The sequence below is a fragment of the Camellia sinensis genome, chromosome 12 (assembly GCF_055761805.1).
Source record: "Camellia sinensis isolate YWXY chromosome 12, ASM5576180v1, whole genome shotgun sequence".
Taxonomy (NCBI): Eukaryota; Viridiplantae; Streptophyta; class Magnoliopsida; order Ericales; family Theaceae; genus Camellia; species Camellia sinensis.
The window spans coordinates 90,399,694-90,543,872 of record NC_138972.1 but is presented as its reverse complement, the minus strand read 5'-3'; the positions used below and the strand labels follow the sequence as shown (position 1 = coordinate 90,543,872).

The following is a 144,179-nucleotide window of genomic DNA, read 5'->3' as shown; positions in this document are numbered from 1 at the left end:
CCCCTGAGGCAACGAAAGCAATGATAGTATGTACCAAATAATTATCTGTCCATTTGAAACTTGTAGATTAGTTAAAATTCCCAAATTATAGTGTTGACTAATTGAAATGTATATATTAAATGTTTATTGCAACCTTATAGGATGAAATGAATGAGAGGACAACTTTAAATGCAAATTTATCAAATGAGGACCCAAATGATACATTTGGACAAGGGATGGGTAAAGAAAAACATGGACAAGTTCGCATGTATGGATTAGGTGTCTCTACGTCTAATTTATGGAAAGATACATCTGGTCATGAAGCAAACCAAGACACAACAATGGATGCTATGGAAGCTGAAAATTCGGAGCTAAGGTCCAAAGTTTCCCATGTTCAGCATGCTCCGAATAACTTGACAAACACATCTAACCAGGTAATTTTTTTAATAGAATTTATAAGTTATTAATGTTTTTCTTCACACACACACACACACACACATATATATATATATATATACATACATACATATATCTATGTGTGTGTGTTTGTAAAATTAAATAGTTCAAATTTGATTAGGTCACAACAACTTTTAGTCCTCTTGACATGGTAGCTCGACATCAAGCATGGTCCTTGTCATCGATACAAGATACCTCTCTTAGTCAGGTACCTACTAAGAGCTAATCATATATATTATTTCTAGCTTTATTTTAGAATAGCATGCAAAACTTGTCTTCAAATTAACCAAGGAATGAATATTGCGGACCTAAATTCCATTATTTAAATCTAGACAAAATGTGCTACATAGTCAAAATCCTGACATGACGAAGCTTGTGTTATTTTAAAAAAATTTATTTTTATTTTTATTTGCTTGTGAAGCTTCAACAAGACATCTCTCCATCATTTATTACCGCATGTGCTCTTTTTGATTCTCTCAAACTATTGCTTGAAAGTAATTAGTTGATTATCATTTTTCACAATTACATTTGATTTACATTGTTCAGGTTAGGGGATCTTGATATTGATAATGGGCATGATTTTGATTGTTATTGATTGGTGCCTTTGGTTGTTATTGATTTTTTAAGCTATTGTTTGATATGGTCTAAAGACTTACGGTTGTTACTTTTATATAATTGGTTGTAGTGTGGTGAATCAATTAAGTGATTAAATCATTTGGCTTGCTTATCTACTAGAGAAATGCATATCACTTTCAGTTGTGATCGTCTTCACTCTGGCACTTTGTACGAGTTTATTTTTTAAATCTTATTTATTAATTTTAAATATATAATTACTTAAGTAGTTAAATCTTGATTTATAGGTGGGAGATATAGTTGTTCTAAAAAGTATCATTAGGCCAACAAAAACAATTGCAATCGGAGTACTTAAAAGCATAGACGCATCAAAAAAAGTAGAAGTGGAAGAACTAGGACTTGACTATTGGGAGGTACATGTTCAAGTGCTAGTCAAACCTAATGAGAGTTGTCAAAACAGTTGGACAGTTGGACCTGACTATTGGAGCTCATGTTGCATGGCTTGTTCCGTTTGTGGTATATTTATTTCGTAAATACTAATTTCATTAATAAATTTATATTAACTTAATATAGTTTCAATTACCTTTATATGTTTATCTTTTGGATGCAGATTTCGCAAGTTATGGATGCTAACCGAGAATATTTATACAAGTGAGGTTGAGAATTTGGGAACTGATTTTATTTTGATAATTTGTCTCTCTGGAAGATAGATATCATTATGGCTTTTCAGAACTTATGGTTGGAATAATTTTCTTTTAAATTTTTTTTGCTTTAACTTTGTTAGTGTGGTAGAATATTTTATAATTTTGGCAAGGGATTTTTATTGTAATATAAATAAATTTATATTTGAATAATAAATAATTGATTGTGGTTTGAAATCTTTTTTTTTTGTTTTTGATGTGATGATCCTATGGTGGTGATATTTGTTTATTATTATGAAAATATTACAAGATGAATGGATGTCAAATTAATATAGGATGTGACAATTAATATTCAATTGTTTATAAAATCGATTCAATTTTTATAAGCATTTACGCATGCTTAATTGTAGTTTTTAAATGTGTCAATGAAAAGAACATATAAGTGATATTTTGTAGTAGTGATAGTAGTTGTGCAAAGTGTCACTAAAATGAGTTCCAATGGCATTTATATATCCATTTAATGGCACAAATGAATTGGATTTAGTGGCATTTATGAAGTTGTTATAAATATCAATTGTGGCATAACAAGCGTCATTAAAAATTCATACCGTGGCATTTTTTAGATTGCAAGTTTTCTTTAATGGCACTTAATAGCATCACGAATAGTGTCTACAATGACATTAAAGTGTCACTGAAAGTTTTTAGCCCTGATGGTGTAATGGCATTTACAAGTGTCACTGAAGTGCCACTAACTCTTTTTTTAATGGCACTTGATAATGTCACAAATAATATCTATCATGACATCCAAATATCATTAAAAGTTTTTAGTCATGATAGTGTAGTGGCACTTGCAAATATCTACTGTGGCACTAGTATCTACTATGGCACGAGTATAAATGACACTTGTGCAAAACGTCACAAGATCAAAAAATGTCACTAGAGGAATAGTCTTGTGACACTTTCTATTGTCACTAAATTAAGAAAATGTTGTAGTGTGGTACATATCCAAAAGAGTTGAGTATTGTATAATTTCCCTTGTTTAATATTGTTCCAAGATCTTGAATAATTTTAGAAAGCACCTATTTTTCATGAAAAATAAGACATAAATAATATATATATATATATATATATTGTACAAATTAAGGTGGCATCAAATAATAAAACGAAAGGAGACCCAATAAAGCAAATACTACATAGATTTTTTTTTTCTTCTTTTAAAAAGAAAGAAAAATAAGATGAAATCATATAACAATAGTTATGAGATCAATTTATATTTTTTTTCTTAAATATTTATATGAAATCTATAAAATAAGCAAATCAAATTATCAAGATATATGTTATAATGGGCTTACAAGCCCAAACTGTACCTCCCCATTCCACCGTACTGAGAAGCTCCTTCGTTGTCACACTAATGAAGAAAAATTAGATTGCAACACTAAAAGCCTATAATTAAGTGGCTCGAAGAAATTGAGCTTTCATTGACATACTTAAACTTAACTAACCTTTAACTTGGTGGGCTGTCCCCTCATTTTGGTATATAGATACTGGCTCTTCTCCAAAACATCCAAAAATAATTGAGTCACCTATCTCAATGGGGGTGTTTTTGGGGATGCTAAAGCACACCACAGCATGAGCCTTCTTTATGTGCTCTCCTTTTATTTTTTAGGAGTTTGAACTAAAGTTGTAATGTAATTTCATCGCTTCACTTGGCACTTTTAACTATCCATGAAGTTGATAGGATAAACTTTTCAAATCTATTTATCCAGATCTAGGTGGATTATTAGTGTCGAAAGTATGAGTTTAAATTTTCGCCTATGCATAAATTTGCCACTTATAACTATGTATTTGAGTGATCATACTATGTAACATCAACTAAAAGTGACCTCTAAAATCTTAACTTGCTTAAGGTCTAATTCAAGAGATCTCCTCGTTAGGCCACTACAACATTTCCTTAGTTTAGTGACATTTGAAAGTGCCACAAAATTATTCTTCTAATGACATTTTTTGGTCTTGTGGCATTTTGAACAACTGCCACTTCTATCGGTGCCATGGTAGATACGAGTGCCACGGTAGATACTTGCAAGTGTCACTGCACCATCATGGCTGAAAACTTTCAATGACATTTTAATGTCATGGTAGATATTATTTGTGGCACTATCAAGCGCCATTAAAAAAAGAGTTAGTGACACTTGTAAGTGTCATTACACCATCAAGACTAAAACCTTTCAGTGACGCTTTAATGTCATGTTAGGCACTATTCGTGACGCTATCAAGTGCCATTCATGACGATAATTCGTTGTAGAACAATTTGATCCGCTTTTGCGGAGACTCGAACCGCCAACCTTCCACACCATAAACCTTATACACCACACTCTTCCCACTACACCTCTATACCACCACATGATTATATACGCAACATATATTATTTATATAGTACATACATCCATATTAATATAAAAGTATATGTATAAACATAATTATTTTATTGAACATAATTTATGTAAAATAAGCTATTTACTACCAAAATAAAAAAAAGACTACTTTTGGCTACTAAAAATATTTTTTAGTCACCAATTCTATACTTTTGGCTACTAAAATTTTTTTTGGCACCAAAAAGGTTTACTTTTGGCTACTAAAATTTTTTTAGTCTGTAAAACCCATATAATCAGCGACCAAACTTATTTTTAGTCGCCAATTGTAGATTTTTGGCTACTAAATTTTTTTAGTCGCCAAAAAGCTTTACTTTGGGCTACTAAAAATTTTTTAGTCACTAAAACCCATATAATTAGCGACCAAACTTAGTTTTAGTCGCCAATTGTAGACTTTTGGCTACTAAAATTGTTTAGTCACCAAAAAGCTTTACTTTTGGCAACTAATGCTGTTTTGGTCGTTGAAAGCTATACTTTCAGCGACCAAATTTTTTTTGTCAGGAAATTTAGTCGCCGAATATGCTTTTTCCTGTAGTGTATATTGAGTTTAATTCATTTTTTAAAAAATATTTGTTTATGACACTTTTCACCTAAGTGCCATAAAAAGTAATTTGCACCTACCTAGTGTCCTGACATTTTTTAAAAAATGCAATTGCAACTAAAGTTTAGTGGCATCTGTTGGTAAATGTCATGAACATAATTTTTTGTGTCATTATTTTATAAAATGTCATAAAATTGATGTGACATTTCTTTATTGAAATGCCACTAGAACCTTATATGTTTGTGGTTCTATGGCATTTTTCTAAAACATTTAATGTCAATTTTTATTTTTGTGACATTTTCTAAAAACATGCTACTAGTGTAGTGTCACTAAAGTGTAAATTTGTTGTAGTGACATTTTTGTTGTAGTGAAGTGACACTTTTTTTAATTGAAATGCCACTAGAGCCTTGTATGTTTGTGGCTCTACGACATTTTTTTAAAAAATGCCACCAAATATTTTTTTTGTGACATTTTTTAATAACATATCACTAGTATGGTGTCACTAAAATATGTTTTTGTTGTAGTGGGCATTTAAAGTGTTCAATATTTCAAGTTTTTACCTTTTTTATTTTTTATTATCAATTTTTTTTGAAACTTTGAATCAAACAAAAACATTTGTTACATATATTTGCTTCCTTTTACTTTATGGAAAGCAAACCATACTCATTGTACTTAAAAAAGCATAGTGGACTCGCTTTTTGCTGGAATGACTAGGATGCCCTAAGGCTTTTGTCGATTATTGATCTGTTACCGCATAATAACAGGCATGTACCAAAGGACATTTTTGGGATTTCGATATAATTAACAGGATTAGCTATTGGGGAGCTCTGACTAAATTCTAAACCGAGTTTGTGATATATTAGTTGATAACATTTGAACCAAGTTTACATGCTTTTGTGTCAATATTTTAGTAAAGTCTGTAATTCTTTAACTACTACCAATATTCCGTTAAAATTTGGAGATTAATAAAAATTAAGATAAAATGATGGGTTTTGGAGCAAATATATTTTGAAAGCAAGGACAAAATTTTTTAAGCAAAGGCATTGTTTTCTATTTGCATTTTTCTGTCAGAAACACATTTAAGTGGAATTCGAGAAGGAAGATGAATCATTAAATACATATAATTTTTATCTTATATATACGTTCAAATCTGAAATAATCTTAAACGTATGCATGAGATAGAAATTACATGTAAGATTATTTCACTTTCAAAATCACATTTACATTTAGATTAATTAGACATATGTAATTCCATAACAAAACTATATTTATTTTTATTGTTTTGATAATTTTTTAAAAATAATTAAGATTTGATCATGGGGCAACGAACATCCAATTAACTTAGGGTTGGTTTGGGATATTTTAAAAAAATATACTTTTTGACTTATTGGCTTATATGGGTTGAGTTTGGGTTGGGTTTGATGAGATGTGTTAGAGAGGTAATGTGATTTAAATAAGATGATGTGACTTAAATAGGATAGTGACTTTTTGACTTTTTGTATTATTTAGGCCAAGTTTGGCTAACAAAAAAAAGTGCACTTATTTCATCTTTTTATCTTTTTTGGGTCACATCAATCAACATCTTCTCTCTACTTTTTCTACACATAATACAAAAAAAGTCAAAAAGTACACTTATTTAGTCTTCCCAAACTTGGCCTTAGTAGATGCCAAACTTGGCCTTAATTTTTTTGCATGAACAATATATTTAACAAATCTTACCATATAAATAGTTTAGAAAGAAAAATAAAAAATGTGTGTAAAATATAAATAAAATGTAATTATATTTAATTTATATTTTACTTATATTTTTCCTCCTTTTTTTATATTTATTTAAATTCTTACAAACACAGATTAACTTTTATCCGAAAAAGGAAATGAGGCTGACAAGACATAGTTAACCCAACAGATGGCTTAGTGGGTAAGATATATCCAAAAAAAAGAACATTAAAAAAAAAACCCAAAAAAGAAAAATAGTAGGTAAGCCCCACTAAGGATCCTCTAGAGTGAAATTTCTCTAAAGTTTCCTAGAGTGCTACATTGTGTGGTTGAGATTTACTGACAAGTCACATCAGAAAAATTGATGTGACTTGCCAGTAAATCTCAACCACACAATGTAGTACTCTAAGAAATTTTAAGAAAAAATCACTCTAGAGGATCCTTACTCTTTGTGAACATCCCAAGGTCCCACGTTTGAGTATTGGGGCCACCCCTCAAGAACCGTCGTCCGTGACTGGTGTCGGTAGTTTGTTTGTGGTGCCCCAGGAGGCTTTTGGTCATTTATTTTTTAATTATAATAAAACTTTTAGATTTTAATTTGTGTTTTACTGTAATCTTTTTGTTATTTCATTGTTCAAAATCTGAGTTAAAGTTAAAAAGAAGGAATTAGAGTAGAATTTACACACAAAAAAATATAGGATAGAAAGTATAACTTGACTTATAATATATTTTTTTAAAATGCCCCTAAAACATGTTTATGTGTTTAAGAACTTAATTGTTACAATTGAAAAATAAAAATCAAAATAAATTTTGAATTAAAGTTTTTTTATTTTATTTTTAAGATTTTAAATTTAAATAAAATTAAAAAAATATAAGTCAAAAAACGAGGAAAAAAAAAGGGGGAATTACATCCATGGGATAGAATTTTTTTTTTTTTTTTTTTTTTACACAAACATAGAGGGGTACAACATCATACCCTTGCACCCCATCATAAAATCACTTGCACTATATATATTTTTGTAATTTTTTATTTGTCACACTGTATTGAAATTCTCTCCCCCCCCCCCCAAAAAGAAAGAAGAAAAGGTGAGAAATTGTGTTATATTACATCATATTTAACATTCACTAGGCCACCTCTGTGTGCTATATTTAATAGCGTCAATACTTTAAAAAAGGTTTTATTTATTTATTTTAGAGACTTGCTATTCTCATCCCATTTTACTTTAAGAAAAATGTTTCAAACCATTAATTCAATACTACTAATATATTATTAATGACATGGTATCATGTGGATCCCATCACTAATGTAATAATTTGGTCTTAGTTTTTTTTATTTTTTTTCTTGCACTACCAGCTCATTAGAGCTGTCATTAGTGCTACCATTTTAGAGCACTGAATCAGTATTGTATAAATACATATTTTTTTCTTTATTATACATAATTATATTAATACTCTTTCATACAAAATACACTTTCTAAAATAACCAAAATTTTAAAGGTATTAATGCAACTACGTGTAATAAAAACAAAAAAATAGTATATTTAGAACAAAATAAAGTGGGATTAGCTGCTTCTTTATTTTAATGTGCAATACTTTAAGAAAGATAAATAGGTAGACTTACACCCACAAAAAAAATAAAATAAAAATAAAAGGAAGGGAAGAAAGAAAGAAAGAAAAAGAAAGGATAAATTACAAATACACCTCCTATGCTTTACTTAAAATATAGATTGCCCTATGTGATTTGAAAAATTACAAATATCTCTTATAAGAATTTTTTATTTAATAGGATTAACTGAAAAAAATAAAGTTCCTAACTACTTTGTTATAAATAATAAAATTATCTAAATTATTAATTGAAATATATTTTGAAATCATTAAAAACTATTGATTGACTTGATAATTGATCGATAAAAAGGGTCATTTGTTATAAAATTAAAAACTTCAAGGGTATGATGTAATTTTTAGAATTATAAAAAAAAAATTGTATTTTAAACAAATTTCAAAAAATATTTATAATTTTCCAAAAAAAAAAAAATCAATGAAGGGTCAACATTTTAGATCACATGGTTCCTTTTCGGGGTTTTTTTTTTTTTGAGGGGGGGGGTTTGGGTCGAGAAGTGCAATATATCTTAATGCTTATTTCACAAGCATTCAAGTGGACAATAAGGTCTCGTTTGAGAAGTTAACTATTTTAATAGATTATTTTAATTTTTGATTATTTTAATAGACTAAAAGAAAAATATTGAAGGTCTCAAATATTTTATCAATATTTCTATTGAAAATCTCACATGAATGTGTGAATTTTAGCTCAAAAATGGGGGAGGGGGGGGGGGATTTACTAAACGAACAAGACAAAAATTCAATCACATATAACATTTTCTTTTTTTCTTTTTTTCTTTTTTTCTTGGGGTCGGACTAATAATACACTACTAAAAAAAGTACTTTTTGCGACCGCTATAAACTGTCGCAAATAATAAAAATACAGTCGCAAAAGACCTTTTGCGACTGCCCATGCGACGGCAAATGGGGGTCGCGAATGTGGGGGTGGCAAATACTTTTTGCGACCGCAAAATAGCAGTCGCAAACTATTTGCGACCACCTAACTTACTTATGGCGACTGATATTTTGCAGTCGCAAAAAAGTTTAAAAAATTCCTACAATGTATTAGCAACCATCTTGTTACCGTCGCAAAAAATTTGAAAAAAAAAAAAAAACATAAAAATGTGGCGTTAAGCAATAGCAATGGCCCAAACACAATCTATTAAGCACCAACAAGAAACATAACAATGTAACGTTCACAAACAACAATTGTCACTGTTCATGAGGAGTCTCAGGAGCCTTATTAATCCATTAAGCTTCAAATAAAACCAAATAACTAGTTTCAAACAAAGCACAAAATACTATTTGAAAAACTCCATGCCAAGTGAAGATGTTCAACTAAAGAGGCCAAGTTAAAATCCCATTCTCCCACTGCTCATTCCACTTCTCAATCTGCAATAATTAATAATAAAAAGGATTAATAGGTGAAGTTGTATTTTTTGCTTATCTATCCATGATTATACAAATTATTTTTATACATAAAACACATAAGTATACATTTGTAAAATAGTAATCAGAGTAAAGAGAGGCTGTAAACTAGCTAAAACAAAAAGTTAGGTGCCACTATATAAAAGTCAACAAAACTTAACCACAATAACACTGACATGTCATGAAGGCCAACGAAAACAGTGATTAGCTGCTACCAGCTAGGCCAACGAAATAGCCAATCTCATCTTCAAGGTGTGAAAAGTGAGTCAAGAACTTGTCATGAAGCTCAGAGCAGTCAAAATGATTTTGCTGCAAATGAGGAAGAACATCACAAATAATTTTCAAACCACTCTGCAGCAATTCCACTCCTTGGTTAATTCCATCAGGAAGTTTCCGTATTTTATAGGCTTGGTTTTCAACGTCAATCTGAGAAAATAACTGGAGGAAAAAGAAAAATGAAAAAAAAAATGTGAACATGTTTGAGCATGGGAGATAAGATGGAAAAACAGTTGTGAAACAAAATATATATGTTTGAAACAATTTAAATATTGCAGAACTGTGGTGAAAATGTTTGACTGTTGGCCTTCCGCAAAGTAACTAACATTCTTGCTGAGAGAAATCAAACTTTTCAAAGACAAGGAAAACAGGAATGCTACATACAATACCATGGATTAAATATCAACAGGTTGTAGAGGAGTTGCAACTACCTTTGCTGTGCAATTTTGTTGTTGTTCATGCTCTACGCTGCGTCACCCCATAAGTCTCACTTGCACTGGTTTGCAATTAATTTCCCTATTGATATGCAAAGAAGGATTGTCTGTTCTCACAATGAAGTTTGCTCCTTGAGAAATAGAAACATTGAAGAACTCGATCAATGAAAAAAGGATTTTATTAATTGATCACAAAATTGCTGATAATATTGCAACAAAAAAAGAAAAATGAAAAAAAAGAAGTGCTACTCCCCAAGTCTATACAAGCATAAGCTACTACCAGAAACATAAGCAAGCCCACTTTGCCATCTGCGGGTTCATATTGCTCACCATTGTCTTCTTTCAAATTAGCTTAAGAGAATATGCCAATTTCATATTACTGCCACTTCATCACTGAAATTTTTGTGATATGTATGGATATGCCGATTTGTCGATGAAAACTGCTTTTGTGCTCATATTCGACATAGCAACTTGCAGCAGAATACTTTCAGCAAAAGATCAACTCATCAACTCTGCTTGAATTCTGAGTTTCTTCGGTGAGACTTGCTTGAGCTGTTGGTTGTCGAAAAGTCTGTTGATGCTTTAAGTTGCTGCAACATCAAATTCACATTTCTAAGTCTATGGAAACCACATAACAAGTGGATATGAAAAACGGAAAAATAGAATCAAACAAAAAGGCACAAAGAAGGGGGGGGAAATAGTAAGTGAAAAATGGAATGATTAAAAACTCACTGCAAGCTTAAAGAATATCGAAACCAATGATGCTCTACCAATTAACCAGTGGCAAGAAGCATATTATGATTCTCAAGAGTTTGTTTATGTGCATTTTTTTATTATTTTTTTCCCCACTTCTGGGAAACTTAAACAAGAGCCAGACACTGGGAAATGCATCAAACTGAATACAGTTGAATGAATAAATTGTGAAATGGTTGAATATAGTTGAAATGGCATTTAAAAGAACCCCAAAGAACTTGAATATATATATAGTTAAGTAGGTTTCTTGAAAATTATACAAGTATTAAAGCAAATCTTCCAATATTTTCTGCAATACGCTTATATATCAAAAAATTGAGTGATGTGGCCATAATGGTTGATCCTCCCACACATAATTTCTCAGGTGTAGCTTTTGCACTTCAAATATAGGCAAAATGTATGACAAATCTTATTTGACTTTTCATCAATCTACTAAATTTAAATTTTTTTAAAAAAAAAACAAGGAGAGAGAGATGAAGAATCTAAAACTAGGCCCTCCATTACTCACTCTAAATATCGCAAGATCAAACAAGGAGAGAGAGATGAAAAATCTAAAACAATGCAGTTATAATTGCCTACAAAACAGAATACACGTTTGTTGCATATACCCACTCCTTTCAAAACAGAGCATCAAACATAGGAAAGAATACACGTTTTTTTTCAATAGTCCGAATAATCACTTTGGACAGAATACACGTTTTTTTTTATTTGTTTTTTATTTTTTGAAGAACACGATTGGGTCAAGAAAATGAGATGATAAAATAAGATTTTGATGTCTAGAAATGATTTTTTGCGACGGTTAAATAATCAGTCGATGAACAAGAGGCTCCTTCAAATCAAACCACAGAAGCAGACATATTTCAGCCCATTGTCTATATTACTGCTTTAAACACACACCTAAGGCTAACTTAAGATATATAATGTAAGTATCCACCTGGAAGGATCTACCAAAATGCAGCCAAAAATATTAGAAACATAATCACATTGGTATTGAGGCACCCTTGACTGGGAATGCTCCAAAAGCACCATGCATACCCTTTATGCATATGCATGTTACTTGCTTTCTAGGTAAATGATGAATCCTATCTTAGCTTGAGTGGTATCTCCTGTCACCTCCAAAGCAAGATGGACAGGGTTCAAGTTCCGATAGGACACATGTCTTACTCATTTACTAGATAAATCAATATATAATCATGCATACCCTTTATACATATCACTTTGTTCAGATCTTGCCATATCTATTTCTATCCAAAGACTCCTACTGCAATTACTTGCATATTACTGACTTTCACAATAACAATATCCTGAAAAGTAACCCATAGAATCATGACATGGAGAATATGTGAATGCTAGGATAATCAACCAATCTAAGTAACACTAGCAATCAATGCCTTGCTTGAATTCGGATGTTCCAACAAACATGCACATATTAACACAATAACATGTTCAAAGAGGTGAAAAAAAAAATTACTTCAAGTGAAATGAAAAAAAAATGCTAGAATATGTTTCTTTTTTAGAAATGAAATATGTGGAAGTGCATATTATGTGGCACCAGAAGTCCTCCACAGATCTTATAGACTATAGGAGCATACTGTAAAATATATTAAGAACAGAGCATGTTATACAAGTGAGACAGATAGATATGTAAGGAGAAAAATGTTCAAACAAGGTTGCAACAATTTTACTTGGACTAACGAACTTTGCTTGAAAAATACTGTAAAATATAGTTGAGAAAAGCGAGATATTCTTTGATGCAAGTGCTACACGCTAACCTGTTGATGAATTCGCTTCTTCAGCTGAATAATTTCTGGATTAATAGCATCATTCTCTCTGAGATATAACAAACCAAAGATAATGTGAATGCTCTCTGATATTCATTTGTTGATTCATTTCTCTCAAATTAATAGCAGATGAGGAAGGATTTATTCAAACCAAAGCTTGTTTCCAGAATAAGCCTACCTGGTGAAAAAATCAATACGAATGAATGATTCAAATTACAGTGAGTTCAGATGAAGAAGTTGAATACGAATTACAGTGAGTTCAGTGAGTTCAAGTGATCGAAGTAGAGAGATGAATAAGTTGAAATACGAATGAATGATTCGAAGAGACTCACTGAGACGAGAGAGAGGGAGAGAGAGAGATACCGTTGGAGATCTCTTCTTTAGACGACCATGGTGATCTACAGTGCGAAATCGAGAGAGGAATCTTGATCTAACAATGAACCTGGTTACTCAGACACGGTCGAGTGATTTGGGGAAAATGAGAGTCTAGGGCAGGATATAAATCAAAGATGGAGCGATTTGGGGAAAATGAGAGCCTAGGGCAAGATAGACATCAAAGATCGAGCAATTTGGAAAATATAAATTGGGCTGAGTCCCAATGGTGGGCTCGCAAGTTTTTGTTTGAAAATATAAGTCCCAATAGTTGCTTCGCCTGGTTTGCCGTTGTAAATAATATTTTTTGCGACGGTCAAATAATCAGTCGCAAAAAACAGACGCAAAAAGTTGTTTTTCTACCACCTAAAACTAAATGAGATATAATTGAATATTTAATTTCACACTATTATTATATTGACCCATTTTGCAGCAGAGTTATGTTAGAAATATCAAATAATTTAGTAAATTTTTTATATGGGTGTAAGATCCGCACATGTGAATTTGTATGGATCCTATATCTATCTGAAAGATTTGATAGAAAATTGTAGATTTGTATAGATTCTATATCTATATGAGAAATTTGATAAAAAATTTAATAGATTATTTGAATCCATAGCATTTTCCTGGTGTAGAAAAGCCCTTAAGACATGGAATTAAAAAGACTCTTTTGCACTAGTATATTTTGTAGCCTACTCTTTTGCACTAGTATATTTTGTAGCCTTACATTATTGACAATTGTTTCACCTCTTTTTCGTGATAACTACTAACCACTATTTTGAAATTTTTGTTAGAAACCGTCCTTCCACAAAAGAAAAAAAATTTTAAATAGGAAAATACTCTTCATTCATAAATTTTATATTATATAATAAAAAAAATATTATACATAAATAAATTTCTTACCACTACACCCAACGGTATGGGCTATATATGTAATTGTTAATGTAGACCTCAGTAATTTTGTACTTATTGGTAAAAAGTCCATTTGTGTATAACATTACTCTCTAGAATGCTTAATCAGAACAATGCAGTAGTAAATTTTTTGAAATAATATGCCTATCTTGATGGATTTTGTGGTTTAAAATAAAACGACTCAAGTTTGTCACATATTTTTGTATAATTTTTTTAATATATTATTACTTTTAAAAATATTATAAAAATGACTAGATCACCAATTTTCTTTACTTCTTTCATTTTATCATTATTATTATTATTTTAAATGACTTGGTCACCAATATAGAAGCCACTACCAGTGAAGTTTCATCTTAGCAATGCAAAGAAAGGGTCAAGGTGAGGGTTCGCTTATTTATTAAGTACTATTTTTGTGTTGTTTGAGTTCTTTTTACAGGTTATGACACCAAGTCAGAGACCTTAGAATGGAGAACTTATTTGGTGTCAATTGTAGCATTGTTATGTGGTTTTATAATTGTGATTGATATAATATAGATCACTTTTTATTAATGTTAAGGAAGATAACAGGAAAAATGACAAATGGTAATTGACGTGTGATATGATTACATATTATCTACTGAGAATATAAATAATAAAATTACTATTCTCTTTAAATAATAAAATTACTATTCTCTCTCTCTCTCTCAAGCTCTTCCTTCCCGTCTCTCCCGATTTGGTTATTGAGATCTATTGCTTATTTGTGTTGTGTGTGTGTGTGTATAAATGTTTGGTTTCTTCATTTTTTTTGCCCCACTATGTCACTGTTTAGCTTACCTGAAATCGTAGTTACATTTTTTCTAACTATCTGATATGTAAAGTTTTTATTTACTCAAACTCCTTATTTATCACCTCTACGTGCTTAGCATTTTTTTTTTCTATGAAGACACTATTGATTGGAAATCTAACAGTATAGATATTCAGTATTACAATATTATTCTTAACAAGGAGATTTTGATATTGAAGTGATTGGGCTTTTAAAAACATTTTCCAGGAAGAAGTTGATAATATTTCCTCAGAAGTTATTTCCAGGCCTTGCTGAATTGCTCTCTTTGTTGAGCCGTCTCCCTTTGCGTGAGTATCTAATTCTACTTTTGGATTAGTTTATATAAGAATCTTTGTGTATGTATTGTTTTGTTAATCCAAAGTTGAATCTATGGTGTGGATTAGATTTGGAATAAAGCTGTAAAGTTTGTAACATTAATTTTGTGCAAAAATCTTGGTGGGTTCTATAGATTATGATTGCTTAAATTGGATTTGTTTCTTATAATGAAAGTCTGGCAATGTGCTCTAGCATGGGGTTTAGTTATAATTTGTTTGTTTCTCCAATTACATTGGTAGTTTAAGGTCATTTAACAGTAAATTGTAGTCATGTACGTAACTTGGTCAGCTTTCTAACTTAGCTGTTGTTTGATGTGTGGAGTTCTAACATCAACTATAACTCTGATAGGTCTTTTGTAGCCTGACTTGGTTTCATGAACCTCTCTTCTGCTTTCTGTTGAATTTGCAGTTACGTGTCCGGGTATAAAAATCGGTTCTAGAATTATATTAGATATCTACGGGAAATGGGAGATGAGGTAAATTCCAGAGGTTCTGATATTGAAATTTTGTTTCAGGAGTTTTGATATTGAAATTCTGATATTGAAATTTTGTTCCAGAGGTTTTGAAGCTTGGGAACTCCACTCGGATTAATGAGCAGTGCTTGGAGCTTTAAAAGAATATCAAAGATGATGTTTCCAAAATGAAGGTAGGTATGATGGTGGCTGCTTTCCTAAACCTTGTGTTCATCTTGTGAAGCATGTTTTCGGGCTAATTTGGCCTGCATTTGCTTTCCCTTCATCGTTAATACCTTAATGATTTCATAGTTTTGGCAATGCAAAATATTGTGTTAACTTGATAGACAATATCACTCCAAAATCATAATTAAAAGTACAATGATTTCAGAGGTTGCAACAATTAGAACAAGAGATCAATCCTGTTGCTTGCTTGTTAACTTTCACATAATTTATCAATTTGGTTAATACTACTAACCTCTGACTCAGATATATTTTTCATATTGGTTGCTAAATGCTAAGCAATTCCTCTATCTCTTTGGTGATTTTTTTATTCTGTTCATTCATAATAGATGATCTAGTTGATAGCATATTGTGATTCTCTTTGGTATCTGAATGGACCAATAGAGATAGTAATAATAGTAGTGTTGTAATGTTTTCATTCATATTAAGAAATTCTCCTTTTAGGTTAAATGTAATAAACTTTCAAACCGAATTGGTAGGATAGAGTTGAATGATGAAAGATCAATTTTGTCTGTTGAATTTCTATAAGAATTCAGATATTAAGAACAACCATTTGCTTACATTCAAGTCTCCATCTCTGTTGAACCAGAAATGTGTTTTATAGAGTAGCCATTGAAGGCCTTTCAATGCATTTTTGTTGCTTTCCAGTTCAGTACTATTATTTAATATCAACCAAGTGAGCAATTACATCTATGGAGAAGCTGAGGCATTGACTAATGATATTGAAGAAGAGAGTTAGATTTTTGGGGAGGTCTTGAGAATCAAAAAGATTATTGATAATTGTCAAGATGAGGTTTATCTTCATAACTTCTACTAAATCTCTCTCTTTTATGTGAATTTAATTTTCATTTCTGTATTTTGTTGCTTTTGATTTTTTTTTTTTTTTTTGTAAGAACTTTGACTGATAAATGGAAGATTAAGCAGAAATTAAGTAGAAATTCCCTGTTATATTCTGATCCCAGAGTGTGCAACTCATCAATGAACAGAATAATGACCCCTTTGCTTTGCTTAACTTCAACAGCCAGTAAAATGCTGAATACTACTTTCTGAATGAAACTCAAAGCCAGTAATTGAAAGCTGTACATAACAGTGTCATCCAGTCGTCATTGTTTTATATATCATAGTCCACATTTATTATTTCAGAATATTATCAAATGTACATAAATGTAATGATGCACTTTCTAACAATAATGCTTGGCATTCCCTCTCTCTCATGAGAACATTACTGAGGAGGGTACAACTTCCTAAGAGTTTTTGCACATACATGAATGTTTGGCAAAAACTATCTTTACCGGTGGGATTGAATGTATCTAAGTGATATCGTTACATGATAGAACCCACCTGCCTGCATTTGTTACCTACCTGATGCATTGTATAAGTTTCAGCATTAAGTTCCCTCATTTGTGCCGGACATTTCTTAATATTCTTCCTTTTCAAATCAAGTGTAACAGGTCATCAGAGAAGAGAGTGAGTGCAGTTGCCATAAGCAATGATGGTCTATTTGTTTGTTTTGTTGACAAATTTGGAGTTGTTTGGTTTGTGGATTTGGATGGATTTCATGAAAATCAAGCTTTAGCCGGTAACAAGGCAGCGCCAATTCTTGCTCACTACTGTAGCATCATTGCTAGCCTGGTATGTCATTTGTTATCTTTGATATCTTTTCTCTTTGTCCTTGCTCTATTGTATTTATGGCCTTTTGTGATAACCTCTAGTATAACAACTCATCTTTTCCCATGTCAGTTATAATGCTAAAACCATATCATAGTTATAATGCTTAAAAAACAAAACTTTTTGTTTTTTTGATTGGCAAAAACAAAACTTAATTAGTTTCTCATTATACGTGCAAGACTTGGTTATGTAGATTTGTCCTCAAGAGTTGTGGATTAGATGTTTCAGTTTATTGTCCTAGACTTTTCTGCTAAGTTTTATTTTTTATTTTTTATTTTTGGTGAATCATTGGTTATTCCCTCCATTTTCCCATGAATAATAGGAATAAATTGGACATAAAAGATTTTATCATTATCTTTTTTCTACAATTTTTCCTGCCAATGTTTTTGAGGTTTATATATATATATATATATATATGTATTCTATCTCTACTCCTATACACATTGTTAAATTCTTATGAGTTATTACATAAAAGTCTTTGAAATTAGGGCTACATTTGTGTGGATGCATGAATGACCTTTACTTGTAAGCTGGGCTTTTTCTAAACAATTTTATGTTCTTGTAGGAATTCTCGCCGGATGGGCGATTCATTATTAGTGCTGACCCGGATTTTAAAATTCATGTAATTGATGATTCTTACCCATTGAAACAAATAAATTATTAAATATTAAATTCTATTTCAATTTGTTTTCAACAATATTATTTTGTGACAGGTTACCCTGTTTCCAAAGAAGCCTTTAGATGGGGCTCATGAGACACAGAGCTTTTGCCTTGGTCATTCTGAGTGAGTGAGTGAGCCCAACTATTTTTTAGGATGGCTGCAGTGTTCCAATCAATATGACATTTAAACCCCAAACCACCTCCCCTTTTAGGAGCAAAAATATGCTGTGAACTAATCTTAGCATGGCCTTTTAGCTCCGAGCCAGTCCATAATTGGCTCTACTACAAAGACAATTCAACAAGGTTAAACTATTGATTAAAAAGAACTAGCTCAATTATCCTAGTTTAATTCCTATCTTAGCAGAAGCTACTTATAAGTTTAAATTTATATTCTGTACAGAAATGCTTGTTGCAAATACCTAATCAGTTTTCTTTCTTCTATTATTAGTTTAGTTGCAAAAATGACTTCGATCTCGTGTTGCTTATTTTTATTTTTTTTCTTTTGCTTTTGCTTTTGTAGATGGAATTGTTTTGAAATGTGTTGTAAAGGTTGGAAATGGTAGAAAAATTCTGGGTAAAACCAGAATTTTTTCTCAAGTTTGGTCTATTTTTTAGGTGGGCCCCGAATGTCGATTTACTCGGGTCAAAGTGGTAACGCGTTCTATGCCGCGTTGTGATTCACGTGGTATATTTGGTTGCTCAAAACCATTACCGAGTGAATGGGAAATTGAAGCCAAAGTGTGCTCCATGGAAATGGAGTTTTGGTGAAAATTCCTTAAGGTTGTAAATTGGCTTGTCCCACATTGATTTGGTGGGAAGTTTTGAAAGGGTTTATAAGGCTTGGGTTAGATACTTGGGGTGTGCCCCAAGGGGTACCCAAGTGTTTTAGAGGGAGAGGTTATGGACAAAATGAGCTAGACCCATTGGACCCAAAAATCACCACACACGCGCGCAAGCTAGCCTAGGCTTGGGCTCGGGTGCGTGGTGTGTGGTTGGGTTGGGCTTGTTCAGCCCAATACTAATCTTTTTGGGCCAAAAACATTTGAATTTAATTTTATTTTGGTAAAATAAAATTCAGAATTCAAATTAAACTGATTTGGATTTTCTGTACATCCAAACAGAGCCATTCCCGTTTTCAAACAGAAATAAACTAGTTTGGAATTAGTGCACACCCAAACAGGGCCCTTCCCGTTTTTTGCCATCTGTTTGAATTATTAACAGATTCAAATCTGTTTGAATTCAAAACCAACAAGTTTCATACCTGTTCAATTTAAAACCAAGAGCCACCTTTACATCTATAAATAGGATCACCCTCGTTTGATGTTTAAAATTCAGAAATCTCGTATTTCACCTCTGCTAATTATATTCTTCATCTTGCTGCATTTTATTTCTGAAAGAAAGAGTGTAAACACTTAGTGTATTCGTAAGGCAAACAATTTGTAGTGCTGCTATTGTTTGTGGTAAGATCATTTCATCCTGGGAGATAGACGTCCAAATTCTGAAAGCACCGTGGAGAGGACGAATCTGTCTTAAGGATACAGTGTCAAACACTGGACTTGATCAGAAAATAATTCGAACAAATTAAATCAAGTAAGTTATTTAATTTATTTTCAGTGTTGTTTTTATTTATTAAAATCATATTTAAATTTTGTTTTTGTAACAAAATAAAATCTGTTATTTATTTGTTTATTTTTATTTCGAGTTTGATTTTTGTAATCAAACAAATTCTCTCATTTTCTTTATTTCTTTATATTCTTGTTGTTGTTTTGTACACAACAGAATTTAATCTTTTTAAATACAATGAAGATTGTCCGACAATCTTAAGACAGATTCCTTTTTTGGTATCTTCATTGTATTTAATTTTCTGTGTTTCAAAGTAATATTCTGGTTGAAAAAACAAATAGTGATTTATGCTATTTGACAGATAGTAGTAATATACTGTCTCTTTTCTTTGACAACTAGTAGTACGATACTGGTGTCATTAACAATTCAAAATATTATTTGGTATTACAGAAAATTATTGTGATATTTTATTTTTCTAGTTTTAGTAACAAAGAAAATAAAATTATTTTGTTGTTATAATTTATTTTCTGGTTTTAGTAACTAGAAAATTAATTTGTGTTTTAATTTTTTCTGATTTTTGTAATCAGAGATTATGGCTACTACAACTGAAACTGCATCTGGCAGTGGTACTCCTATTGTTACACCTACATCGGTCCCTATCCAGAACCATGTTCATGTACCAATCAATCATGGAGAAAAACCGGAAAAATTTAATGGTACCGAGTTTAAGAGATGGCAGCAGAAGATGCTATTCTATCTTACAACTCTTAATTTGGCCCGGTTTCTCCATGAAGAGGCTCCAGCACTTAAAGAGGGTGAAAGTGATCGGCAAGTTGTTGCCGCTGTAGATGCTTAGAAACATTCAGATTTCCTGTGCAGAAACTACATCCTAAATGGCCTTGACAATATGCTGTATAATGTATACAGTCCTCTGAAAACAGCAAAAGAATTGTGGGATTCTTTGGAGAAGAAATACAAGACAGAAGATGCCGGCACGAAGAAATTTGTCGTCGGTAAATTTCTGGATTTTGTTATGGTTGACTCCCAAACGGTAATATCTCAAGTTCAAAGTTTTCAAATAATTCAGAAGGTATGTCTCTTAGCGAGTCATTCCAAGTCGCTGCTTTAGTGGAAAAGTTACCACCGGCTTGGAAAGATTTCAAAAATTATTTAAAACATAAACGCAAAGAGATGACTATGGATGAATTGATTGTAAGATTAGGAATTGAGGAAGATAACCGAAAGGCTGAAAAGAGGAATGGGAAAAATCCCATTGAGTCCAAGGCTAATGTGGTTGAACAAGTTCATAAACCACATAACAAAAAGAGAAAGTTTACTGGAGATGGTCCTAAACAAGGCGATAGTAGCAAGAAGTTCAAAGGAAAATGCTATAACTGTGGCAAAACTGGACATCGAGCTTCTAACTGCCGCCGCCTTAAGAAGGATCATGGAAGTACAAGTAAGAAGACCATCAAACAGGCCAATGTAACAGAATTGGATTACATCTCTGACGGAGTGAATGACATCAACCTTTCTGCTGTGGTGTCTAAGGCTAACTTGGTTGGAAATCCCAAAGAGTGGTGGGTTGACACTGGAGCAACTCGTCACATATGTGTGGACAAGAAGATGTTCACTACCTACAATGAGGCTGCAAATGGTGAACAACTTTTCAAGGGAAATTCTTCTACTTCTACTGTGGCTGGACAAGGGGAAGTGATCTTGAAGATGACATCAGGGAAAGAACTGACCCTCAACAACGTACTGCATGTACCTGACATCCGAAAGAATTTGGTTTCTGGGTCTTTGTTAAGTAAAAATGGTTTTAGGCTTGTATTTGAGTCTGATAAATTTGTATTAACAAAGAATGGTATGTATGTTGGTAAGGGATACATGAGTGATGGTCTCTTTAAGTTGAATATAATGACAGTTGTACCGAAAGTTGCTATGAATAAGAATAACACATCTTTTGTTTATATTCTTGAGTCAAATTTATGGCATGGTAGATTAGGACATGTGAATTTTGATGCTTTGCGCAGATTAATTGGTTTAGATTATATACCAAAGTTTGAAATTAATTCTAATCATAAATGTGAAATTTGTGTAGAAGCGAAACTAACTAAGGCTCCATTTAAATCGGTTGAAAGGAAAACCGAACCTCTAGAATTAATTCATACTGATATATGTGATCTAAAATTTATTCAAACTAGAGGAGGCAAAAAGTATTTCATAACTTTTATCGATGATTGCACAAGATATTGTTATGTTTATTTACTTAGAAGTAAAGATGAAGCCTTAGAAATGTTTAAACTCTACAAAACAGAAGTTGAAAATCAACTTGGTAAAACCATTAAAATGGTTAGAAGTGATAGGGGTGGTGAATATGATGCACCATTAAATGAATTTTGTGCATAACATGGCATTGTTCACCAAACTACAGCCCCTTATTCTCCACAGCAAAATGGAATTGCTGAAAGGAAGAATAGAACCCTCAAAGAAATAATGAATGCCATGTTACTAAGTTCAGGTTTACCACAGAACTTGTGGGGGGAAGCAATATTGTCTGCTAATTATGTTCTTAATAGAATACCCCACAAGAAAACCAACAGCACTCCTTATGAATTGTGGAAAGGTCGACCGCCTTCCTACAAATATTTAAAAGTGTGGGGGTGTTTGGCAAAAGTTGAAGTTCCTGTTCCTAAAAAGACTAAGATTGGACCAAAAACAGTAGACTGTGTGTTTATTGGTTATGCTCAGAATAGTAGTGCATATCGGTTTCTGACTTATAAATCAGAAATACCTGATATAAATGTGAACACTATTATAGAGTCAAGGAATGCTGTGTTTTTTGAACATGTCTTTCCTTATAAGAAAGGACAGGAATTAAATTCACAGAAAAGAACTTATGATTGTATACAAAGTCAAGAGACTAATGACAATCAAACACAAGAGACTAGTAATAGTCTCGACCAACAAGATTTAACTAATGATGAACCAAGACGAAGTAAGAGAGCTAAAACATCAAAATCCTTTGGTCCAGATTTTCTGACATACTTGTTAGAAAATGAACCTCAAAGCTTTAAGGCAGCAATGACAGGTCCTGAAGCACCTTTGTGGAAAGAGGCTGTTAATAATGAAATTGAATCCATTATGCAAAATCATACTTGGGAATTGGTGGATCTTCCACCAGGTTCTAAACCTCTTGGATATAAATGGATATTCAAGAGAAAAATAAAAGCAGATAGTTCAATTGACAAGTATAAAGCAAGACTTGTAGTTAAAGGTTACAGACAAAAGGAAGGTCTGGATTATTTTGACACATATTCCCTTGTGACAAGAATAACATCCATTCGCATGCTTATTGCTATAGCAGCATTGTTAATTTAGAAATACATCAAATGGATGTTAAGACAGCTTTCTTAAACGGTGATCTAAATGAAGAGATCTATATGGAACAACCCGAAGGGTTTGTAGTATCAGGGCAAGAAAAGAAAGTTTGTCGACTTGTAAAATCCCTTTATGGATTAAAACAAGCACCTAAGCAATGGCATGAAAAATTTAATCATGCAATGCTTACTAATGGGTTTAAGATAAACGAATGTGACAAATGTGTCTATGTTAAAAACATTGACCAAGGATATGTCATAGTTTCTCTTTATGTGGATGACATGCTTATCATTGGAAGCAGTCAAAATATGATCAAATCAACTAAGCAGATGCTTAACAAAAGATTTGATATGAAAGATATGGGGGTCGCAGATGTTATATTAGGAATGAAAATTACTAAAACATCTGACGGATATGCATTATCTCAATCTCATTATATTGAGAAAATTCTTGATAAATTTATTAAGGATGATTTGAATTTAGCTAGAACACCTGTAGACATCAGTCTTTATTTATCGAAAAATAAAGATGATGCAGTGTCTCAGTTAAAATACTCCCAAATCATTGGAAGCCTAATGTACCTAATGAATTGTACTCGTCCTGATATAGCTTATGCTATCAGTAAATTAAGTAGGTACACTAGTAACCCTGGAGAAGACCATTGGAAAGCGATCATTCGAGTTCTTAGATATCTAAGATTTACTCGTGATCATGGTCTGAACTTTACTCGATATCCAGCAGTACTCGAAGGTTATTGTGATGCCAATTGGATATCGGATACTAAAGATTCAAAATCCACTAGTGGATATGTCTTTACTTTAGGAGGCGCTGCTGTTTCTTGGAAGTCCACGAAACAAACTTGCATCACACGATCCACAATGGAATCCGAGTTCATTGCTTTAGACAAAGCAGGTGAAGAAGCAGAATGGCTTCGTCACTTCTTAGAAGACATTCCAATGTGGCCAAAACCTGTGCCAGCTATTTGCATTCATTGTGATAGTCAATCTGCAATAGGCAGGGCACAAAATCACATGTATAACGGTAAGTCACGACATATTCGTCGTCGACATAATACCGTAAGGCAATTGTTGTCAAACGGAATAATCTCAATAGATTATATAAAATCTAAAGAGAATATTGCGGATCCGTTAACAAAAGGTTTGACAAAAGAGCTAGTGTATAGTTCATCGAAGGGGATGGGATTAAAGCCTATTACATAAGAGTCGTCATAATGGTAACCCTACTTATATGACTGGAGATCCCAAGAACTAAGTTCAAAGGGACAACTAAGTTATGTATGGCTCGCCAGAAATCACCAAGGGATTAAAATTCCTACTCATTCCTATGGTGAGAGTGATATCTGCAACATATGTTGTATGCAGGGGTATAAGGATAAGCTTTGCTTTTAATGATTACTTATATCTTGATTAAGGCATAAAATCAAGATGAGTATAAGGAGATACTCACAATAAGAATCACCTATATGAGTGTTGAATTGGGGCCGGTTCTATGAGAATGAAGAGGCTAAATTATCTAGAAACACCTATGAGAACCAGGCGCGTTCAAGGCCAAAATGAACACAACAGTGAGAACCACGATGTGTTAGAAGATATTTTGTGTGAAATCTATTGTCTTAGCTTACACAAATGGCTGAACAATTCAAGGCATCGCGTCCATTGGTTAGCTAGTAAGTCCGATAGGTTATCACTAGGGAAGGTTCAAGGCCGAAAACTATCTATCCTGATGCAAGATATTTTCGACTTATACTCTTTCGTAAAAGTCTGCATATTGTTGCATTTCCGTTGTCATCAAATTCCATTCATGTGGGGGATTGTTGGAAATGGTAGAAAAATTCTGGGTAAAACCAGAATTTTTTCTCAAGTATGGTCTATTTTTTAGGTGGGCCCCGAGTGTCGATTTACTTGGGTCAAAGTGGTAACGCGTTCTATGCCGCGTTGTGATTCACGTGGTATATTTGATTGCTCAAAACCATTATCGAGTGAATGGGAAATTGAAGCCAAAGTGTGCTCCATGGAAATGGAGTTTTGGTGGAAATTCCTTAAGGTTGTAAATTGGCTTGTCCCACATTGATTTGGTGGAAAGTTTTGAAAGGGTTTATAAGGCTTGTGTTAGATACTTGGGGTGTGCCCCAAGGGGTACCCAAGTGTTTTAGAGGGAGAGGTTATGGACAAAATGGGCTAGACCCATTGGACCCAAAAATCACCACACACGCGCGCGCGCGCCGCCGCTGCCGTCCGGTCGGCCGGGCTGGGCTGGGCCTGGGCTTGGGCGCGGGTGCGTGGTGTGTGGTTGGGTTGGGCTTGTTCGGCCCAATACTAATCTTTTTGGGCCAAAAACATTTGAATTTAATTTTATTTTTGGTAAAATAAAATCCAGAATTCAAATTAAACTGATTTGGATTTTCTGTACATCCAAACAGAGCCCTTCCCGTTTTCAAACAGAAATAAACTAGTTTGGAATTAGGGCACACCCAAACAGGGCCCTTCCCGTTTTTTGCCATCTGTTTGAATTATTATTAGATTCAAATCTGCTTGAATTCAAAACCAACAGGTTTCATACCTGTTCAATTTAGAACCAAGAGCCACCTTTACATCTATAAATAGGATCACCCTCATTTGATGTTTAAAATTCAGAAATCTCGTATTTCACCTCTGCTAATTATATTCTTCATCTTGCTGCATTTTATTTCCTAAAGAAAGAGTGTAAACACTTAGTGTGTTCGTAAGGCAAACAATTTGTAGTGCTGCTATTGTTTGTGGTAAGATCATTTCATCCTGGGAGATAGACGTCCAAATTCTAAAAGCACCGTGGAGAGGACGAATCTGTCTTAAGGACACAGTGTCAAACACTGGACTTGATCAGAAAATAATTTGAACAAATTAAATCAAGTAAGTTATTTAATTTATTTTCAGTGTTGTTTTTATTTATTAAAATCAGATTTAAATTTTGTTTTTGTAACAAAATAAAATCTGTTATTTATTTATTTATTTTTATTTCGAGTTTGATTTTTGTAATCAAACAAATTCTCTCCTTTTTTTTATTTCTTTATATTCTTGTTGTTGTTTTGTACACAACAAAATTTAATTTTTTTAAATACAGTGAAGATTGTCCGACAAAGGTGAATATTGGCAAAGACTAGACTCAATTATTCAATTGATTGTAAAGCATTGCCAGCTTGTTCCTGCTTAATTTTAACACCCCAGGGTATGATTTGCACATTTTGAGGTTGTAGATGTGCAGATATCATGAGCTTTCTTGTGACTTCATCTTCATAAATATAACTATGTATTCTATTTTTTATTTTATTTTTTATAAATTTTGTTGTCTTTATGGGCATGTAGGGTTACTTTAGTTGCAATTTATTAGTAACTCTATTTTTTGATGATAAGAATGACAGACCAATATGAAGAAACATACAACTGATGGAAGAGACTAAACAAAGATAAGAAAACCATGTTACTTTCTACCGAATGAAGAAACAAAACTCTAGCAACTCTGTTCTAGAAACAAAACAAAGCTACTACTGATGAATTAAAATCAGAAGGACTACTACCATTTCTCTACTCTTGCTGCGTTTGGTATGTGACTTGAAGCTTACTACTATTGTTTTGTAGGTCCTAGCTCAAGTCAAGCCACACAAAAGCAGACAAGGGGTCCCACATGAGGATCAGTGGCGGGCTTTGGTCTACTATTGGGGCACTCAAAGTGCATCAATACAATTTTATTTATGTGAAAAAATGTTTATATATGATAATTTTTTATAACATCTTAAATAAATTTCATATTTGACAGAAATCAAGCAAGAAGAATAGAAAAATCCAGAAGAAGAAGGCATTACATCATAGAACAGGCCGAAAGCCTTTCTCAGTAGTTCGACTGGAGGTATAATTATTCTCTCAAAGTTTGCTGAATTCTATTTTGTCCTCCTCCAATATTCTAATAGTTGAAGACAAATTATGAACACAATTTAGAGTTCACTGTGCCAAGGCAAGTCATTCAATATATATATATATATATATTATATTTGATAATTTGCCAAATGAATTTCTTGTTCCCTGCACAACTACATTTTGATCTACTTCATTGGTTTAATACTTGTAATTCTTTAGATGACTCCATGAATCATGTATGGTATAGCCTAGGATTTGCAGACCCCTCATGGATGATAATAGAGTTTGCAGAACAGTCAATTGTTAAACTAAAAAAACATGCTTTATGTTTTTGGTGTGTGATTCAATGATACCTTTGGGTTAAAAATTAAAAGAGAAGAGAGATATGGCAGCAGATGAAGGAGTTTCGGGGGGGGGGGGGGGGGGGCGGGGAAGAGAACACTGGAACAGGTCATTGATTTCTTTTGGGGAATTGCTTATCAGTGGCAACAAGAATTTTATGTCGGGAGAAAATGGTAGGGCTGAGTTGGCATTATAGTAGTTTATAAGAATACCAAATTACAAGCCGCCATCCTTTTTGGTTCAAGACTCTATATTTGTCTACGTTGCATTTTCACGTGATTGATGGATTGACAGATCATGAAATAGAGAGGAAAATAGTAAATGGGTTACCTTGATTCTCTTGAAATGATTGCTTCTGGCTTTTTGTTCATTAAATGTTACACGTAAGGTTGCCAACTCCTGTTTGACAAATACACACATAATAATTGAAAAATTAGGATTAATTTCCAATAAAACAAATATAGATTTGAGTTCAATTAGATGCTTTGGTTACTTACCTTGTTCAAATTTATCCTTTGCATGTGTGCATATGTAATAACAAAGTCCTGTATCTAATCCCTCTCTCCAAACCAAAGAAGATTAAATTGAGAAGTCAAAATCCTCTAGCATAATTTTTTTGTAGAGTAATTTTTTTTATGCTTGAGATTCAACTATAAGCTTGCTAATAAAAGGGAATGGGATGGGCCCTTTACGTAGAGATATGTGGATAAGTTCAAGCCCAGCATAAGGACATTAGGCCCAATCTACTTAGGCCCAGCCTTTAGACCCACCAATAAAACAGAAGAAGAAAAAAAAATAAAGTTTAAAAGGCAAGAAGAAAATGGTAATAGAGTTTTTTAATGTTGGGAGTGTGCTACAATGCTAGGGCTGAGAGTAGAAAACGACATTGTTTAAACAATGTCGTTGTTGAGTGTAGGGGCAAATGGTTCATTCAACATCAGAAACCTATGAATTGATAGTAAATTTCCTACTCTCCACTCTGGCCACAATTGTCAATCTTTTTCCATTTATCTGTAACATAAAATTGTTGTTGTCACTGGGAAGTAATTCCCCTCACATAACTTTTCTGAATAGAGATAGGGATAGAGGATCCCAGCCCGTCAGACTTTAAGTCTTGGTGCACGACAAGTTTGGATCCTCTACTGCTTTATCCTGTGGTGCATCCTGTTGTTGTATCAAAAAAAATAGCGTTTTGACCATATATATATATATATATATATTAATTTGGAGTAATACAAAAATTGATTAAATAGTTTAATTTGTTAAGATCTAACATACAATTGACATTTAATGCCAACAATATATGTATAAGATATACCAAAATTAAATATCATTATATTAAATAACTTACAAATCATAATTTAATTTTAAAATCATGTTAAGCATAAAACTAAAAAATGAAAAAGAAATCTAGTAAAAAGAATTTTATCTCCGTAGTAGAAGAAAATATTGTTTCAACTGAGTTACTACACGACTTGGGTATATACACGCCAAAAATTAAAAAGAAAAAATTTGAGTATATTTTGTGTACCCGGTATGTATGCAGAAAGACCATACGCCGGTAAGTACCTGGTATGTCGAAGTACCTATATTTCATAGTCTCAAGATAATTCTAAATGAGAATTTTTATATTTTTTATTATTTTTTTGCAAAGTATGTATTATTTATTTAAAATTTAATTTTTTTATTATTGAGATAAAAAAATTATTTATATATTATTTTTTTATATTTGAGGGGCTAATTGATTTTTAAGATATAATTTGGAGGGTAAAACAAAGTTCGAAATGAAATTTTGTGCCGCGTGAGTAAGTTCCTTTTGATTGTAGACGAAATGTGACGGCAGAGGTCAAATTGATCAAAATTTTAAAAGTTTGAGAGATAAATTGATATTATACTAAGTCTGAGAGCCAAATTAAAAAATGCATGAAAATTTGGAGTACAAAACAATAATTTCTCTATGAATTTTGAGAATTTCTTAGGCAAAGGTACAATTGCTCCATCAGCTACACACCTAGAGAAGCAAACAAATGTGCAGCTGTACTTGGCAAATTTAGGAGTTAACTACCAAGACAATTTGGTTGTTCTTGATGACTCACCAAGTGCCATTGTAAGTCTGCTGATAGCAGACGAATCCGGATCCTCGGTGCCCCTTTCCTGCGGCACACCCCTGTAGCCCTCCAAAACGACGTCGTTTTGGAGGGGTTTTTTTTTTTTTTTTTTTTTTTTTTTTTTCTTCTTCTTCTTCTTCTTTGATTCGATAATAGAGGGGAGGGGAGGGGAAGAAGAGAGAGAGGAAGGGAGAAGAAGAGGGGAGAAGAAGAAGGGTGGCGGGAGGGGAGCCGCCGAAGCCGTCGCAGAAGAGGGAGAGGACGGACGGGAGGGGAGCCGCAGAGGCCGTTGCAGAAGAGGGAGAGGACAAGTTCTCCTCCACTCTGGCCGGATCTGGAGCCGCCATGGCTGCTCGGGGCTGCTCCTTCGACCTCACCACCGCTATGGCTGCTCGAGGCTGCCCTCTTCCTTCTTCTTCCCTCTTCTTTTCCGTTCTTCTCCCTTCCTTTCTCTGCCATGGCTGCTCGGGGCTGCCCTCTTCCTTCTCCTTCCCTCCCTCTTCCTTCTTCTTCCCTCTTCTTCTCCCTTCCTCTCTCTCTTCTTCCCCTCCCCTCCCCTCCCCTCTGTTATCGAATCAAAGAAGAAGAAGAAAAGAAAAAAGAAAGAAAAAAAAGAAAAAAAACCCCTCCAAAACGACGTCGTTTTGGAGGGCTACAGGGGTGTGCCGCAGGAAAGGGGCACCGAGGATCCGTATTCGATAGCAAACATGGTGGGTGCATCTTATGAATCAATATATATATATATATATGAATTTGTTGGAAATGGTAGAAAAATTCTGGGTAAAACCAGAATTTTTTCTCAAGTTTGGTCTATTTTTAGGTGGGCCCCGAGTGTCGATTTACTCGGGTCAAAGTGGTAACGCGTTCTATGCCGCGTTGTGATTCACGTGGTATATTTGGTTGCTCAAAACCATTACCGAGTGAATGGGAAATTGAAGCCAAAGTGTGCTCCATGGAAATGGAATTTTGATGGAAATTCCTTAAGGTTGTAAATTGGCTTGTCCCACATTGATTTGGTGGGTAGTTTTGAAAGGGTTTATAAGGCTTAGGGTGAGATACTTGGGGTGTGCCCCAAGGGGTACCCAAGTGTTTTAGAGGGAGAGGTTATAGACAAAATGGGCTAGACCCATTGGACCCAAAAATCACCACACGCGCGCGCGCGCAGCCGTCTGGTCGGGCGGGCTGGGCTGGGCTTGGGCGCGGGTGCGTGGTGTGTGGTTGGGCTTCTAATCTTTTTGGACCAAAAACATTTGAATTTAATTTTATTTTTATTAAAATAAAATTCAGAATTCAAATTAAACTGGTTTGGATTTTTTGTTCATCCAAACAGGGCCCTTCCCGTTTTCAAACAGAATTAAACCGGTTTGGATTTATTGCTCATCCAAACAGAGCCCTTCCCGTTTTTATCTGTTTGAATAATTAACCCAACAGATTCAAATCTGTTTAAATTTGAAACTAACAGTTTTCATACCTGTTCAATTCAAAACCAAGAGCCACCTTTACATCTATAAATAGACTAGCCTCCCATTTGGATTTCATTCCAATTTTCGTACTCCATCTTCTGCAAATTATATTCTTCATCTTGCTGCATTTTATTTCCTAAAGAAAGAGTGTAAACACTTAGTGTGTTCGTAAGGCAAACAATTTGTAGTGCTGCTATTGTTTGTGGTAAGATCATTTCATCCTGGGAGATAGACGTCCAAATTCTGAAAGCACCGTGGAGAGGACGAATCTGTCTGAAGGACACAGTGTTAAACACTGGACTTGATCAGAAAAGTTATTCAAATAAATTAACCAAGTAAGTTGTTTAATTTTATTCTATTTTTATTTGTTTATTTAATTAGATTTTAATTTTGTTTTTGTAACAAAATAAAATCTGTGATTTTATTTATTTATTTTTTATTTCGAGTTTGATTTTTGTAATCAAACAAATTCTTTCTTTTTCCCTATTTCTTTTATTCTTGTTGTTGTTTTGTACACAACAGAATTTAATCTTTTTAAATACAGTGAAGATTGTCCGACAATCTTAAGACAGATTCCTTTTTGGGTATCTTCATTGTATTTAATTTTCTGTGTTTTCAAATTAATATTCTGGTTGGAAAAATAAATAGTGATTTATGCTATTTGACAGATAGTAGTAATATACTGTCTCTTTTCTTTGACAACAACTAGTAGTACGATACTGGTGTCATTAACAATTCAAAATATTATTTGGTATTACAGAAAATTCTTGTGATATTTTATTTTTCTAGTTTTAGTAACAAGGAAAATAAAATTATTTTGTTGTTATAATTTATTTTCTGGTTTTAGTAACTAGAAAATTAATTTGTGTTTTAATTTTTTTTTATTTTTGTAATCAGAGATTATGGCTACTACAACTGAAACTGCATCTGGCAGTGGTACTCCTATTGTTACACCTACATCGGTCCCTATCCAGAACCATATTCATGTACCAATCAATCATGGAGAAAAACCGGAAAAATTTAACGGTACCGAGTTTAAGAGATGGCAGCAGAAGATGCTGTTCTATCTTACAACTCTTAATTTGGCCCGGTTTCTCCATGAAGAGGCTCCAGCACTTAAAGAGGGTGAAAGTGATCGGCAAGTTGTTGCCGCTGTAGATGCTTGGAAACATTCAGATTTCCTGTGCAGAAACTACATCCTAAATGGCCTTGACAATATGCTGTATAATGTATACAGTCCTCTGAAAACAGCAAAATAATTGTGGAATTCTTTGGAGAAGAAATACAAGACAGAAGATGCCGGCACGAAGAAATTTTTCGTCGGTAAATTTTTGGACTTTGTTATGATAGACTCCCAAACGGTAATATCTCAAGTTCAAAGTTTTCAAATAACTTTGCATGATATTCATTCAGAAGGTATGTCTCTTAGCGAGTCATTCCAAGTCGCTGCTTTAGTGGAAAAGTTACCACCGGCTTGGAAAGATTTCAAAAATTATTTAAAACATAAACGCAAAGAGATGACTATGGATAAATTGATTGTAAGATTAAGAATTGAGGAAGATAACCGAAAGGCTGAAAAGAGGAATGGAAAAAATCCCATTGAGTCCAAGGCTAATGTGGTTGAACAAGTTCATAAACCACATAACAAAAAGAGGAAGTTTACTGGAGATGGTCCTAAACAAGGCGATAGTAGCAAGAAGTTCAAAGGAAAATGCTATAACTGTGGCAAAACTAGACATCGAGCTTCTGACTGCCGCCGCCCTAAGAAGGATCGTGGAAGTACAAGTAAGAAGACCACCAATCAGGCCAATGTAACAGAATTGGATTACATCTCTGACGGAGTGAATGACATCAACCTCTATGCTGTGGTGTCTGAGGCTAACTTGGTTGGAAATCCCAAAGAGTGGTGGGTTGACACTGGAGCAACTCGTCACATATGTGCGGACAAGAAGATTTCACTACCTACAATGAGGTTGCAAATGGTGAACAACTTTTCATGGGAAATTCTTCTACTTCTACTGTGGCTGGACAAGGGAAAGTGATCTTGAAGATGACATCAGGGAAAGAACTGACCCTCAACAACGTACTGCATGTACCTGACATCCGGAAGAATTTAGTTTCTGGGTCTTTGTTAAGTAAAAATGGTTTTAGGCTTGTATTTGAGTCTGATAAATTTGTATTAAGAAAGAGTGGTATGTATGTTGGTAAGGGATACATGAGTGATGGTCTCTTTAAGTTGAATGTAATGACTGTTGTACCGAAAGTTGCTATGAATAAGAATAACACATCTTTTGTTTATATTCTTGAGTCAAATTTATGGCATGGTAGATTAGGACATGTGAATTTTGATGCTTTGCGTAGATTAATTGGTTTAGATCATTTACCAAAGTTTGAAATTAATCCTAATCATAAATGTGAAATTTCTGTAGAAGCGAAACTAACTAAGGCTCCATTTAAATCGGTTGAAAGAAAAACCGAACCTCTAGAATTAATTCATACTGATGTATGTGATTTAAAATTTATTCCAACTAGAGGAGGCAAAAAGTATTTCATAACATTTATCGATGATTGCACAAGATATTGTTATGTTTATTTACTTAGAAGTAAAGATGAAGCCTTAGAAATGTTTAAACTCTACAAAACAAAAGTTGAAAATCAACTTGGTAAAACCATTAAAATGGTTAGAAGTGATAGGGGTGGTGAATATGATGCACCATTAAATGAATTTTGTGCACAACATGGCATTATTCACCAAACTACAGCCCCTTATTCTCCACAACAAAATGGAATTGCTGAATGGAAGAATAGAACCCTAAAAGAAATGATGAATGCCATGTTACTAAGTTCATGCTTACCACAGAACTTGTGGGGGGAAGCAATATTGTCTGCTAATTATGTTCTTAATAGAATACCCCAAAAGAAAACCAAAAGCATTCCTTATGAATTGTGGAAAGGTCGACCACCTTCTTACAAATACTTAAAAGTGTGGGGGTGTTTGGCAAAAGTTGAAGTACCTGTTCCTAAAAAGACTAAGATTGGACCAAAAACAGTAGATTGTGTGTTTATTGGTTATGCTCAGAATAGTAGTGCATATCAGTTTCTGACTTATAAATCAGAAATACCTGATATAAATGTGAACACTATTATAGAGTCAAGGAATGCTGTGTTTTTTGAACATGTCTTTCCTTATAAGAAAGGACAGGAATTAAGTTCACAGAAAAGAACTTATGATTGCACACAAAGTCAAGTGACTAATGACAATCAAGCAAAAGAGACTAGTAAGAGTCTCGACCAACAGGATTTAACTAATGATGAACCTAGACGAAGTAAGAGAGCAAGAACATCAAAATCCTTTAGTCCAGATTTTCTGACATACTTGTTAGAAAATGAACCTTAAAGCTTTAAGGCAGCAATGACAGGTCCTGAAGCACCTTTGTGGAAAGAGGCTGTTAATAATGAAATTGAATCCATTATGCAAAATCATACTTGGGAATTGGTGGATCTTCCACCAGGTACTAAACCTCTTGGATATAAATGGATATTCAAGAGAAAAATGAAAGCAGATGGTTCAATTGACAAGTGTAAAGCAAGACTTGTTGTTAAAGGTTACAGACAAAAGAAAGGTCTGGATTATTTTGACACATATTCTCTTGTGACAAGAATAACATCCATTCGCATACTTATTGCTATAGCAGCGTTGTTCAATTTAGAAATACATAAAATGGATGTTAAGATAGCTTTCTTAAACGGTGATCTAAATGAAGAGATCTATATGGAACAACCCGAAGGGTTTGTAGTATCAGGGCAAGAAAAGAAAGTTTGTCGACTTGTAAAATCCCTTTATGGATTAAAACAAGCACCTAAGCAATGGCATGAAAAATTTGATCATGCAATGCTTACTAATGGGTTTGAGATAAACGAATATAACAAATGCGTCTATGTTAAAAACACTGACCAAGGATATGTCATAGTTTGTCTTTATGTGGATGACATGCTTATCATTGAAAGCAGTCAAAACATGATCAAATCAACTAAGCAGATGCTTAACAAAAGATTTGATATGAAAGATATGGGGGTCGCAGATGTTATATTAGGAATGAAAATTACTAAAACATCTGACGGATATGCATTATCTCAATCTCATTATATTGAGAAAATTCTTGATAAATTTATCAAGGATGATTTGAATTTAGCTAGAACACCTGTAGACATCAGTCTTTATTTATCGAAAAATAAAGATGATGCAGTGTCTCAGTTAAAATACTCCCAAATCATTGGAAGCCTAATGTACCTAATGAATTGTACTCGTCCTGATATAGCTTATGCTATCAGTAAATTGAGTAGGTACACTAGTAACCCTGGAGAAGACCATTGGAAAGCGATCATTCGAGTTCCTAGATATCTAAGATTTACTCGTGATCATGGTTTGAACTTTACTCGATATCCAGCAGTACTCGAAGGTTATTGTGATGCCAATTGGATATCGGATACTAAAGATTCAAAATCCACTAGTGGATATGTCTTTACTCTAGGAGGCGCTGCTGTTTCTTGGAAGTCCACGAAACAAACTTGCATCGCACGATCCACAATGGAATCCGAGTTCATTGCTTTAGACAAAGCAGGTGAAGAAGCAGAATGGCTTCGTCACTTCTTAGAAGACATTCCAATGTGGCCAAAACCTGTGCCAGCTATTTGCATTCATTGTGATAGTCAATCTGCAATAGGCAGGGCACAGAATCACATGTATAACGGTAAGTCACGACATATTCGTCGTCGACATAATACCGTAAGGCAATTGTTGTCAAACGGAATAATCTCAATAGATTATATAAAATCTAAAGAGAATATTGCGGATCCGTTAACAAAAGGTTTGACAAAAGAGCTAGTGTATAGTTCATCGAAGGGGATGGGATTAAAGCCTATTACATAAGAGTCGTCATAATGGTAACCCTACTTATATGACTGGAGATCCCAAGAACTAAGTTCAAAGGGACAACTAAGTTATGTATGGCTCACCAGAAATCACCAAGGGATTAAAAATTCCCTACCCATTCCTATGGTGAGAGTGATATCTGCAACATATGTTGTATGCAGGGGTATAAGGATAAGCTTTGCTTTTAATGATTACTTATATCTTGGTTAAGGCATAAAATCAAGATGAGTATAAGGAGATACTCACAATAAGAATCACCTATATGAGTGTTAAACTGGGGCCGGTTCTATGAGAATGAAGAGGCTAAATTCTCTAGAAACACTTATGAAAACCAGGCGCGTTCAAGGCCAAAATGCACACAACAGTGAGAACCACGATGTGTTAGAAGATATTTTGTGTGAAATCTATTATCTTGGCTTACACAAACGGCTAAACAATTCAAGGCATCGCGCCCATTGGTTAGCCAGTAAGTCCGATAGGTTATCACTAGGGAAGGTTCAAGGCCGAAAACTACCTATCCTGATGCAAGATATTTTCGACTTATACTCTTTCGTTAAGACTGCATATTGTTGCATTTCCGTTGTCATCAAATTCCATTCATGTGGGGGATTGTTGGAAATGGTAGAAAAATTTTGGGTAAAACCAGAATTTTTTCTCAAGTTTGGTCTATTTTTAGGTGGGCCCCGAGCGTCGATTTACTCGGGTCAAAGTGGTAACGCGTTCTATGCCGCGTTGTGATTCACGTGGTATATTTGGTTGCTCAAAACCATTACCGAGTGAATGAGAAATTGAAGCCAAAGTGCGTTCCATGGAAATGGAGTTTTGGTGGAAATTCCTTAAGGTTGTAAATTGGCTTGTCCCACATTGATTTGGTGGGAAGTTTTGAAAGGGTTTATAAGGCTTAGGGTGAGATACTTGGGGTGTGCCCCAAGGGGTACCCAAGTGTTTTAGAGGGAGAGGTTATGGACAAAATGGGCTAGACCTATTGGACTCAAAAATCACCACACGCGCGCGCGCGCGCAGCCGTCCGGTCGGGCGGGCTGGGCTGGGCTTGGGCGCGGATGCGTGGTGTGTGGTTGGGCTTCTAATCTTTTTGGGCCAAAAACATTTGAATTTAATTTTATTTTTATTAAAATAAAATTCAGAATTCAAATTAAACTTGTTTGGATTTTTTGTTCATCCAAACAGGGCCCTTCCCGTTTTCAAACAGAATTAAACTGGTTTGGATTTATTGCTCATCCAAACTGAGCCCTTCCCGTTTTTATCTGTTTGAATAATTAACCCAACAGATTCAAATCTATTTAAATTTGAAACTAACAGGTTTCATACCTGTTCAATTCAAAACCAAGAGCCACCTTTACATCTATAAATAGACTAGCCTCCCATTTGGATTTCATTCCAATTTTCGTACTCCATCTTCTGCAAATTATATTCTTCATCTTGCTGCATTTTATTTCCTAAAGAAAGAGTGTAAACACTTAGGTCAAGTTTGGGAAGACTAAATAAGTGCACTTTTTGTCTTTTTAGACTAAAAAGTTGAGGTTGAAAATATGAATGTTTGGGTTAACTTTTTGACTTTTTATGGAAAAATGTGTAATAAAAAATTGTAAAAATTGATTTGTAAGAGAAAATTAGAATTGGGAGTTGTGCAGCCGTAATTGTTGACTTTTGGTGAATAGTGATAACTTTTTAACTTTTTGAGTAACTTTTTGACTTTTTGGCTTTTTGGGGTGTTCCCAAACTTGGCCTTAGTGTGTTCGTAAGGCAAACAATTTGTAGTGCTGCTATTGTTTGTGGTAAGATCATTTCATCCTGGGAGATAGACGTCCAAATTCTGAAAGCACCGTGGAGAGGACGAATCTGTCTTAAGGACACAGTGTTAAACACTGGACTTGATCAGAAAAGTTATTCAAATAAATTAACCAAGTAAGTTGTTTAATTTTATTCTGTTTTTATTTGTTTATTTAATCAGATTTTAATTTTGTTTTTGTAACAAAATAAAATCTGTGGTTTTATTTATTTATTTTTTATTTCGAGTTTGATTTTTGTAATCAAACAAATTCTTTCTTTTCCCTATTTCTTTTATTCTTGTTATTGTTTTGTACACAACAGAATTTAATCTTTTTAAATACAGTGAAGATTGTCCAACAGAATTTTGAGAAAAACATATGAGTGAAATTTTCAGAATATATTTATTAAGTGTATATGTATTACCAAGCGTGAGTTGGTACATTTTGTGATAATTACTAATAACACATTTAACGAATTATATTTTTTTCTTAAATTAGAATTTTCTTTTAATAAAAAAAATTACTTTATGATTCTTTTATTTATTTATTTTTTTGATAGCCAAGTCCTGAGTTGTTGGTATGGATACTGATTTTTGATAGTCAACTTTCTCCCTCACCATTTGATGATGGAATGGAACTTCTCTATTACAAATATGAAATGAAGAGGATCACAATCCTCTCCAAAGAGCAAGTTTGAAGTAATTAAAGCGGACAAACATTAAATATTTTAAGAACTCATTATATATTTTATTTCATTGAAAATTTAGAAAATTAAGATAATAATAATTTTTTTTTTTTTTTTTTGTGAGATTTTCTTAGTCAACCTTACTTGGGTGATTCAACAAAAAAAAACCTTAGGTGATGAACAACAGAAAGGCTATAGTCCTAGAAAAATAAAATAAAAAAGTCTTGGCCACTTTTAATAATGATAATGATTTATATACGTTTAAACAAGTTGTCATAGTCTCATAGCATATGAATAAGTCTTGGCCACTTTTGAATAATTTTCTAATTATTATTTTTGGGTTTGTAGACCCACTGGACAGAGTGGCCTAATAATCTTGAGCCACATTTGGCTACTTGTTGAACAATTTGTGTTGAATTTTCAAACTGTCTTTTATTTTTTCTAAAGAAACTAAAAATTAGTTTCATAAAATAAAAAAATAAAAAAATAAACATTATTTTCATATGATTCTTGAGACGAAAATAATTTTTGAAATTTAAAAATTTTTCTTGATATTTATTTTTTTGTCAAATATAATTTTACCCAAATTTAAAAATATTATTTGACGTTTATTTTTTTAATATATAATTTTAAAGATTATTTACTGTATTTCCCTTTCTACCTTTAAATTATCAATTGAGTTTACTAAATTCCTAAAATATATAAATTAAAATCTATTTAGTTCTTAAAGTATTTAATTCCAAACCCATTTAATCCTTGATAGAATTACAAAAATAAAAAATAAGCTCATAAATATTATAAAGGGGAAAGCACCATTAAATTCCTAATTTGAGAATGTTAACCCATTTAGTCCCGACGTTTTTTTTGTTGGACTAATAGGTCCTATTTTATGTGTAAAGACATTAGTACCCATTTTTTTATGCGTCTGGGTCAGTAATTGAGGGGGTAATTTTGGATTGGTATTTATGTGTAATTTACAGAATTGCCCAAAAAGCTTACTATAGACATTTTTTAGATTTTCCTCCTTTTCCAAACATCATCCGATGTTTTTGATGTTTGTGGATGTTTCAAGCATCAGATTCATTTTAAAAAAAATTACCATCATCAAAACATCATCAAAAATCAGCAACATCGCAAACATCGTGAACATCATCGTGAACAATAGCAACATCAGAACATCAAAACATCATCAACAAAAAATTATCATCATCAAAAATTACCATCATCAAAACATCAGAACATCAAAACATCATCATCAAAAAATTACCATCATCAAAACATCATAAAAAATCGGCAACATCGCAAAACTTCGTGAACATCGCAAACATCATCGTGAACATTAGCGTGAACAACAGCAACATCAGAACATCATCAAAACAGTTTGATGTTTAGGGCCTAATCGTATAACACAGTGATGTTCTTCAGACTCCCATTTTTCAGATCGCATCTCCACTATCAACAAAACCCCACTTTGATCATCTTCTCTGTCATTGATCGATTTCTCTGTTTCTTTCAATCTTTCAATCATGGAGATTTATCATAGATAAAGAAAAAAAATTATATATATACATATACATATACATTTACATAGAGAGAGAACTTAGAAAAGAGGGATTTCGATCTCAAAAAGAGGCCAAGGCATCGTCGCGATCGAAGGGACACAAAGAGAAATCTTCATAAGGTTTGATCGTATTGGATCTGAAGACTCAATCGAGACGGCGGTTCTGGAAGTCGATTGTTATCGTGCATTGTCGGGTTCGGATATCGGACAGTTCGTCCCTTCTGTCGCGGCGGTGGTTCGGAGCACACATCTGGACGCTGATGGACTACATTAGAACACCCACAGTTTCCTTTTTTTTTGTTTGTTCTCTTTCTATGATACGATTGGAACACCCACAAACAAAGGGGAAAGCACCCACAAACATCAAAAACATCCAAAACATCGGATGATCAAATATGACATTTTTTTTGTTTTTGTTTTTGATCACTTTGGAGAAGTTATTGATGCTTTCGCGTTAAGAGAGAGAGAGAGAGACGACTTTTTTGATGTTTAGTGGTTTGGATTGTTACTTGTACAAGAGAAGATGATCTGATGATGTTCCCAATATTGATGATGTGTGATGATGTAATTGATGTTTGATGATGATGATGATGATGATGTTGTTGCAAAATAAAATCAATATGGGTAAAAATGTAAACTCTGTATTCAATATATCAAAAACACATGTCACACTAAAAATAAAAAGGACTAAATGATTTAAGAAAAAACACTCAGGACTAATTAGGGTAACATTTATCAAAATGGGATTTATGAGTAATTTTTCCTATTATTAAATTAATAAAAAGTCTTACATAGGTAAGACTTTATTTCATTAAAAAAACTAAATTTATATTATGTTTTTAAAAAAGAGTTTTATTTCACAGTGTGTTTAAATTAGTATCAGAGCTTAGTTTTTCTAATTTTTCCAATAAAATTATATGAGTATTAGATATACTGAAAGTAGAATCTAATAATTTAAATAATACTATTTCACTACAAATAATAATCACTACAAAAAAAATCAAGATTTAGTAGCGGCCAAAATTGTTGCTAAAAGCAGGAAAAAGCGTCGCTAAAAACTAGAATACCTTTACCCGTGGTTGCAATAATGACAGCCAAACCGCCGCAATAGCCCGTCGGCATATCCTTATAGTGATGTTTTCTGCAAACGCCGGTATAGCTATTTTTATTGCGATGGTCGATGTACTGACAATTATAAATGTCGCTATATCTTGAATTTACCAATTACTTGCTAACTTTATAACGATGGTTCGACTGCCGCTATATCCTTCACTTTTGCGACATTTTGTGAATCGCTGCTATATTTTGACTCTATTCCATAAGTTTTACAGTGTCGCTATAGCCATAGAATTCGTTTTAAATTTTATTTACAGCAACGGTTATTAACCGCGGTTGTAGGCTATTTTTTTTTTTTTTTTTTTAGAGGGGGTTTTTTTGGAGGGGGGGTGAATCAGTCATAAATAAAATGACAAAAAACTACAAGATACAAGGGGTATACCCTAGGAGCTAACCAACTATACAAAGACACATAAACCAAAACACAAAAAAAGACAATCTAAACAGCGAAAACCATCATGTTCACACACCACATAAGCAAAGAGCAAATGAGAGCAAGAACAAGGCAAACAAGACAAAAAAAACCTAAGAGCAACATAACCTGGTTACACTAAAAAGATCCAAACAACAAAAGGAACTAGAAACAAAACCCAAAAGCCATATTATAGAGACAATTTGATTAAAAAATGATCAAAACAGACACCATAACCCCTAAGACAACAAACAACAGCAAACTGTGGGCAAACTGTTGACAGTAAACACCAGCCATAGCACCACACACCAGCCATAGCACCACGCACTAGCAGCAATGACACCAGGCATCAAAGTAAACAACAGCAACCAATGAAAAAGCCAACAACCTGCTCACATTATATATCTATAACAACACTATTTTATTCTAATGGCTCAATACTCAATAATTGTAAAAGGTAAAAGAGTCTGCATTTTCATAATCCCAAAATATCCAAAACAACTTAATTAAAACGTTCATTACATAAGCCTGTAATACAAAAAAGATCCAATGTTTGTAGGAAACTAATAGCCCACACCATAATCCAAAAGATAAACTTGTCACATAACAATAGTACTTAAAAGTATTACTCATAACGCCATTTTATAAAGACCTCCATGAAAAATGTTCAAATCGAGAAATGACGCCCATTGTTTGATACTTTCAAATTGTCTTATTTCCTGCAATAAAAATAATTGAATAAGCACAAGTATCATTTTCAATTTTAAAATCTATAAAGAAAATTTAGACTACAAATAATTCTCGACAAGTCTTATTTATTTATTTTTTTTGGTAAGTATGTGGTTTACATATCAAAAAATAAAGATTACAGTGAAATTGAAGATCATATTTGCAAGAATAGGAGGATAAACAAGATCTAGACATAAAATTCCCCACAACAATATTTTTTTTGACATCCATTCATTTTAATCTCATTTTCCCCTAACCTTACCCAAAAAGGATTTTTTTTAAAAATTCTTTCAATTTAGTTTCTTTTTCTATCTTTTCTCTCTACAAATTCAAGATTCAAAAATTTATAAACTGCACAATTTTTATTTTGTCAAACACATTATGAAATCTTCGATGCCAAATCACTTGTACAATGCCACATGATCCCTAGTCACAAGCCTTCAAGATTCATATTGTGTTTTCATTTCAATAGTTTGTATAGTCATAAAGCAACTGATCATAATAATATTTTTCAACCCTTTGATTTTTCTCATAAGTAACAAAAGGTGTTAACTAGTCTTTTTTTCTTTTCAGGTGCAAGAGAAGGTGAGCTTGAGATGACCCAACAAAGTCCAAAGGGCAAAAACACTGATGACTGGGAAAACAAAAGTGGGATAGGAAGAAATATTTTACATGCTCTCTCTCTCTCTCTCTCTCTCTCTCTCTCTATGTGGTGTATGTCCCATAAGCATAAAATCAAGTACTTATTATTTTCTGAGACTATAATCCAAGTCATTGATATCCCATCCCTACAACAATGAATCCCTTAATTTGGCTAAATTGTAAGCAAAAAAGAAAGTATATAATATTACCTTGTACCAAATCAAGGGTTGGTTCTTGGGTAAAGTGGGTTTTGACACCCAAACTGAAGAACCTCCACCTGAGAGGCCTAATTCTTCACCTTTCAGCCCAGTCTGCACCAAAAGAGACAAAATAAGAGTGAAAAGCTGAATGTTACTGCATTTAATTCTTCGATCAAATCAACCTCGTAGCATTACAAAGCCGAAAATATGTCGGATCATATACTCTAATCAATTAGAAATAACAAAAATTTGTTGCATTAAAAATGACATTTCAATTTGCCAGTTCAATTTCCAGTTTCTATTGGATTACTATTTAGGAATTGAATATAGGAGGATATTGTGAAAATCAAAACAAACTTACCTGATATGTCCATTGCTGTGAGGATAAATCAATGGTAGATCCATTATTTAGACCTTTCAGTTTCACCGGACCAGTTACCCCAGCACCCCATTTGTCAAAGAATGCTCCATAGTTCTGGACAATGTTAATAGGGTTCTGTTAGATAAAAATTACTTTCCAGTAATATTTAGACTGTCTAAACTAATCCTCCTCATGGAAGCACCATTGAAGAATATAATCTAGATTCTAGATAACAATCTCATTTTTGATGAATGCTAACATAAATCTAAATCAGGAAGGTCAAACCTGAAGTCCAACTGTCAAACTCAAGAGATCGATTCTATTCTTTCCAGGGACGAGTGTGATGGGAACCTCAATGGCAACCTTAGCATTGCCTCTGTTGCCTTCGTCACTCCCTACAATGAACCATTGGACTTTTTAGGCATTATAGACAAATTGATTTGGCAGCCTTGCAAAATTTATATCTTGGTGAATATGGTTTATCTAATAAGCATCCCAAATGGTTTAAAGGACATTTTTAATGAAGCAAAGGAGAACCCATAATATGTGAGTGTGCGTTTTTGTGCAAATTATGCAAAAGATTAAGTTTATGCCCAATTTACCCCTCACAGACCCCCCATCAAATGGGGACTAAACTGAGTGTAGTTTTTTAAAAAAATAAAACAATGTCTGGACACCTTATGATATACTCAAAAGAGATAAATCTCCATTACAATTATGCCGTATACTGATGAATCAAAATAAGATGCCAATTTATCCGTATCTCTTGCAGGGTAATCAAATAAGTCTATGCCTCCACAATAATTGACGGGGTATAAGTCAGTAGAAGACACAAAGAAGAAACATCAAATATAACCTCCAAAAGAGATAAAAACAGAAAAGAAACAATTGTCTTAAAAAAAAAAACACCATCCAAAAAACTTATGTCATTGCAACATCTTTTAGTTCCCATTACCTGCAAGTTTCCCGTTAATAAAAGCATAAATGACATGGCCAAGTGATTCCACATGAAGAACTGTTTGGGACCCACCTTGACTGTTAGTGCTGCAAAAGTGTCCAGGAATTGTTATTATGATATCAAACATATCAAAGCCATTGGATTCAGATCACAAATTTTTAAAACAAAAGGTTTTTAATACCTTAGTGAATACCTAAGATAGTCACTCTTGTAGGCTGCAGTATTTATTTGCTCTGTTAACCCAAGTTGCATAAATGTATTGTTACTTGAGATACCAACTGGTTTATTAAACCAACTCCAGTCTGACAGGAATGCTTCAGAAGCACCAACATTATCATTCAATGATTGACGCGTGAATTGTGGAATTGTAGCCACAGAATTAATTTGTCACATAAAAATAACAAATTAGCCTATCTTGTTATTGGAATAAAGAGAAATTCATATTTTACAGCCCCATATTTATTAAAAGGGAAATTTGGTTGTTAATTTTTTTTTTAAATAAAGAGAACATAAGTTAGCTGTTATGGTATGAAATGGAGTTCCATGAAGATACTGCATCATCTGATTGTGACCAAATTTCTAACTCTTTATACAAATGTAATAAATATAGATAAAAAAGCAAACCTTTATCACACACTGTTTTACTTGAGCTAATATTAAAAAATAAAAGAAAATGAAACCCTTCTTCAAAAACATGCTGATGTAATTTAAAACCAACAAGTATATTAAAAGGAAAAGCTTGTAGCTAACAAAGTTCTTGTGTAGTAGCACGGTAAAATGTAAGACATAATTTGAGCAAATGAGGCAAACCTTTGCAGTATTAAGCACTACATTTTTGCAGTCGGGTAAGATGCTCACAGACCATGCTGGTAAATTATATGAATTGCCATTGAAATTCACAATTGCATCAGATTGGGAATCCACATTGGCAAGAAAAGCAGTACATAAACTTGACCCAGTTTTATATACACCTACCTGAAATAGGGAACATCCCTTTTTAAGAACAACAAATTCTATTCATAAAGTATACAGCATGAATCATAAAACAAAATTTTGTTGACCAACATCATTTCTTTTTCCTTAATATAGGCAATGATTTTTGAATCCTGCCAGTCACTCGCTTCATGGAAGCTCTGGAGTTATCACTGGGCCCAAGACAATTTCAAACCATCTACCATGATATACATAAGCATTTTTTTTTTGAGGGGGTTTGATTGAGCAAATAAAATTTTGTTTCACTATAGAAACATTAGATTGCTAAAGAACCACAATCAATCATAGAGGAGAAAGCTCCCTGAGAACCGGTTAAGGATTAGAGAATTATAGGTATACCTCCAAATTTGGACCAAGGGAAGTAATTGTTGGACCAGTGCCAACCAAGGTTCTGAAAAGCGGTTGCGGTCACCGTAACAGTGGTGGTGGCGCGGTTGCGGTTGCGGGGTGTAAAGGTCGTAGCGTAACGGTTGCGATAACCGGAACCATGAATTTTTTTATTTTTCGCGCAATTTGAAAAAAAACTTACCGATACTCACATTTTTTTTCATGATCATATTTATTGGGTTTTAAAATAAATATTGATCAATTTTTATAAATTTTTGAGTTTGATCCAATATATTTCATATTTTTAAATCACTATAAACTGAGTTTTTTACATTTTATTTTAATAATTAATGACTTTATATTATACAAAAAATCAATCACTAACTATTATATACAAGATAAACAATGACAAAAGTAAGAGAATAAATAAAAGTCTAAATATATATATATATATTAATCAAGTCAAATAGATAATGACCACACTTATTATTATTATTATTATTATTATTATTATTATTATTATTATTAAACAATATATAGATAAACACACACAAACAAAATGGTTGAGTGATAGCAACTGAATAGAATAGTATAGGTCTTACAGCTTTAACAAATCAATAACATGTTTTTCATCTTCCCTCTTCTCTCTCTCTATCTCTTGTTCCTCTATCTTCCCTCTTCATCTTCCCTCTTCTCTCTCTATCTCTCTTCCCCCATTTTCAACTTTTTTTTTTGTGTGTGTTTTTTTAAAGAAGCAATTCGAAACCGTTACATAATGGTGCGTAACAGGCCGTTACGACCGTTACAGCACCGTTACGACCGCTATAATAGCCGCTATGGCCGATACACCTGTGAATCTCAATCACATTGCAAAAACGGCTGTAACGGGTGGCGGTAACTATCACAACCGTTACGTAACGACGTTACATAACGGTTGCGGCCGCTTTTTAAAACCTTGGTGCCAACCATTGTTGGTTCACAAAGTTTTATGGCTTTATGCACATCTTTTAGATGGCCCCACTTAGGTTGTCTAAGAAGTCCTGCAACATTGGGGAAAATTTTTAAAAGCCTTTTATAGATAGAAGACAAACTTCAACTATTAAAAAAAATAAAAGAAGAAAAGCCGCAATTATGGGTTGATATATGTATCTTTCAGATTATAAAATAACAACATTCTATCAACATCTAACACTTCTAGATTGCAGCATTTCATAAACTGAAGTATTAGTTTGGTTGCTTATGGGATGCAAATCATTTATTATTGATAGAGGGAGAAAATCATACCATACTTATCAATTGGAGCATCATAATCATAACTTGTAGCAATGAAAGGTCCGCCAGTGGTCCGGCCAAAATTAGTCCCACCATGGTATTGGTAAAGCAATCAAAACATATTTAAAATATAAGCTTGCATTCTGATTAATTTAAACCAGATTCAAAGTAGACTGTGAATCATAAGTATCAGGCAATTGTCATAAAAACTTGTAACAAGTATAATAGCTTTCAAGAAAATAGAATTACCATATAATAATTTTGGAAGGTTCCCCCTCGCTGGAAGAATTGTGCTACATCAAAAGCAATGTCTTCCACAGGTCTGTATGGCACAGCACTGCCAAACGAAAGAAACCTAACATTCCAGATAGCCGTAATGGTTAAAAACACAGAAGCATTAAAAGAAAAGAAAGCTGGATGTTGATAAGATCAACTTCTGATCCAAATAACCAACATGCTGTGAGAGGCTAAGATGCCAGACATCTTACCATCCAGTCCAATTCTCAGTCCACATTTTTGGTTTAGTAGCAGAATTGGGAGTGAATTGGTCACAATAAAATCCATTGCAAGTGTTGATCTGTATGTAGTCAAAAGAACATGTGAGCTGGTAAAAACATGTAGTCATATTTCAAAAGCATTAAAGATCAAGTTCTGTAGAAGTTAGGTGTTGATGTTAACAAGCCACACAAATATATTGGAATGAAACTCACAATAGAGATTGGCAACTGTTCCATAAAATAGTAGACTCATGTGTGCACTAGTATTTGATAACTGGGTTCAACAATGGGTAGGAGATGGAACGTTATAATTTGTTGAATTTCAATTTGGGAGGTCTGCTTGTTTTTTTCTATGTTCAGCTGTATCAATTGAACCTTCACATCTATAATGACCAATTTCATACTTTCAAATTTGCTTCATAGTTGATATTGAACAGGAAATTGGTAAGAATGGCCATGAATTGTTTATATTGAAGCCATAAATGTCTATTTTGATGCAACTTTACTAAAGTAAATCAAACTTCTATGATTGAAGAAATGAAAGGAAAGAGTAGTAAGTTCACTAATTTTGTTGTTTCATGTATCCCTTATAAAGATAGGTCCTTATTGTCTTTGGATTATTGTAGTAAAAGAGTTCGGGTATACATAAATGTATAGGTTTCAATAACACACTAGAAGCATTAAAATGAGTTGGTACATGTCCCTGAAATATTATTTTTAAAGCTACAAATTCTTATTTGGAATAATTCATAGTCAACTATGTTGGTAACTCGATCACATTTTTCTGGTAAGTGGGATATCAAAAGTACCTGAGGCATGATATAGCTGATTGACATCATGTAATTGACATACTTGATGTGGATAAAAAAAGTTAACAGGCAATGCTTTTCATGTAATATTTCTGTCACGACCCAAACCCGCCCCTATGGGTTTAGCACCGTAACCGGCCAGTAATCCGAGATTACCAAAGGCCTGCTTAACAGTAATACAGTAATACAGAGTACAGGGGCTGGCGGAAGCCAATACAGTAATTAAACAATGTCCAATGAGCTGTGACAGTCTGTATGCAAAAAGACTTTTCATTCAAATATATATAGTCGAACAGAACAGAATGCACATATATACACTCATTCAGTTCAGGGACCTAATCCCTATCAAACAGTACAGTACAGTAAACAGTCTATACAGTTATGCAAAACAGATACAGTGACAGACGGGGAAATTAAAAACACCCTTAAGTCGTTTTTTGACAGCTCGGAACCTCGCATTGAGGCACATAGGTTGGCTCGACAAAACTGGAGTTTACCCTGACGCTCCTAGCTGCGGTCTGGTGCCTGGACACCTACATATATATATATAAGCAGTGAGTTAAAACCTAGTGAATAACACAATGCGTAAAGGGGTTAAGAATGAATGTCCTTACAGTAATGAAAACAGTTCATTAAATCAGTATTTCAGTCGTTCAGTCAGTGCAGTCATATGTGGTACATCCATTAGCATAACAGTACAGTAAACAGTAGGTCTTAAAAGACCGAGCAGTAAATGATGGCCATCAATCAGTAACAGTAGTGGTTCCAACAAGGGAACCGACAGAGATCTCTGTAACAGTAACAGTAAACAGTAGTTGCTAAGGATGCCACAATACAGTTCAGAATATAGGACATACATTCATTCAATTAACAGTAACAGTTCAGAAAGCAGTACAGTTCAATTGTTCAGAAGATAATCATTTTGAACATATCTTTACACAGTTGTTACTCACAGAGTTCTGGGCTACAGTAAAGCTAGAGCGCATCCCCAGTCGCCAACCCTACACAGTTACAGATTGAACACACACTAAGCTACACAGTTTGGAAAATAATAACTTAATCCCTAACTTGCCTCGGTGTGTTCTACATCTATGTCCTCACTAAGATGCCTTAAACTAGGCCTAAGAATGCCTAGGATGAGATGAGGATGCAAAGATACACTTTAAAAGCATTTTCAGACTTTTCAGAAAACAGGGGTCACGCTCGAGCGTAGGTTACTCCGCTCAAGTGAACATGCAGACAAAGGTTTCCGCTCGAGCGTAGACTTACCCGCTCGAGCGTTCTGCAAAACAGTCAAAAGTGCTGGATAGGCAAAAATCACGCTCGATTGGGCGCTCGACACCCGCTCGAGCATCAGATACAACGTCCCGCTCGAGCGTCAATTATTCCGCTCGAGCGGACTTCAAAACAAAACAAGAATACTGGGAGCACGATTTCCACGCTCGAGCACCAGTCACCCCGCTCGAGCGCGAGTCCAAATTCTGAAAATTCCAGATTTGAACCTCAAGCTCAAAACCAAGTTTTAAACCATAAATTTCGATCCTCTTGGGCCAATGTTCCAGAAAACACATCAAAACTCATACTTTAACATGATTCAAAGCTCAATTTGTAAAATCAAAGCCCAAGGGTGTTTCAAATAAATCCAATTCAAACCAATTTCCATAAATATGAAGAACATGCAAACATGCATGAATTTAAATCATTTCAAAGCTTCAATTTGATGCTCTAAGGAGCCAATTGTTCCAAAAACAAGATGAAAACATGGACTTAACATAACCATGAGCATGCATAAGACAATTCTCCATGGAATCAACTCAAGTTCAACAATTCAAACACGCATGCATGGAATGAGCTCTTAATTCAACAACTTGAGCTAGTTCTAGGCTTGGGTCACTAAGAACACAAGAACCATGGATGAACATTCACAAACACAACAATAAAAGGTTGAATTTCCTTACCTAAGTCTTCAATTAGAGCTATGGAGGCTCAATGTTGCAAGAACTCCTTAATCTTCCTAATTTCCAAGCAATTCTCTCAAGAACAAATCAATTCTCTCCCTCTCACTCTCTTGGTCGGTTGAGACAAGGAAAGGCTGATGGAAATGTTGATTCAATGTGTATACAAGTCTCAAAATGTGTAAGGTAGTGGCCATTAAGTGTGGCAAAATGGTAAATAAGTGTAACAATGCAATTTATCAATATTTAATCTAATTTAATCATACCAAATCGATTTTCAGATAAAGATGCTATAAATTCACATAAATCACGATGATCATAAAACACTAATCGGTTTCCGATTCGGCCGCCGATAAGGCCTTCAATTCGCAATTTAACCATAAAAACACGAACAGATAATCAAATAACCAAACAGATAGAATTATAATTAAATAGGTATACTCAGTCAATTCAGTTTCAATTTCAGTCAGTCAGTTCAGTAGTTTATTCAGTTCACTTATCATTCATAATCAGTTTCAGTTTAACGGTAATCAGTGGTTATTCGGTAAACAGTGACGAGGGTTGTTACAATTTCATATACAAATGAGATTTTGAATATTTGGGATAATAAAATGGAACACTACAAAATAAAGCAAGTACTTTGGGGCTAAGAAAAACATAGCTGTATGTATATATATGTGTGAAAGGGGCAATATATATGATTAAAATATTTATCTAGTAATATCAACTATATTGGGTAATGATGTCTATTAATGAGCATGAGACTAGGAAATACAACTGTGCAAAATAAGAAGTGGCTTTTTGATGAAGTGTCATGGGTGAACTCAGTCCCACTTAATTGGAATAAAACATAGCCCTAATAGGATGGACTAGTTGATCAGTTTCAATATTACCTTTCCATATACTTGGGATGAGGAATGAATAAGGACTTATGAATTGTCTCTATCATGATTTTCTGAGCATCTTTATTACTATGATTATTATGATCATTATAATGATTGTTGTTGTTAAGATCATGTTCAAACCAATAAACAAAAATGTAGGCATTATTACTCCATTGTGGCATTTTATCAAACACCTAGCATACATAATGAATCCTCAAGCATGAGATTTTATTATGTACCATCAACAACAATCCATTCACTTTACTAATTATATTGGTTAAAATATGAATATCATATGAGAGGGTAATTTATGTGGAAATTGGGCCGAGCTAGGTGATGGGCCGTTCTATGGGCTACAGTGAGAAGGACTGAGTAAAAGGGCCTGATAGTTAGCCCGGTCCCAGAGAACCTTGCAGTTAGCTCGGTCACCACGGTCGGCACAGTGGTAGTTAGCTCGGTCAAACCATCTCGAGCTGAGGTATTGTTGGCTTCTGCTTAGGACCTTGCTGTTAGATAGCTTGGTCCAAGCTCATTGTGGATAGCACGGTTTCAGACAACCCAGTTGGAATATGTCAACTGAGGTACACGCGCAGTGAAAGGAAGAACCGAGCTAGTTGGAGCTCGGTCTAGTCTACGGCTTTAGCGTGGCCATGTTATCTGGGTCGTATTGACATCCAACCATGGTAAAACCATCTCACTTGGTTTAAGCAGTGAGGGAGGTGTTGAAAGATAAGCATTATCTTTCAGGAATGTGATTCCTAGGAGGACTCTACATGGAGGAGTAAGAGTCCTACTACGATTGTGCCACACGGAACCTATAAAAGCTTATAACATCACCTATGGAGAGGTAACGCAACTTTGATTCCCGAATATACAGAGTTTTTGTCTATTTGTCTATTTTTGCTAACTTAGGCATCAGAGAGGTATTCGGCACACACCCGCCGACTAGCTCACATTTGTGTTTTCAGGGAGTAAAGCGACGACGTACGAAGGAACGCAGACTTGATCAACAGGATTATACGAGAAAGAACATTTCTTGCTCGTACAATTGGCGCCGTCTGTGGGAATATCAGACAAAGAACAAAACCTCTTGATCAAGTTTCCCTCGCTAGTTGAATGGCGCACAACGAAGATTTGCCGCAATCCGCCATCGACGGACAAACCCCAGAGGGGGGTGGGAGGCGCGAAGGTTTGCCCTCTATCCCTCCCATGGTGGACTTAGAGCCCCAGCGACAGAATCCCCGGAGGGATGCAAGGGGGAGGCGGAATAATAGCCCCCGTCGCTCTCGCTCACAAAGTCCTAAAAGGTAAAGGTGAAGAATCGACCCTCAAGCTCTGGAGGATCGCGTAAAAGAGCAAGATGAACTAATAAGGAAGATGGCGGCGGACATGGAGGCCCTGAAGCGCCAGATCAAGGAAAAATGGGTGGCGACAGGAGAGGGGCACAAAGGCAACACGTCCCCTCGCCACTCGGAGGATCGTGGTAGGCAAACCACACCGTCTCAAGCAGAGAGTAAAAGCCTCAGGACAGGCGACACTCAATCAAGGTCTTCTAGGACTCATTACTCCAGGTCTGAGAGAATGAGAACATTGAGGTCTTACACTGAGAGAAGCACCTATCGGCCCTCACGCACCCACCAGACTGTGTCCAGGCAAACGAAGTTGCCTAGATCATCCGACCTACGGATGATGCTTGAAGAAAAGGCACGATGGAAAGAGGATACCAGGGCACGCGACCGGTGCAAAGTCTCAGCCCTTCAGCGGTTGGCCCCTCGGACGCATGGAAACGTCGAGGTAGGAATGCCAATAGCGTGCCCTGCTTACGAACCAACAGACAAAGCCTTAGCAAGACTGCAGACCTCGCCGTTTATTCCGGCAATCGAGAACGCACCCCTACCTTCCGGCTTCCTTCAGCCCAAATTTACCACGTATGAGGGGAAGACAGACCCCTACTCGCACTTAAGCCACTTTCGCCAGGTCATGACAGTATACTGGCGAAACGAGGCTTTAATGTGCATCCTATTCCCATCAAGCCTTGGCGACCTAGGTTTAACCTAGTTTGAAAGGCTACCAGAAGGCAGCATAGTCTCCTGGGCACAATTGGCAGAGGCGTTTGTGACAAGGTTCAGAACGAACACCAAGACCTCGGTGGAGATCGATCAGCTACTATCCATTGACATGGGCGACAAGGAAACATTGAGATCCTACAACAATCGCTACTGGGAGACATTCAACCAGATAGGGGACTGCCCCACCAATCTCGCCATCGCACAATACAAAAGAGGACTTCCAGTCAGAAACAGATTGAAGGATTCGATTACTATGACTCCACCCCTCACGATGGAAGCCTTGATGGAGAGTGTGCACCAACATATTTGGGTAGAGGAGGATGGCGCCCGTGCTAAGGCAAAATGGTGCAACGGCAACACCAGATAAGAAGACTACGACAAAAGTCAACACGGTAGAACGTCCAAGCAAGAATGGACGAGGCAGGTGAGACAACGAAGAGGACTGAGATAAAAGATGGTTGAGAGTCCGCACTGCCATTACCACAGTATTCAAGAAACCAATCTACCGAATTCTCAGTGAGATACGTGATAAACCTTTCGTCAGATGGGCAGCTAAGCTGGGAGAAGCACAAAAGGACTACGACGAAAGATCCAGGTGCACCTTCCATAAGGAAAAGGGGCACCGCACTGAAAATTGCACGCCATTAAGGCAACACTTGGAGGAGTTAGTGGCAGCTGGACATCTGGACAAGTACATAGAATGAGGGACACAGCCAGCCCCCCAGAACCACGACCACCCAAACGGTATGCCGATCGACGCACCACCTCAAGAAGTGATTAACGTAATACATGGGGTATTCGAACCTGAGCGGGTATGTGAGCTCAGGGGTACGATCAAGAAGGCTGAGCACTTAAGGGAGGTATTAAGTGCGCAACCTACCATCAAAAGGGAGAAAACAGAGGCCACGAACGTCATATCCTTCTCAGATAAAGACTTGGCAAGGATATATTGCCCTCACAATGACGCACTGGTCGTTACACTCCGCGTCATAGATTACGACATCAAACGGATTTTGATCGACCAAGGAAGCTCGTGCGTAATAATGTATTACGAAACCTTCAAACAACTGAAACTAAAGGACAAAGACTTGGCACCTGCCGTATCTCCCCTGATCGGGTTCAACTCAATGCCAGAGTGGCCAGTCGGCAAGATAATCCTCCCAGTCAGAACAGAAAGCATGACTAAACAAGTGGAATTCTGGGTATTGAAAGTGCCCTCCACTTACAACATAATCTTGGGAAGGACATGGCTGCATGCCATGAGAACAGTAGTATCAACCTACTATCAAGTAATGCGATTCCCCAATGAAGTCGGGGTAATTGAAGAGGTCTATGGAGACTAAATTATGTCTAAGCAATGCTTCGTCACAGTAAATGGCAGCCGAGCTGCCAAGGGGTTTGTTCAGATGGTGGAAGAACCCGAGAGTAATGAATTGTTTGCGGATGTTGGCAAAGCCGCTGAACAGAAGGCAGTGGAAGACTTGGTATAGGTAAGAATAGATGAAAAGAACCCGGATAAGTTCTTTTTGCTTGGCTCATCTATGTCTAGCACTGAGTGAATAGAGGTCATGAAATTCTTGACCTCTAACATCGAAGTGTTTGCTTAGACACCGTATGACATGCCTGGCATTGACCAGCTTCATCTGTCACCAATTGAATGTCCACCCAACTGCCAGACCAATTATACAGCGCACTCGCAGATTGGCACTCCACCATGCCGAGATAGTGGCGGAAGAAGTAGAAAACCTGCTAGAAGTAGGAGCTATCAGAGAGGTGCACTACCTTAGATGGATCTCCAATACAGTAGTGGTACCTAAGAAGAATGAAAAATGGCGTGTCTGTGTGGACTACAAAACGGTCAACAAGGCATGCCCAAAAGACAGCTTTCCTCTTCCACGGATAGACCAACTGGTAGATCTGACGGCAGGATACAACCGTCTTAGCTTTCTTAATGCGTACAGAGGGTACCATCAGATCGCCATGTATGAGCCAGACCAGGAGGTTACATCTTTTACGACGCCAAGAGGACTATATTGTTACAAGGTCATGCCTTTTGGCCTTAAGAATGCAAGGGCAACATTCCAACGGACGGTCACCAAGATGTTCGAACCATTGTTAGGTAGAACAATGGAAGCGCACATCGACGACATGGTGGTCAAGAGCAAGGATAAGAATGACCATCTCAGGGAGCTAGGTGAGATGTTTCAGATCCTGAAGAAGCACAAGCTACGCCTAAATACATCTAAGTGTGCGTTCGGCATAGGATCTGGCAAGTTCCTAGGCTTCCTGGTGACCAACCGAGGTATAGAGGCAGACCCTTCTCAGATCAAAGCAATTCAGGAACTAGAGAGACCCAACTCTGTGAAAGAAGTACAGCATCTCACCGGCATGGCAGCCGCGCTAAATCGGTTCATAAGTCGGTCGTCAGACAGATGTCGACCATTTTTTCAAGCATTAAAGGCCAGGTTTGAGTGGGATGAAGAATGTGACCACGCCCTTAAAATTTTAAAAGAATACATGTCTTCTCCACCACTGCTAGTGACCCCAATACCTGGAGAAGAGCTATTTTTGTACCTGGCAGTTTCGTAGCACGTAATCAGCACAGTGTTGGTTCAAGCGGAAGGAATCCAACATCTGCCCATCTTTTATGTCAGCAAGACATTGCTGGGCGCGGAAACCAGGTACCTACCGTTGGAAAAATTGGCCTTAGTCTTGATGATGGCATCAAGGAAATTGTTGCATTACTTCCACGCCTACACAATAATCGTCCTCATAGCTTTTCCATTAAAAGCTTTGTTTGAGAGGGCGAACTTTTCTGGACGAGTCTTAAAGTGGGCAGTCGAGTTGGGATAGTTCGACATCAAGTTCCAACCCAGAACCGCGATAAAAGCCCAAGCCTTGGCAGACTTTGTCGCAGAATTCACCCCAAGAAGTCATCATATCTGCCCAGTTGACCTGACTGATACAACCGAACTAGGGTTGGAAATTGACACCGGAATAGCGCAACCCCTGGTGCAGGATACCCAGTCAGACCTTAAGGCAGACCAGAGTAAAGTAAGGGAAGAAGAAGCAAACCATGTTACACCAAGCCAAGACTCACCAACAAATAAAGACTTGGTACAATCAGATAGCGAGGGGCAAACAGCAAGCATGGACCTTGAAGAAAACACCAGCAACACTCTTGATCCCAATGCATCATCTGATCTCTCCACTTGCTGGAAACTGTTCGTTGGAGAAATGTGGAAGCTCTTCGTGGATGGAGCATCCAACAGGCACGGTGCAGGACTAGGCATAGTCCTCATCTCACCGGATGGCCTAGTGGTGGAGCAAACAGTCAACCTTGGCTTTCCAGCATCAAACAACGAAGCGGAATATGAAGTGCTTCTGGCAGGCTTAAAATCAGCATCTTACATGAAGACCACCGAGCTAATGGTTTACAGTGACTCACAGCTGGTGGTAAACCAAATTTCAAGTGACTATGAGGCAAAGGATGATAGGATGGCTAAGTACCAAGAGTTAGTCAGAAAAGAGATCAAGAAATTTGAAGTAGTGCGGATAGAGCAGATCGGCAGGGAAGAAAACAGTAGAGCGGACGAACTAGCAGGCTTTACTTCAATGGCAGATACCTCCATCCCTCATCCATTGTTGATTGACTACCTACCAAGATCAAGCATTGAAGAACCCGAAGTAGAAGAGGTATGTTGTGCTGAACTAGGCCCTTCGTGGATGGATCCCATCATACTGTTCCTAAAAAACAGTGTCTTACCGGAAGAAAAGAAAGAGGCCAACAAAATAAGAGCAAAGTCACAGCGCTTTTGGCTCTCCCCATCAATGGCATTGTACAAGAAATCCTTCATAGGACCTTACCTAAAGTGTGTCCACCCCAGCAAAGTAGAAGCATTCTTGTTCAAAATTCACGAAGGCGTATGCGGAAGCCACCAAGGGGGGGATCATTGGCTTAAATAGCAATTTCGCAGGGATATTGGTGGCCTTACATGTAAGCAGATTCGGAGAAGTATGTCAAGAAGTGCGAGAAATGTCAGAAGTTCACACACCAAACACATCAACCAACCAGAGAGCTTCTACCTTTGACTAGTCCATGGCCCTTCGCAATGTGGGGCTTGGACATCGTAGGGCCACTTCCGACAGCACCCGGTAACAGGAAGTTCTCCCTTGCAGCAACAGACTACTTCACAAAGTGGATGGAAGAAGAAGCACTAGCATCAATAAAGGAGAAAGATGTGAAGAAATTCGTCAGGAAAAATATCATCACTCGGTTCGGCATACCCAAGGCGTTGATATCAGACAACGACACCTAGTTCGACAGCAAAATTTTTAGAGGCTTTTGTGAGGAGTACAAGATAGAATTCTACAACTCTACACCAGCATACCCCCAAGCAAATGGCCAGGCAGAAGCTTCAAACAAAGTTGTCTTGAATGGATTGAAGAAAAGGTTAGAGAAAGCAAAAGGAAAGTGGGCTGAGGAGCTTCCTCATGTTTTATGGGCTTACCGTACCACACCTCGACGATCAACGGGAGAAACACCATTCTCCTTAGCCTACGGCATGGAAGCAGTAATCCCACTGGAAATTGGCCTCCCCACCATCAAAAGCGAAAATTTTGACCCAGACTTAAATGGAGAAGCCATAGCATTGGAGCTCGATCTTGTAGAAGAAAGAAGAGAAAAAGCACTAGTTCACATCACCGCATACCAACAGAAGTTATCCAGGAAATACAACAAGACCGTACATCCAAGGCAATTCAAGATCGGAGATTGGGTACTACACAAAGTAATGGGAAACACCCTGGTACCCGGAGATGGTAAGTTAGGGCCCAATTGGAAAGGACCTTACAAAGTGGTTGGATTAGCTGGTAAAGGGACATACCACTTAGAAGACGAGGACAGCAAAGCCATTCCCAAGCCATGGAACACTGCCAATCTCAAACTATTTTATTTTTAGCTTTTCTTTCAAGTATTTGTAATTTTTTCTTTCTCAATAAAATAAGTAGTTTCTTTTCAGTATAGTTATTTCCTTCTGTAAAAGATTGTTTTAGTGAGTTAGGAGCACTATAAGCATAGTTGGCCGGAATAACCAACTTTGCACTCTCTTCAGCTAAGATTAGGATTAGTACTGAAGAAGTTGGCTGGAATAACCAACGCCCCTCCTAAGCTTAGGATAAGGATCCAGGCTGCAGGACGTTTGGTCGGAATAACCAAACATTTTACTCTAGGTTGGCAGGAATAACCAACTTAGAGGTTGGCTGGAAAAACCAACACCCCTCCTAAGCCCAAGATAAGGATCCAGACTGCACGACGTTTGGTCAGAATAACCAAACATTTTACTCTAGGTTGGCAGGAATAACCAACTTAAAGGTTCGCTGGAAAAACCAACACCCCTCTAAAGCCCAGGATAAGGATCCAGGCTGCAGGACGTTTGATCAGAATAACCAAACACTTTACTCTAGGTTGGCAAGAAAAACCAACTTAGAAGTTGGCTAGAAAAACCAACACCCCTCCTAAGCCCAGGATAAAGATGCAGGTTATAAGACGTTTGGTCGGAATAACCAAGCACTTTACTCTAGGTTGGCAGGAAAACCCAACTTAGAGGTTGGCTGGAAAAACCAACACTTAGTACTCTTCAGCCGAAGTAAAGATCAAGGCTGAAGAGTGGTTGGCTAGAAAAACTAACACTTATTATTCTTCAACCGAGATAAGGATTTAGGCTGAAGAGTGGTTGGCTGGAAAAACCAACATTTATTGTTCTTCAGCCAAGATAAGAATCTAGGCTGAAGAAGTTGGCTGGAAAAACCAACACTTAGTACTCTTCAGCCGAAGTAAGGATCTAGGCTAAAGAGTGGTTGGCTGGAAAAACCAACACTTATTGTTCTTTAGCGGAGATAAGGATCAAGGCTAAAGAGGTTGGCAGGTATGGCCAGTTAGATTGTAAAGTTATAACCAGGATAGGGTATCTCGGCCCGAGAATATTATACTTCATTCAGATTACAGTTAGAAAGTTACATGCATGGCAGTTAACCGAAATAACAGTTGGAACAAAAGAGATTTCATTGATCATACAAAGTCAAAGTACAAAATGAGGGGACTTCGGCCCGGTTACAGTCTCTCTTTCCAAAAGGCAAAAAAAAAGAAAAATACATAGTCAAGCAAACAGGTCATCTAAGTCAGTATCTAAAATCACCCAGTCTTCGCCTAGAGATAGCTCAGTTGTGGCAACCACACTCTGGTTAAGCTCGGTTGGAAGCATAGCATCGGACACAGCTGGCAAAGATGGGATGGAGACCTCTGGAGTTAGGGAGGTAGACTGGTGACCGGATTGAGTGTTGTCTTCTGGAGCTTCATCTTCATCCTCCTCCTCTAGAAATTGTTGCTGAATGGTAACAGCATACTCCGGCAACGAGCTCGATATGAAATATAGAGGAGGATTGAAGACCTCAGTCTTAGGCCCATGATCGAGCTGCGCCACAGCCCCCTCCACCCGAATTTAAAGAACAGGTCCTTCGCAGCTTCACACTGCTTAATGCACAGGTCTTCACCTTCTTTGAAACTGCGGTTCTCCGTATCCTCCAGCTTTTTCTCGAGCTTTGTTATTTCAGCATTCTTTTTTCCTTTCAAGCTTGGCCAGCTCGCGCAGATATTTATCTTTTATCACGGCCGTAGCTTTTTGCTTGTTTGCTTCAGTCGAGCTGACAAGACCGGTCAGACGACCATTCTCGGTTTGTAGCTTGGCTATCTGCTTCCTGGCCTGTTCTAGCTCGGCGGTTTTTTCGGTTACCTCTGCCATTGCCTGCCTTGTTGTTTTACGAAGTTCCAATACACGCTTGTGAGCGATGTGGTTCTTCTGCATTGCCTGTAAAAAAATGGAAAGAGACTTGTAGTAAAACCGAGCAGAAAGTTGTGCATATTAGAAAGACAAACAAAGGAGGTTACTTACCAGCACCATTGACTTTGTGGCCGAGCGAATGGCCTTCAGCTCGGTGAGATGGTTGTGGTGCTCCATGTCGGCTGGAAGGCAAACACTCTTGGCCAGATTGAATGCCATTAGGTGGTGTTTTTCAGTGACCACTGAATCAGTATCCCGTATAGCACGGTTCTGAAAAGTGATCTTTGGAACCCACTTGGAAGAGCTAGCTCGGTCAGAGTACTCCGGTTGTGGGCTCGGTGGAGGGCTTGGCGGAAGGATGGTGTAGGCACCCCATTTTTGACCGACCTTAAGACTCAGACGTCACCGATTGAGCACTTAGTGATGTTGCATATCGTGCTCGTTCAGAAGTTTCAGAGTCTCGGCTGTGAGCCTTGCCTCCGGACTTCCGGACTCTTTCATGCTTTGCCTCGGTTTGCGAACCAGGCTCTGTTTTCTCTGTTTTCTCTTCCTAAAGGGAGGGAGAGGTCTCGTAGATCATCTCTCAGTGGCCGTAGGCTACGTTTCGTGGTCGTAGGCCATTTTGTCCGTTTGGAGTCCGGTTTTCGATTTTTCGGAGCCGTTGGCCGTGTGCCTCGGTTCAGGACCGCTTAACCACCTCCGTTTGCCCCGATTTTTGGCATACATCTTGTTTGCTCCCTTTTGAGGGACATTGTGGTTCGCGAGACCAACTTCGTGGTCGAACACCACTTCCGGTGCCTAACAGTCAGTTTTCGGGGCCCCGGGTTGCGCGTTTCGGGCCCCGAACCTCCATTTTGCATCGGTTTGAGCTCATTTTTGGCAGGGACCTCTGTTTCATTATTGGAAAGGTCGTAGAAGGGTGGGAGGCCAGTAATTGTTCTGACAACCAGTTTTATTCCTCCATCGCCCGTTTTCCTCACTTGAAAGCCAAAGTTGACCACCTTAAGGCCACTTTTTCTTGCCCCAAACCACATATTTGTGTTCTACACACCTGGGAGGCCACCAATATCACATGGCCGGCCAGTAATTCTTTCTGACCCTTTTGAACCCCTCCTAAAAGTGGCCTTTTCTCTCTCCTGGTTCACTTTCTCCAGTTTTTGACTACATGGTTGTGTTGTGCACACATGGGAGGCCCTCTTTCTGGGGTGGCCGGCCACTAATCATGATTGACCCTTTTGACCTTTGGCCGGCCGGCCATGGGGAGAGCCGGCTGGCCACCTGCAACCTCAATAACCAGCCGGCCATGATCCTCTCTCCAGGCACATTACAAATATACATTCTGTTTCCCCCCAGATTTTGTATCCAGGGGGCTACATTTTTGGGGGGAAACTTGAATTCTTTCCCCCCCATTTTTCCCCCCTTTTCTCCCCCTCTTTTGCCTATATAACAACAGCTCCAACTCTATTTTGAGGGTTACAAAAAATTGTCCTTAGCCTCCTATATTGTATCTCCCTCTCATTCTCTTCCAAACACCAAAACCTCTCCAAACCCTACACCATTTACCCTACACCCCTTAGCACAAGGCCTCCATCATCCATTCTAGAAGCTTCAAGGCCATTTCCAGAGGTCAAAGAATCCCAAACTCAAGCCAAGAGGCTGTCAAAGATTGGTCTTCAAGGGTGAGTCCCTATTCTCCCTCTTTTGTGCTATACTTTACTCAATATATTAGCCATACTTGCTTCCATTTTTGGGCTCTGGCCCTAACTGAAAATAGAATTTTTTTGAGCTCTTTTTCATGTTTTTTTAAGGGCCTCTCATTGTTTGAAGCTTCCTTTTTGCACTTGCTTCTTTACCTCTCTTGTATGTCTATTTCTTGTGTAGTATTTTTGGCCTACATTTAAACTGTTTTGAGCTCTGTAATAAACTGTAAAGTGGCCTATTTTGAGCCCTTCTTCAACATTGTTGAAGGGCTCATCACTGTTTAAGGCTTCCATTTTCCACTTGCCTTTATATCCCTCTTTTGGCCTAATTTTTGCATGATTTGTTAACCCTTTGTGCTTATATTTTTGGACTCTGGTCTGAACTTTAAATTGCCTTATTTTGACCCCCTATTCATTTTTGATCAAGGGTCTTTTGCTGCTTGAGGTTCCCTTCTTGCTCTTTGTGTTTAAACCTCTTTTTAGGCCTTATTTTGCATAGTATTTTAGGCTTGCATGTGCACTGTTTTGGGTTTGATTATAAACTGTAAAATGCCATGTTTTGGGTCCCTCTTCAACATTGTTGAAGGACCCTCTCTTGTTTGAGGCCATAAACCATGACTTGCTTCTTTATCTCACATTTAGGGCCATTTTTGCATATTGGTTTAGCCCTATTTTTGTTCACCTTTTGGCCTTGATTAGAACTGTAAATATGCTTTTTTTGGGACTTCCTTGAATCTGTATTCACACTTCATATTCAAATAGTGCATTTTTTATATAGCTATAGGCCATTGCGTGTGCCTAGTTTTGCATTTCGGGTCTCATTTCATGCATCGGGTGCCATATTGCCATGTTTTGGGGCTGTTTTGCATCTTGTTTTGCTACTGAAATTTGCATGCTAGTATTCCATATTCCATGCCTTGCCATGTCTTGTTAGAGTGGCATTTGGTGCCCTAGGGTCGGTCCTCGGTTTACGTGCATGTGTGCACGCATCTCGAGTGTCTCATTTTCATCTAATGACCTCTTATGTGAGTGTGGCTGAGGTCCACTCATGTTAGTGTAAGCCTGTAGACACCCCATTTTTGACCGTCCTCAAGACTTGGACGTCACTGTTTGAACACCCGGTGATCATCCATGTTTGTGTTCGTTTGGAGTTCCCGGAGGTCTCGGCTACGCGCCTTGCCTCAGGATCTCCGAACTCGACTGTTTAGTGTCTGGTTCTGCACCAAACACTTGTGTTTGCCTTGGAGGGGCAGGAAATGCCTTGTGAGGTATCCCCACACATCACCGGCCATGGCCAGAGGCCACCGGCTGGTGTTTTGTTGCCATCGGCAATGTATATTGCCGGTCGGCATTCTTTGTTACCGGTCGGCAGTCAATTTTGTCAAAATGGCATTTTTGAGCAGCCGACTACTGTTCATCTGCTTTTGCAGATATTTTAATACAGCTGTATGGCCTTCTTGTTAGCTTACCTTGTAAGCTTTACAAGATTGGCTCCTCTATAAGAGGAGCCCTCCCCTCTTGGCTTTAGGGTTAGACATTTTAGAGAGAAAGACATTATTAGAAGCTCTGGTTCTAGGGTTAGAACTTATACATATTCTATCTCTATATCTCTCCCTCCCTTGAGTGTTCTTGGTGTATTTGTTCATAGTATTGCACACAAACACCCACCATTACACCTTCCCTTGACTATTGAGGTTCTAAGGGATTCTTTTCAGAGTTTTGGAGCTGGTTTGGAGCTTAAGGAGCTGCTGGAGCTTCATTTGTGAAAGAGGTCTTCAAGGGTAACAATCTTGCCCTTTTATTCCCCATTTTTGCATACTATTTTTTCCTATTTTAGAATTATTTTTTATCTTAGTGTATAATATAAAAAAGTTCTTTTTTTGGGCCCTCTAAATAGTTTGTTTAGAGTGTTTTGTGGTTTGGAGGTGTTTGACCCCTCTTAGGCCTTGAGAGGCCCCATTTTGTGCCATTTTGAGTGAGCTCCGGGACTTTGGTGTTTGGACCTTCTCACCACTGAAATCTTAAGGGATTCCAGTGGTAAGGATGGTGCCATGAAGTCCCAAGAAGGAGAGGGTCCCCCCCTCTCCTTGTTGTCCTTGAAAAGGACCATTTTTGGCTAAGCTTCATGTTGACCATGCCTTAGCTGATTTTCATGCTTATTATGTCATAATATGCCTCTTTTTTTAGTTGGTTTTGGTACACCATGCTTGCTTAGCATACATGCCTTGTAATGCCATGATTTGCCTCAACTTGTGCCTAGCATTTAGACTACCATGCTCATGTGTTTTGGCCTAGCTTTGTGAAGCTTTTATGCTTGTTTTAGTATGCTAAGGGACTATTTTTGGTCATTTGAGTCATCCATGCTTTGCTTTGTATAGCTACCATGCAAACTCTCTTGTATGCCTTAAGCTTTGGCCTTTCTAGCATGCCATCCTTGCTTTGTCTCAGTGGTTTGGAACCACTTGACATGTTATTTCAGACCTCATGATGTGCCTATGTGCTTGCATTTGATCCCCCTTCAATGTGTTTAAAGGTTGTTGCCTTTTGCCCCTTGTTTAGGCCTTGGAGTATGCTTGCATTTTTAGACCACTTAGATGCCATCTAAGTACATCCCTGACTTTGTTTAGGTCTACATTAAACCTATTTTAAGTCCCTTTGGCCTTGCGAGGCTTGGTTGGCTTAGCCATGGTTTAAGTCCCCTTTGACTTGCTTTAAATGCTTGGACCATTTGCATGCTAATGTTTGTCTTGTTTAAGTTGGTTTGGCACCTCTTATAGCATGATTTTCAAGGCTTATAATGCATGCCGTATGTCCATGATTATTCCCTTTTAAGTGTGCTTAAAAGTTGTACTTTGATGCTTAAGCGTTAGGCTTAACATGTGCATGTGTGTATGTGTGTTTGGTCCCATTTTCTTAAGCTTTTGGCCACTGTTTTGGACCTAACTTAGAGCTGTCCAATTAGTGTAAGTCCATCCCTTGCATGCCATTCAAGTGTTGTTACATCATCCCATGTTTGCATGCTTTGGTTGCACATGTTACATGCTTGAAATCACTTGCATTCGCCTTGCATTCCATTGGTCGAGTTGCTAGTATGTTGCGTGATTGGATTACATCTTGCATGCTCTAGTGGTTTGCATAATTGTGGCATGCTTGTTTGCTTTGTTGCTTAGTTTGTGTATCTAATGTGCATTGCATGTTTGTATGCTCTCTTTTATGCCATGTTGCATATTAGCTAACATGCTTAGGTCGCATCGCATTGAACATGCATGCCCTGCCTCTTGAAGTCAAGTGATAGAGGTTGGGCCTTTATGTGCTTATTTGGTTTGTATTTCATTTGACATGAAAACGCACAACTTGGTCTCCTGGGCCATCACGCATTGAAATACGCGATTGATGGTCCGGGAACCAAGGACCATGTCCCTTTGAGTCATACACATGATAAGGGATAGGATTGGTGCATACATTGCTTGAATTGCATTGCCATGCTATGCCTTGCCCTCTGCTGCTGTCAATTGCAGGTTCTGCAGACATTCTTTGCCGACCGGCAGTGTTCAGTGCTGACCGGCAATTCATTGGTGGCCGATAGCTTCACCAACAGCCGATGATCACATACTACTGTCGGTGGCCATTCTACTCAGCCGGTGGTGTCTCCCAATGTCCAGGGAAGCAATTTTGAGACTTTGGCAGTCTTCAGAGAAGCAAAGCAGGAAAAACAGAGGCAGATTGCGCATGGCAGTGAATTCCCGAGCAAGACCGAGCATGCATTGCATTAAGCTTTCTTCCCGAGGCGGTTTACTGTTTTTCCTAGCTTAGTTAGTTTGTTAACTAATTAGGTAATTTGTAATAATTAATTAGCTAGGATAGTTAATTCATTATTCGAATTGTATTATTCTTTTGGTCCCTCCGAGCGAGGGCGAATCTGTAATAAGTGTGGATGAGTGTGTGCATGCCTTCCAACCCCCACTTCTTTTTCCCTTTTACTTACCTGCTTTGATGGTTAGTAATAGGTCATGTTTAAATTAGCATACCTTACGCTATGCATGCGTGCATCCATACATTTGTCTCGCATGCACCAGGCTCGGTACATCATGCTAACTGCATTTGTACTTCAATTCCAAATTGAATACGTGCATCAATTGATCGCATTTCACATGCTATGTTTAGGTTAGCCGAGCCTACCCTAATTGCATTCTGTATGTGTTGCATTAGTCAATTTGACATGAACTAGGACCATGCATGTTGGCTAACTAGTTTATTGTTTTGGCTCGGAGTACTCGGTAAGCATTTATGCTTTAGCATATCGCATGCGTGTGAATGCTATCATGACAGCATGCATACCATGTGGCTAGATGCTTATGTGATAAACTGTTTGGATGCCTGTGGGTGAAGGTTGGATTTTCTGAGTTGGAAAAACTCGTTGAAATCCGTATTTTAGCCTACTTGCGAGTAGCAAATTCCAAAGTGTTTTTCAAGACAAACGGATATGCAATGCTTATTTCCAAATTAGGCAATCTAGTCTATACTTGTGTGCTGTGCGCATAACATAGTAATTCTAGGCTAATAAATGGAATAAGAACACATAACGTTTTTAAAAACGGATATCATGGTTAGTAGAGGCCGATCTTCGGATCGGGCGAGAGAGGGTGCTCATAGCTGACCTTCCCCGATCGTACCCAAGTTCCCGAGCCGAGGCAACTTTGGTGATGACGGACACGTGGCCTTTGGCACCGAGTCAGGGTTTCCTAAATTTTCCAAAACAAAATATTTAGGTGGCGACTCTATGTCTGGCAAAGCAGTCCATGTTTGGCACTTCTTTTCAAAAATCTGTTTCTCAAAACGATTTGCCGGATTTGGACTCTTTGGTTCAGATTAAGAACTGTGACACAAATCGAGTCCGAACTATAGCGAGGGCCCCCACGCGGGCGCATCCACAAAGCCCATTTATGCATTGTGTATGCCATTTTATTTCATAGCATTGCGTATGCTAGGTTGTATGTTAGCGCATTGTGTATGCCATGTTACCTCGTGCATCGTGTATGCCATTTCATAGCATTGTGTATGTTAGGTTGTATCTTAGTTGCATTTCATGCATATCATGCTTATTGCATTGTGCTTGGGATAGGAATTAGCCCAGGCACGGGAAACGAGGTACGTTTCGTACTCCAAGTGACGGAACGTGTCTCAATTCCCAGTCGCCGACACTTCGGATTATCCATGATGGAGTCTAGGTTTTGTTTTGTTTTCATGTGCATTTATTCTATATTGAGTTGTACAATTCGATTCCTCGGCCATCATGCATCGAGATGCGTGATTGGTGGCACGAGGATCGAGGTATGCATACATTTGTGAAAATACATTGCCATGCCCCTTTTCCTGCTCTCTGTTGCAGCAAATCAAGAATCAGCAGTCTTCTGGGGCTTGGCGCGTTTTCCAAGAAATCATTGCAAAACAGAGGCTAATTGGGGCATCACAATGGATTTCCGTGCAAAGACAACCCGAGAATGCATCATTCATCATCCGGAGAAGAGTCAAGGCAGTCCCTGGCTTGCATGCCAGTTTTACAGCTTTCTTAGTTAAATTTGTAATTTAATTAGGATTTTGTAATCATTTGGACTGTAATATTTATTCAGGACTGTATATTATTTATTCGAACCCTCTGCGCGAGGGCACAACTGTAATAAGTGTGTGTGTGTGTGATGTATGTCTTCCAACCCCACGTCTTTCTCCCTTTTATTTACCAGCTTATGATGGTTAGATTAGGGCATGTTTCAATTAGAATACAGTATAATAGCATGTTGCCTTCATTCATCTGTTTTGCATGCATCGGGCTCGGCGCATCATACTAACTGCATTTGTATTTCAATTCCAAGATTGAATACTTGGTAGCTATTGCATTTTATATGCCATGTTTAGAATAGCTGAGCCTGCTATAGTTGCATTTTTACATGTGTTGCATTAGGCATTTCTGTATAGTTAGGATCATGCATGGATTTCTAACCTAGCTTCTGGTTTGGCTTGGAGTACTCGGTAAGTTTTATGCTTTAGCATCCTTGCATGTGTGTGAGTGACTGCCATGAATAGCATGCTTACCATGAGGCTATATGCTTATGTGATATAACTGCCTGAATGCCTGTGGGTGAAGGTTGGGTTATTTGGATTGGAACAATTCATCAAATGTGTGTTTTAAGCCCACTAGATAGTGGCAAAATCATGTTTTCTAAGCCCACCCGAGGGTGGCAAATCCACGTCTTAGCCTACTTGCGGGTAGCACCATCAAACCATTTTCAAAATAAACAAACATGAAATGTTTTGTTCCAATTCAGACGATCCAGTCTATACTTGTATGTTGTGCGCATCACATAGTAAATCTAGGCTAATAACCGGAATAAGAACGCATAATGTTTTCAAAAATAGATATCATGGTTAGTAGAGGCCGATCTTTGATCGGGCGAGCGGGGGTGCTCACAAAGTGACCTTCCCCAATCGTACCCAAGTTCCCGAGCCGAGGCAACTTTGGTGATGACGGACACGTGGCCTTAGGCAAACGAGTCAGGGTTTCCTAAATTTTCCCAAAATAAAATATTTAGGTGGCGACTCTGTACCTGTCAAAGCAGTCCATGTTTGCTACTTCTTTCAAAATAATCTGTTTTCTCAAAACGATTTGCCGTATTTGGACTCTTTGGTTCAGATTTAGAACCATGACAATTTGAGAGTCCTGAACTGTAGTGAGCCCAATATCGAACGGAACGGGGACTCATTCCTCCCCGGGGCGTTCGGGGACGTCTACAGTTTCTGGCGACTCTGCTGGGGATTTAGAGAACTTGACTCGAACTCATGATATCTGTTTTTGACTACACTTATGTGTTTCTTTGCATTGCATGTGCATTGGTGCGCCTAGGACACCGTGTTTGCCATCTGCTATTCCTGAACGGTTTGCCGGAGGCTTGTCTTGTCAAGGCATGACCATAAGGTTGACCGGTTGTGGGCTCTGCCAGTATGGGAACACAAACCCCGGTTTTACCGGGGCACCCTTTTGACCATTCGACCTAGTCCATATTCGGAATCCGTAGTGACCATTCCAAACTAGGACAGGTTGCTTACCCGATAGGTTGTTTGAAACCGCTGCGTGCGTAGTAAAACTCTAGCTCCTGACAAAATAGGACAGGGAAACCCTACCCCACCATAGGGGTGTTTTGGCTCTCATTTTCTTGTTATGTGCTTTTAGAGTGCGTCTCTACAAGAATGCATGTATCAGTTTACAAGTTTGGGCATCAGGCCTGCGGGCACCAGTTTAGTGTTTCTGGGTATCAAGGGCCTGCGGGCACCAGTTCAGCATTTTGGGAATCAGTTATATCTGCGGGTATCGGATTCAGTTTTGGGGGGGGCAGTAATTTTGGAAACAGTGATCAGCAGTCGAATGCAGTTATTCAGTTATGCTCATGTCTGTATTAGTGGGATTGGGCTAAGATGCCGCATGTTTTCTCTTTCAAGGGGGGTTCAGAGACTTGGTTCAGAGCAACCAGTGTTCTCCTTTGCTGAGGCAAGACAAAAAAAGGCTCACCGGTTCTTCAGATCCGTTAGTCACCAGTCCGGTCCATCTGATCCGTCAGTCACCAATCCGGTCCATCTGATCCGTCAGTCACCAGTCACAGCACCTCTGTTCAGTTCAGCAAAACTCGTGATGACGTAAAATTCGGAAGAAATTATAGCAGCCGCATCAGACTAAGGAATCACATTGCAAGGTGATACCGATGTTGAAGTGCCCCACCCACCCAGGTCACTTGCCGCACATCCGATCTGGGAACCCCAGTTATGTCAAACCCGTGAGCCCACCACATTCGAGTTGATGGGAATGATTGGTGACCTTCAAAGATCTGTGGCGGATCTAGCCTGTGGAATGTCAGCTCCGCCACCAACCACATCGTATGCCGGGAACTTCATACCGGAGGAGCCCCCGCTACTAGGACGAATTGTAATCGAACTTAGCCAACCTGAAGCCATCCCAAGTTCCGGCAATGGCATGTCGACAACAACAGGGCTCCGCTCTGATGTAGCAACTCAAACCTTCTACCAAGCCGAGGCGAGTGGTAAGAACAAGATGAAGGTGGACACCGATCCCTACGAATAACTCCTGTGGGCTGTTGAGGCTTTCAAAGCCGGAGGATTGAATAAACAGCAGGTGTTCGCTGTTGCTGTAAAAATTGTGGATGACATCTTCCCCACTCAGGCCGAGAGCAGTTTAAGCCAAAGGGAAAATCGAGATGGGGACCGTCGTACCAGAACAGTTCCTTCCAATCCTAACCCTGTACCTAGAAAAGATCAGAGAGCCAAGGCAGCACCTGCCGACCCTTTTTCGAGTGCGTCCAGCAAAAGTCAGCAAGCCTCAAAGTATCTGCCCCGAGGTCGCAGGGTCTTCCATGCCCTCTACATGCCTTTGTCTAAGGCCCTTCAAATCCTCGTCAAAAAAGGGCATCTCAAACCCCTCGAGCCTCGGCCTCTCCCGAGTCCCCTTCCAGCTAAGCATGATGGTACCCAGTACTGTGCATACCATCAGCAAACCGGTCACAGCACCGACAACTGCTTCCGTCTTCGCCACGAAGTGCAAGATTTGATTGACAATGAAGTCATCCTCCCTCCAAGCTCGGCAAAGTCTGTCACCACCGGGTTGGTGGATTTCGAGGATAATGCAAGTATGTGATCAGGGGTTAGACCACCTGCGGGCGGCGCGCGGTTTACCTCGGATGTGGCGTATGGCACGCACTATTTTGAGCATTTGCGAATGCTAGTTTTGTAGTTTCTGACTTAGGTGTTGAGTCAGTTCTGTAGTTTTGTTTTGAGTCTGTCTCATTGTCTCGAGTCAGTCTTCTTGATTAAGGGTCTGTCTTGTTGCATCGAGTCAGTCCTGTTGTACAAAGGTCGGGTGATTCCGGGGGTGTTACCTCGGGCATCACCATTTTGTTTTGTGTTTGTCTTTTCATTTTGCTTTGAGTCTGTTCTTGCTTGGAGCCAGTTACACCAACAAATTTGAATGGAACAGCGGTAATTTTCACGCTCTTGTATTTGTTTCTGCCGTGTGCCAGTTGTGCCAGAAGTTCTGATTGAGATGGCAGTATTTGACCAGAACTGTGTCTTTTCTGTGCCTTGAACTCATTGCATTGACCTAAGTTTTTAAAACTTTTTTCTAACACTGTGGTGAAAACAAAGAGGAAAGAATTCCTCGGGATTTGCAAAAATTTGATCAACTGAGAGAAAGAGAGGCGTGCTAAGCCCTTAATGAATGAGATCATGCTTGTTAATGTGAGTACTGAGAAGGATCCTGGCTTGATCCAGATTGGTTCTACATTGTCTTCAGCGCAAGCGACTAGTCGCTTTCTTAAAAGATTTGAAAAAATGTTTTGCGCGGTCCTGCGAAGACCTGTGTGGAATCGCTCTTGAGATTGTGCAGCCTAGGATCGCTCTCAGCCTCGAGACTCGACCCCTTGCTTTCAAACCTCAAACTCGGCCTCAGAAAGTTCAAAGGTCAACCATAATGTGAGGCCTGCGTGGCCAGATTCGAAGCAGCCCTCGGACTAGGGGCAAGGAAAGTCAGATCAAGAAGATTAAGTGTTTTCAAAGGAAGCTTGCGAAGCTAGATCAAAAGCCCTCAAACTAGGGGCAAAACTGTTAGATGTGCTTGAAGAGTCAAAAAATTGGGATGTTTCTCAAGCTAACAAAGATCGGCAAGAATGCCAAATCCCAGAGGGGAAGAAAGAAGAAAATATTGCTGAAGAAAAACTGAGTTCCGATCTACAACACTAGGGGCAAATTCAGCCCCCTCATTGGATAGACTCCTACATCATCAACGAACAACAGCCATTCTCTTGGATTCAGAAGGATTCGAGATCTCAGAACCATTTGACATGGACCAAGCTACACTTTTACCCTTGAGAGGCTCGCTGGGCCAAAAACCCAGAAGGGCGACCCAGGCAAAAGTTAGAGCGAGACAAAAAAAAAAATGCAAAAAGAAAAGAAAAAGAAAAATGCAAAAAAATATATCAAAAAAAAGAAAGAAAAATTGAGAAAAAGAAAAAAGAAGAACAAAGCTCGCAAGGCTGAAAACCCGAAAGGGCGGCCTTGGCAAAAGTTAGAGCGCAAAAGGAGAGGTTAAATACCCGAGTGTACCTTAACCCCGAACTACGTAAGGCTTGATTCCCATGTTTGGGACACGTAGGCAACTTCATTCTGAAGTCCAGCCACAAACACTTCCAAATTCGATTGTGTCCATACGATGGTTTTGGTCATCTTTGTCTTCTCTGTATCTAAGAGTCTGGTTGTGTTCGTCGCTCTGAGGACTGACTACAATGCGCTGCGGTGCTATCCAAACAAGGGGCAACTTTCCGTTGCCATTCAAAACGCCGCAGTATCATTTCAAACAAGGGGCAACTTTCCGTTGCCATGTAGTGTCCTTCAGACAAGGGGCAATTTTCCATTGCTATGGGTCCGAAGTTGTGCATCTCAAGAGTAGGTCCCGTGCTCGTTGAGCAGTGGTCGTTAAGTTTTGGAAACAGTGATTCCGGGGAACAGTGATCAGCAATAGAGTGCAGTTGTTTGGCTACACCTGTGGTTGATCTGTTTGGGCTAAAATACTGTTTGTTTTTCCTTTCAGTTCAGAGTATCCAGAGAATTGGTACAGAATAGCTAGTGTTCCCCTTTGATTGAGGCAGGACTTATGACGACGCAGAATTCAGAAGAGATTGTGGTTATGATAGCTACGCTAGATCAAGGGATCACCCCGCGGGATGAAACCAATGTTGATGTATCGCATCCGCCTAGGTCGCCTGTCATACACCCAGTCTGGGCCCCCAGTTGTACCAGGCTCATGAGCCCACCACATTTGAATTGATGGGGATGATAGGTGATCTCCAGAGATCCGTGGCCAATCTGGCCTACGGAATGTCAGCTTCACCTCCAGCCGCACCATATGCCGGGAGTTTTGTACCCCAGGAGCCCCCGTTGTTGGGGTGAATTGTGATTGAACTTAGCCAACCGGAGATGGCCTCCAGCTATGGTAATGACATATCAACATCAACCCAAACCCTCGATTAGGCTGAGGCCAGAGAAAAAGACAAAGTGAAGGCAGATGCCGATCCCATTGAACAACTGCTGCGGGCAGTCGAGGCTTTGAAAGCCGGGGAGATGAACAAGCAACAGATATCCGCAGTTGTGGCAAAAACTGTGGAGGATGCTTTCCCCACTCCACTTGAGGGTAGTTCAAGTCAGTCAGAAAATCGGGATGGGCCCCGTCATGCCAGAACAGTTCCTCCTATTCCCAACCCTGCACCTGGGAAGGATCAGAAAACCAAGGCAGTGCCTGCCGACCCTTTTGCTAGTGCGTCTAGTAAGAATGCTCAGACTTCAATACCTGCCCCGAGGGCGCAGGGTCTTTCATGCTCTCTACATGCCTCTGTCTAAGGCACTTTAGATCCTTGCCGAGAGGGGACACCTTAAACCCTTGGAACCTCGACCTCTACCGAAGAATCTCCCTGCTACGCATGATGCTGCTCAGTACTGCGCGTACCACCAGCAGACAGGCCATGCTACCGACAATTGTTTCCGCCTCCGCCATGAGGTGCAAGATTTGATTGACAACGAGGTTATCCTCCCGCCCACCTCAGCCAAGTCCGTTACCAGTTATTGGATTTTGAGGACACAGATACTACAAGTATGTAATCAGAAAGTGAACCACCTGCGGGCGACATTCGGTATATTTTGGATGTGGCGTCTGGCACGCATTTTTGAGCATCTGTGAACGCTAGCTTTGTAAATTCTGGCTTGGGTATCGAGTCAGTTTTTTGTTTTGAGTCTGTCTCTTTGTCTTGAGTCAGTCTTTTTGCTTAAGGGTCTGTCTTGTTGTAGCAAGTCAGTCCCTTTTGTATAGAATACCAGGTGATTCCGGGGTTGTTGCCTCGAACACCGTTTTGTCTTGTAATTACCCGTTTTTGTTTTTGAGTCTGTTTCTGCTGAGCGGCCAGTTATACCAACAAATCTGAATGAAACAGCGGTGGCTATCTCATTTCCATGCTTACTTCCAGTGTAAGTTAGTTGTGCCAGAGGATTTGAATGGACTGACAGTACATCTCGCCTACTCTCCTATGCGCCAAACTCATTGCATTAGCCTGAGTTTTTCAAAAACCCCTTTTGAACACTGCGGTGATAAAAACGAAGAGGAAGGAATTCCTCGGGTTTTGCAAAATTTTGATCATTTTGAGAGAAAGAGAAGCATGCTAAGCCCTTAATGAATGAAATCATGTTTGTCAGCGTGAGCACTGGGAAGGACCCTGGCTTGATTCAGATTGGTTCCACATTATCTTCGGCACGAGCGATTCGTCGCTTTCTTAAAAACTTTCAAAAACAAATGTTTTACACGGCCCTGTGAAGACCTGTGTGGAACCGCTCTTGAAATTGTGCAGCCTAGGATCGCTCTCAGCCTCAAGATTCGACCTGTTTGTTTTGAACCACGAACTCATCCAGAACACTCAACGGTCAACTGTCAAAGCAGGCCCGCGTGGCCAGTTTTGAAGCAGCCCTCGAGCAAGAGGCACCAAAGTCGAATCAAAAAGATTAGATCTCACCAGAAGAAGCTCGTGGAGCAGCCATGATGGATTCTCCTACAAATCATTGCAATAGCCGTTCTCCTAGATATAGAGAGGCTTCAACTTCAAAAACCATTTGGCATGGACTTGTTACACTTTTACCCTTTGAGAGGCTCGCTGGGCCGAAAACCCGGAAGGGCGACCCAGGCAAAAGTTAGAGCAAGAGAAAAAATACAAAAAAGCAAAAAAATACAAAAAAGAAAAGAAAAGAAAAGAAAAAAATGCGAAAAAGAAAAGAAAAAGAAATGAACAAAAAAAGGAAAATAAAAAGAAGCTTGCAAGGTCGAAAACCCGCATCGGGCACCTTGACAAAAGTTAGAGCCTGAGAAAGTGAAAGTTAAAATACCCGAGTGTACCTTAACCGGAACTACGTAAGGCTTGATTCCCATGTTTGGGATACGTAGGCAACTTCATTCTGAAGTCCAGCCCCCAACGCTTTCATAGCATCTCGGTCCATACAATGGTTTCGATTTCATCTCAAAGTCCAGTCGCCAACACCTTCAAAGTGACTGTGTCCATATATTGGTTTTGACCATCTTCGTCTTCTCTGTATCCGAGAAAGTTCGGTCATGATCATCACCAGTGAGAACTGTTTACAATATGCTGCGGCATCATCCAAACAAGGGGCAACTTTCCGTTGCCGTGAGTCGCCGTTCAAACCAGGGGCAACTTTTCGTTGCCGTGCAGCGTCTTTCAAGCTAAGGACAATTTTCCATTGCCTCCGATCCGAGGTTGCGCATCTCAAAGAGTAAGTTCCATGCTCGGTGAGCATTGACTGTTTGCAAAATAGTTTTTGAAAATTTTTACTGAGGTTGACTATTTTCTTGAAAACTATTCCATTTTCCAAAACTGGACCATTTTCTTGGACCCAAAAAGGAAAATTTTCAGTGCTTACGGTCTGACTTGCATGGCTTTCAAATCAAAAATCGAACAAGTACATTAATCCGACTCTTATCTTGATCAAAATTGTTTTAGTAGAAAACCAAAACGAAAAATGGTCAAATTGATGAACTAGGGGCACAGTTGAGTCAGGTGTTCTGTCTTTTCCCCGTCCTCAACATACTTGCCAAGAGGGCACTCTACCCACCAGAAGAAATAGCTGTGAGCTAACGGCATCGGGCATGAACCCGCAACTTCCTATTCATTCATTAATCACCTTGGGGAGGGACGAAAAATGAGAGAATAAAGAATAGAGAGGTGTAAGTTGAGAGAAAAAGCGAGCCAAAGGGTTTTGAGAGAAAAACCGAGCTTGAGTGCCAGAGTGATGTGAGAATCACAAATGAGAAAAGGGTGGGAAACAATACCTAGAGAAACTGGCTCCTTGTGATCTGAGGTCCCCCGTCTTCGTTAACGCGTCTGTATGTCGTGTCTTTTGTTTTGCTTACCTCAACCTTTGTTTTAGGTCTCTTCCGAGCGTGTCTCGTTGTGTTCAGGTCGTGTACCCTTTTGTTTGAGTCCTCCCCGCTGTGTTCAGTTGTAGGCTCGATACCCCGGTTGAAAACCCTTATTTAATTTAAAAAATCGTTTATGCTCAGAGTGTTGTGCCATTCTCTACATCTGTGCGAAGCAAAAGAACAAAAAAAGTTGGGGCATCTGAGCGTGTTTCAACTCCAGCTGGTTTCACCTCCGTAGTCCGTCTTGCCAGATCGGGCTGTTTGTTCAGAATTTGCTGTGTGCAGAATGAACCGAGTGTGGTGTTAGGGGCTGTATGCAGACTAATCCCCAACAGAGTATGGGCTGTGCATTCAGTTTGAGCAGTGTGTTGCCTGGGCTGTTTTGCTATGAGGCCGTTTGGTTATCTGATTATTACAGTGCAAGTGTTCAATTTTTCAGACAACAGGTCAATTCCATTTACATTGAGGTGTAACATAATGTGATGCGATGCAATACATGAGATATGTAAATGTAACACTTTTTAAGCAAAAAGTTTGTTCATTTCATTATCTTTTTCAAGTACATAGCTTTGAAAACAAAAATCTGCCTGTGGCAGTACAAGGTAATCTAACTACCAGCAAAGAGAAAAAAAAAAAGAAGAAAAGCAGCAATCTGGATCGTCATCAGTAGTCTCGGGCCCGGGGATCTGCCCTCGCCCTCTTCCTGGACGAAGGTCTAGGGGCATCGTCATCAGCATCGCCGTCTGAGCCTGAGTCTGAGTCATCTCCAGATGACCCGGCCTCTGCCTCTGCCTCGGACTCATCATCGTCATCATCATCATCATCAGGGGTCGGTGCCCGAGAACTACTCCCGACATGAGTACGCCCTCCCCTGGTACGGGGACGTGCAGTGTCTCCACACCCTCCTCGAGCAGGAATAGAAGGCCCAGCTAGAGCACCGCCCACCGGAGGAATCTGGAAGGGAGGCTGAAAAGCATAAAAAGGTAAACACATCAGAATGCCGTGAGCAGTTTATCAGTGTAGAATGCAGTGTATGAGTACAGTGTGTGGACGCTGTGAGCAGTTTATCAATGCAAAATGCAGTGTATGGGTATGGTGTGTGGACGCTGTAAGCAGTTTATCAAGTGCAGAACGTAGTGTATAAATGCAGTGTATGCAGTGTATCAAATGCTGTGAGATCAGTGTGTCAGGTGTTGTGTCATGCATCAGATTACGCGAATCAGCTTATGAATGGTTTGAGACTATCGTCAGAAGGGCATACCGGAATACTATAGAGGGCCAGGAGGTCAAAGGTCCGCTGTAGCATCCCCATCATGGAGGCATTCAACTCCACGGACTGCCGGGTGTACTCGGAGGACGCCTGCAAGAGTATAAGATACATCAGTGTTCTGCGGAATATCAAATAAACTGAAATAAAATGCCAATGCAAGATGAAAAATGAAATAATACATACCGGAGGCAAGTCGGGGATACCAGCTAACTCATGATCAGCTAGGGGAGGAGCAAAGGGGATCTGGTAGGTCGCCCCATCCTGCCCTCTATATGACAGTACAGTGGGCAGGTTCCCCCCCGAGCTCTGCTCCTGCCATGCACTCGAGCCCTCCTCGATGTGCTTGCTCCAGCCCCAGCTCCCGCTCCAGCTACTGGCGCTGCTGGCCTCTCCCCCTCAGCTCGGCGACCACCGCTCAAGGGTCGCATAATGTAGGTCCGGACGTACTCTGCATAGTCGTCCTCGCCTCTGTGATGCTCTGCACCCCAACCGACGGTGTAATCCCTCATCTCCTGGGCGGCGAACCTCTCGGTATCTCTCATATGGGCAGGAGGTGGACCCGGCACTATCTGCTCCGGTAAACCCAGGGTCTGACGCAAGAAACGCTCACCCAGGTACCAAGCCCGATAGACCGGGCCCTCCAACAGGATCTGACAACGGGCAGTCTCCCCTGCGCCCTCATAGTGATCCCTCACCGCGGCCGGCAACGGAGCCCAGGGCTGCCAGGTGATCTGAAAATGAAATGCAGTTTATTATCTACCGTTATTGAAAACATACAGTGCTAAGCAAAGCCAAAAAATAAATTCTAAGGTTGAACATACCTCCACGGCGGTAATGGTGTCGAAGTATCGGCAGAAGAAAATAAGAGACTCCCGTGGTCTCCGCACGCATCGCACATCAAAGCGATGAGAGAAGGGGACGTCGAGTGGGATCTCCTCATCGGGTACTGGAGCAAGCCTAGGAAAGTAGGCATACACCCACAACTGCAGAACAGATATCAGTATGACTATCAGATAAGGCAGAATACAGAATAAAGCAGAAATAGCAGAACCGTGTGTTGTACAGTGTATTGTGTAGAGTGTACAGTGTGTGCAGTATACAGTCAGTGTAAAGCAGAGTATAAGTGTGCCGGGTGTGCAGTGTACAATCAGTGCGGGGCAGTGTACAGTATATGTGCAGTGTACAAAATACAGAAAGCAGAAGGCAGGAATGTAAAATGGGAAGAAGACGTACCTCCCAAGCTCGCCAATAGCCACCGAGGAGCTGTCCGCTGAGGCGGGAAGAAAAGCTCATATAACCATACAATGTGGCCAGGCCTGCGCCACCCCAGTCGTAGCGGCGGATCTGCCTGACGTCCACCAGCGCGCTCAACAGGCATAAGGGCACGGTGTTCGCCCGATCAGGGAAAAGGGTCGTCCCAAAAAGGAACATAATGAAGCCCCGCGCGTACTAGTCTACCTCCTCCGGGGACATCTGCGCCTCCTCTACCAAGGCCGACTGGACCCGAAAGTGGCTCTCGAACCAGGAATACCTGACGAACCCCGCTCGAGCGAAGGGAGGCTGAGTGTCGAGCAGGTACAGCTGGGCAGCGTCCCACTCATCCATATCCGTGTCGAAGGGGATCGGATCACCCCTACCCCAATGCCAGTAAGCATCGAGAAGTCGTAAGGGGTCATCGTCATGTCCCCTGTGACGGAGAAGTGGAAGGAGTTGGTGGTATCCCACCACCTCTCCACTAGAGCAGCAAGCAAGGGCCTGCAGGTAGTCAGTCGAGAGAGCCCCCTGCAGAAGATGCCAAAACCGACCTCGTCGACGATGTCACGAACCGCGTCTGGCAACTCTACGTACCAGTCCCGAGCAACGGTGTTCCCATACCCGCGGATGGTATGGGAATCCTCCTGTAATCAAAAACAACAATCGCGAGGCAATATTCAAAATGCAGTTCTAAGAAGCATACAGTGAACTACAACGTGTGATGTGTCAGCGTGTTTGGGTGGTTCAGGGCAAATGTAGCATGCGTGCAAGTTTTAACAGATTCAAACAAATACCGGGTGCCGGTGTGCTTACAGTGAACTACAACGTGTGATGCGTCAGTGTGTTCGAATGGTTCAGTGCAAACGTAGCATGCGTGCATGTTTTCAGACTCAAACAGATACCGGGTACCAGTGTGTATGCAGTGAAATACAATGCGCGCCGTGTGTTCGGGTGATTCGGGGTCAGTGCAGTATGTGTGCATGTGTCAGTCCTAAACAGATATCAGTTACAAGTTTGTTTACGATCAACTACAATACGTCAGGGTATCTGAGCTAAAGCAGTTAAAGAGCATAACCAACTACGGCAGTTTTGCATCCTACATTGCAGAAAGTAAAGCAGAGAAAGAAAGTTACCTCGGAAGCGCCGAAGGATAGGTGGGAGGTAGGCTCACGCAGTAGTAGCTCGGGTGGCACGTGCCTATCAAAGCTCCTGAACTGGCGTAGTCCGTCAGGAAGCATCACGTGAACCGCGGGCCTGTAGGTCTCCGGATTGAATGGCCGAACGCGGAGTGGCAAGGGCTCGGCCTCAGGGTCCATCTCGTGCTCTGGAGGAGCCCCGCCCTGTGGAAGATCGTCCGCCATCTCGAAGAAAATGTGAAAATGGCCGGAAGACGGAAAACTGGGCAAGAATGCGAAAAGTCAACAAAAAGTCAAACCCCGAGAGGGTCGAAAAGGGCCGGAAAAGCCGAAGTGTGGAAAAGGTATAGAGATCGAGAGAAACTCGAGGGAAACAAGCCTCGGGTGGCGGAAACCAAAAAACAAACACCGAAACAAAGTTTCGTTCGGTTGAAAATGTCCGAAACGCGAAGGAAATCGCGAATCGAACAACGAAATGGGAGCTAGAACGCAAGAAAACGAGGAGATCGAAGGACGAAAACACTCTAGAGAGAGAGAGAGGCAATTTTCGAGCAAGGGGATGTGAGAAATATAGGGCTAGAGGCCCTATATTTAAAGACCCACAGCCGAAATGTCAAAACTGCCCCGAACAGGGAGTTTTTGCCGGTCGGCCACACTCTTTGCCGGTCGACAATATATTGTGCCGATGGAATTTTATGAAGGCTGATAGATGGCCGGTGATGCATTCTGATGGCCGGTGGGCATCCGATGGCCTCCTAAAATGGTTTTTGATCCTCCTACCTCCTTGTTTGGATTATATCTGTGGTCCAGGGCCTTTAGTGCTCAAAACAGTGCAAAACAGTGCATTTCCGACGCTCAACCGGCCTCCGTTTTGACCTCGGGTCGTGTCTTCTGTGCGTGGCACTCGAATTCGTGCGAGGTGTATCCTTTTCGTATCCTTTTGGCTTTTACAAAACTCAAAAGTTGCCCCATGCGTATCGCATATCAATCGCACTGTCTTGTGCGCTCGCGTTGTCTGAAGCGCATTGCGCGGTTTTGCGCATCTCATTGCATTTTTGCATGTTTGCATGTTTTACTTGCGTAGACCACATGTTTTGTTTGCGTAGACTGCATGTTTGTTCAATTTCATTACTTACGTAGACCGCATGTTTTGCTTGCGTAGACCGCATGTTTTGTTTGCGTAGACCGCATGTTTTTTCAAATTCATTACTTGCGTAAACCGCATGTTTTGTTTGCGTAGACCGCATGATTGTTCAATTTCATTACTTGCGTAGACCACATGTTTTGTATGCATAGACCACATGTTTGTTCAATTTCATTACTTACGTAGACCGCATGTTTTGTTTGCGTAGACCGCATGTTTATTCAATTTCATTACTTGCATAGACCGCATGTTTTGTTTGCATAGACCGCATGTTTGTTCAAATTCATTACTTGCGTAGACCGCATGCTTGTTCAATATCATTACTTGCGTAGACCGCATGTTTTGTTTGCGTAGACCGCATGTTTGTTCAATTTCATTACTTGCGTAGACCGCATGTTTTGTTTGCGTAGACCGCATGTTTGTTCAAATTCATTACTTGCGTAGACCGCATGTTTTGTTTGCGTAGATCGCATGTTTGTTCAATTTCATTACTTGCGTAGACCGCATGTTTTGTTTGCGTAGACCGCATGATTGTTCAATTTCATTACTTGCGTAGACCGCATGTTTTCCTTGCGTAGACCGCATGTTTGTTCAATTTCATTACTTGCATAGACCGCATGTTTTGTTTGCGTAGACCGCATGTTTGTTCAATTTCATTACTTGCGTAGACTGCATGTTTTACTTGCGTAGACCGTATGTTTTCCTTGGGTAGACCGCATATTTATGTTTAATTTCATTACCTGCGTAGACCGCATGTTCTGCTTGCGTAGACCGCATGCTTATGTTCGATCTCATTGCTTGCGTAGACCGCATGCTTATGATCTATTTCGTTGCCTGCGTAGACCGCGTGCTCCACTTACATGTCTGTGCTTTCACAGCATTGTTATGCTTCCCACTTGCTTTGCGTTGTCACGCATTTTCAAATACATTAATATGCATATTGTTAATCACATTGTACCTGTTAAGTTTGTTTTCTTTGCAGGCACGATATTGTATGTACGGTTCATTTAAGGCTGGTGCAACCAGACGAACCGCACAGGTATTTACACGGTCTAGGAGACCTTAAATCCTTGAAAGGTGCAAGACCTTTAGTGTATTGATGTGCACAGTTCGTTGGCATTATCATGCATATCTTAAGCCGCACGTTGTTGCGCATTTCAAGTTCACTTGCATTGTTATGCATTTCTTGTGCAATCTACACGGTCTAGGAGACCTTAAATCCTTGAAAGGTGCAAGACCTTTAGTGCATTGATGTGCACAGTTCGTTGGCATTATCATGCATATCTTAAGCCGCACGTTGTTGCGCATTTCAAGTTCACTTGCATTGTTATGCATTTCTTGTGCAATCTACACGGTCTAGGAGACCTTAAATCCTTGGAAGGTGCAAGACCTTTGGTGCATTGATGTGCACAGTTCGTTCGCATTGTCGTGCATCTCGAAAGCCGCGTGTTGTCGCGCATTCCTTGCAACATGCATTTTATACATCATTTGCATTTCAAAAACAAAAAAAAAAAACATGCATTGTCATGCATCATTGTAAATAGTTGCATTGTCATGCATCATTAGAATATAGTGCATATTGCATTGTTATTTGCATGCATTCATTGCATCATCTCCGCCTATGGCTCGCGCCATTCCATGATTGAGCTTGGTCTAGTATGTGCCCCATACTTTTCATGTCGAAACATAGTTCAGTGGACCGTTCTATGTTAGACGCGGCTTGTATGTGTACATGCCTTTCCTAGGCAAGGTTTGGTTTGGCCCGCAGGCCATATCCATTGCATCTATTTCCATTCCATTGCATATTTGTAGATATTGCATTGTAGTTTGCATGCATTCACTGCATCACCTCCGCCTATGACTTGCACCTTTCCATGTTGAGCTTGGTCTGGTATGTGCCCATACTTTTTACATCGAAACATAGTTCAGTAGACCGTTCTATGTTAGACACGGCTTGTATGTGTACATGCCTTTCCTAGGCAAAGATTTGGTTTGGCCTGCGTGCCTTATCCATCGTATCTTTTCCATCCTAGTGTAGATATTGCATCGTAGCTTGCATGCATTCATTACATCACCTCCGCCTATGGCTTGCGCCTTTCCATGTTGAGCTTGGTCTGGTATGTGCCCATACTTCTCGTGTCGAAGCATAGTTCAGTGGACCGTTCTATGTTAGACGTGGCTTGTATGCGTACATGCCTTGCCTAGGCAAGATTTGGTTTAGCCCGCGTGCCATATCCATTGCCATTTCCCCAGCATTTTCATATTACATTGTAGTGTAATTGTCGCATCCAGCATTAGGATCATAGTCCTTTCCCTAGCGGGTCGTTTCCCCACTTATGTCATCCCCCCCCCCCAATACTTGTGCTTGCGTCCGTCTACATTACTCATAGTTCAGTTGACCATTCTATGGTAGACGGACTTGTTACCTCCATCAATCTATTTGACATAGGTGTGGTTTCGAACCGCTCATGATTGGATCATGATTTAATTGCTTTGCATATAGTTTGCATTGTTTCAATTACATTGCATTTTCATTTGCATTGTTTATATATTGTTTTGTATATGTTGCATATCATTTTGCATCCATTTTTGCATTGTCATGCATGTTGCTAATAACATCGTACCTGTTGAGTTGTTTTCTTCGCAGGCACGATATTGTATGTACGGTTCATTTGAGGCTGGTGTAACCAGACGAACCGCACAGGTATTGTATCCTCCGAGTAAGACGTATCGAGAATTGCACAATTCTCTTACATCCTTTCTACATTTGTAATGTAGTTGCATCGGTGTATGCTAGCTTAAAATTGTCGCATGTATGCTTCATTACAGCTTTCTTTGCATGATCATAAGTTATGTCCGACTCTGTGCATTGTCTTGCATTTTGCCCCTGCCTTCGGGCGCATATCTTGATTGTCTTGCATGTTTGTCTGAGTCTTCGGCCTTGTTATGACTTTCAAGTTCTGTCAAAGAGGGGCAACTGTAGACACCCCATTTTTGACCGTCCTCAAGACTTAGACGTCACCGTTTGAACACCCGGTGATCATCCATGTTTGTGTTCGTTTGGAGTTCCCGGAGGTCTCGGCTACGCGCCTTGCCTCAGGATCTCCGAACTCGACTGTTTAGTGTCTGGTTTTGCACCAAACACTTGTGTTTTGCCTTGGAGGGGCGGGGAATGCCTCTTGAGGCATCCCCACACACCACCGGCCAGGGCCAGAGGCCACCAGCTGGTGTTTTGTTGCCATCGGCAATGTATATTGCCAGTCGGCATTCTTTGTTGCCGGTCGGCAGTCAATTTTGTCAAAATGGCATTTTTGAGCAGCCGACTACTGTTCATCTACTTTTGCAGATATTTTAATACAGCTGTATGGCATTTTGTTCCCCGCCATACACGTGTATGGAGGGATGGCCTTCTTGTTAGCTTACCTTGTAAGCTTTACAAGATTGGCTCCTCTATAAGAGGAGCCCTCCCCTCTTGGCTTTAGGGTTAGACATTTTAGAGAGAAAGACATTGTTAGAAGCTCTGGTTCTAGGGTTAGAACTTATACATATTCTATCTCTATATCTCTCCCTCCCTTGAGTGTTCTAGGTGTATTTGTTCATAGTATTGCACACAAACACCCACCATTACACCTTCCCTTGACTATTGAGGTTCTAAGGGATTCTTTTCAAAGTTTTGGAGCTGGTTTGGAGCTTAAGGAGCTGCTGGAGCTTCATTTGTGAAAGAGGTCTTCAAGGGTAACAATCTTGCCCTTTTATTCCCCATTTTTGCATACTATTTTTGCCTATTTTAGAATTGTTTTTGAGCTTAGTGTATAATATAAAAAAGTTCTGTTTTTGGGCTCTCTAAATAGTTTGTTTAGAGTGTTTTGTGGTTTGGAGGTGTTTGACCCCTCTTAGGCCTTGAGAGGCCCCATTTTGTGCCATTTTGAGTGAGCTCCAGGACTTTGGTGTTTGGGCCTCCTCACCACTGAAATCTTGAGGGATTCCAGTGGTAAGGAAGTCCCAAGAAGGAGAGGGTCCCCCCCTCTCCTTGTTGTCCTTGAAAAGGACCATTTTTGGCCTTTTGAGGGAGTACCTAGCTAAGCTTCATGTTGACCATGCCTTAGCTGATTTTCAAGCTTATTATGTCATAATATGCCTCTGTTTTTAGTTGGTTTTGGTACACCATGCTTGCTTAGCATACATGCCTTGTAATGCCATGATTTGCCTCAACATGTGCCTAGCATTTAGACTACCATGCTCATGTGTTTTGGCCTAGCTTTGTGAAGCTTTTATGCTTGTTTTAGTATGCTAAGGGACTGTTTTTGGTCATTTGAGTCATCCATGCTTTGCTTTGTATAGCTACCATGCAAACTCTCTTGTATGCCTTAAGCTTTGGCCCTTCTAGCATGCCATCCTTGCTTTGTCTCAGTAGTTTGGAACCACTTGACATGTTATTTCAGACCTCATGATGTGCCTATGTGCTTGCATTTGATCCCCCTTCAATGTGTTTAAAGGTTGTTGCCTTATGCTCCTTGTTTAGGCCTTGGAGTATGCTTGCATTTTTAGACCACTTAGATGCCATCTAAGTACATCCTTGACTTTGTTTAGGTCTGCATTAAACCTATTTTAAGTCCCTTTGGCCTTGCGAGGATTGGTTGGCTTAGCCATGGTTTAAGTCCCCTTTGACTTGCTTTAAATGCTTGGACCATTTTGCATGCTAATGTTTGTCTTGTTTAAGTTGGTTTGGCACCTCTTATAGCATGATTTTCAAGGCTTATAATGCATGCCATATGTCCATGATTATTCCCTTTTAAGTGTGCTTAAAAGTTGTACTTTGATGCTTAAACGTTAGGCCTTAACATGTGCATGTGTGTATGTGTGTTTGGTCCCATTTTCTTAAGCTTTTCGCCACTGTTCTGGACCTAACTTAGAGCTGTCCAATTAGTGTAAGTCCATCCCTTGCATGCCATTCAAGTGTTGTTACATCATCCCATGTTTGCATGCTTTGGTTGCACATGTTACATGCTTGAAATCACCTGCATTCGCCTTGCATTCCATTGGTCGAGTTGCTAATATGTTGCGTGATTGGATTACATCTTGCATGCTCTAGTGGTTTGCACAATTGTGGCATGCTTGTTTGCTTTGTTGCTTAGTTTGTGTATCTAATGTGCATTGCATGTTTGTATGCTCTCTTTTATGCCATGTTGCATATTAGCTAACATGCTTAGATCGCATCGCATTGAACATGCATGCCTTGCCTCTTGAAGTCAAGTGATAGAGGTTGGGCATTTATGTGCTTATTTGGTTTGCATTTCATTTGACATGAAAACGCACAACTTGGTCTCCTGGGCCATCACGCATTGAAATACGCGATTGATGGTCCGGGAACCAAGGACTATGTCCCTTTGAGTCATACACATGATAAGGGATAGGATTGGTGCATACATTGCTTGAATTGCATTGCCATGATATGCCTTGCCCTCTGCTGCTGTCAATTGCAGGTTCTGCAGACATTCTTTGCCGACCGGCAGTGTTCAGTGCCGACCAGCAATTCATTGGTGGCCGATAGCTTCACCAACAGCCGATGATCACATACTACTTTCGGTGGCCATTCTACTCAGCCGGTGGTGTCTCCCAATGTCCAGGGAAGCAATTTTGAGACTTCGGCAGTCTTCAGAGAAGCAGAGCAGGAAAAACAGAGGCAGATTGCGCATGGCAGTGAATTCCCGAGCAAGACCGAGCATGCATTGCATTAAGCTCTCTTCCTAAGGCGGTTTACTGTTTTTCCTAGCTTAGTTAGTTTGTTAACTAATTAGGTAATTTGTAATAATTAATTAGCTAGGATAGTTAATTCATTATTCGAATTGTATTATTCTTTTGGTCCCTCCGAGTGAGGGCGAATTTGTAATAAGTGTGGGTGAGTGTGTGCATGCCTTCCAACCCCCACTTCTTTCTCCCTTTTACTTACCTGCTTTGATGGTTAGTAATAGGTCATGTTTAAATTAGCATACCTTACGCTATGCATGCGTGCATCCATACATTTGTCTCCCATGCACCAGACTCGGTACATCATGCTAACTGCATTTGTACTTCAATTTCAAATTGAATACGTGCATCAATTGATCGCATTTCACATGCCATGTTTAGGTTAGCCGAGCCTACCCTAATTGCATCCTGTATGTGTTGCATTAGTCAATTTGACATGAACTAGGACCATGCATGTTGGCTAACTAGTTTATTATTTTGGCTCGGAGTACTCGGTAAGCATTTATGCTTTAGCATATCGCATGCGTGTGAATGCTATCATGACAGCATGCTTACCATGTGGCTATATGCTTATGTGATAAACTGTTTGGATGCCTGTGGGTGAAGGTTGGATTGTCTGAGTTGGAAAAACTCGTTGAAATCCGTATTTTAGCCTACTTGCGAGTAGCAAATTCCAAAGTGTTTTTCAAGACAAACGGATATGCAATGCTTATTTCCAAATTAGGCAATCTAGTCTATACTTGTGTGCTGTGCGCATAACATAGTAATTCTAGGCTAATAAATGGAATAAGAACACATAACGTTTTCAAAAATGGATATCATGGTTAGTAGAGGCCGATCTTCGGATCGGGCGAGAGGGGGTGCTCATAGCTGACCTTCCCCGATCGTACCCAAGTTCCCGAGCCGAGGCAACTTTGGTGATGACGGACACGTGGCCTTTGGCACCGAGTCAGGGTTTCCTAAATTTTCCAAAACAAAATATTTAGGTGGCGACTCTATGTCTGGCAAAGCAGTCCATGTTTGGCACTTCTTTTCAAAAATCTGTTTCTCAAAACGATTTGCCAGATTTGGACTCTTTGGTTCAGATTAAGAACTGTGACACAAATCGAGTCCGAACTGTAGCGAGGGCCCCCACGCGGGCGCATCCACAAAGCCCATTTATGCATTGTGTATGCCATTTTATTTCATAGCATTGCGTATGCTAGGTTGTATGTTAGCGCATTGTGTATGCCATGTTACCTCGTGCATCGTGTATGCCATTTCATAGCATTGTGTATGTTAGGTTGTATCTTAGTTGCATTTCATGCTTATTGCATTGTGCTTGGGATAGGAATTAGCCCAGGCACGGGAAACGAGGTACGTTTCGTACTCTGAGTGACGGAACGTGTCTCAATTCCCAGTCGCCGACACTCCGGATTATCCATGATGGAGTCTTGGTTTTGTTTTGTTTTCATGTGCATTCATTCTATATTGAGTTGCACAATTCGACTCCTCGGCCATTATGCATCGAGATGCGTGATTGGTGGCACGAGGATCGAGGCATACATACATTTGTGAAAATACATTGCCATGCCCTTTTTCCTGCTCTCTGTTGCAGCAAATCAAGAATCAGCAGTCTTCCGGGGCTTGGCGCGTTTTCCAAGAAATCATTGCAAAACAGAGGCTAATTGGGGCATCGCAATGGATTTTCGTGCAAAGACAACCCGAGCATGCATCATTCATCATCCGGAGAAGAGTCAAGGCAGTCCCTAGCTTGCATGCCAGTTTTACAGCTTTCTTAGTTAAATTTGTAATTTAATTAGGATTTTGTAATCATTTGGACCGTAATATTTATTCAAAACTGTATATTATTTATTCGGACCCTCTGCGCGAGGGCACAACTGTAATAAGTGTGCGTGTGTGTGATGTATGTCTTCCAACCCCACGTCTTTCTCCCTTTTATTTACCAGCTTATGATGGTTAGATTAGGGCATGTTTCAATTAGCATACAGTATGATAACATGTTGCCTTCATTCATCTGTTTTGCATGCATCGGGCTCGGCGCATCATACTAACTGCATTTGTATTTCAATTCGAAGATTGAATACTTGTTAGCTGCTGCATTTCATATGCCATGTTTAGAATAGCCGAGCCTGCTATAGTTGCATTTTTGCATGTGTTGCATTAGGCATTTCTGTATAGTTAGGATCATGCATGGATTTCTAACCTAGCTTCTGTTTTAGCTTAGAGTACTCGGTAAGTTTTATGCTTTAGCATCCTTGCATGTGTGTGAACGACTGCCATGAATAGCATGCTTACCATGAGGCTATATGCTTATGTGATATAACTGCCTGAATGCCTGTGGGTGAAGGTTGGGTTATTTGGATTGGAACAATTCATCAAATGTGTGTTTTAAGCCCACTAGATAGTGGCAAAATCATGTTTTCTAAGCCCACCCGAGGGTGGCAAATCCACGTCTTAGCCTACTTGCGGGTAGCACCATCAAACCATTTTCAAAATAAATAAACATGAAATGTTTTGTTCCAATTCAGGCGATCCAGTCTATACTTGTATGCTGTGCGCATCACATAGTAAATCTAGGCTAATAACCGGAATAAGAACGCATAATGTTTTCAAAAATAGATATCATGGTTAGTAGAGGCCGATCTTTGATCAGGCGAGCGGGGGTGCTCACGAAGTGACCTTCCCCAATCGTACCCAAGTTCCCGAGCCGAGGCAACTTTGGTGATGACGGACACATGGCCTTAGGCAAACGAGTCAGGGTTTCCTAAATTTTCCCAAAATAAAATATTTAGGTGGCGACTCTGTATCTGGCAAAGCAGTCCATGTTTGGCACTTCTTTCAAAAAAATCTGTTTTCTCAAAACGATTTGCCGTATTTGGACTCTTTGGTTCAGATTTAGAACCATGACAATTTGAGAGTCCTGAACTGTAGTGAGCCCAATATCGAACGGAACGGGGACTCATTCCTCCCCGGGGCGTTCGGAGACGTCTACAGTTTCTGGCGACTCTGCTGGGGATTTAGAGAACTTGACTCGAACTCATGATATCTGTTTTTGACTACACTTATGTGTTTCTTTGCATTGCATGTGCATTGGTGCGCCTAGGACACCGTGTTTGCCATCTGCTATTCCTGAACGGTTTGCCGGAGGCTTGTCTTGTCAAGGCATGACCATAAGGTTGACCGGTTGTGGGCTCTACCAGTATGGGAACACAAACCCCGGTTTTACCGAGGCACCCTTTTGACCATTCGACCTAGTGCATATTCGGAATCCGTAGTGACCATTCCAAACTAGGACAGGTTGCTTACCCGATAGATTGTTTGAAACCGCTGCGTGTGTAGTGAAACTCTAGCTCCTGACAAAATAGGACAGGGAAACCCTACCCCACCATAGGGGTGTTTTGGCTCTCATTTTCTTGTTATGTGCTTTTAGAGTGCGTCTCTACAAGAATGCATGTATCAGTTTACAAGTTTGGGCATCAGGCCTGCGGGCACCAGTTCAGTGTTTCTGGGTATCAAGGGCCTGCGGGCACCAGTTCAGCATTTTGGGAATCAGTTATATCTGCGGGTATCGGATTTAGTTTAGGGGGGCAGTAATTTTGGAAACAGTGATCAGCAGTCGAATGCAGTTATTCAGTTATGCTCATGTCTGTATTAGTGGGATTGGGCCAAGATGCCGCATGTTTTCTCTTTCAGAGGGGGGTTCAGAGACTCGGTTCAAAGCAACCAGTGTTCTCCTTTGCTGAGGCAAGACAGAAAAAGGCTCACCGGTTCTTCAGATCCGTTAGTCACCAGTCCGGTCCATCTGATCCGTCAGTCACCAATCCGGTCCATCTGATCCGTTAGTCACCAATCACATCACCTCTGTTCAGTTCAGCAAAACTCATGATGACACAAAATTCGGAAGAAATTATGGCCGCCGCATCAGACCAAGGAATCACATTGCAAGGTGATACCGATGTTGAAGTGCCACACCCACCCAGGTCACTTGCTACACATCCGATCTGGGAACCCCAGTTTTGTCAAACCCGTGAGCCCACCACATTCGAGTTGATGGGAATGATTGGTGACCTTCAAAGATCTGTGGCGGATCTAGCCTGCGGAATGTCGGCTCCGCCACCAACCACATCGTATGCCGGGAACTTCATACCGTAGGAGCCCCCGCTACTGGGACGAATTGTAATCGAACTTATCCAACCTGAAGCCATCCCAAGTTCCGGCAATGGCATGTCGACAACAACGGGGCTCCACTCTGATGTAGCAACTCAAACCTTCTACCAAGCCGAGGCGAGTGGTAAGAACAAGATGAAGGTGGACACCGATCCCTACGAACAACTCCTGTGGGCTGTTAAGGCTTTGAAAGCCGGAGGATTGAATAAACAGCAGGTGTTCGCTGTTGCTGTAAAAACTGTGGATGACATCTTCCTCACTCAGGCCGAGAGCAGTTTAAGCCAAAGGGAAAATCGAGATGGGGACCGTCGTACCAGAACAGTTCCTTCCAATCCTAACCCTGCACCTAGAAAAGATCAGAGAGCCAAGGCAGCACCTGCCGACCCTTTTTCGAGTGCGTCCAGCAAAAAGTCAGCAAGCCTCGAAGTATCCGCCCCGAGGTTGCAGGGTCTTCCATGCCCTCTACATGCCTTTGTCTAAAGCACTTCAAATCCTCGTCAAAAAAGGGCATCTCAAACCCCTCGAGCCTCGGCCTCTCCCGAGTCCCCTTCCAGCTAAGCATGATGGTACCCAGTACTGTGCATACCATCAGCAAACCGGTCACAGCGCCGACAACTGCTTCCGTCTTCACCACGAAGTGCAAGATTTGATTGACAATGAAGTCATCCTCCCTCCAAGCTCGGCAAAGTCTGTCACCACGGGGTTGGTGGATTTCGAGGATAATGCAATTATGTGATCAGGGGTTGGACCACCTGCGGGCGGCGCGCGGTTTACCTCGGATGTGGCGTATGGCACGCACTATTTTGAGCATTTGCGAATGCTAGTTTTGTAGTTTCGGACTTGGGTGTTGAGTCAGTTCTGTAGTTTTGTTTTGAGTCTGTCTCATTGTCTCGAGTCAGTCTTCTTGATTAAGGGTCTGTCTTGTAGCATCGAGTCAGTCCTGTTGTACAAAGGTCGGGTGATTCCGGGGGTGTTACCTCGGGCATCACCATTTTGTTTTGTGTTTGTCTTTTCGTTTTGCTTTGAGTATGTTCTTGCTTGGTGCCAGTTACACCAACAAATTTGAATGGAACAGCGGTAATTTTCACGCTCTTGTATTTGCTTCTGCCGTGTGCTAGTTGTGCCAGAAGTTTTGATTGAGATGGCAGTATTTGACCAGAACTGTGTCTTTTCTATGCCTTGAACTCATTGCATTGACCTAAGTTTTTAAAACTTTTTTCTAACACTGTGGTGAAAACAAAGAGGAAGGAATTCCTCGGGATTTGCAAAAATTTGATCAACTGAGAGAAAGAGAGGCGTGCTAAGCCCTTAATGAATGAGATCATGCTTGTTAATGTGAGTACTGAGAAGGATCCTGGCTTGATCCAGATTGGTTCTACATTGTCTTCAGCGCAAGCGACTAGTCGCTTTCTTAAAAGATTTGAAAAAATGTTTTGCGCGGTCCTGCGAAGACCTGTGTGGAATCGCTCTTGAGATTGTGCAGCCTAGGATCGTTCTCAGCCTCGAGACTCGACCCCTTGCTTTCAAACCTCAAACTCGGCCTCAGAAAGTTCAAAGGTCAACCATAATGTGAGGCCTGCGTGGCCAGATTCGAAGCAGCCCTCGGACTAGGGGTAAGGAAAGTCAGATCAAGAAGATCAAGTGTTTTCAAAGGAAGCTTGCGAAGCTAGATCAAAAGCCCTCAAACTAGGGGCAAAATTGTTAGATGTGCTTGAAGAGTCAAAAAATTGGGATGTTTCTCAAGCTAACAAAGATCGGCAAGAATGCCAAATCCCAGAGGGGAAGAAAGAAGAAAATATTGCTGAAGAAAAACTGAGTTCCGATCTACAACACTAGGGGCAAATTCAGCCCCCTCATTGGATAGACTCCTACATCATCAACGAACAACAACCATTCTCTTGGATTCAGACGGATTCGAGATCTCAGAACCATTTGACATGAACCAAGCTACACTTTTACCCTTGAGAGGCTCGCTGGGCCGAAAACCCAGAAGGGCGACCCAGGCAAAAGTTAGAGCGAGACAAAAAAAAATGCAAAAAGAAAAGAAAAAGAAAAATGCAAAAAAATATATCAAAAAAAAAGAAAGAAAAATTGAGAAAAAGAAAAAAGAAGAACAAAGCTCGCAAGGCTGAAAACCCGAAAGGGCGGCCTTGGCAAAAGTTAGAGCGCAAAATGAGAGGTTAAATACCCGAGTGTACCTTAACCCCGAACTACGTAAGGCTTGATTCCCATGTTTGGGATACGTAGGCAACTTCATTCTGAAGTCCAGCCACAAACACTTCCAAATTCGATTGTGTCCATATGATGGTTTTGGTCATCTTTGTCTTCTCTGTATCTGAGAGTCTGGTTGTGTTCGTCGCTCTGAGGACTGACTACAATACGCTGCGGTGCTATCCAAACAAGGGGCAACTTTCCGTTGCCATTCAAAACGCCGCAGTATCATTTCAAACAAGGGGCAACTTTCTGTTGCCATGCAGTGTCCTTCAAACAAGGGGCAATTTTCCATTGCTATGGGTCTGAAGTTGTGCATCTCAAGAGTAGGTCCCGTGCTCGTTGAGCAGTGGTCGTTTGTAAAAATAGTTTTTGAGAATTTTTACTGAGATTGACTAATCTTCTCGAAAAGTACTCCATTTTTCAAAACTGGACCATTTCTTGGACCCAAAAAAGGAAAATTTTCAGTGCTCATAACCTAACTTGCATGATTTTAAATCAGAAAATCGAACAAGCATGTTAATCTAACTCTCATGTTGGTCAAAATTGTTTTAACAAAACGTCAAAAACCAAAAATGGTCAAAATAATGAACTAAGGGCAAAGTTAAGTCAGGTGTTCTGTCTTTTCCCCATTGTCAACATACTTGCCAGAAAAGGGCACTCTACTTGCCAGAAAGGACACTCTACCCGCCAGAAAAGGGGATAACTGAAGTTAACAGCAAAGGGCTGAAAGCTCTCTCATTCTCCAAGCAGCGAGGTATCAAGCCGAGTGCGAAGCACGAATTGGAATGGATTGAGATGCTCCATTCCCTCATCCGGCGCATCGACAGATGTCACCGAAGGAAATAGCCGTGAACTGATTATGTTGGGCGTGAGCCCGCAACTTCCTATTCATCCATCAACTACCCAGGGGAGGGATAAAAAATGAGAGATTAAAGAATAGAGAGATGTGCGCTGAGAGAAAAAGTGAGAAAAAGGGCTTTTTCAGCAAAAACAGAGCCTGAGGGCCGAGTGATGTGAGAATCACAAATGAGAAAGGGTGGGAAACAATACCCGAAGAAACTGGCTCCTCGCGTACTGAGAGGTCTCTAGTCTTTGTAACACGTCTGTGTGTCGTGTCTTTTGTTTTGTTTGTCTCGATTCTTGCTTTGAGTCGTTCCGAGTGTGTCTCGATGCGTTTAGGTTGTTTACCTTTTCTTTTCCATTGTTCAGTCTTTTTCGCTGTGTTCAGTCGTAGGCTCAATACCCAATTAAGAACACATTTCTTAATTTCAAAAAATTGTCTTGCGCTCAGAGTGCCGTGTCGTTCTCCACATTTGTGCAAAACAAGATTTTGTTCTTTAAAAAAAAAAACGCAGGGTTCAGCCCGAGCCATGTGGGAACAGTAAAGCCAGAACCCATCTGAAGCTATATAGGTTCCAAACTTCAAAGCAAAAGGAAAAGAGGAAGATGTCAGACATCTGAGTTTGTTTCAACTTTTGCAAGTTTCGTCATCGCATCCTATAGGTTTAGAATGAACTGTGTGTTCAAAATTAAAAGACTACTGAGTTATGGGTCGTGTGTTCAAATTGAGCAGTGTTATGTTATAAGCTGTGTGTTCAAAAATTGAAGTATATGAGCTGTGTGTTTAGAATTGCAGTACGTGAGCTGCGTGTTCAACATAAAGTATATGAGCTGTGTGTTCAGAATTGAAGTATATGAGCTGTGTGTTTAGAATTAGAGTATGTGAGCTGCGTGTTCAACATAAAGTATATGAGCTGCATGTTCAAAAATTGAAGTATATGAGCTGTGTGTTCAGAATTGCAGTACGTGAGCTGCGTGTTCAACATAAAGTATATGAGTTGTGTGTTCAGAATTGAAGTATGTGAGTTGCGTGTTCAACATAAAGTATATGAGCTGTGTGTTCAAAATTGAAGTATATGAGTTGTGTGTTCAGAATTGAAGTATATGAGCTGTGTGTTCAGAATTGAAGTATGTGAGTTGCGTGTTCAACATGAAGTGAATGAGCTGTGAGTTCAGAAGTGAAAATTTATGAGCTGTGTGTTCAGAATTAAGAATAAGCTGCGTGCAAATGAAAATGAATGAGCTGCGCGTTCAGAATTGAAATATGTGAGCTGCGTGTTCAAACTGAAGTGAATGAGCTGTGTGTTCAGAAGTGAAGTGTATGAACTGTGTGTTCAGTATAAGCTGAGTGCAAATGAAATGAATGAGCTGCGTGTTCAGAAGAGAAATGTGTGGGCTGCGTGTTCACAAGTGAAATGTATGAGCTATGTGTTCAAAGTGTGATGTATAAGCTGCGTGCAAATGAAATGAATGAGCTGCGTGTTCGACTTCTAAAAACTGTGGGCTGTGTGTTCACCATCAAGAGTTCGGACTGCGTGTTCAACTTTCAAAAATGGGCTGGGTGTTCAGAAGTTCGAAAGTTTGGGCTGCGTGTTCACAATCAAAAAATGGGTTGCGTGTTCAGAAGTTCAAAAGTTTGAGCTGCGTGTTCAACTTTCAATGAGTGTGCGCCGCGTGTTCACAATCAGAAAATGGGTTGCGTGTTCAGAAGTTCAGATGTTTGGGCTGCGTGTTCGACTTTCAACAAGTGTGCGCCGCGTGTTCACAATCAAAAAATGGGCTGCGTGTTCAGAAGTTCAAAAGTTTGAGCTGCGTGTTCAACTTTCAACAAGTGTGTGTTGCGTGTTCACAATAAAAAAAATGGGCTGCGTGTTCAGAAGTTCAAAAGTTTGAGCCGCGTGTTCAACTTTCAACAAATGTGTGTTGCGTGTTCACAATCAAAAAATGGGCTACGTGTTCAGAAATTCAAAAGTTTGGGCTGCGTGTTCGACTTTCAACAAAGTGTGCGCCGCATGTTCACAATCAAAAAATGGGCTGCGTGTTCAGAAAATCAGTGTTTGGGCTGCGTGTTCAACTCTCAATCAGTGTGTGCTGTGTGTTCACCTTCGATTTGGGTTGTGTGTTCAGAAAATCCGCGTTTGGGCTGCGTGTTCAACTCTCAATCAGTGTGTGCTGCGTGTTCACCTTCGATTTGGGCTGTGTGTTCAAAAAATCAGTGTTTGGGCTGCGTGTTCAATTCTCAATCAGTGTGCGCTGCGTGTTCACCTTCGATTTGGGCTGTGTGTTCAGAAAATCCGCGTTTGGGCTGCGTGTTCAACTCTCAATTAGTGTGTGCTGTGTGTTCACCTTCGATTTGGGCTGTGTGTTCAGAAAATCCGCGTTTGGGCTGCGTGTTCAACTCTCAATCAGTGTGTGCTGTGTGTTCACCTTCGATTTGGGCTGTGTGTTCAGAAAATCTGCGTTTGGGTTGCGTGTTCAATTCTCAATCAGTGTGTGCTGTGTGTTCACCTTCGATTTGGGCTGTGTGTTCAGAAAATCCGCGTTTGGGCTGCGTGTTCAACTCTCAATCAGTGTGTGTTGTGTGTTCACCTTCGATTTGGGCTGTGTGTTCAGAAAATCAGTGTTTGGGCTGCATGTTCAACTCTCAATCAGTGTGTGCTGTGTGTTCACCTTCGATTTGGGCTGTGTGTTCAGAAAATCCGCGTTTGGGCTGCGTGTTCAACTCTCAATCAGTGTGTGCTGTGTGTTCACCTTCGATTTGGGCTGTGTGTTCAAAAAATCAGTGTTTGGGCTGCGTGTTCGACTCTCAATTAGTGTGTGCTGCGTGTTCACCTTCGATTTGGGCTGTGTGTCCAGAAAATCAGTGTGTGGGCTGCGTGTTCAACCCTTAACCAGTGTGTGCTGTGTGTTCACAATCAATTTATGGGCTGAGTGTTCAGGAATTCAAGTGATTGAACCGTGTGTTCAGAGTGCGAACAGAATGCAAGAAAAATTCATAATACGTTACAGAAAAGGTAAAAACGAAGTAAATACCTCTCGTGCCTCATGGGAGAGATGATACTCTGGCTCTCGCAGAAGGAGATCCCTGGGTGCTCGCTCGTCGAAATCGGTGAAATGATGGAAAACAGCCCACGAAAGAATGTGTACTGGTGGGTCATACCTCTCAGGTATGAAGGGGCGAACCCTCGAAGGCAGAGAAATGATGTCAGGCTCACCTCCGGCGCCTGGAGAACCTCCGCCGTGGGAAAATTGACCCGCCATTTCAAGAAATCTGCAAAAGGGGCAAAAATGAGCCAAAATTGGAAAAAGTCAACAAAAGTCAACTCTCGGGAAATGAAAAAGTCAACAAAAGTCAACTCCCGAGAAAATCTTCCAAATATTGAGACAAACTCACCTCAAGTGGCGAAAATGAGAAAAGAAGCCCCGAAACCAAAATTTAATCGGTTCAAAGTGCTTAAAACTGAAAGATTTCGCGAAAACAACTTGCGTGGGACGTTGGAAAACGCGTATAGAGCACAGATCTGAGAGAGAAAATGGTTTGGGAAGCTAGAGAAGAGGATTTCGGAGCTACACTTGTGAGCCCGAAGTGTTTGGATAAGTGTATTTAAAGAAAAAGGGCTGAAAAGACAAAACTGCCCCCAGATTTGGCTAATTGGCCGGCCGGCCACTTTTTCTGGCAGGCCGGCCATTCCCTTTTCCAAAAATGGTCAGTGGCCTCCCTCTCCCAATAAAACTGGCCGGTGGTGTTCCCCACATGCCCTCCAAGGTCCTTGCAAATTTTGGAGAGGATTGGAGTCCCCAAGACCTGAAAAAGTACAAGAGAAGTGCACTTTCTGTCGCAAAATCGCTTCGTCAGAACCTCATCTTCAACTTCCGATGTGTGTCTCATCATTACTCGTCAAAAGTGAGATGTATCCTGTCGAACATATTGTAACCCCTCCGGGAGGTGAACCGGAGGTCGCGATCGAGTCGCCCTCGCCGAAACGCGCATTTCCTTGCTCGTTGTTTTGTGACAAACATGCATCCTGGTTTACGTTTGTTCTGCATTATCATGCACATGACTTGCGTTCTCATGCACATACTTGCATTGTTATGCACATCTCTTGGACATCACCGAGCCTCCGTGCTTGAACCCGCGTTGTCATGCGCGTTCCTTCCCGCATTGCGATGCACTTTTCTATCAACACCGCAATTGTCTGCATTCGATATCACACTGAACATATGCTGCTAGATCTGTTGTGCTTGTTGAGTTTCTTTCTTTTGCGGCACGATATTGTATGTACGGTTCATTTGAAGCTGGTGCGACCAGACGAATCGCGCAGGTATTGTATCTTCTCTGTGTGAGACGCGACGAGAATTGAATAATTCTCTGCATTCCTAACTGCATGAAATATAGTTGTTGCTTTGCATTCTTGCTTAAAACTGTTGCATCTATTTGCGAATACTTGTTTCATTACAGCTTGCTGCATTTACATGATCATTGAGTTACCTTCGGCTTCTTGCATTGTCGATTGCATTTTGCCCCTGCCTGCGGGCACGCCTGCGGGTACATCTCTGTTTATCTCACCTGTTTGTCTAAGTCTTCGGCCTTGTCAAAAATGGGTCGTCTCTGGGCTTTGACATTCACTCCCGTCACTTATGACTTCCGAGTTCTGTCAAAGAGGGGCAACTGTAGACACCCCATTTTTGACCGACCTTAAGACTTAGACGTCACCGATTGAGCGCTTGGTGATGTTGCATATCGTGCTCGTTCAGAAGTTTTAGAGTCTCGGCTGCGAGCCTTGCCTCCGGACTTCCGGACTCTTTCATGCTTTGCCTCGGTTTGCGAACTAGGCTCTGTTTTCTTTGTTTTCTCTTCCCGAAGGGAGGGAGAGGTCTCATAGATCATCTCTCAGTGTCCGTAGGCTACGTTTCGTAGTCGTAGGCCATTTTGCCCGTTTGGAGTCCGGTTTCTGATTTTTCGGAGTCGTTGGCCGTGTGCCTCGGTTCGGGACAGCATAACCACCTCCGTTTGCCCCGATTTTTGGCATACATCTTGTTTGCTCCCTTTTGAGGGACACTGTGGTTCGCGAGACCAACTTCGTGGTCGAACACCACTTCCAGTGCCTAACAGTTAGTTTTCGGGGCCCCGGGCTGCGCGTTTCGGGCCCCGAACCTCCATTTTGCATCAGTTTGAGCTCATTTTTGGCAGGGACCTCTGTTTCATTATTGGAAAGGTCGTAGATGGTTGGGAGGCCAGTAATTGTTTTGACAACTTGTTTTATTCCTCCATCGTCCTCCGTCGCCCGTTTTCCTCACTTGAAAGCCAAAGCTGACCACCCTAAGGCCACTTTTTCTTACCCCAAACCACATATTTGTGTTGTACACACCTGGGAGGCCACCAATATCACATGGCCGGCCAGTAATTCTTTCTGACCCTTTTGAACCCCTCATAAAGTGGCCTTTTCTCTCTCCTGGTTCACTTTCTCCAGTTTTTGACTACATGGTTGTGTTGTGCATACATGGGAGGCCCTCTTTCTGGGGTGGCCGGCCACTAATCATGATTGACCCTTTTGGCCTTTGGCCAGCCGGCCATGGGGAGAGCCGGCCGGCCACCTGCAACCTCAATAACCAGCCGGCCATGATCCTCTCTCCAGGCACATTACAAATATACATTCTGTTTCCCCCTAGATTTTGTATCCGGGGGGCTGCATTTTTTGGGGGAAACTTGAATTCTTTTCCCCCCATTTTTCCTCCCTTTTCTCCCCCTTTTTTGCCTATATAACAGCAACTCCAGCTCTTTTTTGAGGGTTACAAAAAATTGTCCTTAGCCTCCTATATTGTATCTCCCTCTCCTTCTCTTCCAAACACCAAAACCTCTCCAAACCCTACACCATTTACCCTACACCCCTTAGCACAAGGCCTCCATCATCCATTCCAGAAGCTTCAAGGCCATTTCCAGAGGTCAAAGGCTCCCAAACTCAAGCCAAGAGGCTGTCAAAGATTGGTCTTCAAGGGTGAGTCCCTATTCTCCCTCTTTTGTGCTATACTTTACTCAATATATTAGCCATACTTGCTTCCATTTTTGGGCTCCGGCCCTAACTTAAAATAGAATTTTTTTGAGCTCTTTTTCATGTTTGTTTAAGGGCCTCTCACTGTTTGAGGCTTCCTTTTTTCACTTGTTTCTTTACCTCTCTTGTATGCCTATTTCTTGTGTAGTATTTTTGGCCTACGTTTAAACTATTTTGAGCTCTGTCATAAACTGTAAAGTGGCCTATTTTGAGCCCTTCTTCAACATTGTTGAAGGGCTCATCACTGTTTGAGGCTTCCATTTGCCACTTGCCTTTATATCCCTCTTTTGGCCTTATTTTTGCATGATTTGTTAACCTTTTGTGCTTATATTTTTGGACTCTGGTCCAAACTGTAAATAGCCTTATTTTGACCCCCTATTCATGTTTTATCAAGGGTATTTTTATGTTTGAGGTTCCCTTCTTGCTCTTTGTGTTTAAATCTCTTTTTAGGCTTTATTTTGCATAGTATTTTAGGCTTGCATGTGCACTGTTTTGGGTTTGATCATAAACTGTAAAATGCCATGTTTTGGGTCCCTCTTCAATATTGTTGAAGGGTCCTCTCTTGTTTGAGGCCAGAAACCATGACTTGCTTCTTTATCTCACATTTAGGGCCATTTTTGCATATTGGTTTAGCCCTATTTGTGTTCACCTTTTGGCCTTGCTTAAAACTGTAAATATGCTTTTTTTGGGACTGAATTGAATCTGTATTCACACTTCATGTTCAAATAGTGCATGTTTTATATAGCTATAGGCCATTGCGTGTGCCTAGTTTTGCATTTCGGGTCTCATTTCATGCATCGGGTGCCATATTGCCATGTTTTGGGGCTGTTTTGCATCTTGTTTTGCTACTAAAATTTGCATGCTAGTATTCCATATTCCATGCCTTGCCATGTCTTGTTAGAGTGGCATTTGGTGCCCTAGGGTCGGTCCTCGGTTTGCGTGCATGTGTGCACGCATCTCGAGTGTCTCATTTTCATCTAATGGCCTCTTATGTGAGTGTGGCTGAGGTCCACTCATGTTAGTGTAAGCCCATTTATGCATTGTGTATGCCATTTTATTTCATAGCATTGCGTATGCTAGGTTACATGTTACCGCATTGTGTATGCCATGTTACCTCGTGCATCGTGTATGCCATTTCATAGCATTGTGTATGTTAGGTTGTATCTTAGTTGCATTTCATGCATATCATGTATATTGCATTGTGCTTGGGATAGGAATTACCAGGCACGGGAAACGAGGTACGTTTCGTACTCCGAGTGACGGAACGTGTCTCAATTCCCAGTCGCCGACACTCCGGATTATCCATGATGGAGTCTAGGTTTTGTTTTGTTTTCATGTGCATTCATTCTATATTGAGTTGCACAATTCGACTCCTCGGCCATCATGCATCGAGATGCGTGATTGGTGGCATGAGGATCGAGGCATGCATACATTTGTGAAAATACATTGCCATGCCCCTTTTCCTGCTCTCTGTTGTAGCAAATCAAGAATCAGCAGTCTTCCGGGGCTTGGCGCGCTTTCTAAGAAATCATTGCAAAACAGAGGCTAATTGGGGCATCGCAATGGATTTCCGTGCAAAGACAACCCGAGCATGCATCATTCATCATCCGGAGAAGAGTCAAGGCAGTCCCTAGCTTGCATGCCAGTTTTACAGCTTTCTTAGTTAAATTTGTAATTTAATTAGGATTTTGTAATCATTTGGACCGTAATATTTATTCAAAACTGTATATTATTTATTCGGACCCTCTGCGCGAGGGCACAACTGTAATAAGTGTGCGTGTGTGTGATGTATGTCTTCCAACCCCACGTCTTTCTCCCTTTTATTTACCAGCTTATGATGGTTAGATTAGGGCATGTTTCAATTAGCATACAGTATGATAACATGTTGCCTTCATTCATCTGTTTTGCATGCATCGGGCTCGGCGCATCATACTAACTGCATTTGTATTTCAATTCCAAGATTGAATACTTGTTAGCTGTTGCATTTCATATGCCATGTTTAGAATAGCCGAGCCTGCTATAGTTACATTTTTGCATGTGTTAGATTAGGCATTTCTGTATAGTTAGGATCATGCATAGATTTCTAACCTAGCTTCTGTTTTGGCTTGGAGTACTCGGTAAGTTTTATGCTTTAGCATCCTTGCATGTGTGTGAGTGACTGCCATGAATAGCATGTTTACCATGAGGCTATATGCTTATGTGATATAACTGCCTGAATGCCTGTGGGTGAAGGATAGGTTATTTGGATTGGAACAATTCATCAAATGTGTGTTTTAAGCCCACTAGATAGTGGCAAAATCTTGTTTTCTAAGCCCACACGAGGGTGGCAAATCCACGTCTTAGCCTACTTGCGGGTAGCACCATCAAACCATTTTCAAAATAAACAAACATGAAATGTTTTGTTCCAATTCAGACGATCCAGTCTATACTTGTATGCTGTGCACATCACATAGTAAATCTAGGCTAATAACCGAAATAAGAACGCATAATATTTTCAAAAATAGATATCATGGTTAGTAGAGGCCGATCTTTGATCGGGCGAGCGGGGGTGCTCACGAAGTGACCTTCCCCAATCGTACCCAAGTTCCCGAGCCAAGGCAACTTTGGTGATGACGGACACGTGGCCTTAGGCAAACGAGTCAGGGTTTCCTAAATTTCCCTAAAATAAAATATTTAGGTGGCGACTCTGTATCGGGCAAAGCAGTCCATGTTTGGCACTTCTTTCAAAAAAATCTGTTTTCTCAAAACGATTTGCCGGATTTGGACTCTTTGGTTTAGATTTAGAACCATGACAATTTGAGAGTCCTGAACTGTAGTGAGCCCAATATCGAACGGAACGGGGACTCGTTCCTCCCTGGGGCATTCGGGGACGTCTACAGATGGTATCTTCTTCATCAACAAGGCGTGGCTCGGTTGTGGAAGTCCAAGCACGCTTGTTTGGACGAGATGATGAGGGTTGATGGGATGGAAGGGCCACCACGGTCTCCTGAGTCTGGCCGGCTGGTGGTGCCTCGGGCTGGTTTGTTTCGGTCAGGAGGGCCCTTACAGCTCGTTTCTTGGCCATTTCTTGTTCGGCGTTAGTGGGATGAGATTGATTTGAGGCAAGGATGGATCTGGTTCTGGCGAAGGTTCAAGGAGGAAATCGGTCACTCTAGTCTTCCTACGGCCACTATATCGGTAGGTCGGTTCGAAATTCAGTAGCTCGGCCCAGCCTCTGTTTGGATATCGGAGTGTGGCACGAAGTACGTTTAAGTCTGGGTAGTTGTACTGAGACTTAAGAAAGTTCAAATCTGCATGAAGAAAGGAGAATACAGTTAGTGCGGTTCAAGATCAGAAAATCGAAGTAAAGAAAAGCATGGAACTGAGCCGAGGTAATCCTACCGGCTTCACCCTTGTTCCAATTTATTTTGTCGCCCGGGATCCAGGCTTGTTGGTCCTCAAAATTCCCAGATACCTAGAAGAAATCATCATCATTCACGTCTTTGTCCGGGGTATTTTTTATTATCTTTCACGACGGCGTCTTACTCTTAAATAGTAAACTCAGCCATCCTTAACCGATCCTATGGAGTATTGGTGGAAGAGCTCGGCTAGACCGAGATTAAGGCCGGCCCGGCAGTTTAGCTCGGCAATGTCGTTTATTATACGGTAAGAATTAGTGAAAAGTTGAGTAGGGCAAAGGTTTGTTTGTCTAAGGAATTCACATAAAAGGGGCTGTACAGGGAATCTTAGTCCAGTTTCTACAATAGAAAGAAGTGTAAAGGGAACAAAGCCAGGGTTTCCCCAGGGTATGGTATCTAGTTCGACTAGAGTGAGGTGGACATCATCAGGGATATGGTAGTCCCTTCGGAACTCGGCCATAGCACCTGGGGTGTTTACCAAATATCTATATTTACCCATGAGGTTTTAAGTTATGAATAAATAAGCGGAGTATTAGCTCGGTCCTGAAAGGACGCTCAGTAGCTTGGTCGAGCGTTCAAAGGAGTGCCTGGCAGCCTAAGTCTGCAAAGTGAAAAAAGAGAGGTTAAGCACAGATCGCTGGACCGTGCTAAAAGAGACAAAGGCAAAATAAATGAAGTCCTAGCTCGGCTACGTCGGCCACTACCCCTTCTTAGCCCGGTTTGAGCAAGGGTCCTTAGCCCGGTTAAGTCTTTGGGGCAACATTCTTAGTTCGGTCTGAGCTAAGGGAGTTGGTTTAGCCCTAAGTTTTAGCTCGGTCAGTGGTTGAGACTTTCTAGCACGGTATTGCCCAAACTTAGTGCGGTTCGATAGCTCGGTTAAAAGAAGCAGAGGGTCCCTAACTTATGGAAGCTATAAGTATGGCGTAAAGTTTTAGTTCGTTGTTAGGTGTGGCTAGGTTTGCGCTTAATACAAACAGTATCCTAGTTCAATTGGGGTGTGATTTTGGATCAAATACAGTGTTTCTCAGATTATTCGTGAGATACAAGTGGTTTTTATTACGTGGTTTTTCCTAGAAAAATGAAAGCAAACATGGTATGTATTTTGAAAAACATATGAATACTAAACTATGTATTGCAAGAACAGTGCGAAATAAATAAAAAGGAAACAGATTCGAACCACTTACCAGCTCAAGATGGAGGAACTGAAGAAGGGAGCGATGACAGCAAGAACGCAAGTTTTGTAGGCACTATGTTTGAGAAAAGTGAAAGCACTAAGAAGAGAGTGAGAAGAAGGTGAATAGTGCAAGTGAAATGATTCAAAAAGTAGGGTTTTGGTGAAAAGCTCAAGTTTTGGATGGGACTGTTCAAATATCGCTAGGTACGAGGGCGGCGTGACAGCCACACTGGGCCAATGAGGATATGCCACGTCTCCTTGGAATAAGAAGCGATTCAATTACAAAGATTGAAGAGACATTTTTTGGCCGGGCATATTAAAGTAGCCCGGTGTGAGTTTAGCTCGGTTAAGAAGGCTAAAGTTTTTTAGCTCGGTTGACAAGCTAACGCTTTTAGCTCGGCTGGTGACAGGTAATCCCTATCATGCTGCGCAGATGGAATTAAGGGGCAATTGAGAGAGTAATTTATGTGGAAATTGGGTCGAGCTAGGTGATGGGCCGTTCTATGGGCTACAGTGAGAAGGATTGAGTAAAAGGGCCTAGTAGTTAGCCCAATCCCAGAGAACCTTGCAGTTAGCTCGGTCACCACGGTCGGCACGGTGGCAGTTAGCTCGGTCAAACCATCTCGAGCCGAGGTATTGCTGGCTTCTGCTTAGGACCTTGCTGTTAGATAGCTCGGTCCAAGCTCATCGTGGATAACACGGTTTCAGACAACCTAGTTGGAATATGTCAACCGAGGTACACTCGCAGTGAAAGAAAGAACCGAGCTAGTTGGAGCTCGGTCTAGTCTGCGGCTTTAACGTGGCCATGTTATCTCAGTCGTATTGACATCCAACCATGGTAAAACCATCTCACTTTGTTTAAGCAGTGAGGGGGGTGTTGAAAGATAAGCATTATCTTTCAGGAATGTGATTCCTAGGAAGACTCTACATGGAGGAGTAAGAGTCCTACTAGGATTGTGCCACACGGAACCTATAAAAGCTCATAACATCACCTATGGAGAGGTAACGCAACTTTGATTCCCGAATATACAGAGTTTTTGTCTATTTGTCTATTTTTGCTGACTTAGGCATCGGAGAGGTATCCGGCACACACCCGCCGGCTAGCTCACGTTTGTGTTTTCAGGGAGTAAAGCGACGACGTACGAAGGAGCGCAGACTTGATCAACAAGATTATACGAGAAAGAATATTTCTTGCTCGTACATCATAGATGATCAAAAATCAGAATACCAAACATGTTAATCAATATATTTTCTAAATTATTTTCCCAAATCAAAATCATTCAAGATGTTCATGAAATCATTCAAAGTAGAGAAGTTTTGGGGATATTAGAAGCAATGAATGGAATGGCAAGTCTTAGGTTAACAATGAATTTCATTCACCCAAACTTGACTGAAGACAGTAAAGGAAACGGAGAAACATAGACAGTAGAAGAAAGAGAGAACGGTAGAGAGATAAACCAAGAGACAAGAAGAAAGAGAGGGATAGAGAAAGAGAGCAAACTGACCTTGAAATCACAGTGATGCTATAGCTTGATGTCGTCAATACGCCGCGGGGAGGATGAACTTTGATGCTTCGCCAAAGAAGTGTTGTGGAGTAGGGCACAAATTGTGAGTTGAACGATTTATTTTTGGGCTGAAATTCTGATATGTTATTCACCCACAAAAAAAAAAAAAAAATCTGATTTCCCGGGAAATCAGAGTTGAATTTGGCGGGCCTTTAAATTACTTGACTTTTTGTGACGGTTGAGTACAACCCGTCACTATAAAAAAACATATGGTAGCGTTTTAGGAAAAAAATGCTACTAAAAATTTAATTTTTAGTTGTGGTCAATAACTGCTACAATAACCCATTTATAGCAGCATTTTTCAGGTTGCTGCACTAAAAAACGCTGCTAAAACCTAATTTTCTTGTAGTGAATAGAACAAAATAATATATTAATTAATTTATTTTTATAAAATTTAATATATTAAAAATTTAAGATTTATTTTTTTATAAAACTCAAATCCTGAGATTTTTTTTTTTGTTTTTTGTAATTATCCCAAAATACTATAAATAATTACTCTTACCCTTATAAAGGAAATTCATTAGAAAAACGTGTGCCCACTTGTTAAAAACATAAGAGAAATTTAAAATTTCTTTAAAATAAAATCTTAACTATTTAAGGTCTTTTACTAATTTATAATATTTATGAGCTTATATTTTATTTTTATAATTCTTTTAGGGATTAAACAAGTTTGAATAAAATATTTTATGGACTAAATAGATTCAATTGATAGATGATAGACTAAATAGACTTTGATATACATAGTTTAGGGACTTCGTAGACCCAATTGATAGTTTAGGACTAAATAGATAATTTGACAATAGTTTAGAAGTAGAAAGTGAAAAAATACTAATTTTAATAATTATATATGCAAGTATATTGTGTGTGAGTACTAGTAAATTTTTTTTTACAAAGTACTAATTTTTACCACAATTTTTTTTTTATGATTATGTATATAACAATATTATATATTCTTACAAAATTAATTCAAAAAAATATATTTATGAATCACTTTCATCTAAATATGGCTTACATTACATTACATTAACTTTAAATCTACATTATGCACTGTCAAGATAAAATTTTAGATAAATAATTTATTTTTTTAATACATGAAGAGCCCTAAATTTATTTGCCTTGGCTCGAGGATCTGAGGGCCAGCCCTAATCTCAAATCAACAATGCTAGGTAGCTCAAAATTTTGTGGTTCAAATGGCTCAAATCCCTCAAAATGACGTCGTTTTGAGTGTAAATGAGTGTCAAAACGACGTCGTTTTGACAGATTTAAGCCATTTGAACCACAAAATTTTGAGCTACCAAACATTTTCCATCTCAAATTTTCTCTCCATCAAGTAGTCGTTGTTTCTTCGGTAATGGTAAATTTTTCCATGATAAATTAGTATGCCCGGTAACTGCACATCTTCCATTGTCTCTAAATCATTTTCATATACTCTGTATTTCACTGGCCCTAGGGATGAGATAGGAGGTTAAGACTTGACACAACTTTCCTCATTAGTGGCCCCTCTAGCGATTTTAGGTTAAGTATCAATTTGTAAATGAAATAGAGTATTGTTCTAAAAATATTGAATAATTTCTCCTCCTTTAGTGATCGAAGGTGCTGGATTTCTATCTTCTCCGGGAATGATAAGAGGTTAATGGGAATAAAAGGTTGCTCAACTTTCAACGGCTCAAGACAATAGCGTAAACCGGTAGTTAAATATTTTTAAGTTTTGTTACATCTCCCCATTTCGTCACCTTTAATTACATTTTTAATGAAGTAGCAAATAATTTTGAAAAGAGAGAGAAGAGTTTGAAGAAAATTGATTAGTTAATATTATTTATTATCTTATTAGAGGTGCAATATTGGGAGTAATAAAATGGGAGAATAGGACATTTCTCAAGATTTTTTGAGACCTCATCTATACTATACATTAAGCAAAAGGGGGTTTTTAACCTCAAGCCATGTGGGAGCTCCAATCTACCAATTTAAATTTCTTGATTTTTTTATTTAAAAAAAAAAATCTTAACATATATTAACTTCTCCCAACTCCCAATTCTTACCCTCATAATAACACTTTAATGAATTAAGAACAAGCACACAAAAAAATTCTTTAAAATTCAACACATATGAATTCCTTGAAAAGTCCCAACACATATGATTATTATCAAAATATTAAACTTTAATATAATATAATAAAAAAAAGACACTTATTTTCTTGAAAATTCCAACACATATATTATTATCAAAATATTAAACTTTAATATAATATAAAAAAGAAAAAAAGAAGACATTTAAAAAAAATTAAAAAATCACTATTCACATATATAAATAATTATAAACACAATCCGTGCATAGCACGGGTGATATGCTAGTATTAAATATTGAAAAATGATTCATCTCCACACAATTTTCCCCACCTCAAATTCTCCCAAATGATGTGACCAACAAAATTTGAAAACTTACTTGATTCACATTTAAATATTTCTTCGAAACTCTCCTTACATACATTCTATCTTACCATTTCATTAGGGGGATTGTGTGAAAAAGAAATTGCATAGATTAGGGGTGATCGCGGATCGGGTTTGGTTGGGTAGTATCACATCCGCCATCCTTCTAAAATTAACCGGATTGAAAAAAAATCAATCCGCCTCCATCCACTGGTTTGGTGGATGCGGATTGAGCGGACCGTGCTGGTTAGCCGATGGATGCGATCAATTTGGCGGTTTGGACTTTATAAATTTTGGGCTTTTTATTATAATTATAATTCATAACTTTTACAATCTCTAAAAACTAGTAATTTGAAAAAATATGTATTATTTGTCTGTAATAGGCCATGGCACCGCACATGTATATTTTTAAAGGAGACTTACATGTAGGTTCTAATAGGTTGACTTATTGTTCAATAGGTCATACGAAAATTAATGGCGTTTTTCATCAAACACTATTAAAAAAGGTCACTAATTGTTAATTTGGAGCTACAATTTGAAAATTGTCATAAAAAATGTCACTAGTTATAAGTTTTAGTGATAGTTTAAACAAATTCTCACAAAAAAGCCATTAATTTTCAACTTTAAGCGATAGTTTTAAAATTTTGTCACAGAAAAACCTCATTAATTATAAGTTTTGGCTACAATTTATAAAAATCGTGACAAAAGAAAGTCAGTAATTGTCTATTTTTAGCGACATGTAAAAAATTGTCGTAAAAAAATTATTTTTAGCTACAATTTTATTAGGATTTATTTTCAATAAGATTTGATGAAAATTAAGTCCAACTATTAGAATCTATTAGTAGTTTACCCTATTTTTTTAAGATATTGTTTTTCGTTTTCATAAAAATATATATTTTATTATTTATATTCTACGTTGTTACTTGTTAGTTTTTTTTTTTTTTTTTCAATTTCATCTACAAGCAAATCAGAATCATGCATGTGCAGAATGGTTGATCCGCCATCTGAACCGTATTCACAAATTTTAAAATATATCATTCGCACCTGCACAAAATCAATCGAATTGGATCAGTTTGATCAGATTGGGTGGGTTCATAATCACCCCTAGTGTAAATATAGCATTGCTGTTAATATTTTATTTCATTGAATTTTTCGAAAATTAAAGTAATAAGTTTTATTTTTTATTTATTTTTTTTATTTTGAGATAATAGATGATGGACAACAGTCAGTCTATAGTTCTTCTAGAAAAATAAAGTCAGAAAGTGCTTTGGTTTCTCGATAGCTTTTTTTTTTTTTTTTTTTTTTTTGAACTCTAGATAGCTTGTTTGTCTGGATTCTGCTTTAAACCATCTGAAAATAAATAAATAAATAAATTTAAATAAATTGTTGTGGGCTTATAATATGAATAGGTAATAGCCTTTGATGAAAATTTTTGAGTGATTTTCTTTTTCTTTTTTTAAATATATCATCCGCATCTGCCCAAAATCAATCGAATTAGATCAATTTGGTCAGATTGGGCAGGTTCATAATCACCCCTAGTGTAAATATAGCATTGCTGTTAATATTTTATTTCATTGAATTTTTCGAACATTAAGGTAATAGGTTTTATTTTTTATTATTTTTATTTTGAGATTGAGATGGAGGTTTACGACCTAATATTGCGCCAAGCTGGTTTGGGCCAGAGGCAAGTCCTTGCTCGGCCAAACGTTGGGTGCGTTCTGGATCGAGGACTCAGTCCGGTCTAGTTGGGCCAACTTCGGATTGCCAATCCGGGAGGGATGTGCGCTCTACAGGATTGGACGGGATTAGCCCTCTTAACATCAGGATGGGCCGAGCAAGAGTTCGGTCATGACTAAGGAGCTCGGTCGAGCCACGGTGTGGAATTGTCATGGAACCGGACAAGAAGCTCGGTCGGAAGGTGTTGACGTGGCCCTGTGCCAAACGCAGCTCGGTAGAGAGTTCTACGCAGCGCCACGGGACTGTAGGAAGGAGATTTCGTTGTTCATACGCGTCCATACTGTTTGACGGTTTCTTTAGGTGGTGTTTAGCTGTATTAGCATTGACATGTGGGGAAACGTAAGAGAAGAGCAGGTCCACACGTCCAGAGTGAAATGGGCGCAGAAGTGCGTGCAGAAACTATATAAATAGTGTTGCGCCCCCATACTTAGGTCTGGAACATCCTCTTATCAGAACTCACCCACCACTTTGCCTCCTCTCTTTTCTCTCTCTCTAAGTGTGCTAACTTGACCGTCGGAGGGGTTTTCTGACAGCACATTGTCAGGTAGCTCACCTTCATTGTGTTCTCAGATCGATCGGAGTAAAACGCAGCTTGGATACGAAGAGTACGGACAACGTCGGATATTTGGCTCCCGTACAATTGGTGCCGTCTGTGGGAAGCTCTGACAGGCAAAACCTTGTCCTCTAAGTTTTTCCGATCATCTATCATGGCAAACAACGACGAAGTTCCACTGTCCACCATCAACGGCATCACTCCGAAATCTGTTCGGAGAAGAAATGGTCCCTCCACCATCCCTACCATGGCTAGCTTGGAGACTTCTCTTAGAGGGCTCCCCAAAGATGCGCAAGACAAGCGTGCAAAGAACACTGACCCCTCATAGAGTCCCGACAGGCACTGGTAGTGAAGAGAATCGTACGCTCAGCGCCTGGAGCATAAGCTAAGAGACCAAGACGCCGTTATTTGAAGGATGACAGCGGAGATGGAGGCGCTGAAGCGGCAGGTCAAAGGGAAAGGTGTTGCTGGAGTGGATAACCACAGTGAGCGCACCCAACCTCGTCTTTTTGGCAACCAAAACCAACGGCAGACACCCTTCCTCTCCATTACTAGAAGTTATGGGGTTGGTGACTCTAACCCGCCAGTAGAGAAGTCTTGCGCGCGAGACAGTAGTTATCGCCCCTCACGATTGTCGACGACGTCGAGATATTCCTACTCTGCCCATGCGGAGGGCTTGAAGGACGTCCTGGAGGAACGAGTGCGCCGGCGGGAGGCGCAAAGGGTGCCAGCACTGCAGTGGTTATCCCACAGAGGTCGTGCTAATGAGGAAGTCGTAACGCCGCCACCTCACCCAGTTATACATGTTCCTTTGGACAGAGACGTGGCGAAACTGAGCGCCACCCCCTTCTCCCTCGAGATAGAGACCACACCGCTCCCTGCAGGTTTCCACCAGCCCAAGTTTACGCTCTACGATAAAAAAATTGATCCATACATGCACGTGAGCCACTTTCGGCAGGTTATGGCTAGATACCGGCAAAACAATGCTCTTATGTGCCTCATCTTCCCGTCAAGTTTGGGTGAGTTGGGCCTAAAATGGTTCGAGAGGCTGCTGGAGGAAAGTATCAAAAGGTGGCAGCAGTTGGCGAAAGCATTCGTGACCCGATTCAAAACTAACACAAAACGCTAAAGGAAGTCTACCACCTTCTGAGCATTAAGATGGAACCGAGTGACTCCCTCAAAGTATACAATGCCAAATATTGGGAAACATTTAACGAAATCCTTGATTGCCCAACCAACTTGGCAATCGCCCAATACAAGTGCAGTCTCCCAATCAGACATAGATTGAGGGACTCGCTTACCATGAACTACCAGCGACCATGGAGCTACTGATGCAATGCATCAACGAGCACATCTGAGTAGAGGATGATGCTACCATGGCCACCGTGAAAGCGAATTCAGTGGCGAAAGGTTCACGCGGTCGAACAGGAGGCAAACCGTCCGAGTGACCACGGTGAAGACCGCAGCAACCAGGGTAAAAGTCCCTGCACCGACCGAGTTGATTACCCTCGTAATGCCGCGGCATATGCGAAAAAAAAGTCGAACGCTCGAACAGGCATTACCATGGTTTTCAAGATCCCAATCTACCGTATCCTTAGCGAAATTCGTGACGAGATGTACATTCGGTTTTCGGCTAAGTTGGGCAACGCACAGAGGGGCTTCAATCCACGATATCGCTGCACCTTTCATGGGGAGCGAGGGCATCATACCGAGGACTGTCTGCCTCTGAAACAACATTTGGAGGAGTCAGTGGCCGCCGGTCACTTGGACCATTACATTGACGGAGGCGTTAAGGCCGTGCCCCATACTTCGGCTAAGCCAAATGGTTTGGCCGCCCTAGAAGCACCCCTACAAGGTGTGATCAACGTGATCCATGTAACATCAAGCCAGCGTGGGTATGGGAACTCCGTGGGAAGATCAAAAAAGTAAAGCATATGAGGAAAGTCCTGTTTGTCTAGCCCGCGATGTAAAAGGGCAAAACCGAGGTGACATATGCACTCATCTTTTCAAGCCGGGATCTTGAATGAATTCAAATGCCCCACAATGACATGCTAGTGGTCACCACGTTAGACGCATTCCGATCGACCAGAATAGCTCGGTCAAAATAATGTACTATGACGCCTTCAAGCAACTCAAGCTAAGTGACAAAGACTTGGCCCCAGTAACCTCGCCATTGGTCAGCTTCAATTCGCAACCGGAGTGGCCCATAGGAAGATCATCTTGCCGGTCAAAGTAGGGTCCGTGGTCAAGCAGGTGGAGTTCTGGGTGTTGAAGGTGCCTTCCACGTATAATCTAATCTTAGGCAGAGGATAGCTTCATGCCATGCGAGTGGTGGCTTCAACCTACCACCAAGTTATGAGGTTCCCCCTGCTACGGAGGTGATTGAAGAGATTTAGGGAGATCAGGTCATGGCCAAGCAGTGTTTCGTGGCCATGAATGGGAGCCGAGCAGCCAAAGGCTTCGTGCAAATGATCGAAGGACCGAAAGATCAAAGTGTCTTGGATGATGTGGGCACTAGGACAGAAGAAAAGGTCGTTGAAGGCCTGGTGGAGGTACAGATCAACGAAGATAATTCTGAGAAGTTCTTTCTATTAGGATCCAACCTGACCGCCCAAGAACGGCGGGAGATGGCGGAGTTCTTGGTGGTGAATATCGAAATATTTTCATGGACGCCTTACGACATGCCCGGCGTCGATCTAAACTTTATTTGCCACCAACTCAACGTCTTTCCGGATGTCTGGCTTGTCATTCAAAGAATACAGAGATCAACGCTTCATCACGCCAAGGTAGTGGCAGAAGAGGTCAAAAACTTGCTTGAAGCAAGGGCAATCCAGGAAGTGCACTACTTTCGATGGGTTTTCAACACGGTTGTGGTACCAAAGAAGAATGAGAAATGGCGAGTCTAGGTCGATTACAAGAATTGACCAACTGGTGGACTTGACGGCTGGGCACAACCGACTTAGTTTCTTGGATGCTTACCGCGGTTATCATCAAATCGCAATGCATGAGCCAGTAAGGAGGTTACCTCTTTCACAATGCCAAGGGGGTTGTTCTGCTACCGGGTTAGGTCTTTCTGGTTAAAAAATGCCAGGGCGACCTTTCAAAGAATGGTCACGAAGATGTTCGCTCCCTTGCTTAGCCGAACAATGGAGGCCTATATCGATGACATGGTCGTGAAGAGCAAACATAAGGCCGACCACCTGTCTGACTTGGCGGAAATGTTCGACATTCTTAAACAACAACAGTTGCGTTTGAATGCGTCGAAGTGTGCCTTCGGCGTGGAGTCGGGAAAATTCTTGGGTATTCTGGTCACCAACCGTGGCATTGAGGCAAACCCTTCCTAAATCAAGGCCATAAAAGAACTAAAACAACTCAACTCGGCAAAGGGCGTGCAACATCTTGCCAGGATGGCAGCCGCACTTAACCGATTTATAAGCCGATCGTCAGATCGTTGCCACCCTTTCTTTCAAGCCTTAAAGTCCAAGTTTTCATGGGACAAAAAATGTGACAGAGCCTTAGCTGAGCTAAAGACATACCTATCTACCGCTCCACTCTTGGTCACAGCGAAGCATGGCGAAGAACTCTATCTTTATCTGGTTATTTCTCAACATGTCGTAAGTGCTGTACTTGTTCGAACAGAAGGTATCCAACATCTACCAATATTCTACGTGAGCAAAACCTTGCTCCCGGCGGAATCGAGATACTTGCCGCTGGAGAAACTCGCCTTGGCACTAATGATGGATTCAAGGAAATTGGCACACTACTTTCATGCTCACATGATCGTGGTTCTGACTGAATTCTCTTTGAAAGCCTTGTTTGAGCGGGCAGACTTCTCCGGCCAAATCCTGAAGTGGGCAATCGAGTTGAGGCAATTCGACTTCAAGTTTTAACCCCAAACTGCCATTAAAGCTCAAGTATTGGCCGACTTCGTTGTAGAATTCTCGCCTAGCATTCATCCTTGCAAGGGGTAGGCACAGCGAAAATTGCACAGCCTCCCATTTAACTGAACATTGAAGGTGACGCGGAAGTTGTGCACATATCCACAAATCCATCACTTGAAGACCCACTTTAGCCTAGCAATACGCCATCAAATTTGGAAATAATAGGACAACCTGTTAGATCCAATGCCGCATCGCCAAGGGGGAACGAATGCATGTTTGTTACAATCATCAATGACACGCTTGCCGCGAAGTAGCTGAGCAGCCGAGCAACTTTGATCACCTGAACCTTTAAACGTCCCAAGACCCCGCAAAATGTTGGAAGCTTTTTATCGGTGAAATGTGGAAACTTTTGGTTGACGGCATCTTATACAGGCATGAAGCCGGGCTGGGAGTAGTCTTGATCTCCTCAGACGGATTGACCATTGAACATTCCATCACGCTAGGATTTATTGCGTCAAACAACGAGGCTGAATACGAAGCACTGCTAGCCAGACTAAAAAACGCACTCCAAATGCAAGCATCCGAGCTGATGGTCAACAGTGACTCCCAACTCGTTATAAACCAAATATCTGGGAAATACGAAGCCAAAGATGACAAAATGGCTAAGTACCAAACTTTAGTGAGGGTGCAAATCAAGAAATTCCAAGCCATAAGAGTCTAACAAATTGGTCGAGAAAATAACGGTCGGGCAGATAAGTTAGCTGGCTTAGCCTCCATGGCTGACAGATCAACCCCCAGCCCTCTCCTGATTGAATTCCTCCCAAGACCCAGCATTAAAGACTTAGAGCAGATGCAGGTTTTCTACACCGAGCTAGGTTCTTCTTAGATGGACCCTATCATCCTTTTTCTTAAAGAAAGGATCCTACCGACCAACAAGAAAGAGGCATACAAAGTTCGAGTAAAGTCTAAGCGGTTTTGGCTCTCTCCATCCGATGCCTTGTATAAGAAGTCATTCACTGGTCCTTACCTCAAGTATGTTCACCCAAGCAGAGTCGATACTTTCCTTTACGAAATCCACGAAGGCATGTGTGGAAGCCACATCGGCAGGCGATCTTTAGCCTACCGCGCTATTTTGCAAGGATACTGGTGGCCGTGCATGCAGACAGATGCACAGAAATATGTGAGAAAATACGAGAAGTGCCAAAAGTTCACCCATCAAATTCATTAGCCGGCCAGAGAGCTTCTTCCTCTTACGATTCCTTGGCCTTTCACAATGTGAAGGCTTGACATAATGGGACCACTCATAACCGTGCCGAGCAACCGCAAGTTCTTCATAGTGGCGACAGACTACTTCACCAAGTGGGTCAAAGTCGAGCCCTTGGCCACAATTAAAGAAAATGATGTGAAGAAGTTTGTTTGACAGAACGTGATAACGCGGTTTGGAGTCCCTAAGGCTTTGATCTCAGACAATGGCACCCAATTTGATAGATGGTTATTCAGAAGATTTTGCCAGGAACTAAAGATAGAATTCTATAATTCCACACCGACCTACCCACAGTCTAACGGCCAAGCCAAAGCATCAAACAAGACCATTCTAGATGGGCTGAAGAAAAGGTTAGAGAAAGCCAAAGGAAAGTGGGCCGAGGAACTTCCAAATGTCCTCTAGGCTTATCGAACAATGCCAAGACAGTCGACCAGGGAGACGTCTTTCGCCTTAGCATATGGCATGAAGGCAGTCATCCCATTAGAGATTGGTATGCCCACCATCCGCAGCGAAAATTTTGAGCCCAACTTAAACGCCGAAACCATCGCCCTAGAATTGGACCTTGCAGAAGAATGCCGAGAAAAGGCGATGATCCATGTCACAGTATATCAACAAGAACTGTCCAAAAAATATAACAAAGCAGTTTACTCCAGACCGTTCAAGGTCGGGGATTGGGTCTTAAGGAAGGTAATGGGCAACACTCTGGTGCTGGGCGAAGGGAAGCTAGGGGCAAACTGGGAAGGGCCTTACAAGATAACCGGTCTGGCGAGCAAAGGGGCATACCATCTAGAAGACTTAGATGGTAAAACTATACCTCGGCCATGGAATGCAGCCAATCTGGAGTTGTATTATTTTTAAGTTTTAATCTTTGAATGTAATTTTTTGTAAGGGACAAGCATTACCCTCCATTTATCGATGTAATTCTCTCAGTCACCATGTGGATTTATGAAAGCTATATGTAATTGCAATGCCTTATTGTACATAGAAAATTTGTCATGATTAATGGATTGCAATGAACAAGAGGCAAATATTCCCCAGCCGAGGCGATTTTGCCCAGCTCAAAGAGTTGATAAATTGTTCAACTCTAAATGATTCTGCTCGACCATTAGAGTTGATGAACTGTTCAACTCTAGGCTTTTAGCCGAGATGATTTTGCTCGGCTATTAGAGTTGATGAAATGTTCAACTCTAAGCTTTAGCCGAGATGATTTTGCTCGGCCAATGGAGTTGATGAATTATTCAACTCTAAGATTGTAGTCGAGACGATTTTGCTCGGTCATGAGTGTTGATGAATTGTTCAACTCTAAGCTTTAGCCGAGATGATTTTGCCCGGCTAGAAGAGTTGATGAATTGTTCAACTCTAAGTTTTTAGCCAAGATGTTTTTGCTCGGCCCAAAGAGTTGTGGTATTTTTCAACTCTAAGCTTTTAGTTGAGGTGATTTTTCCTGGCTAGAAGAGTTGATGAATTGTTCAACTCTAAGTTTTTAGCCGAGATGATTTTTCCCGGCTAAAAGAATTGATAAATTGTTCAACTCTAAACTTCTAGCCTAGATAATTTTGTCCGACTCAATGAGTTGATGTTTGGTTACGTGATTGCACGGTTGAAAGAAAAAACATAACATACATGACAAGCATACAAGAGACAAGTCAATAAAAAAAATTTCATTGATAGAGCTTGTAAGTACAAAAGTTGGGGCCAGCAGCCCGGTTACAAAAGATTTCAAAAAGAAAATAAGAAAGGGCATAAATCTAAGCCAGGGGGGAGAGGTTGGCGAATTCATCTCTGGCTCCCTTTGTGGCAGCCTCCAGATTGACCATGACAGTCCTTTCTTTGTCACCGGTCTCCTTCTGGCCGGCCTCCTCCTCGGCCTCCTCTTGTAAAGAGTTGAAGACTTCATTGGAATAAGGTACCATATAGACCGGCAAGAAGTGTAACAACCCCGACTCTGATTAACGTTAATCCATGATTGATTATGCCTAATTAGTAATTAAGGTGAAATTCTGAATTAAACTGCATGTGTGTATTGCATTGTTTGTGTTTATATCTGTTAGGCGTAGGAAGATCTGTTTACGTTCTAGTTTCGGTTTGCGAATTGAAGGCCTTATCTGCATGCGATTACAAAATTGATTTGATTTATATGTTAATTAGGGCTTTTAGAATTTTATGGTAGGTTTAATTGAAATTCGGTTCGGAACGATTAAATTAAATAAAGTTAATGCTCATTTGACTCAATTTAGTCTACTACCACCGCCAAATAAACCATTTGACCCCACTAGTTCTATTTGGCACTCCACTTCTCCTCACCTTTAAGCCCCAAACGAGAGAGAAAGGGAGAGGGAGAAGCTTAGGTTCAATTCTAAGGGGATAGCAGAGAATTGCTAGGAAGGATCAAGAGTTTGAAGGATTTGGTGGTTAGTTATTGGATTTGGTTAAACTTAAGGGAATTGTGAACTCTAGGTAAGGGATCAAGCTTTTAGTTGTATAATTGAATTTGATTCTACTAAGATTCAAGTGAAAATGTTGAACTCATGCAAGAATTGGGTTAGAACTAAGCAATTGTTAGTCATTCCATGCATGCATGCATGTTTCATAGCAATTTGAAGGTTGATTTTCAAGAATTCCCTCATGCATGTGTTGAGTTCACTTTAATTTTGGGAAAACAATGAGTTTCATGTTATTTAGTAGCATTTGATCATATTTTGGAAAGCCTTAGTTCAAAGATGTACATGCATGTTATGTTCATGGATTAATCTTGTGTTTCTAGTTGAATTTTGCACAATTGGCATGCTTTTGGGCCATGATTTCTTGTTATGATCCTTTAAACATGTTATATTATGGGTTTCTAAGTGTTTTCCGAAAAATTTGGCCCAGAAAAAATCAAGTTTGAAGCTTTAAAGGTTGAGTTTTGTGCTTGAAGATCAATCTGGAAATTCTAGAAATTTGACCCACGCTCGAGCGGGGAACTTCACGCTCAAGCGGGAGCTCTGAGTACATGCGCTTCCGCTTGAGCGACGAGTTTCACGCTCGAGGGTAAAATGCATATACCCAGAAGTTCTTATGTTTTGCAGTCTGCTCGAGCGGAGGAATTCACGCTCGAGCGTAAGTCTGAGTCTCACGCTCGAGCGGGGATCAGACGTTCGTCGAGCGTGAAATTCATGCATCCAGTACTTTTGTCATGTTTGCAATCTGCTCGAGCGAGTAAATTCCCGCTTGAGCGGGCCTTCAGGTCTTGCATATACGCTTGAGCAGGGAAAGCCACGCTCGAGCGGGGACCCCATTTTCAACAAAATTTGAGAAATGTTTTCGAGTGCATTACTGTATCCTCTTTCCATCCTAAACATTCCTAGGCCATGATTAAAACTCCATAAAGAGGTTAATTACTAAACACGCACTAAGAACAAATGAAGTAAGTTATGTATAACTCGAGCGTGTGTTTCAAGTGGGTAATTGTATGTGTGTTCGTGTAGGTCACACGCCTCAGGACAAGTGAAGTGTCATTTTGCCATCTAGTTAGGGCAACCAATTGTTTGTGAGTAATAACTCAATAAAGTTATGTTTAGCTTTAATTATTTTCTGATGATATGAAATGACAAGTTCCTTGAAATGCGATGTTCTGTATAAATGAATGATTGTCCAGATTTTCTTTGAACATAATTTTGATATCCTTAGCAAAGGCCCTCGCCTAGAGGACATAATACTGTGGCTTATGGTCATGAGGCCCTCACCCGAGGGAAACAATACCGTGGCACATGCCCTCGCCTGGGAAAAACAATACAGTGGCCTATGTATGAGATATATTACCCGGTACCGAAGGTTCCTTCATGGAACTGGATAAGCTTGACCCAAGAGACATGCTTGTGCTAAGGGATGTACCACACATGATTTGAATATAGACATAATTATGATTCTGTTCTGTTACGAGATTTGAAATATGTTATGGGCATCATTCATTAAAGTCTTTACTCTGTTATTATTCACTAGGCTCTAGCTCACTGTATTATTTATATATATGTAGGTGGGCAAGCGTGTGACCAGGCCTGAGATACCGCCTGGCGAGTTTTGGTGTCAGCCAGCTATCACGCCTCCCGTGGAGGTTCCCTTTTGAGTTCTACCCAGGTTAATTGTTTTTGGGACTTTTGCATTCTGAATGTCTATGTCTGGCCTGAACACGTAATGATCTTGTATATATGTCGCTTGGTTGATATGAGGCTACTGTATTTTAATGCCTTGTCTATGTGTTTGCAATTATGTAAAGGAAAAGTTTCAAATATTCTGTCCCATATATGTCTGCACAGCTCTATGGACTATGTAACGTCGTATAATTGCTTCCGCAGCCCCTGTTATATATATTATTCTATTCAGAGGCCTTCGGTGATCCAAGGATTACTGGCCGGTTATGATGCTAAACCCTTAGGGGCGGGTTTGGGTCGTGACAGAGTAGTATCAGAGCACGTGTTCTACCGCAAACACAAGTCCATATGAGCTTAGGATGTCCTAGTAAGAATTAGGGATATTCCATCTGCATGTGTGAGTGCGTGGTTATCTAAATGGATGAGTGATCTTAATGTGAATTTGAGTAAATGAATTGAAAGAAGCAAATGAGAACATTCCTATGTTTATTAGTATCTGGTGTCTTTATAGCAACATGGAGAATGCGAGGGGAAATGATGTAAGTGAATCTTTAGAGGCTCGCATGAGCCGAATGGAACAAATGCTTGCTACATTAACAAAAGCTATGACACAACAACAAAGACAACAACCTTTACCTCTTCCACCTCCACCGGTGCTTGCCAAACAGGACAACAATGACATCATCAACTTGACTCAGAAATTTATGAAAATGAAGTCGCCGAACTTCTTGGGTGGTATCGAACCATTGAAGGCAGAAACCTGACTATTAGAAATGGAAAAGCTATTCGAAGTGTTTCCTTGCTCTGCAACTCAGAAAGTCCTTTTGGCCACTTATACCTTAAAGGATGAAGCCCGGAGATAGTGGCTGTTGATTCGAAATAACAATGGGGACATGACGTGGGCACAATTCAATGAGATGTTCTACAACAAGTACTTTCCCCAGTGTTTCAGGGACCCAAAAGTTTCGAAATTCCAAGAACTCAAACAAGGCAGAATGTCTGTGGCCGAATATGAAGCTAAGTTTACTGAACTAGCTCGTTTTGCTCTACACATGGTAGACACTGATTACAAGAAAGCACGAAAGTTTGAAGGAGGACTGGACTTGGAGATATTTGATCGAGTGGGTGTCCTAAAACTGCCTACCTATGTAGAGGTGCTTGACAGAGCATTAATGGCAAAAGCTACAATAGCAGCAAAGAAACAAACTACAAATCCACCAACTGAATGGAAAGGCAAGAGGACCGGTTTTAATTTTAGACGGGCTCGATCATTTTCAAAGAAGCGAAACACGGGATCCTCCGGTAGTTCCAGCCAGAGTAGTGGGTCTATACCGATTTGTGCAGATTGTGGCAGGAGACATATGAGAGTATGCCATTGTGCGTCAGGTGCCTGTTACCGGTGTGGCAAAGTGGGCCATATGATAAAAGACTCTCCAGTAGGATCCGGGGATGTTAGTCGCCCTGTAGCAAGTTCAGCTGGGTCTGTTTCAGTGGCCAAATCAAACATCAGAACTAATGCCAGAGGTAACAATGGGAATGAAACACTGAGACAAGGGAGAGTATTCGCCTTAGTGCCTGGCGATGCACAAAACACTAAATCAGTAGTGTCAGGTATCATTTCTATTTGTGCTCACAACGTATATGTGTTGATTGATTTCGGTTTTACACATTCATTCGTATCGCATGCTTTTTCTCGAAAATTAACAAGACCATTAGAACCTATGAACTGTGTGTTATCTGTGACTACACCATCTGGGGGTTCTATGATATGTGCCTATGTATATCTAGCATGTGATCTTATGATTAGCAAAATGACATTTTATGTTGATTTAGTACCCTTGAACATCAATTATTTTGATTGTATTCTGGATATGGATTGGTTGACTAAATACTGTGCCACCATTGATTGTGTGAATAAATCTGTCATTTTTCATCCACCCGGTATGCCTAAGTTTACTTTCACAGGAAATGGAGTAGTCCCTCTGCTATACTTGATTTCCTTTATGAAAGTCAAAAGGCTGTTAAGAAAAAGGTACCGGGGCTATTTGTGTAGCGTGTTGACTGTGCCTTCGGATAGTGCCAATATTGAAACTATTCCTGTAGTTTGTGACTTTCCTAATGTGTTTCCCAATGATCTACCCGGGGATTTAGCTGATAGGGAAATTGAGTTTACCATTGATGTAATGCCTGAAACACAACCCACCTCCAAGACTCCGTATAGGATGTCGACTTCGAAATTGAAGTGACTAAAAGTCCAAGTTCAAGAACTCCTAGACAAGAAATTCATTCGCCCAAGTACTTCACCTTGGGGTGCTCCAGTGTTATTTGTCAAAAAGAAAGACGGGTCTTTGAGGCTATGTATTGACTATCGAGAATTGAACAAAGTGACCGTTAAGAACAAATACCCATTACCCCGAATAGATGATTTGTTTGATCAACTCTAAAGAGCCAAAGTGTTCTCTAAAATTAATCTTAGGTCCGGTTATCATCAGTTAAAGGTTAAAGCAGAAGACGTAGAAAAAACTACATTCAGAACTAGATATGGGCATTATGAATTTTTGGTAATGCCTTTTGGAGTAACAAATGCACCTGCAACTTTTATGGACCTAATGAATAGGGTTTTCAAACACTATCTCGATAAATTCATTGTTGTGTTTATTGATGACATTTTGATCTATTCCAAAAACAGGGAAGAACATGAGAACCATTTGAGAACTACCTTGCAGATTTTGAGAGAAAAGAGATTATATGCTAAATTGTCCAAATGTGAATTCTGGCTTGACAGTGTAGCATTCTTGGGGCATATAATCAATAAAGACGGTGTCTCTGTTGACCCTCAAAAGATTGAAGCTATCATGGACTGGCCTAAACCGACGAACGTGACAGAAGTTAGAAGTTTTCTAGGACTTGCAGGTTACTACAGGAGATTTGTGAGGGACTTTTCTAAACTTGTCATGCCATTGACCCAGTTAACCCAGAAAAATGTGTCATTTGATTGGAACGAACAAAGAGAGGCAACCTTTCAAGAGTTGAAAACCAGGTTAGTGACTGCACCAATTTTAACTTTGCCCAATGGTACTGATGGGTTTCAAATTTACAGTGATGCTTCCTACAAAGGTTTGGACTATGTGTTAATGTAAAATGGGAAGGTGATTGCCTATGCTTCTCGACAACTCCGACCTCATGAAAGGATTAACCCGATGTAGACACCCCATTTTTAACCATCCTCAAGACTTGGACATCATCTTTTGGACGCTCGATGATCATCCATGCTCGTGTTCGTTTTGAGTTCTCGGAGGTCTCGGCTACGTGCCTTGCCTTAGGATCTCTCAACTTGTCTGTTTTGTGCTTGGTTATGGACCAAGCACTTGTGTTTTTTCTTCTGAGGGAAGAGGGTGGCTTGTTTGCCATCCCCTAAACCCATCAGCCAAGGCTTGAAGCCATCGGCCTTGTTTTCTTTCCATCGGCCAAAAGTTTTAGCCGATCGGCACTCATTTTGATCGATCGGCACATATGTTGGTCGATCGGCCATGTTTTCTGGCTGAACCCCGTTCATCTGCTTTATATAGATATTTTATGCCAGCTGTGACAATTCACCCCCTCCATACACGTGTATAGAGGGATTTGACCCTTGGCTTAACTTCTCCTAGAAGCTTTGAATTTGGATTTCTATAAGAGGGGAGGGCCTCCTCCCTTCTCAGGGGTTCCAAAAATCTGAGATAGAAGATATATATCTATCTATCTCTATATTTCCCTCTCTTTACATCTTTGTGTGTGTTTTTGTGCTCTAAAGGGTGTTTTCTTCTCACTATTGCACACAAACACCTAGCAATACACCATCCTTGGTTGCTGAGGTGCTAGAGAGTTGGTGTTAGGGTTCTTGAGGTGATTTTGATCAGATAAAGTTGCTAGAGTGGTGTTCTTGAGAGTGTTCTTCAAGGGTGAACATTCTTGCTTTTAATACCCCATTCTTGCTTAAGCTTTTAGCCCTTCTTGATTATTGTTTTAAGCCTAGCTCTTAACTGATAAAAGTTTTGTTTTTTGGTGCTTTAGATCTTTGGTTAAGGTCTCTTTTTGGTTTGGGGTTGTTTACCCCCTCTTAGGCCTTGTTTGGCCTTGTTTTAGGCCATCCCTTTTGGCCCTTGCTCTTAGCCTTGCATGACCTTTCTACCACTAAAATCCAGAAGATTTTTAGTGGTGGAAAGGTGGTTTTGGGGTCCTAAATAGGAGAGGGTCATCCCCTCTCCTTATTGTCTTGAGTGCTAGTATAAATGGCTTATATTGGTAGCATGTTTGCTTGGCTTGTTTTAGCTTCATTTCAGTATGTATTAAGCTTTGTTTTGCCATGATATAACACTATTTTGACTTGGTTTGGACATACAATGTATGCTTCATATACTTGCCTTGCAATCCTTGCATTTGCCTTAACATGCATCATGCTTTAAGCCATGTTTCTAGCATGATTTTGGCTCGACTCCATGAAGCTTTTAGCCTTGTTGTAACATGCTTAAGCTCTGATTTGAGTTGTTTTGACCACATATGTCATGCTTTGTATAGCCATAAGGCATGCTAGCTTGTTAGCCTTGAGTGTCCAAGTCACTAGCATGCTTTACTTGGACCATTTCAATGATTTGGCATCATTTGTTATACTATTTCAGTCCATGTTTCATACTCAAACACTTGCACTTGTCACTCCTTTAATGCTTTAAAGAGTTGATGTTTTATGCCTCATGAATGGGTCATTGTGTATGCTATCATGTTTAGGTCTTTGGGATGCCATTTAAGTGGGTTTTTGGTCTTATTTTAGCATGCCATAACTTTGTTTTTCATTGCTTAAGTCATGCCATGTTTAGTTTTGATAGGTGTCGTGTAACACCTCGTTTGTAGCCTTGCATGCCTCATGCTTTTGGCCCTTTGTTCTAGCTTATTTTGGCTTTGGTCCTTGCATGTTTTAGGCTCATTTTGGCATGATCTAGGACTGTTTTGGATTACACTTGTCATTTGCTTTAGATTTTGCATAGCCTTGGTTCGAGCCCCTTGGTTAGTTTCAAGCTTTAAGCCTTTTTGCATAACTTGCTTGCTTTGTTTGGTTGGTTTGGCACCTTTCCTAACATGATTTCAGAGCTTATAATGTATGTCACATGTCCATATTTGTCCCCTTTTAAGTGTTCTTGAAAGTTGCTCTCCTATGCTTAGGTGATAGGCCAATTGGCATGCATGTTTGTACGTACCTTTGTCTTCATCTCCATAGCATTTCGGCCACTGATTTGGGCATGTTTAAGAGTTGTCCACTTTAGTTTAAGTCCATCCTTTCGCATGTTGTTGCATGTTTAGCTCACATGTTGTCGCATGCTTGTTGCATACTTGGTACATTATATGTTGTTGCATATTAGTTCCCTTGCATGTTGTGGCATGCTAGTCCTATTACATTATGCTTACATGCTTGTTGCATGCTTGCTAATTGACATGTTGTTGCATGCTCATCCATCTTGCATACTTGTTAGATTACATGTTGTTGTATGTTTATTATTGGTATTGTTGTTGCATGCCTATTACATTGTATGCATGCATGTTTGCATGCTTAGGTTGTATATCGCTTGCTTGCATGCTCATGTTGCATTAGCTTGCTTGCATGCTTAGGTTGCATTGCATTGTGTGTGTATTCATTTGCCTCTTGATCAAGCATGATAGAGGTTGGGGCCCCTTATGTGTTTTTGTGCATTTCATTTGATATTGAATTGCACACTTGGCTCCTTTGGCCATCATGCATTGAAATGCCTGATCGGTGGCTCGAGGGTCGAGAACTACACACCTTTGAGTCTTAAACATGATAAGGGGTGTAGTTGTGCAGACATTGTCTTGTAAATGTATTGCCATGCTCTGTTTGTCCTCTGCTGCAGCAACAGGAGCTTTTTACAGGAAGAGATGGTCGATCGACCATGTTCAGTGCCAATCGGCAACAAACATTTGGCCGAGAGCCCTATTTTTGATCGATGACTAGTTTACCTTGGCCGATGGCCTCATCTTTTGGCCGATGGCCTCTCAGCATGCCCACAAGGTGGTTCAGAAGTGTCACAGAAGTTGGCACGGCTTTTAGAGGTACGGAGCAGTGCAAACAGAGGCAACATGAAGCATGGTGATGGATTTCTGAGCGAAGCCGTTCGAGCATGCATTCATCCCTCGTCTCGAGGCCTTTTCAGTGTTTTAATAACTTAGAATAGTTATTTATTTCGATTTGATTTTGTAATAATTAATTAGCTTGTTAGTTAGTTAATTAGATGATTTGTATTATTCTTTCGGTCCCTCCGTCGAGAGGGCACAATTTTGTAATAAGCGTGCGTGTGTGTGATGCATGCCTTTCAACCCCCATTTCTTTCTCCCTTTTACATAACCACTTACGATGGTTAGTTTTAGGGAATATTTCGTTTAGCATCCTTATGCTTGCATGTTTGTATCCATTCATCTGTATTGCATGCACCAGGCTCGGCGCATCATACTAACTGCATTGTATTTCAATTCCAAGTTCAATACGTGTATCAATTGTTGCATCTCATATGCCATTTTAGATTAGTCGAGCCTATTCTAGTTGCACTTTACATGCAATGCATTAGCCATTTTAACATGAACTAGGATCATGCATTGATTACTAACTAGTTCTTTATTTTGGCTTGGAGTACACTGTGAGTGTTTATGCTTTAGCATCTTGCATGTGTGTAAGTGTTGCCATGACAGCATGCTTGCCATGAGGCTAATTGCTTATGTGATATAACTGCCTGAATGCCTGTGGGTGAAGGTTGGATTACTTGAATTGGAACGATTCATTGAAATCTGTGTTTTTAACCTACTTGCGAGTAACAAAGTTCAAACTATTTTCAAACAAACGGATATGCGATGCTTTGTTCCAAATTAGGCGATCTAGTCTATACTTGTGTGTTGTGCGCATCACATAGTAATTCTAGATAATTAATCGAAATAAGAACGCATGTGTTTTCAAAAACAAGATATCATGCTTAGTACAGGTCGATCTTTGATCGGGCGAGCGGGGGTGCTCATGGATGACCTTCCCCTCTCGTACCCAAGTTCCCGAGCCGAGGCAACTTTGGTGATGACGGACACGTGGCCTTAGGCACGAGTCAGGGTTTCCTAAATTTTCCAAAATAAATATTTAGGTGGCAACTCTATATCTGGCAAACCAGTCCATGTTTGGCACTTCTTCACAAAAATCAGTTTTCCAAAACGATTTGTCGAATTTGGACTCTTCGGTGATTTATCAATCTCACATCGCACATTGTGAGATCAGATTAAGAACCGTGACATTTGAGTCCGAATTGTAGCATGAAGCCCCAAGGGCGCGTCTACACCCGACACATGATCTTGAATTGGCAGCAGTGGTGTTTGCTTTGAAAATCTAGCGTCACTACTTGTATGGGGTAACTTGTGAAGTATATACAGATCATAAGAGCCTCAAATATTTCTTTACCCAAAAAGAACTAAACATGAGACAAAGAAGGTGGCTAGAATTGATTAAAGACTACGATCTACAGATTCTGTACCATCCAGGGAAGGCATATACCGTGGCAAATGCCTTAAGCCGAAAATCCATTGCAAATTTGCCATGTTTGCTATCTAATCGAAAAGAGTTGTTAGATGATCTGGAACAGAATGGGATTGAAATTATTTTGCGAGAGCAATGTGGGATTTTAGCTGCTATTTCCGCTCAACCTACAATTATTGAAGAAATCAAACAGAAGCAATGTGAAGATGAATACTTGAAAAAGATCATAAAGGAATTTGATTCGAAGCTGAAGTCGGGATTTGTGTTTGAGAATGATATGCTTAAATTCTAAAACCGTCTTTGTGTACCTGATTGTTGTGAATTGAGAAAACGTGTTATGTCTGAAGCCCACAATACTAAATTTGCTATGCATCCAGGGAATACGAAGATGTATCATGATTTGAAACAGAATTTTTGGTGGCTTGGAATGAAAAAGAGTATTGCAGATTTTGTGGCTAGATATCTACATTGCCAACAGATTAAAGCTAAACATCAATGACCTGCTGGTTTGCTACAACCACTCCCAATACCGGAATGGAAATGAGAGCACATAACCATGGATTTCATAGTGGGATTGCCTCGCTCTCCCTGAGGTATGGACTCTATTTGGGTCATTGTAGATCGTTTAACTAAGTCTGCCTATTTTCTGCCTGTCAAGACTATTTACAATGCAGACAAGCTGGCTAACATGTATGTGAATAAAATTGTGAGATTACATGGGGTACCAGTATCTATTGTATCTGACAGGGATTCAAAGTTTGTGTCAAGATTTTGGCAGAGTTTGCAACAATCTTTGGGGACAGAACTAAGGTTAAGTAGTGCCTATCACCCACAGACAGATGGGCAACCTTAAGGATGGCAATTTGAACCCGGCCCTATGGGGACCCGACCCCCCATCCCCGATAAGAATGGTTTTTCCCCGAAAAATACCCCCGACGGGCCGGGGATGGTATTCAAAAATAAATCCATGGTGACATTCGGGCCGGGGACGGTGATACATATTTCATCCTCGGCCCCGGCCCGACCCCGCCCCCCTCCCCGATTTGCCCCGATTTATATTATATATATATATATATATATGTATTTAGCGTTTGGTTTGGTTGAACACAAGCACATCACTCTTCTCTCTTTAAATATTATATATAATATATATATATATATATGTTTAGTATGGTCTACACTCTATCTCTCTTACACTCTCTCTCTTTCTCTCTCTTCTCTTCTCTCACTCTCTCTTCTCTCCATCTCCAATTGTGACGGCGAGTGCAATCTCCTCTCTCCAATGGCGACGGCTTCGGTTCCTACCATGACAGATCTAGACAGATCTGAGTAGATCCCATCTCCTCCACACCACCGCAGTCTCCACACCACCGTAGATCCCATCTCACATCTCAGATCTTGATGATGTTGCCGACGGAGCTACGGGTCTGTATATTATTAATCTGTATATACATTTTTTTTTGTGTAATCTGTCTGTCTCCACATCTGTCTGTCTTCGTTGATGATGTTGTTGATGAAAATGATGTTGATAATTTATTATTGAAAGAGAAAGCTAAACAGAGAGAAAGGGAGCTACGGGGATTTTCCGGGGTCGGGGAAACCCGATCCCCGTTGGGGGCGGGGGTGGGGGGGTGATGGGTTCCCCGTCCGGGATCGGGGACGGGGAGTTTTGTAGCTTCGGGGATCGGGGACGGGGAGTGCGATCCCCGGCTCCTCCCTGCCCCGCCCCGTTACCATTTCTAGGCAAACTGAATGAACCAATCAAACTCTGGAAGATATGCTTAGAATGTGTGTATTAGATTTCCAAGGAAGTTGGGACACCTATTTGCCATTAGCTGAATTTGTATACAACAACAGTTACCATTCAAGCATTGGAATGGCTTCTTACGAAGCTTTGTATAGAAGAAAATGTCGTTCTCTGATATGCTGGGCTGAGATAGGTGATAGACCTTTGTTAGGACCAGAACTTGTGCAAGAAACAACTGAGAAGGTGAAACTGATCCAACAGCGTCTGAAAACTGCACAGAGTCGGCAGAAGAGCTATGCTGATGTCCGAAGAAGAAATAGGGAATATAAAGTTGGGGACCATGTGTTCATAAAGGCGACCCCGATGAAGGGTCAAACTCGGTTTGGTGTTAAGGGCAAATTGGCGCCAAGATATGTTGGACCATATGAAATCCTTGAAAAGATCAATTCAGTAACCTATCTGGTAGCCTTACCTCCAGTAATGGGGCATATGCATAACGTCTTTCATGTATCGATGCTTCGAGAGTATTTGAGAGATCCGCTCCATGTCATTGAACCAACACAAGTGCTCTTGAAGGATGACTACACTTATGAGGAAAGACCTATCCAGATTATGAACCGCAGGATCAAAAGATTGAGAAACAAAGAAATACCGTTAGGAAAAGTTGATTGGCAAAACCACGGAGGAACCTATGCAACCTGGGAAACAGAAGAAGACATGATGAAGAAATATCCGGATTTGTTCCCATTGGACCCAATGTTGTTCCAGAATGAAAGTAATTCGAGTTTGGAGGACCAAACTCTTTTAAGGGGGGAAAAATGTAACAACCCCGACCTCTGATTAATGTTAATCCATGATTGATTATGCCTAATTAGTAATTAAGGTGAAATTCTGAATTAAACTGCATGTGTGTGTTGCATTGTTTGTGTTTATATCTGTTAGGCGTAGGAAGATCTGTTTACGTTCTAGTTTCGGTTTGCGAATTGAAGGCCTTATCGGCATCCGATTACAAAATTGATTTGATTTATATGTTAATTAGGATTTTTAGAATTTTATGGTAGGTTTAATTGAAATTCAGTTCGGAACGATTAAATTAAATAAAGTTAATGCTCATTTGACTCAATTTAGTCCACCACTACCGCCAAATAAACCATTTGACCCCACTAATTCTATTTGGCACTCCACATCTCCTCACCTTTAAGTCCCAAACGAGAGAGGGAGGGAGAAGGAGAAGCTTGGGTTCATTTCTAAGGGGATAAAAGAGAATTGCTAGGAAGGATCAAGAGTTGGAAGGGTTTAGTGGTTAGTTATAGGATTTGGCTAAACTTAAGGGAATTGTGAACTCTAGGTAAGGAATCAAGTTTTTAGTTGTATAATTGAATTTGATTCTACTAAGATTCAAGTGAAATTGTTGAACTTATGCAAGAATTGGGTTAAAACTAAGCAATTGTTAGTCATTCCATGCATGCATGCATGTTTCATGGCAATTTGAAGGTTGATTTCAAGAATTCCCTCATGCATGTATTGAGTTCACTTTAATTTTGGGAAAGTTTCATGTTATTTAGTAGCATTTGATCATATTTTGGAAAGCCTTAGTTCAAAGATGTGCATGCATGTTATGTTCATGGATTAATCTAGTGTTTCAAGTTGAATTTTGCATAATTGGCATGCTTTTGGGCCATGATTTCTTGTTATGATTCTTTAAACATGTTATATTATGGGTTTCTAAGTGTTCTCCAGAAAATTTGGCCCAGAAAAAATAAAGTTTAAAGCTTTAAAGGTTGAGTTTTGTGCTTGAAGATCAATCTAGAAATTCCAAAAATTTGACCCACGCTCGAGCGGGGAACTTCACGCTCGAGCGTGAACTCTGAGTACAAGCGCTTCCGCTCGAGCGACGAGTTTCACGCTCGAGCGTGAAATGCATATACCCAAAAGTTCTTATGTTTTGCAGTCTGCTCGAGCGAGTAAATTCCTGCTCGAGCGAGCCTTCAGATCTTGCATATACGCTCGAGTAGGGAAAGCCACGCTCGAGCGGGGACCCAATTTTCAGCAAAATTTGAGAAATGTTTTCGAGTGCATTACTGCATCCTCTTTCCATCATAGGCATTCCTAGGCCATGATTAAAACTCCATAACGAGGTTAATGGCTAAACACGCACTAAGAACAAACGAAGTAAGTTATGTATAACTCGAGCGTGTGTTTCAAGTGGGTAATTGTATGTGTGTTCGTGTAGGTCACGCGCCTCAAGACAAGTGAAGTGTCATTTTGCCCTCTAGTTAGGGCAACCAATTGTTTGTGAGTAATAACTCTGTAAAGTTATGTTTAATTTTAATTATTTTCTGATGATATGAAATGACAAGTTCCCTGAAATGCGATGTTCTGTATGAATATGCGATGTTTTGTATGAATGAATGATTGTCCAGATTATCTTTGAACATAATTGTGGTATCCTTAGCAGAGGCCCTCGCCCAGGGGACATAATACTGTGGCTTATGGTCATGAGGCCCTCGCCTAGGGGTTAATACCGTGGCACAGGCCCTCGCCCGGGGGAAACAATACCATGGCTTATGTATGAGATATATTACCCGGTACCGGAGGTTCCTTTATGGAACTGGATAAACTTGACCCAAGAGACATGCTTGTGCTAAGGGATGTACCACACATGATTTGAATATAGACATAATTATGATTATGTTCTGTTACGAGATTTGAAATATGTTATAGGCATCATTCATTAAAGTCTTTACTCTGCTATTATTCACTGGGCTCTAACTCACTGTATTATTTATATGTATGTAGGTGGGCAAGCGTGTGACCAGGCTTGAGATACCGCCTGGCGAGTTTTGGTGTCAGCCAGCTATCACGCCTCCCGCGGAGGTTCCCTTTTGAGTTCTACCCGGGTTAATTGTCTTTGGGACTTTTGCATTCTGAATGTCTATGTTTTGCCTGAACACGTAATGATCTTGTATATATGTGGCTTGGTTGATATGAGGCTACCGTATTTTAATGCCTTGTCTGTATGTTTGCAATTATGTAAAGAAAAAGTTTCAAATATTTTGTCCCATATATGTCTGCACAGCTCTATGGACTATGTAACTTCGTATAATTGCTTCCACAGCCTTTGTTATATATATTATTCTATTCAGAGGCCTTCGGTAATCCAAGGATTACTAGCCGGTTACGATGCTAAACCCTTAGGGGCGGGTTTGGGTCTTGACAAGAAGGCAGGGGGAGAAGAGGTGAACACCTCAGTTTTAGATCCTTGGCCAAGTTTTTCACAAGCAGCCTTCCAACCGAACTTGAAAAAGATGTCCTTGGTCGCTTCAATTTGTTTGGTGTAGTTCTCTTCGGCCTCCTTGAAGTCGAGGTTGTTGGTCTTGTCCACAGCCTCCTGCCTCGCTTTCTTTTCAGTCTCTAGCTCACCCTTCAAAGCTTCCTTCTCTTGCTCGGCCCTACGAATCTGGCCAAGAAGCCTGGCATTGACAGCGTTAGAAATCTCGAGGGAGGCCTTAGCTCGGCCGAGACATTCTTGCTGGCGTTATTTAGTTCGGTCACTTTATGACGCAGATTAACAATGCGGTCCATGACGAGATGCTGTTTTTAGATGGCCTACAAGAAGTAAAAAGAAAGTTAGCCCAAGCAAAGAAGTAAACCAAGCAGAGACTTCATGAAATGCTGAATCATACCCTAGTCATGGACTTGACTGTCGATTTCACGAGCCGGGTGTCGGAAACATGATCGCTCCCGGTCACGTCGCTCGGCAGCAGCAACGCTTTTAATAAATCAAAAGCCAAGAGGTGCTCCTTATCCCCCTTGACAGATTCAGTGGCCAAGATCTCTTTACCCCGGTGTTTAAACTCCGACCTCCACAGAGTGATAGGCTTAGCATCCTACACTGGCAGCTCAGTGCTTAGCTCAGCCACGAGCTTGGCAGAGGGGTCAACCGACTGGACCCGCTTACCAGCGTGGCGAGACTCAGCAGGTGAAACGGCCGTGAAAGCCAGGGCAATCACAGTCTCTGGACTCTGGCCAACGGCTGGGGTAGGAGGGGGGATGCTTGGTAGTTTGGTCGAAGTGGCGGTGATAAGGTTCTTGATTCGACTTTTCTTTGCCATTTTCTGCTCCTCAGTCAAATGGATGAGGGGAACGTCTGAAAGTGTTGGGTCGGGAGGCGGAGAAGGTGTCCGCAGAAAATCTATGACCTTACTCTTGCAAGAAACTGAATAGCGGTAGGTCGGTACGTAACCGAGAAGCTTGTGGCAATCTCGGTGCTGGTATCTCAGCGCGGCCCTGATTGCCTCTTCATTCGGATACTGATAATTGGCTTGCAATTCTTCGAGAGCTGCAAAAAAGAAAACAATTAGCTTGGCACAATTAATATCATCAAAATCAATCAATCAAAAAGATAGGCTTACAAGAAGAACCGAAGTCCTTGCTGATGTACCAACCGGGCACGTCAGTTATTTCATAGTTACTAGACACCCAAAAGAAATCATCATCATGTATGTCCTTGTCCAACGTGCTGTAGACACCCTATTTTTAACCGACCTTAAAACTCAGACGTCATCGTCTGTGCACTCGATGATTGTGCATGTTTGTGCTCGTTTTGAGTTTTCGGAGTCTTCGGTCGAGCGCCTTGTCTTGGGACCTTGTCTTGGGACCTCTTAACTTTCTTCTCTTGGCCTGGTTTTTGGACCATGCCTTGTTGCTTTTGCCTAGAGGGAAACAAAGGCCTGTAGGCCACTTTTTGTAGCTGTAGACTACCTTTCCCTCTCGTAGGCCACTTTTTGCACCCGTAGGCTAGTTTTCGGGGCTTCCGGCTGAGTGTCTTGCCTTGCGGACTCTTGTCTTTCTTCCTTTTGGTTTGTTTTTGAACCAAACCTTGTTACCCCTTTGTCTAGAGGGTGGAACAGGGATGTAGACTAGTTTCTCTCCCTGCAGACCACTTTTCTTCCTTACCAGCCACTTTTTCTGGTCGGCCAGCTAGGGTGGGTGGTCTGTGGACCACCTAAGGTGGTCGACAGCCTACCACCACCTTCTTCTCTCGGTGTAGACCACTTTTCCCCCCTATCGACCAGTTTTTGTCCCTGTAGACCACTTTTTCTGGTCGATCGACTAGTGGGAGTGGTTGATCGACCACTTCCACTAGTCGACAACTTTTCTGCATTTTCTGTAAATATTTTTCTTGCCAGCTGTGCCAGCTGTTGGGCACAGAAAGCATCCTCCATATACATGTATGGATGGATTACTTCAAGCCTCTAGCTTGTCTAACAAGCTTAAAGCATGAAATTTTATATAAGGGAGCCTCCTCCCTCTTGTTTAAGGTTCAGAAATTTTTCTTAGGGCTATACATATCTATCTCTATCTTGATTTCTCCTCTCTCTCTCTCTCTCTATATTTGTGTTGTTTTATGCCTAAAAGTGAGTTTTGTTCATACTTTTGCACTAAACACCTAGTGAAACACCTTCACTCTTGAGCTGAGGTTCTTGGAGGTTTGTTTGAAGCTCAAAAGCTTGGTTTTTGCCTCTGAAGTTACTGCTTTGAAGTTGTTCTTCAAGGGTGAGTCTATACCCCCTTTTAGGCTTTATTTTTATTGCTTATTTGGCCCTATTTGCATGATGTTTTAGGCCTAACTTGCAACTACAAAAACTTTTGTTTTTAAGTACTTAAGATGTTTGTTTGAGGCCTCTTTGGTGTTGAGGGTGTTCTACCCTCTTGTGTGCCTTATTTGCTTAGGCTTGGTGCCATGTCTTTAGGCCTTTGAGATCACCTTCTCTTGGCGTTTTAACCACTAAATTCCAGAGAAATTTCAGTGGTGGAAAGTGTGTTTTAAGGCCCCAAATGGGAGGGGGTGGTCCTTCTCTCCTCTTATCTTGTTTGCTTATCTTGTTGGCTTGCCAAATGAGCATGTGTTTCTACTCTTTTGAGGCTTTGTTCAAGCACTTTTTTGTGACTTTTAGGACCTTCCATAACTCTATTTTAGGCTAGATTGATCATTGGTTGCTTGCATGTTACACTTGTAGTGTAAACTTTGCATACTAGCCTTGCAAGCTTAATGTTTTAGCTCATCTTTCTAGCATGTTTTAATCTAACTCCAGCATGTTTTTGGTGCTATTTTGACATGCCTCAACTCTGGTTTTGGTTGGTAAGGATGCCTCTTGCTAGGTTTTTGTACTTGTAGTGCAATTCTCTTAATTAGCCTAACATGCATCATGCTTTGGACCACCATTTTAGCATGTTTTTGGCTCCACTCCAGCAAGCTTTTACTCATGTTTTGCCATGCTTAAGCTTTGTTTTAAGTAGTTTTGGTCATGCATGCCTTGCTTTGTATAGCCATAGTGCAATCTTGTTCACTAGCTTTGAGTTTCAAAGTCTCTAGCATGCTTTACTTGAGTTGTTGGCATGCTTTGGCCTCATTTATACCATGATTTTAGTGTATGAAGTGTGGTCATACTCTCTCATGCTTTACTTTTTCAATGCTTTGAAGGGTTGTGCTTTATGCCTTAACCATGAGCCTAACTTGTATGCATGCATGCCTAAGCTTTTAGGCTACCATCTCAGTGTGTTTTTGGTCTTATTTTGCCATAATACAACTCTATTTTTGGTTGGTTAGAGCATCCCTCATTTGCTCCTTACATTTGTAGTGTAATCATGCTCATTGGCCTAGCCTACTTGGTGTTTTGACCTTTTATTCTAGCATATGTTGGCTATGTTCAAGCATGTTTTTGGCCTTGTTTTGACATGTTTTAGGACTGTTTTGGGCCATCTTGGTCCTTTGGGGCTTGCTTGATATGGCTATGGTGCAAGTGCCTTTGCTAGTCTTAAGTTTTGATCACCATAGCATGTCATACTTGTGATAGTTGCATGTCATGGCATCATTTAACATGTTATTTCAGAGCATATAGCATTGCCATGTTCTCACTTCTTTCACTCTTTGAGTGCTTTTAAGAGTTGTGCCTTTGTGCCTCGTTTATGGGCCAATGCATATGCATGCTTGTCTAGGCTTTTAAGCTCCCATCCCAGCATATTTTGGTCTTTGTTTTGACCTAATTGAGCTCTATCTATGGCTGGTTCAATCATTTGTGCCATGTATTACATGCCTCTTGTGTAGTCCCTCTTAGTAGCCTTGTGCCTTAGGCCTTCTAGCATGCCTTATTTGTGGTGTTTATGTGATTTGGCATCATTTAACACTTGATTTTAGGGCATATAGCATTGTCATATCCTCATGCATATCAATCTTTGATTGTGTTTGAGAGTTGTGTATTATGCCTTATTCATGGGCCAATGCATGAGCATGCATTTTCTTGTTTTTAATGCTAGCATTTTGGAGCATTTTGGCCACTGTCTTGGCATGCATGAGGTCAATTTGGGGGTGGTTTGGTCCATTGAACAATATATTGCATGCCTCTTGTATGATGCTCTTTACTTGCTTTGATGTTTTAGCCTTCAAACATGCCATGCATGCATTATTCACATGATAGAACCTTGTGCATGCCATATTAGCATTGATAGATAGACATGTTGAATGTGTTGCATTGTGTTTGGATCGAACGTTGATCCAAACACAAGGAATGTGGCACGTTTCATACTCAAAGTCATGAAACGTGTAGCATTCCTTAGTCGCCGACCCTCTTGATCAAGCATGATAGAGGTGGAGGCCCTTATGTGTTATTTGTGCATTCATTGACATTGACTCGTGCAAACTTGGCTTCTTGGCCATTGTGCATTGCAATGTTCGGTTAGTGGCCCGAGAGTCGAGTACTGCACTCCCTTGAGCTTGAGAAATGATAAGGAGGGTGGTTGTGCACACATGTCTTGTAAATACACAGCTGTGCCCCTTCTTGTTCTCTGTTGCTGCAAAACTGGAGCTTGGCAGATTTTCTGGTCGGCAGACCAGTAGAGGTGGTTGACCGACCACTTTTTCTGGTCTACAACCAATTTTTTCTGGTCTACAAGTGGTCTATACCTCCCTTTTCTGGTCGGCAGCCCACTAGGAAGTCATCATGTTGGAGCAGAAGCAATCTGGAAGTTTGTGCAACTCCCAGAGAACAAATCAAATACAAACAGAGGCAATGGGTGGAATGGCAATGGATTTCCGAGCGAAGTTGAGCATGCATACATCCCTCGTCCCGAGTCCATTTCAGCGCTTTTGTTAACTTAGAATAAGTTGTTATCTTAGTTAGCTAATTCGTCGGTTTTGTAATTAATTAGTTAATGCGTTTAATTAATTAATTCATTTTGGGCTTAGATTAGCTAATTGTTCAAATTCATTTGTGTTGTAATAACTAATTAGTTAACTAGAAATAGTTAATTAGTTTTGTTTGTAATAATTAGCTCAATTAGCGTAGCTAGTTAGCTTATTATTCGGACCCTCTGTCGAGAGGGCAAATTTTGTAATAAGTGTGCGTGTGTGTGTGAATGTCTTCCAACCCTACGTCTTTCTCCCTTTTATTTATCCGCTTTCGGTGGTTAGATTAGGACATATTTCAATTAGCCTACTTATGCTTTGCATGCGTGCATCATTCATTTGTCTTGCATGCACCGGGCTTGGCGCATCATTCAAACTGCATTGTATTTCAATACCAATTTGAATACATGTTATCAAGTTGCATTCACATGACATCTTAGAATAGCCGAGCCTATCTTAGTTGCATTTTGCTTGCGTTGCATTAGGCATTCTTGTATAGTTAGGATCATGCATGATTCCTAACTAGTTTTCTATTTTGGCTCGGAGTACACTGTAAGTGTTTATGCTTTAGCATCCTTGCATATGTGTAAGTGCTGCCATGATAGCATGCTTGCCATGAGGCTAACTGCTTAAGTGTTTAACTACATGAATGCCTGTGGATGAAGGCTTCATTGCTTGAATTAGAACAATTCATCAAAATGTGCGTTTTAAGCCCACTTTGCGGAGTGGCAAAATCATGTTGTTTTCTAAGACCACTTGAGGGTGGCAAATCCGCGTCTTAACCTACTTGTGAGTAGCACTTTCAAACCATTTTCGAAAAACAAACATTGAATTGTTTTGTTCCAATTCAGGCGATTTAGTCTATACTTGTATGCTGTGCACATCACATAGTAAGGTTAGCTAATAAATCAGAATAAGAACACATATGTTTTCAAAAACAACATATCATGTTAGTAGAGGTCGATCTTTGATCGGGCAAGCGGGGGTGCTCATGTTATGACCTTCCCCTCTCGTACCCAAGTTCCCGAGCTGAGGCAACTTTGGTAATGACGGACATGTGGCCTTAGGCACGAGCCATGGTTTTCTAAATTTTCTAAAATAAAATATTTAGGTAGCGACTCTGAAATCTGGCAAAGCAGTCCATGTTTGGCGTTTTTTGATTAAAATCGATTTTCTAAAACGATTTGTCGGATTTGGACTCTTTGGTGATTTATCAGTTTTACATTGCACTTTGTGAGATTAGATTCAGAACCGTGACAGGAGTCTGAACTGTAGTAGCTAGAACTACAATTCGCGCCCTCGCGCGTGGAGCGGAGTTCGGGCGGTCTACACATGCCAGTCACTAACCGTTCTCTGCCCAATCTTATTTTCAAATAATAGTTGAAACCGTCTTTTGTTCGACTGAGCATGTGTTGATGCAAGATCTCGGCCAGGCCCAGATTTAAACCAAGCCGGTGGTTTAACTCGGCCACATCGTTTATGATTCTGAAAGTGTTGGTAGATACTTGTGTTGGAGTGAGCCCAGTGTGTCTTAGGAACTCGCAGATCAAGGGTTGCACAGAGAAGCATAACCCTTCTTCCACTATGCTTAGCACGGTGAAGGGGTAGAACTCAGCCTACCCTATGGGTTTATATCCTCCTCACCGAACTCCAAATGTACATCGGCCGGAATACCGTACTCTTCTCGAAACGCGACCACTGCGCCATGTGTATTAACAAGGAAACGGTAGCGCCCCATGGGTTAATTTTGCAAATTTTTGCACAGTGGTTGCTCGGTCTTCGAGAGCCCTTGTGTTGGTGTGTCTGGTTCCCTAGGACTCTGCTATTAAAAACCAAGTGTAAGTGATAGCGCGGGCTCGCAAACGAGTTCAACTTTAGCTTGGTCACTTCGGGCACAATAGCGACTCAGTCTCGATGGGTAAACTCAACAGCTCAGTCGCTCAAGCGGACCAGATATTAGCCCGATCGAGCGGCACAGTGCGTTTCTTAGATCGGTTAAACAAAGAACTTGCTCAGTTCTATAAACAAAGAACTTGCTCAGTTCACTTATGATTTTGGATCAAACGAAGTAGCCCGGTCGGTCCCAGATTCTCACTTGTTCATCACAAAAGATGATGAATAGTGTCAAGGACAAAGGGGCAAAAACAGCTTATGCCATCACAATGGAACAACAACCCTAGCCTAACTTCATTTGAAGCCATGAAACCTACTGTTATCATATCCTAGACACATCTATCAGAGTTGAGTTTAAGAACACAAAAAAAAGAAGAGTATAAAGAACAGTGGAGAGATTGAAGACTTACTGGCTAAGGCGCGGATCGTAGCTCCAATCTGAGAGATAGGGCCCCAGTGAAGGTAGCGGAATAGAAGCGACTTGGGAGAATGCTCTGATATGAGTACAATCAAAGGAACTCGAAGAATGGGTGCTCTGGATTACTGGGTCATTTGAGAAGAAGATGAACAGTGGAAGAAGAAATATAAAAGGGCGTATGATATAAGTATAAGAGAAGAAGAGGCGCCAAAATTTAAAACTGAGGCGACGGCGTATGACAGCAAGTTAAGCGACACGAGGCCAATCAGTGAACGCCATGTATCGTTGACAAGACCAGTGTCAGTCTAGAAAAGACAGTTTGAGAGATCGAAGCGCCGACCGAGTAAGTCATTGGGCCGAGCGAGCAATTCAGCACGATGAGTGATTGGAAGTAGATGACCGAGCAGTTGAGTGACCTTGGCCGAGAAGGTAATCCCAGTCACGCTGGCGCGGACAAAATTAAGGGGCAATTGAGAGGGAGGTTTATGACCTAATATTGGGCCAAGCTGGTTTGGGCCAGAGGAAAGTCCTTGCTCGGTTAGACATTTGGTGCGTTCTGGACCAAGGACTCAGTGCGGTCTAGTTGGGCCAACTTTGGATTGCGAATCCAGGGGGGATGTGCGCTCTACAGGGTTGGATGGGATTAGCCCTCTCAACATCAGGATGGATCAAGCAAGAGCTTGATCATGACTAAGGAGCTCGGTCATGGAATTGTCATGGAACTGAACAAGAAGCTCGGTCGGAAGGTGTTGACGTGGCGCTATGCCAAGCGTAGCTCGGTAGGAAGTACTACGCGGCACCACGGGACTACAGGAAGGAGATTCTGTTGTCCGTATGCGTCCATACTGTTTGGAGGTTTCGTTAGGTGGTGTTTAGCTGTATTAGCGTTGACTCGTGGGGAAATGTGAGAGGAGAGCAGGTCCACGCGTCTAGAGGAGAATGGGTGCAGAAGTGCACGCAGAAACTATATAAACGGTGCTGCTCCCCCATACTCAAGTCTAGAACATCCTCTGATCAGAACTCACCTACCACTTTGTCTCCTCTCTTTTCTCTCTCTCTAAGTGTGCTAACTTGACCGTGGAGGGGTTTTCCGGCAGCACACTGTCGGGTAGCTCACCTTCATTGTGTTCTCAAGTCGATCGGAGTGAAGCGCAGCTTGAACACGAGGAATACGGACAACGTCGGCTATTTGGCTCCCATACAGAGATAATAGATGATGGACTACAGACAGTCTATAGTTCTTCTAGAAAAATAAAGTCAGAAAGTGCTTTGATTTCCATATAGCTTCTTTTTTTTTTTTGAACTCAAGGTAGCTTGTTTGTTTGGATGCTGCTTTATACCATCTTGGATAATAAATAAATAAATAAAATCAATTTAAATAAATTGTTGTGGGCTTGTAATATGAATAAGTAATAGCCTTTGATGAAAATTCTTGAGTGATTTTCTATTTTTTTTTCCTAGATAGCTTATGCTGCTTTATACCATCTAAAAAAAAAAAATCAATGATGTATATTTGAATAAATTGTTGTGGGCTTATAATATGAATAAACAATAGCTTTTGATGAAAAATTATGAGTAATTTTCTTTTTTTTTTTTAATAAGTCTAGGGACCAGACTTATGATCCCTGAATCTACTCAGAATGATGATATGTGTTTGAGATTAAATTTGTGTAGTATGAGATCTATGTGAAAAATAAATATAAATTACTAAATAATAATTTTGAATTATTAAGTCTGAAGTTATAATATTACTATTTTTTTTTTTTACCCAATGGATGGACAAAGTGGCAATGATGGTCTTGTGCTACATTTGGCTACTTGTTGGACAATCCACAATTGTGTTGAATTTTCAAATTTTATCTTTTATATATTTTTCCTAAAGAAATTAAAAATTAATTTGGTGAAAGAAAACATAATTTTCACGTGATTCTCTCTTTTTTGTTATTTGATATTTATTTTCGTGTTAAATAAAATATAAATTAATTTGACAAAATCAAAAATTAAACAAAAAATACTTACTTTTTTTTTTTGGTTGGATAAAGAGGCAAAAAACTATCATTTATACTAATAATTAGCTACACATCGTGGGTAGCCATTCCGATGATATCGCTGTTGACAAAGGTTTTACAAAACAAGGAGGTTAAGGATATAACATAAGAGATCCTTGTTGATCAAAAACAATAACTTTTGCTAGTTTTTCCGCAACTGTATTTGCCTCATGATAGATGTGTAGGAAAGAGATCGCCCAATTACACCCAAGAAGAGACCTGCAATCAGATACAAGGGGTTGAATCTGTTGAATTCACCCCATGTGAAGGGGAAATTGTCTTGTGAACACACCTTGGTTGGTCAACAAGGAAGTAGGCTACCAACCATGTCAAAGAAGGAGGCTGCCGAAGTCAAGCATGGAGGCTACCCAATGGCACTCCCACCTACTCCAAGGTGTATAAAATGGAATGGTGATGGTGAGTTGTAGACAGGGCAAATGGCAAAACACATTGCTGAGAGAAAGGCACAAAACAGAGAGAGCTAGTGAGAGCTATTTTCTGTTTGTCAGAGAGTGTGAGTGAGTGTGTTATATAGAGAGACAGTGAGTTGAGAGTGTGTAATCTCCTCCATTTGTTGATATATAACAACATCGCTCCCGTGGACGTAGGCCGGTTTGCCGAACCACGTTAAAACTCTTGTGTTTTTGCTTGTGAGTGTCCCCTGGTGTGCCCACGATCCGCAACAATTGGTATCAGAGCCCGGGTGGAGAAAAATCGAGTTTTTTCCGAAAGTGTCCAGATTTCGAAGTGGTCGAAATCCACTTTTGAGCATACCAGGAGGAAGGTCAGGAGGAGAGGAGTCCAGAACAGCAAAAACAGAGCCCAGAAGCCTCTCCACGCGCCCTCACGCGCTCCTAGAAGTTGGCGCGTGAGTCACAGTCTCGACACGCGCCCCCACGCGCCGTTCAGGCACCCGGCGCGTGGTCCCACTCTCATCCACGCGCCACACGCGCTGACGGAGGAAGAAGACGAGTGGGGGAAGGCGCGTGTAATACACGCGCGTACCACGTCAGCCGACACGTCAGCCACGTGTCAGACACGTGTCAGCCACGTGTCAGCCCAGTCAGCCTGAGCCGCTGACCAAGCCGGGTTGACCAGCCGTCAAGCCGCCGTTGACCGCGCCGCCTGCGCCGTTGACCGAGCCGTTGACCTGCCAATCCGGAGGAATTATCTGGTGCTTCTCAGGCGCACCAGATTCAGCAAATCTGAACCGTTGAAACTGTTTTGGCTAGATCTAGGCCATTCGGAGTCCGTTTTTGGCGATCCAATAGTGAGTCCCAACTATTTGGAGTATTCCGGACACATCCGTACGGTTAGTTTTTGAATCGGAGGCATTCAAACTCTTTTGGCTAGATCTAGGCCATTCGGAGTCCGTTTTTGGCGACCCAATAGTGCGTTCCAACTATTTGAAATATTCCGGACCCATCCGTACGGTCAGATTCTTACATCGAAATTTCTTTAAAAAGGGAAGAAATTTACAATGGCAGGAAAAGGCGCAAGTTTCATGATTGAGCCTTTTAATGGTAGTAATGACTTTACCCTGTGGCAGCAAAGGGTGAAAAACATTTTAACACGAGAAGGTCTGGTGAAAGCTCTTCTCAAAAAGTCCAACAAACCGGAAGACATAAAGGATGACAAGTGGGAGGAGTTGAGGGAATTGGCAAACAGTACAATTCAGTTGTATCTCGGGAACAACACACTCCGGGAAGTCATCAGTGAAGTAGATCCGGCGGAGCTATGGGCAAAGTTAGAGATGAGGTACAAGTCAAAATCTTTGACAAACCGGTTATCTCTAAAGAGGCAGCTATATACACTTAGAATGCCAGAAGGTGCGAACCTCACAGAACATCTGGACGAGTTCAATAGGATCACAATGGAATTGGACACCATTGGAGACAAGACCCAGGAGGAAGATAGGGCTATGATCTTGCTGGTCTCTCTACCTGCATCATATGAGCATCTCAGGACAACTCTATTGTACGGGAAGGATGCTCTTGGACTGGATGAGGTGATTGCTACGCTCATTTCTCATGAGTCGATGAAGAAACAGGAAGGTAGCAGTAGCAAACACCCAGAAGGAAATGCCATGGTTGCCTCAGAAAATGAGCAAGGCAGAGGTAGGTCCAATGATAGACGGGGTAGATCCAAATCAAGAGGACGTTCGCAATCAAGGTCAGGCTTCAGGAGAAAGTGTTATTACTGTGATCAGGAGGATCACCTCATAAAAGACTGTGCAAAGCTCAAGGAGGACAAAGCACAAAAGGAACAGGCGAGCTCATCAAATGTCGCTGCTGCAGTAAATGCCAAGGATGAGTATGCATTTACAGTTTCGTCGAGTATGACGAAACCTGATTGGATCTTAGATTCCGGAAGCACATATCATATATGCATGGATAAGAAACTTTTTTCTACCTACCAAGCCAAGGATGGAGGTATTGTTCGAGTGGCTAACAACACTGTGAGTAAGATTGTTGGCATGGGAACAGTACGGCTGAGAATGGAAGATGGAAAAATTTTCACGTTGGATGGAGTCCGACACGTGCCAAGACTGAAGAAGAATCTAATTTCCTTAAGTATGCTAGACATGAAAGGTTATAGCTTCACATCTAGCAAAGGAAATCTCAAAGTCATCCATGGAGATACGGTGATGCTACATGGACGACTGGAGGGGAATCTGTACAGGCTTGTGGAGAAGGTTGTGACAGACGGAGCTACTGTCACTTACCGGGCAAGACGTACAAGACATGCACAGAAGAGACATAGGGCCCAGCAGACATGGCAACCAAAGTGTACAAGA

At 40.1% G+C, this 144,179-nt stretch overlaps 2 protein-coding genes across 4 annotated transcripts in view; one reads left to right on the top strand and one right to left on the bottom strand.

Annotated features, from left to right (window-relative positions):
* Window positions 1–1,768, top strand: part of LOC114298011 (uncharacterized) — a 4,630-nt gene extending 2,862 nt beyond the window's left edge. For 2 of the 3 annotated variants that reach the window (XM_082897939.1, XM_082897941.1), the window contains 5 exons: window positions 1–26; window positions 141–413; window positions 557–643; window positions 1,296–1,524; window positions 1,619–1,768. The exon at window positions 1–26 is cut by the window's left edge. In XM_082897939.1, coding sequence (XP_082754065.1) covers window positions 1–26; window positions 141–413; window positions 557–643; window positions 1,296–1,524; window positions 1,619–1,641 — 638 coding nt within the window. In that variant the 3' untranslated portion in view covers window positions 1,642–1,768. The remainder of the gene's footprint in view (window positions 27–140; window positions 414–556; window positions 644–1,295; window positions 1,525–1,618) is intronic. The other variant, XM_082897942.1, reaches the window with a different exon arrangement.
* Window positions 1,769–41,786: 40,018 nt separating this feature from the next.
* On the bottom strand, window positions 41,787–110,507 carry LOC114311373 (beta-galactosidase 8-like). The gene is made up of 15 exons (XM_082898029.1): window positions 110,259–110,507; window positions 59,806–59,880; window positions 59,212–59,487; window positions 47,289–47,404; window positions 47,053–47,155; window positions 46,813–46,903; window positions 46,484–46,568; window positions 45,541–45,574; window positions 45,021–45,183; window positions 44,390–44,594; window positions 44,206–44,294; window positions 43,536–43,645; window positions 43,251–43,364; window positions 42,899–43,000; window positions 41,787–42,037 (listed from the first exon to the last, which is right to left on the bottom strand). The coding sequence occupies exons 1-15, from the start codon at window positions 110,505–110,507 to the stop codon at window positions 41,948–41,950; spliced, it is 1,902 nt and encodes a 633-aa protein (XP_082754155.1). The 3' UTR covers window positions 41,787–41,947.
* Window positions 110,508–144,179: the final 33,672 nt, after the last annotated feature.

Coding starts and splice junctions, on each gene's coding strand:
- LOC114311373 (XM_082898029.1), bottom strand. CDS start 110,507: ATGGTAGGGATGGTGGAGGGACCATTTCTTCTCCGAACAGATTTCGGA. Junction 46,569..46,812: donor TGCTCCAATTGATAAGTATG/GTATGATTTTCT, acceptor CCAATGTTGCAG/GACTTCTTAGACAACCTAAG. Junction 42,038..42,898: donor AACCCTTGATTTGGTACAAG/GTAATATTATAT, acceptor TTTTTATTGCAG/GAAATAAGACAATTTGAAAG.